The sequence below is a fragment of the Numenius arquata genome, chromosome 3, assembly GCF_964106895.1.
Source record: "Numenius arquata chromosome 3, bNumArq3.hap1.1, whole genome shotgun sequence".
In the NCBI taxonomy this organism is placed as follows: domain Eukaryota; kingdom Metazoa; phylum Chordata; class Aves; order Charadriiformes; family Scolopacidae; genus Numenius; species Numenius arquata.
In genome coordinates this window covers 30205724-30349902 of record NC_133578.1, presented here as the reverse complement: position 1 = coordinate 30349902, position 144179 = coordinate 30205724, and the positions used below count along the sequence as shown (strand labels likewise).

General features: G+C 40.0%; 2 protein-coding genes across 2 annotated transcripts in view; both read left to right on the top strand.

The window, feature by feature from the left end:
• Nucleotides 1-68800: 68800 nt before the first annotated feature.
• Nucleotides 68801-125201, top strand: BMPR2 (bone morphogenetic protein receptor type 2). Its single transcript, XM_074145805.1, has 13 exons — nt 68801-68804; nt 69521-69694; nt 70998-71177; nt 97470-97577; nt 98064-98155; nt 100185-100415; nt 104464-104578; nt 106210-106370; nt 108105-108252; nt 109216-109352; nt 113926-114098; nt 115196-116475; nt 117745-125201. Exons 1-13 carry the CDS (start codon nt 68801-68803, stop codon nt 117993-117995), a joined length of 3054 nt encoding a protein of 1017 aa, XP_074001906.1. The 3' UTR covers nt 117996-125201.
• An 11676-nt stretch (nt 125202-136877) lies between these two features.
• FAM117B (family with sequence similarity 117 member B) overlaps nt 136878-144179 on the top strand; it is a 23315-nt gene continuing 16013 nt past the window's right edge. The window contains exon 1 of the mRNA XM_074145074.1: nt 136878-137475. Coding sequence (XP_074001175.1) covers nt 136878-137475 — 598 coding nt within the window. The remainder of the gene's footprint in view (nt 137476-144179) is intronic.

The following is a 144179-nucleotide window of genomic DNA, read 5'->3' as shown; positions in this document are numbered from 1 at the left end:
AAAACGAGTGTCCTTACTCTGAAAATGAGTACTTGAGTGTCAGATTTGATACAGCTCCATCATTGCATCATATAGACATGCTTTAGAAATGCCCTTCAGCTGAGCTGTGTGAATCATCACAAGATGATGCCTACAGGAGAGAGAAGTGTGCTTGGCAATGTCGTCTTCTGACAACTACTTCTCTAAGGTGGATAAAGAAGTCTGGGTGCTCTCTAAGGTATTTTTGGCTGTGCGGTTTACACAGATAAGGTGGCTTTTCTCATCTTTCAAAGGCAACAGCTAGAAAGTGATGCTACTCCTTATGCAAAGGAGGATTTTTCCCCATGAACATGCTTATGAAAGCAAATAAAGAATCCAGTATTCCTGCTGGGAGTAATTCCCTTACTGTGAGCCACGCTGCCCTGACATGAGAGGGGGGACCATGGTGAAGCAAACCCCAGTGTGCCCGCAGGAAGGGTCCGTCCCCTATGAAGGGACCTCCCTATGAAGGGACTTGAGGAAGAAGATGCCAGAGACCCTTCCCCAGCCCAGGCCATCTCCACGTGGAGAGGACGTGCTTTCCACACGCCCACGGGCTGGAGGAGACTGTCTGGCTCTGAGCTACCCACCGCGCAGACTACACATCTTGGTCTTTCCCATTTACGTGGGGATTAGTCACATCAGGGCTCGGATGTTGTAACTTTGATGGCGTAATCCTGCCGTGTCTTTGGTAACTCGGAGTCTTCCCGGACAAGACAGGAAAGAGTTTAATGTCTGATGTGAAAAGCAGAAACATCTATAAAGGTGAGTATTAAAGCCCTTCAGGATGAATTCATGTGTCATAAAGAAGCAAGAATAGAAGTGGTCCAGAGGGGATTTTCTTTTTTGATCTGTTATTGCAGAGCACTTTCAACTGTGAATTTCTTGATAAATATTTAATATTCATTATGCAATTCCGTTTTGACATGAAATCTTCAGGGACGCTAGTCCTAATACATAACCCCCCACACATTTCTAAAAGAAAGATAAACTATTCTTGGTCCTGTTCAATGTACTTATTTTAACCTTTCCAGACTTCCGTAACCTCTTTGTACTAGTTGAGATGATGCAGAGACCCTGGGTTTGCTTTGGCTGGTGATCCAGCAGAGCCGGGATGTCACACTGGTGGCGACCCACGGAAGTCCCCGGGAAAGAGCTGCCAGAGGGAGCCTGCAGGACCATGGCCCTTGCAATTCATGACAAACATCACATGAAGTGAGCTGCCAGCATTGGGGACATCCCAAGTCCCTGCCGTAGTCATCTTACACGAAAAGCAAGTGGTGAAGAGCGGGTGTCTGGCTGTAAGCAAACTGCGAGAGTTTGCACAAAACCATGGCTCAGACCCATCCCCATGAATCAAGGCATAATTCTTGTCATGGGGCGGCTCGGTTTGGCCTCTTTTGATTCAATCACCAAAATCACAGCTGAAACAAAACATCACCTTTCTCACACTGCGCAGGCTACCAAAAATGCAGTGCACTTACCCTGGTTTGTTTTGTTTGTATCATATCCTGCTTTCAGTAAGTTTCTGTTAAAGCATATCAAACACAGTTTGGGGGGGATTTCACTTCAGCCTTCACAGCATCCTTAATTTCTCACTGTCTGCAATCACCTGCAGTCACTGCTGTTGCACTATGGGGGGGAAAAAGTGTTTTGCCTAAATATTTGCAAAATGCCCTGTGCCATAACAAACCCTCTTGAGCTTTGACAGAGGCTGGACTGCTAAACTTAGGCAAGGGGGAAACCCGAGGGGCAAAGGTCTGTGCAAGCGCTGATCCAACCCAGGGACTGTTAAAGGTGCTGGTGGGCAGAAGGGGAGGAGGATGAGAGTCCTGCCAGGCCGAGAGATGCTTTTGAATGCTGCGGTTTCATCTGATATGATTTCATAAAGCTAACATTTAAGGGTCAGATGATGTGATATGCTGCCCTCAGACGTTGCATACACAAGCCCAGCCCACTGTTGAGACAAAAGTGGCTTTAAGCCCTGTCTATCCATCTATCTGATCCATCTGTTTGCCTTTTGCCAACTGGCATGAAAGGTTCTTTTTTCTGAAACTATTTCCAACTATTTCTCCTTTCAGAAACTCTGAAGTGTTTGTATGACTTGAAAGAGCTATTTCTAGCATTTTTGGCTGAGAAGCGTTCTAGCTTCAGATTTTACAACAGGTATTTGAGCATGTTCCCTTGCTTTTGGAAGGGCTGTTACAGCAGGTCATCTTTCATAGGAAGGGCATGTTTCCTGCTCAAAATATTAATAATTTTCTTATGTTGTTTTCAATGTCTCTTTAGAAATTACAGGTTGGCAGCATATTGCTTACAGCAAGCCAAGCCCAAAGCCTCAGCGGGGAAGGTTCATGTGCTCAAGAGGTCTCAGACCAGAATGGAGAAAGGTGCTGGGAAGTGAGCAGTGTCTCAGGGCAGCTGTGGGGCATCTCGCTGGGGCCTGGGATTTGTAGATGCTCCATTTGAAACTGCACAGAGGCCTCCTGGTGCAAAGCCTAGAGCTGCTGCTGGACTTAGTAACGCCCGAGGAATGGGATGAAGGTCCTGCTGTGGAAGAGAGGATCCTTATGCTGTTCTTGTGTGCCTGCCACTAGAACACTAGTTGTTTTTAACCCAGATCATTTATTTTGAGAAGACATTTTTGTTTCTGTTCAGCCCAGACATACCAAAGAACGTTGCAGCCCTGCAAAAAAAGGAAAGGGGTCAGCAGTGACAATGATTACTTTTCTTTATGGCAATACCCAACTACTGTGCATTCAGTTTTTCAGGAGTAGCTTTGATATGTCTGAGTGGAAGGAACAGCGATACAGATTTTATCTTACTTGTTTCAAGGAGTTTTGATTAATGTATGCTTCCCTTCATATCTAACAGCCCGACGTTCCCATTTCCCTGAATAGCAGCCACGTAAGGGAGAAAATCCTGCAAATTGTCCTGTGCCTCACAGTTACACTGTATAGATAGACAGTGGCATAAAGCGGAGAACTTCAGCTACCTCCTGGAGAAGTGTCTGATGCAAAGTCAAGGCTGTTGCCTGTTGTGTAGTAATCAGCTAGCTTAAAAAGAAAATCTCTGTTTTGTAGGGTTTTTGTCTTTTTTTAAGATGTAGCAATTTGTGGCCAAATCACAGATCTCAAGGGAGCAGTCTAGCTGAAAAAATTATTTCAGAATTTGGCCTAACATAACTTTAAGATAAAAGCTTTTATGTAATCGCTAATTCGCAGTTGCAGTTACTTTGGCTTTTCTCATTATCATTCTTAAGTTGTTTTTTTCATGCTGGGAGTTGGATTTTCCTGGCACTGCATCTGTTTTCAGCAATGTATACACCACAACTGCTGACAACTAGGAGTCGGATCCCATGTTCCTCGACCCTGGCTGTAGCTTGTTTTTTCTGGCACCGCTTTAAAGTCTCCCATCTGCACTTGTCTCCTGATGACCAGTGGCGGTCCTTCAGCTGCGTGAGAAATGCCTGATGTTATCCTGTTGTTCTCGCACTCCCCCAGACCCGTTTCTCGGGCCGGGCCGTGAGTGCAGTGCTCCGCTGGCTGTGCAGCCCTCGCCTGTTCCTAGATAGAGCCTTATCAGGGCTGGTTGTAGCAGCACTCCCGTCCCCTTCCAGCCCTCCCCTGTGGTTACTGGAAGGCCCATTAGCTTTGTGCATTTTAGCATAGTAGAAATGGCATTCCATTGCTTCTCTGTTTTTTCAGTCCTCTTTGCTTTTCCATAAAGTAATCCCCTCTCCCCCGGCCTCCATTCCAGCTAGGATCTGTAGCGGATCACTTCTGCATCCTTCAGCTGCTGAGATCTGGAGGGAGAGATCTCTCTCTACCTGCCTCTCATCTCCACTGGCTATTTTTTTCCAAACCTGGATCTGGAACACGCATATCTCCAAGGTTGCTCCATATCCCACTTACGAGATGCTGCTCTTCCTTTTAACAGCATTTTGAATGAGTACAGCTGGTTTATGCTCAGATTCCTCCTGAGTTGGCTTACCAAAAGTATGACTTTTTAAGGGATGTGCGCTGTTTGGTAACAAGCAGGTGTCCTTGCTCAGTTCAGAGGCTGGATATTTCTCTGAGTTTACTCTATGGTTTAACGTGTGCATGGTGTACTTGACAGATTAACAGTATGTTCATTCCTCCCCCACCGCTTGTCTGGGTTTGTTTATTTTTGTTATTCCGGTTATATTCAGTTTCATTTGTTATTTTTGGTTTTGTTTTCCAGGCTTCTTTCCTTACTTTTGCTCAGCTTAAAGGAATCTTTTTTTTTTTGAGTTTTCTTGGTATTCGGGGGGAAAGCTACTATTACTGTTGAGTGTTTCATGCCTCTTTATCATGCCTCACCAGACAGGGCATGCAAGAGCTTGCGTGTGCATGTTCCTTCCTTGTCCTCATTTAGGTGTCAACTTACTTTCATCTTCCTACACTTCCCAGCACGTGTTGAAGCTTTACCTGTCACTCAGGGTTTCCATTACCTCCATACCACAGCTGACATGATGTAGCAGTCTTCAGCCACCCCACTTTCTGCTGTCATCCACCAGCTGCCACCAAGACAGCAAATTACTGGGAGTTACTCTCTTCTGGAGCCCTGCTCCCACCAGCAGCAGCACTGGTGGTTGGGCACATTCTCCTCCTTCAGTCAGGAGAGCAGGAGTGTCCCAGCCTGGCTACGTTTTGTGGGAAGTCATTTTTCTGCTGATCTCCTTTCCTGCCTGCTGGTGCCCCACTGGTTTCCATGGTATTCGTGGTTGTGCAGGGGTGGCAATTTCAGCATCCTGGCAGCCTTCCAGGCTGCCTCTCTATAAAACCCTGTACAGTTTCAAACAGATATATATTTTTCTTATTTTTCCTTCATCCCACAGAGCTGCTGTGTGCTTTTAAGCAGTTAATCTATTCCATCCTTCGCTTATCTCACAGGCACAGTGTGAGGTTGTGCCCGTTCTTGCTGGCAAATTGCTTTGAGATCCTCTGATGAAAGGTCTGCCGTAAAGGCAAAGAATTATCGTAGCTATGCAGTCACTCTGAGTTCCAAGGGATGGTACAGAGCATCCTACTGAAACAATAAGAGAAAGTCCCAGTGACTATAAGCTGATCCTTGGAGCCAAATTTAAATGGGATGGCATCCCCATTCATTTCCATCCCATCATGTAAGGGGTCCTTCCACATTTTCATTCACCTTCTGAGAGCTGTTGTACCCTGGCAGGAGGTCAGTGGCCGCTGCAGCACTGTTGGTGGATGTGTTCCCCCAGCCCAGCTACGCATCTCTAATGGCAGTGCAGAAACATATGAGAAAAATCTTTCTTGTTACAGATGAGGCCCAGTTCCTGTCACTCCTCTGTTTTGTTTTGTTTAAAAAACAAAAACAAAACAAACCAGGGCTTTGCTCTAAGCAACAGTTGGAGTGAGCAGAGCGCACATCTGGTCTCAGCTTCACGCAGGCTTTCATAATAGTCTCTAGCCATAATAGTCTAATTTTCTGGAAGCAAGTCATTGCTGCTCTTCGGGTTGAATGAACTCTGATCAGGCTTGGACCTCTACATGTCAGGGTGAAAAAACACCTTGTGTCTGAGCTGCGGGAGGCTGGAGAAGTCAAAGAGAAGGGGTGCTATGTTTGAATAAGCACAGAGTGACCTCTGTTTCATTTAATTTGGGAAAGGTGATTAATTGGTGACCTTCTCAGCTAAAGACGGCAGGTCTGTGATGTGTGGCTTTGGCTGTTTTGGGTGCTGTTTCATCCGAGGGTAGGATATATTTGGCAACGCAGGCTAACACCAGATTGAAGTCCCCCGTTGTTGAGACGGGTTTAATGGCCCCGAGTTGAAGGGAGACGCTCTTTGGTGTGCTAAAGGGAAAGGGGCTGCAGATTGCAACACATATTAACTATTTGTATCTGTAGAAACCACAGGAGAAGATAATACAGTAGTAACAGCTGCCCCTGGAATTATTTGTGCACATGTTTGGCTCCAAAGCTTTCTGCCCAGCTGGCTGGAGGTCACTGCGAGTTCTGATAAGTATTTGCCAAACGCCAAAAAGAAGACAGGACAAGGTCAGAAGCTCTTCTGGTAGCAAGGCAGAGCGTGTTTAGCAAACACTGCTATCTCCTGAATTGGGGTGAGAGATTTCATCAACAAAACACGCAGGGGAGGTCTGAACGCTAGTGGAGGGCAGGAGAAATCTGCTTTACAGCTTTTGGCTAAGCTGAGTGAAACATGGGACTTGCCGCTTCCTTCTGAGGAAGAGGATTATCTGCTGGCTTGCCCCAGGGACCTGCTCCTCTGGGCGCGTGCAGAGAAACTTTTGAGCCTTTTCCAATTGTGTCTGAGTGCAGCAGTGTCAGTGCCACCGGCGGCGGGAGTCTTCTGTCCCCCACAAAATGTGGCTGCCACCCCCCTGTCCCATCACTGTGCCTGTATCTTCTGGGGCCAGGCTAAAGGAGCAGGGCAGCTGTGGAATGGAGAGAAGTGAAGCCCAGCTCTGGCTCTGCAACAGTTGCAGGTGCCTGCACTTGGTTATCCAAATTTAGGGAAATTTGAAGTGGGGCTTTGTGATTGGCAGCCCTTTGCTCAGCCCCTGTCCTCCCTGGCAGGTGAGGAGCTCTGCCCCAGCATGGCGCAGTCCTGGGGTGCAATCAAATGGCTGGGAGGGTCTCCAGGTGCTCATGTCTTCTGCATGCCAGGGTGGCCAAGGGGAGCATGTGCCCTGCATGCCCACACCTCACCCAGGGTCTACGTGCATGGATGCGACCTGGGGTAGGAAGCTGCTGGAGAGCTGAGGGCAAGTCTGGAAATGGCTCCTGGAGGCCTGGTTCTCATTTGTGAGTCTAAAGTTTTTTTAGACCTCTGCAATTTCAAATGACAGAAGATAGCGTGGCATGAAGGGAGTCACTATGCCCTCAACTCTGGCTGCATGGCCAAGCAACTCCGGACTGGTGCTGCTGGCTGGAGTTGGTGGTCTGGCCTGTATCACGTCAACAAGGGGATTCCTGATGGATGTTTTGGGGAAGCAGTTAGTTGGGTTTATTCTTCCAAATCAATCTGTGAGGGGCAAGCAGGCTGTACAGAGATAGAGACTCATTTCTGGATCTGAAGGAACACTCTTCACAGATAAAAATAAGTTTCAAAATTGTCAGACAACAGATGTCATGTTATAGGCAGAAGCATAAGGGACAGAAACCTCCTGTTTGGTGTAATGAAAGGTAATAATTTTACTTTCATCTTTTTCCAGGTGACGCTCCCAAAGCTGGCTGTGTGCAGGGGAGGAACACTGGGCAGGCATGTTCAGAGCAGCAGCTTCTTCCCCTGGAAGCCATGGCTCCAAGAGAAGTCAGCCCTCTGCCATTGTGCTTGTGGTGGCAGGAAGCCCTGAGTTAAAAAATGCTTCAGTTCTAACTCTCTGCTTCACTGTTTTCTGCATTTGCAAGAGAAGACAAAACCTGAAGAAGTTCTGCTGTTGGGTTCGTATTTGAGGTATGCTTTCTCATTGCAAAGGGGAACTGTTGTAAGAAGCTTGAGCAAAAGCTGTTCCCTCAACACTGCTGCTGACTCCTTGAAAAGGAAATAGGAAGAGACCAAGGAGCCAGGTAACAGCAGAGACTGCACTGCAGCTGCTGAAAGACACAGTGAGAAGGGGATGTGTGCCCCGTTACACCAAATGACTGCCCAAAACAGCAGCCTCGGAGGAAAACCACAGCTGCAAAGGAGCTGCCAAAGAAAGGATGAAAAAAGGTAGGAGACAAATACAACCCTGACTGTGCCACCATCCAGGCTTGGCAGGCAGCAAGGAATATGTCAGAGCCATTCAAGGAGTATGATGTGTCCTCTGGGGAGTGGAGTAACACTGAGGCTCCAAACCGCCAATGCCTGGTATCATCCAGGGACAAACGGTGCCACCACTGCAACCACTCAGGACATCTGGGGAGCAGTTATGTGCATGGCTGGTTTGTCATTAAAATGTCATTCAAAGTAACAAGTAACAACTGTGTTTTGTAGACACTGCTTCCCTCCTTTAGATGAATGCCTGACACTTGTCAAGCTGGCATGGAGTTCAAGGATGGCCAGCAATTAGCATGCACACAGCCTGCTTCCTCCAGACATCCACCATGGCAAATTGAGTGTAGGTCCACCAAGGTTTTAGCAAAGGGTTTAATTTTGTTCTCAAAGGGCATTTTTATTAGCTTTCTGATAGAAGTATTGCACTGATTAGAGAAATATTTTTAGGTCTAATGGCTTGTGAGAAATTAAAGAACAAAAAGGAAAAGGTGGCTTTTGAAAACTAACCTGGCTTGCACTGCCAAATAGCTCGTGTAATGGGTGATTAAATAAAACCCAAAAAACAACAGCAAAAGAACCCACCCCAAAGCCAGGAGGAAAAAGGAAGGTAACAGTAGAAAGAGAGTGTGTTGGAGATGCCATGAGTTCTGTTCCCAGCTGCCTGTCATGAGTGTGAGAAGGCTCAGGTAGCTCTCAGGAATGAAACCCTGCAGGTCTGTGGCGATGACATACCCCACTGCTATGGACTAGAAGATGATTCCGACATAACTCATTACATCTCTATTTCTGACTAAGTCCATTGTTGGATTTAATGAATAAGTGATGTTTTGAACTGATAAACACCCTGCAGCAAATTTCCCATTTTGTGTTGCGATGAACAAGCCAAGAGATTCAGGCAAGCTGTAAAGGGCCTTTAACATATGATTTCAGGCTTTATTCAAAGTGGGAAGGGCTTCTCAGAGCTAGCCCAAAAGTTTCTCTCACCTACACCCCCAAAATGAAGATAAAGTTTCCACAGACTAAGCAGTGTTATCTCTAAAACAAGACAGCAAGTGCCATGAACGTTGTTGGTAGTTCATTATCACAGGGAAATATCATGCATTATGAAATGTAAAAATGTCTATTAACTATTTCACCGCTAATCCTTTTAGATACAAAATATTCCCTCTGTGTGTTTATCCCACAACGTGCACCTTCCACACCTTCCTCTTCCTTCTTGAGTACGAAAGGCTTACCTGTCCCACACTCGCCTCCGTCCTTTTCCGGGCCTGACCCTCGCATCTTTGATCACGCAATTATGCGCTCCCCATAGGAAACCACTTGCTATACCAAACCCAAGGAATGTGAGACCAGCATAAAAAAAGTTTAATAACAAAATAAATCTTCCCAGGGACTGCCACAAAAGTAGTGCAATTAACTTTTTGTATTAAATTAACTAAAAGTCTCCCATCAAAAGGTAAACAAAACTGCCACAAAATTTCTCTTCTGATACAGGATGGTGATGTCAAAGACTGTTGTGCCTTCATTGCAGAGTACGGTTCATCTTGCAGTAGATTACACAGCAACATGGTAGAGTTAAAAGAACCCAGGTCTGAAAACACTAGTTTATGCTTGCAAATGTTTATTTTTTTCCAAAGGCTGAAAGTTGGTGCTTTTTTCTGTGCTTCAGAGACAAAGAAAAATGAAGTCATAACAGCCTTCAGATGGACTTTTATGAGTCTAAAGGCCAAAAGTAATGTCTGGCACAGATTATTTAACTGGACTAAAGGGGAAACTAATTCCCTCTGAGGCAGGGATTTCGATTTACCGTTTCCTTGAGGCTGTTGGTGGAACTGTGAGTGTGAGAGCCTGCTCTGGTATGTGATGCCACAAGAGGTTTTGCCAGTCTCGCATCTTGGCAGGGCAGACAGATCGTTGTAGATAGTGCTTTTCCTGCCTGTCAGAGAGAACAGAAAGGAATTTACTTTCCCCCACAAAAGACTGTTCTAGGGCTTCAGTCACAACTTGATGTCTCTCTCTCCTTCTTTTGTGGAATCTGTTTTCCCAAGATGAAGCCAAGCCCTGGAAAAGGAGCAGAGATAGATAATAATTCAGACAAAGTGAAAACGATGCTGGTAGGTTGCAGGAAGGCTCTGAAGGGCAAGGTGCCTTTCCCTTTTCCCAAGGAAACCTGTCCATGCTGAAGAAAGATACTTCTGGGTCCAGGCTGCTTATAAAGTCCCCGGAGGATTCACCATTTTTCTTTCTGCAAATCATGTGCCCACTTCCCTGTCACTATGGTCTTCCCACAGCCACCCTCGCTATCCTGACCTCTAGCTCCAAGGGGACTTATGGGGGTGTGTTAATGCCTCCGTGTGACATCCCAAATCTGACACTGATGGGAAAATCTATATAAAATAAGTAACTGAATACTTCCAAGGGTAACGACGTCTGCATGTGATTACTTGTTTGGCTGCATTGGCTGAAGCTTTAGCTGCTAACTCAGCAGACTGTAAGTAGACAGTATTGTCTTTTCAGTTCGTTCTGGCTGCAATTCAGGATGTTAATAATAATCTAGAGAGCTACACAAGGCTCAGATCCTAGCTATCAGAAACCACCTCTCTCTCTCCATGTACTGTTACAGGAGGTGAGATTGGGGAGATGATCTTGCTGCCAGTTCTCTGATTTAGCAATGAGTGGCAGGCATTCGCGGTGGAGACCCGTACCAAATTCATTATTTATTAAGCTCTTACTTAGGATCTAGAATGGGGGTGTTTATTTGTAGGAAAGTCTGTGAACATCTTGATTGCTGTTTTAACATATGTTTATGCATCAGAGTCAATGCTATAGGGATGCTTTGTTTTTAAATTAGGAACAAAATATGCCCTAAAAGCTAAACATTTAGCCATGTTATTATCCTCTTTCCCCAACAATTACGACAGCACCGAGAGGACACTCTGGCCAAGCTGATGGGCAGCCAAATATAATTTATGGCTTGTTTTAAACTGATTTGTTGACTTCATGAAAGGCCCTGTCAAAAAGAACAGTCCCCTGAGTCCTAGCGATGATAAGTTATGTTGCGTCAGTGCTGAAAACTCTTGGATAACTGAACCTATCCTGAGAAATGTTTTTTAAAGTGCCTGAAAATTGCACTTTCTAAAAAGAAACAGTGCTAAAGCTATGTTTGGTAGTTCACTTTGGTTTTCATCATGCTTTGTTAATTTTATTTTCCATTGATTGAAATACTGTTTTGAAAGCATGAAAACAGTTTTCCATATCCCAGGTAATTAAAAATAAATATATGCTTGTTTAAAGGTGATTTCTGCTAACAAGGACATATTTAATTTCACTTATGTATAGTGCTGAATTGGCAAGTGATATCAACAGGTTTGCGTGTGCGTCAGTATGACCGACAGCGGGAAGCATCTGAGATGGGTATCATCAGCCTTATTTTTCATCTCAGCGTGTCCCTCGAGCACAGAGGTAGCACAGGGGTCAGCCCCAGTGTGCGGCACAGGGCTGTGTCGCTCAAAGCTCCATTGCCCAAGGGCAAGACACACGTGCCCTGCCGTGGACTTAGTGCACATCAGACTGACATCTTGGGGAGCTTGCAGCCACCATACCCTGGCTCCTCTGCCGATGTCCTCCTTGCCCCCTGCCCCATGGCTGCCCTCCAGGCGCAGCCTTGCCTCTGCCCGACTGCAAGAGCAGCGAACACAGTTTCAAAAGAGCATCTAATTTGTAAGGTCTTTTCTCCTCATTCTAGTTTTTAACAGTCTTGTCTCTGTTAAGTTCAATATTGTTGTTTCATTGGGTTCGGGTGGAAATACAGTGCCTCAGTCAGAATATTTTCTTTAAATCTTGGTAAGTTTTACAGGCTTTCTCTTGTCTCCTCCCTACCCTTACCTGAACCTGCACTATGGATGTACGGTGCTGCAGTTCCGCAAGTTTGCAGTATCCTGATTATTTTTCTGGGGGTCTCACTTGACATTGCTGAATATTCGGCTAGTGAAATCCTAGCTTACAGATAAAACAGTATCACAGAAAGAATTATAAATATGTTCTTGTCCAAGCACATAACAATGAGTGAGTCTGAATGTGACAGTTTAGATCTCTGGTTTCCTCCCACCACCGTGGGAAAAGGAAGCTGCTTCTGTGCTTAGACAGCAGCGATTACTTCCTACATCTGTGTGGTGAAGCGGGGGTCAGCCCCTCCTCGGTCCTGCCAGCTCCAGAGAAAGAGGGGTGCAGCAGCTCCAGCTCTGCCACCTGGCATTGGTGCCCGGCCGGAGGCCCTTTGCAGCCCTCGCAGTTGCGCCAGGCTAGGAGGGACCCGGCCCTTGAGGAGAAGGTCTTTTGCGAAATTCAAAATAGGGTAGGGAAGGAGGAGAAAGTCCTGCAAACTGCTGGGATCGCAAGTCTGGGAGATTAGTCCAAGGACCTGATACAAGCTGAGGCGAAGCAGATACACAGCTCTGTGGCCTTCACGAGGGTGCTTTCTTGATCGGGATCTGGGTTTTTGTGAAACCGAAAGGAAATAATTGTATTAAAAATGGCATGTCTTGTTCCTTCTTTCTAGGAAAACACGGAACAAATATGCAATGCATTTTGCAGGGATAAAAAAAGAAAAGTATTTTAAGGCAGAATATCTGTTTTGTGTAATTTCTTGTGGAGAGGAATTCCCAGTATTAATTAATGAGACAAAACTAGAATCATTACAACAAGCGAGACTTCTGTCATTTACTTCAGGCCGAGCAGGTTTTGATACACGTCATAAACAATTATAGTAATTTTCTTTTACCATCTAAACAGCGAAAGTGCTGTGCAACCCACACAGTTAGGTTCTTGTTTTCTGTGAACAAAGTAGATCTCGCTTCTTTTATTGGTAGGTAGAGCTGGGCAGGTGGTATGCTGCATAGTTCGGTGTCTTTGCTGATCCAGAAAAGAACACTAGATTTTGGGCCCACAAAAAATACTCAGTATTGTGTTTTGGGTTTTTTTTTCCTCTTTTGGAAGTAAAACTGTTCTGTTTGGTGGTTGTGGTGTGCTTTTTTGGTGTTTGTTTGTTTGTTTTTTTTCTTCTAAAGGTTATTTCTTGACAGTTCACATTCCACAAATAACAGGAAGGATACTGTGGTTAACGTGGTTGCAGTTCTGGAAAGTGGCAATACCAATTACAATCTGGGATTCTATATTTTATTGTCTGTCACCAATATCCATATTAGATCTGCATAGATTGGAAGTAAAGATATTGTAACAAGCTTTTAAAACATTTTTATAATGATCAGTCACATAAACTCAGCTTGGCCCTAGGAATTTCAAACTATGTTTATGGCTGAAGCAGCACAATGATAAAAATCCTATTAGAATTTATTTAATAATTCTCTTGATGATGCAAGGATTGGATTACATTTATTTCACCTGTTCTGGCTTGTGAAGAGGAATGGAGGTATGCAGAAGCCTTTTATTATCGTTAAAATTGTTAACTCTGATTTGCAACTACACCATCTTATGTAGTAGCATTTAATTGTTTGAGGTATGGAATTGGATTTTTGAATTTGTATTCCTTGTACCCCATTCTTGAAACTGGTATAGGAATTTAGGCACAGGGAAGCATATCCCGTAACAGACCCTTTGGAGGAGCCCAGATATGAAGATGCCTTCTGTGTGCAGGATGTCAAGAACCTTTTTCTACGCTACACCCAGTAAAACTTGTTTGAAAGAGCCTTGCTAGGCCAGAACATCAGCTACTACATTCCAGCCAGTTCTGCCATCAGCTGCTGGCCTCAATTATCTCTTTGGTTCTGTGCAATATAGCAAAGGTTAAAGCATACGAACAGCTCAGAAGGTTGACTTTATCTTTGTTTTGAAATCATAAAAATCTCTTTAATTTAAGACGCAGATAATGGTTTTGCTTGGGAGAGTCAGGTGGCTGAAGCTGTATGAGCTGTGTGGACTTACGGTTGGACTCGACAATCCCTAGGGTCTTTTCCAACCTAGATAATTCTATGATTCTATTCTATGACTTGCCTGGGAAGCTCCTGTAAGGCAGGGGTGGCTCACTGAAGAGAGGAGTAGGTGGTACTGTGTGCTTATAGTGGAGCTCAACAGGGACCATGACGACTGCAGCTTGAAGCAGAGGACAAGGCAGAAGCCTGGGGGTTTTTGAAAGGAAGACCATGGAGTTCCCAGGTGATGCAACCTCACAGCCTGAAAAAGTTTTGTTTGTTTTGTTTGTTTTGTTAAGCGCAGTTTTGCGATTCCCGAGCTGACGCTTCCCTACTGGTGGTCTCTCAGACGTTTTCCCCGCAGGCTGCCCGGGGCCTTCCCGGGAAGGTCTGTCGAAGCCTTCACCCGCGCCAGGCGGGGCGGAGCGAGGCCTGGGCCTGGCTCACACAGCCACCCCTCGTCTGCAGCCCTCCTAGTCCTGACGGTACCCTGTGGGCCTCTGGAGGCGCGCCGGTAAGCCACCGGACATCGGTCCGACCCAACAGGCCGCTGCCGCTGCCCCCACCAGCCGCCCCCTCCCACAAAATGGCGGGCCGCCGCCCCGCCTTCAGCCCGCGAGGGCCCCTCTCTGCCTACCTGGAGGCCCACCTCTATGGTCGGGGGCGCGGCGGGCAGGGGGCGGGGCGGTGCCCGGCCCCGCCACTGACGGCGGGCGCGGGGCGGGGCCTGGCCCGGCGGGGGCGGGGCCTGGCCGGGCAGGGGGCGTGGCTAGGCGCGCCGGGCCGGGCGCCCGGGCTGGCGGTTGGAGCGAGTCCCCTTTGTGTCTGGAGCTGGGAGAGCCGTTGGTGCCGGCGGGCGGGAGGGGGCGCGGGGCGGCGGCGGCGGCGGAGGAGAAGGGGGGGGGGAACCACCTCCGGCCCTCGTCTCTCGCCCGCAGCCGGCAGCGGGCACGGGAAGGAGGCGGAGCGGCGCGGACCTGCCCCTCGCCGGCGAGCCCGGCGCTGGGGGGCGGGGGGGCTGAGCCGTTCCCCGGGCGAGCGGAGACCTGAGGGAGGAGGCCGGGCCGGGCCGGGCCGGGGGCTGCCTGCCTGCCTGGCGCTGTGGAAACTCAAGGAGGGAGGCGGAGGAGGGGCCCGGCGCCGGGGAAGGGCCTCCGCCGCGCTCTTGCCAGCGGAGGGGAGCCGGGTGCCTTCGCAGCTGGAGCCGCCGAGGAGGGGCCTCGCCGCCCGCCGCCCCGCGCTCCACCTTTGTCGGGGTGGCCGGGGGTGGCGTCGCTTCTGTGGTGGTGGGTGGTAGAGCCGGGGGTGCGCGGTGGAGCTTGCCCGGCGGGGGAGACAGATGGGGCCGAGATGCGGCCGCAGCCCTCGCCCTGAGAGCGGAGCCGGTCGCGCCTGGCCGCGGAGGGACTGAGGGGATCGCCGCCGCCTTCCCGGCAGCGTGAGGCAGCGAGAAGACAAGAGACCTTTAACGGGATGGGACGCGGCTCTGCCGTGAGCCCGTAGAGCTCGTTATCCGTGGCCCGGCCAGCCCACGGGGGCTGCCCTGACTGACAGTGCTGCAGGCGCGGGGCCGGCGCCTGGATATGTTTCCTTCTCCACCGGGCCGTTTCTTCGGTGTCGCGGAGCCGCGCAGGAAATAAGCGTGGTTCCCAGCTCCCCCGGGAGCCTGCCGCCGATCCCCGGCGGGGGGAGATGCCCCGGGGCGGGGAGGCAGGAGCAGGCGCTTCCCCAGCCTCCGCCGAGCGGTGCCGGCGCCCCAGACATGAAGGCAGGCGGGTGTAATGGAGTAAGAGGGAAGACGGCTCCTCTCATCTGCCATTTGCCCTTCCAGGCGGGATTGTAAACCGAGAGAGCTGAGGAAGGCTGTGCGAAAGAAGGAGGAAATTCCTCTCGTCGGGGTTTTTTTCCCCCTTTTTTTGTTTTTGGTGTGGTTTTTTTTTTTTTTTTTGTTTGTTGTTGTGCCCCGATCCTCGGCTTCCCCAGGTATGACTGCCTCACTGCAGCACCTTGTGCTGGTGCTCCTGCTCTCCAGTGCCACCCCGCTGCTCAGCACTGCGGCTGGTAAGTAGCCAGTGGGTGTAACGAACTAGCCATTTTGGCAGAGGGAAGGGGGGTGGGGTCCGCTGGTATTTGGGCACATCTGTGTCTCCTTAAAAAGTGGTGTGCATCCATTTCAGCGGCGAAGCCTGATAAAAGTTTTGAAATCCCGATACGTTAAGCGTCTCGGAGGATAAAATCTGCTTTATTGTGTAAATGGACTTGACTTGCATTCAAGATGTGTGCTTTGCCTAAGATCTGCTTCTGTCGTCTAATAACTTATTTCAATTTTGGAAAAATATATAATCTTTTTGTTTTGCATACCTCGCCCTTTGTAAGGTAATGCAGCAATTTTTAATATATATTTTAATCATCGTCAGAGCTGTGCCTGTTTTGCTGTGGGATCTTTGGGCACAGCCATGTTTAATTTTATCAGCATTGGTGCTTTTAGGGGCCTTAAACATGTGCTGCAATTTTACCGTAATGTATATTCTTTTTCTTGGAAGAAATACCTGAAGAAAAAATTTAACTATTTCTATTGTCACTTATAAAACGGTAACACAAAACACTGTTGAGGAATGCTGAAAGATCTTGAAGAGTTGTGGGTTTTTTTTTTTTAACAAGAAGTTGGAAGCATATATGCTGAGAGCATCTTTATTCATATTTTTGGACATTCTAGACCTATTTTTAATTTTGCTCGGAAGCTCAGTGTCAGATATTTAGGATGTTTGGCTGTGGTATTGGAAGAGAGATGTGTATTGGTCTGGCATCCTTTGGTTTTCTGTCATGGTGACAGATTAGCATGTTGGAGCCTTCTGAGGGTTACCCAGCTTTGTTCGGCACTAACAGCAATTCTTCTTGCTGTACACGTTTTCCAGCGGTTTTGGAAGACCCCTAGGACTTTGGTGTCTTTTGATTAATCAGGATCCAATTTGCAGTTCTTGTTTAGTGTTATTTTGTAATCTCTTGTATATAATTCATAAATGAATCCTTGTAAGAAAATTGCTTTATCTTCCTGAGATGACCAAACAAGCTGATAGTAGTTCCCATATTACATTTCAGTGAGATCTTAAAATTGATTTATTTGTCAAAGGTGAAGATACTTGGTGTCATTTTTAGGAAAATCCTGTAAATTATACACGTTTGGGTAGTTTCTTTATCGCTCTGACTGGATAGTCTCTGATTTTCTCACTTCTGCTTTTTAAGAGGTCTCTTTCAGGAAGATATTTAAACGAAAAGATTGATGTTGCATATATCATCGTGACCTTTGGCCGCCATTATTTTAGATTGATGTCTGCAGCGTCTCTCTCTGGTAGTTTCTGAGGAGTGTTTTTCCTTTTTTCTTTTTTTCTTTTTTCTTTTTTTTTTTTTTTTTTCTGGAAGAAGGGACTTCTGAAGGTCAAAAGTCTTGGTATTAAAGCACGTATGAATCAAGAATGTCCAGCATCGCAACTTTTCTTTCAAATGTAATTTTTAAAATGTGAAGCCTTTTTTTTTTTTTCCTTTTTTTCTCTTTCCCTTTGTGAAAACTTCAGTGAGTTGGTAATTTCTCTGCCCTGCTGAGGGAAAAGGGTTACTGAAGGAGGGATTACAGATTTGAAGGAGGCCAAGGGCTGGGCAGGTGCGGTAGGAGCCCATTTGCACGGTTTTGCCAATTCACCTCAATCCTGGCCTGGCAGCAACATTCCCAGTATTTCAGTTCTGGTTTTGCCTTGTTAAAAAGGGTATTAACGATACCAGCTTGTTTGGTTGGTTTGTGAATAGGAACCTATTTTCCCATCGTGATTTATTTCTTAATTGTGAAATTTTAACAACCCACGTTTTAAAAAACCTTCATCGTAATCCTCTGTAAAAGTAGTTACATGGCTGATTTGAGCTTTAGTTAAAGTAACTAACAGTTGATTTTAAGTTTATAGTGCATTTCAGAAAAAAAATGTCTATACATGGGGAGGCTACACTAATGTGTAATTCTGCCCTTTTATGTTCATGAAAGAGCCAACACTCACTCTTCTCTTCCCCTCCCCCAAAGTATGAACTGTACGCTCCCATCAGAGTGAAAATGCTGCCTTTCTAGCTTTGAAAAACCCTTATTAATTCTTACTTCTGAGTAGTGAATGGATACTATAGCTCAGCAGTATATAGAATTGAGTGTTTATAAATGCAAAATTATGACATCAGAGGGAAGCTATCTTCATAACAGGTTTGTAAATTTCTGTCTGGAGGGGAGTCTCTGGACCTCCTTGGGGAGAGCTCCACAAAGACTTGGGCTTACTGTGGGCAGGAAAGGAAAGACGTAAAGATGCATAAAGAAAAAGACAAAAAATTCTTACAGTGGGGCTGTAGATGACAGTTTCACTCATAATCTGGAATATGAATGAAGAAAGAAGGTAGTCCTTCCTTCAGCTTTATAACTGAAGGTGTAATAAAGAACTAGCTCTAGATTAAAAATTATTTCCTGATTATTAGGTAAAAAATATTACTGGCTTCTTCCATAAAATCTGGACCTTTACAGGTAACTGGTAACTCTGCATTTAAATCATCTATTACTCCCTGTAAGGAGAAATGCTACAGTAAGGACATTTTACCTATACTAGTCTTCAGTAAAAATTTGAGGGGTTTAAAAAGTTATATTGGCAAAAAAATGGTTTGTGCCTCTTTGTTCTTTATTTTGCAAATTACTTGAAATACCTCTTTCTAAATCTTTTGTTTAGAACTATGAGACATTTATACGCCCTTGTATTTTAGTGGAATCGGATGCATTAATTGTGAGGGTTGCACCTGAAGAGGCTGTTGGTGAAGCTTGGAGCTGTTCCCCAATATTGCTAAAGAATTTTGTTTGGGTGTTCATATAGACCTGGTATTAAAGATGTAATCTCTCCTCGTTTCACTTGCTTGCCTTCTGTGATATGCAATACTAAACCACTTTTCCTTCTTTATACATATACGTATCCAGGGTAGACGGCATTCCATTGTCTAACGTGTAAATTATTTGCAGAAAGTATAAAGTGAAAATTAAAGCAAATAGAATATTCTTTTATCTTAGGGAGTCTTTCCATAAGTCTGTATCTGTGTGGTTCAGCACGCCCGCAAAATTTTCAGTGTGAATGGAATTGGATAGAGATTGAAGTATTTTTTTTTAATGATCGTTTTAATTATTAATTACAATGAGTGAACTGAAGCATCTTTATCCAATTCTGTTTTGCCAGTTAAAGTTACTGTAGTGTCTCAGCATAATTTGTTTGAAATATGAATTGTGTGACATGAGGAAAAGCCTCCTTTGGCTTTATTCAACTCGGTTCTTCTAATTCAGTGTTTTGAATTAGTAACTGACTCTATGTATCTTTCATATTAAACAGGTTTTTTAAACCTATCTGCACCCCAATATCTGCTTCTTTACTAGTGCTATATCCATTACTTATGGCTCATTCAGATGTGATCTAAAAATTACATTCATTTTTCTGTTTGACTCTCAGAAGCATTAGCCCAGCAGATGGAAACAGACTGTTTGCTTGAGGGGCACGACTGGTATGCTTGATGGATAACCACACGTACAAGCGCAGCCTGAATGCCAGAGACTAGGGCTTCATTAACTGTCTAGTTGTGTAAAGAAAGAGTGTAGCTCTGAAAGCACAGGGTTGTGCACAGAGCCATTCACCTGGCTGAGAAGAGCCTTTTTTCCATTAGGTAAATCGGCCTCTATGAACCTCTGATATTTCAGCCAAGCTGCTTCCAGTTTCCAAGCAAACTTCAGTACTTCGGTACTGCACTGTGCAGTGTAGGCATAGCCTGTGAGGAAATGGAAGCTGCACTCATCTGGTGGCCAAGGAGCCCAAACTTCAAGCTCTGAGACATTGCATTGATACCTCGCTTCAGTATGAATGGTTTTACCCTTAAAGGAACCACGTGTAAAAGGTTGGCTAAATTGTCTGCCTGTTCTTCCCTGGGGAAGGTAGGGAAACCTCACTTCACCCTGGACAAAGAGAAGCATAACTCTTTTTCTTATAATTATTCCTATGGTGAACTTTTTACAAAGTGATTCTTTTGATGACACCTCTCTAGCTAGTATTACGAACTTCTCTAAAAAATAAATTGTTAACTTTTACATCGCCATCCCCCTGCCTTTTTGTATTCCATTAAGTATTTCTCAGAAGTACGTGTAGTCAGTTGCATTTTTTCCTTGACAGCACCTTTTTCTGCCTTGCTTACCAGAGGGAAGAGAAAGCCGGTCTGTTAGGTTCTTCAGAAATGTTTCATTCCTAACAATACAGTGCATGGTTTACTGTCACTGGAGCTATTTTGAGTTTGGACTCAGTCTGGCTGTGCCATGAACATGTGCTGTCTTTTTCTGAGCAGAATCTAACTTTCCCAGCCCGGGCTGTGTGCAAGCAATGTGTAGAGTTGTAGAGTTTCATTTGGAACAAAATGTTTATGCCCTAAATAAAACAGTCTTGGTGATGCTTTACATTGGATCAGACAGGAATCTGTGCGTTGCTTGCATGCAGTTTTAAGTATTAATTTTATTAAGCTTGTAGACTTAGTGGAACTGCTCATTGCTTGAATTTGAATTTAAAAATAAATGAAACTGAAGAACTGTTCTCCAAACAGAAAATCAATTTGAGTACTGAAATGTTGGGAGTTTTTTTTTTTTTTTTCTTTCTCTGAAACATAAGTTCACAGAAGTGTAAGGTTGGAAGTGACTTCTGTTTCCTCCATGGTCTGGTTGCATAAGTACAGATAACAATGTTTGTCTAACATCTCTAAAATCTCCAGTGAAGAGGGATTTTGCAGCCTGTCTAGGTAGTCTGTCCTGTTACAGTGCTTAATTATAATGTTTTTCATAATGCAAAAGTGGTAGGTTTTTTCGCATTCTATTCTAATTCAAGTTTGTTTAAGATATGCCCTAATTAATATGTGGTAATCCATCTGAACGTATAGCGTGGAGTATGCAAATAGACAATTGCCGGGGAACATCAGTCTTGACAAGCTCACGTGTTGAAGCCTGGTGTCTCAAACTTGGCTACAGTCATTTGCAATGGGAAGCTTGAGCATTGACTGTCAATGTTTTAAAATGAAATTTTTGCAGTTTTAAAAAACTGTTTTTGAAAACTTATGCTCTTCCTAAAGCTTTGATTTCTAACGGTGCCCTCCTGACTCAAGGGGTCTGTTATTTGCAGAGCTGGGAGCTGGGCTGAGCAGCAGGAGTGGAATCTGATACGAGAGGTGAGTCTGGGTGTGTGACCAGGAGGAGGAAAGGCTGGCAGGACAGGAGAGATTTGAAAGGATGAAGGATTCAATCTGGTTGCAGTGGGATGAGAATCAAGGTGTATTAGACAGCCAGACAGAGATGGTGTCCTACATTTGTCAGACTTGTTTGGAGAATGACTCCCTGCAGTTGTGTGGTGGAATGAAGTTTTTGTGCGTAGTTGTAGGTAGCAGTTTTGAAGGTTTCTGTTCTCTTTTGTGAGAATGAATAAGAGACCTAGTCATTTAGATAATACCTTTGCCCTCCTCCTGTTCCCTCAGTCTCATAAGTTTGGAAACCACAAGGGTTTTGGGTGGTGATGGCATTTTATTCCAAGTCATTGGGGTGTGTCAGTTTTGTTGATTGCCTTCTTGGGTTTGCATCAAATTGAATTTTTGGTTTCGAACACTAAAGGTGTCTATCTTCTGCATCTCTAAGTACTTTGTATCTTCTCTTTTGACTCTTATTTCTGTGAGATAGGGAGGAAAAAATAGGTACTATGGACACAGAAGCCTGTCATTGCCATCTGCAAACCCTTCCATCTCCACCATTAATTTATGAATCTCCTGGCCAACTTCAACCATATGTGAAAGATTCTGAAAGTCTCAAGGGATTAATTTGCTGCTGTTTTTATGAAAAGTATGAACTGAATAGAGACAATTCCAAGGTAGAGGTTTCCCAAGGGGAAAGGGGAGCAGAACTCAGCCCAGGTAATTTTCTTCGCTTAAACCTGGCTGCCAAGTCAGTGCAGGGATGCTGGGAAGCGTGTTGGTGCATACACTGTTCTGGACTAAGCACACTATCTTTCTGTCTTCTCTCGGTGTGCCCTAGGAGATCTGGGGGAGAATTGGGGATCCCTTTTATATGCAATTAGTCTGCTGTTTGTGGAACAACTTGTGTTTCTGAGACAATACAGCAGGCAATTGTTTAAGCTTTCAAAACAATGCCCGAATCACTTTACTGAATGGTTGTCATCAGTTTATGACTACGCAGTGTGTATGAGAATGCATACTAAAGCTTCCAGATTATGGTATGTATTGTTTTTCACACTTTCAGAACTGGCTTTAATTGACTATTCTGTACATACACTTAGCTCTAGTTCAGATATCCCACACATTAAACTTTCTTATGATCTTTTTCAATGTTACTGTAACTTATACTTTCCTTGTGATCCCTCAGAATGTTTTTGTTGTGTGTTATACTTGCTTGAACCTGTGAAGTGCAGGAAAAATAGTTTTATTATTTGTGTTAAGCAGGAGTAATGGAAAGGCATGTGCTGTCACCTCCTGGGTTGAGGTAAATGGCAGCGAACGACACAGTTCGTTCGACTCCGAGCTGCCGTCCTGACTGTTACCAGCAAGTGTAATGCTAGCAGCGGTGCACGGCAGCGATTACTATTACGTTTAGTCAAAAGCTGATGCTACATTTATGTTCCTCCTTCTACTATATATACTTTTTCTATTTTGACTTGTAAGCAGGACGGGTGTAAGAAAATACAGGTAAGAGGCTTTTATTTTTTTGCGAGTGAGATGACTGAAAGTATAATTGTAGGTAGTGTATATTAATTTGGCTCCTTAATTTATACATTAGAGAATGCAGCACTTAATTAATATCAAAGTATTGGGCGTTGGCAGGGTCATCTCTCAAGCTCATCATTCTTGGCGTGAAGTACATTTCCCTGTGCATAAGTCATAAAGGTCAGGTTCACCTGGTGTGAGAAGCTTTAACGTAGTTCAGTGACAAGAATGACTGACTAAACATCCTCTACTGCTCTTGCTTTTGCCTTATCAGACTTACTCAGTTTGGCGTGGTTTCTGTTAAAAATAAAACTGCTGCAACCAAAGCAGCATGGGTACAGATACTCGGAACAAAACTCCTAGACCATCCATATCAGAGAACCTTAATTAGGCTTTCCAAGAATTTAAGCTAATCCACAACCCTTTGCTATTCTGAAATTTGTTAGACTTCACAAACGCATATCAGGAAAAATAATGAATCATCTTACTGTTCAAGTTATTTTCTGTAGTAATGATTGTGTTAAATGAATGGTCTTAGAGGGGTGTGTTTTAGTTGTCCACTGCTAAAAAATGTTTGGTTTTGTTAGCGATGGAGTGGTTCCGTTGTAGTTCGTTTGTTGCTGAACCAACTTGGATAGCACCAGAAGGAAGGATTAATTTTCTTCAGAGAGAAGTCAGTAAAGCTGATTTAGTTGGGAGGCTTTGTGTTCCTATACCTTCTAAGTTGCAAAAATCTTGGTGTGGACATACAGTACACTGTAGATATGTGCTACATGTGAACTTTGCCAGTCCTTTTATTTGTTTAAAACCTAAACCCTAGAAATTTTTTTTTCTATATTTATTTGCAGACAAGGGACCTTCTTAGCTGAAGGGTTTTTTTTATGATTACCAGTTCTTAAATATAATTTTTCATTATATTTAGCTGTCTGAGATATGAATGGCATGTAGAGCCAATTTAGTAAGCTGAAGAAAACTAAGATTGGAGTGGGAAAATCGTAGCACCAGTCTTTTTAGTTAGACTGTGGCACCGCCATATATATATGCAAAGCAGGCACTTAGCCCAAGAACAATCTTTCTGTATTAAAATAATTTCAGTTGCAATCAGAGAAGGATAAAAGGAACCCTGTAATGAAGTTCGTCCGGATGCCACCGCGGTGTCAGTTTCTTATGTTTGCATGTTTCAAGTTCTTTTCCTTTATTTCTAGCTGTAATGGCCTGGTCCCGGGAGCTGTAGCCGGAGCAGCTGCCTTGATTGAAATAGCCACCGCAGCCTGGGCTCTGCCAGCTGTAAGAGGAGACCAGCGCTGGGTCAGGGCGCACGCTCCTGTCTCGCAGGGCTTGCTGCTGGTATTGGAGCAGGACTCGGGCTGAGAAGTGGAAGAACTTGTTCCAGCACTCTGTGCTACTCTTACTCTGCTTTGCAGGCTAGGATGAATGACTCCGTGAATCTAAATGAGTAAAAAAAAAAAAGCGGAGGCAGTTTATTTCTGCTTGAATTAGGCTAAATCATTTCTCATGCTCGGTGCTGCAGTATTTGGATTTCTCTGTAAACTTTTTTATATAGAACGTACGCAAATCCTCAATTCTAGTGTGTATTGTGAAGATACAGTAAAGATGACTTGCAATACATACATATGTGTGTGTGACTGTATGTGTATATATCCTCATGTACTCAGTATGTAAACAAAATTCGAGCATACCAATCTGCTTCACTGCTAAACCCTAATATTTTAATATTAGCAAATTAGCTGTTTGCTTATTGTTCTTAATTTCCGAAAAGTCCTTATAAATAGCTTATTTTGTGTGACTGGTAAAATTTACACTTATTAATTACATCCAGATTCTACCAGGACCTGTTAAATAATTTCTCTTTTAGTTATACTAAGATGAATCTGGCCTAATTAAATTTTAGTTAAATTTAGTCTGTAGTAGTTAATGCTGTTGCAGCAGAACACAATTATTTGGCCACAGTTGTTTAACATTGTTTCAGCTAACAATTTAAAATCTGGTAAATATTTTTTCCTGAATTTTTCAGTACAAACGTAGAAATATCTTAAATGGCAAATACAGAGAATTTCTTTGCTTTTATTGTTTCCTGTCAGAGAAGTAGTGCCATTAATGAAGCTGTCAGCAAATTTAACTTCCCTTATTTTAAGTAGTGGTGGAATGGAATGTAGTAAATTAATTTAAAAAATGGGGAAAAGGTGTGTAAAATAAGGAAGACTAGTGATACAATAACAGTCTATTAATGCAAACAACTTCATAGTTTCACTTTGAGAATGCAAGAATATTTTCTTTTCCCTTTCCCATGTGCAAGGCAAAAAAACCCCAAACCAAACCAGTGAGGTCCTAAGACACCTGAATAATAAGTAGTGCCATAATATATGAGACTGGCAAGCGTGTTTGAGCAGAAGTCACTTTGCTGAGGAAATCTGGAGACGTTTAAGGGGGAATGCAGTAAAAGTGATGTTGAATTGGGTCCTGCTGAGGAATGCAAGAGTTAAACGTGAAAGCACCTATTCAGGTGTCATGTACTTTGAAGGAGTCATCAAAACAAAGTCCTTCAACTTGAAGCAAGCAAAGGTCTGCAAAAGGAGGCAGATATATCAAAGTGTTATCATGGAAAACAACTTGATTTTCTCAACTAGTTTTGGAATGGTGAAAGAAGGGTTAGTAACAAAAGAGCTGAGCTGAGAACATAATAAGGCATGCAGAGGAATAAAGAATGGGCTTTTAACATGGTGTAAACAGAACTGTGAATGGAGTTGGTGATCCAGTAAGGAGGGAAGAAGATAGGTGGAAAAGTCAAAAAGCTCCACAGTTAATTAAGATTATCACTAAAAATTGTGGGACCAGTAGGGAAGAATGGGGGACATATTCTGGATTCGCCAGCATTGTGTCTGAGCTGCAGTGCATAGCTAATACCCATCAAAATAGCAGTAACAGGTTTTCGTTTGAACTGCTGGGATTGTAAAGAAACAGGTGAAAACTAAAATTTTAACTTTTAAAAAACATTTTTATGTGGCAATGCAAAACTTTACTGAGCATATTTTTATACAAAGAACATGAATAATTCGCAGTTGTACTAAGTGAAATAAGAATTTGCATAGAATCTCAATCCTTTTTATGACTTTGCTTCCTTGCATTTGGTTAGGGTTAATCTTCCATAAAATTCTTGTTACATATTTTTGAAAATCAATGCAGTATCTTAGGTAATGCTTAATTTGAGTCACTGAATGGCTATGGAGTTTTAAAAATAGTACGTTTATTTTAATGTTGCTTTACTACTAACAAGAAGAGATACAGCTCCTCTTTGGTGGCAGGTTTCATGTATTTGTTGTGCATATGGTATCTTTTCTGCCAGTCTTCAGATCTTAAAATGTAGTTAAACCCATAGTTTTCAGACACCAGGATTCGACATACATTTAACGACACTGTTACATATCACTTGTAATCTTCCTGCAATATATTCATGCATATAACACAAAATAAAAACCAAAGACGTCACCAGCCTTTAGCCACTTAATTGAAGTTAATCAAGATAATTCTAAATACTTAATTTCTTACTGTATCAGCTAGCTTGTCTTCTATATCTGATTACTGAGGGGAAAATGAAAATTTATGTGGAAGTTCTGTATTTAAATGGAAATTGAAATAAGTAATTTTTCCCTTTCTGTGCTGAAGTGATGCCCGTTATGAGCCTCTCAACGTTGCTTTTTTCACATATTTTTGTGTTAATGCTATAAGCTTAAAATGAGAATCGCGTTGGGACAATGAAGTTCAGTACAGTTATGTTCTATTTTCAGATGCTTATTATACAAGATACTGATGTAATCCCACCAGCCTTTTTAGTATTCCAGTGTTGTGAATACTTTATTCATTTATACAATTTTACAGTTAGTTCTTGAACTTGACACAGATTGTGGAGATCAGGCCGTTCTAGTGAGACTACCAGGAAACGCTGAGAAGTAAGGCTGTTGCAGTGTCCTTGCTTCTCCAGATAAAACTAGACATCCTGGCTGGATGTTTACCAGTCTTATTACAGGACTAGATATTTGTGTCTTGGTTCTTTTCCTAGACTTGCCCACCCTTCTCCACCCTTGGTTTTATTATTCTTTTAGAATGGTTAGAATAAAGATGTAATGAATTTACCTTTATGTTACTGACATGTGCTTTCAACATATAATCGCAACTAAATAATTTAATCTAGGAACGCCACATAAAAACAGTTATTACTTTTAGCTGAAATATATAATAACAAATGAGGATGACGTATGTGATGGCATCTGATAGTAAATTCCTTTGTGGCAATTACATAAAGGAGTTAGTTTCAGTGCTTAATTGATAACACCAGGGCTTGCTTCACTTCCGTGAGGTGTGGGAATCCAAGGTGCAGAGGTAACTGCATTCCATCAGGTTTCAGTCTAGACAGGCAAAGAGCATCATTCATCCTGTACCAAACAAGGAAGGCTAATCACCTTCTTAAAAGTGACCTTGCAGCTAAAGAATGTGCTGTGGTGGCCACATGGAAAGGCAAGTCAAGAGCTCAGTGCGATCACCAGCAGTGCTCTTCTAGAGTTAAGGGTCTTGACTTGAAAGTGTGCTATCTGGATTGCAGAATGTTCGTCTCTTCTCATTTCATACAAGTGGTGGTTTTTAAAAGAAATGGTTTAATGAAGTGCTGTACAGTTAATTACTTGATTGAAGGAAAAGCTTGTTATCTAGTTGAGGTGGGAGGAAGTTTGAAGTACACTTTTATAGCAAAAAGCGTTAGGAAATACTATTAGAGACTCATCTCCCTCTTTTAATTGAAGAGTAGCAGAGTGAGCTTTGACTTTTTCAAATAAGATTTCCAACAAAAGGGCAATGTGTCTACTTCTAAGGCATATCCAAATGCAAAGGTAAAGTGTGATGTAGCACAAGCTGAGAAGAGTTTAATTAGTTGTGCTGGATTTGTCAGCTTGATTTCTGTGTAGACAATACCAGAATCAGTTGGGGAGGACTGCTGAGGGGGGGGGAATGGTGAAGCTATTGAGGAGAGCGTGGAAGGTATTTTCAAGTTTTCTTGGTGATGTGAGGACAAACAGTGAGTAGCAGATACTCCTGATAGCATAGGACGCATGAGCAATGAGATGTACCTTGACAGCTTGAGGATAAAGGTTAAGAACTCATGAACAGAGAGATGTAAAGGAAGAGGATCAGTTCAGATGGAAACTAAATAGTTTGCCAACTGCTTTGCTTTGATTGCCTGTGTGCATGCTCCTAACCTGCAATAAGTGTAAGATAGCTCTTGGAAATAAGTTGTTAGCATGCAGGTGCAAAGTTGCTGCAGAATATTTGATGTACAGTAAATTCCCACTGTAATTTCCTATTTTATCTGGCTTTGTGGACATCATTCCTTCTCCCTTATCAATTGCTCTGCTTGAGCAGGACATATTTCCTCTGCTGTTTAAGCTCCAAGTGGAGCACTTAAAGAAGGGGAGCTGCAAATGTTGTATTTAGCAGAGGGTGAGCATAATTCTGTGGTTTTGTTTTCACTAGCAAAACCAGAGTTACCTAAAAGCAGAGCACTAAAAACAAAATTTGAAATCAGTCATATAAAGCAAAAAATGTCTTTATTATAACTATCTGTCTGACCTTAATTCAGCTGCTTTGTGCATAATTGTGACAGTTTTTATAAAGTATTTTTCTCTGCAGGATCTCTGCCTCATTTAGTGGTAAAAGGGGTAATTTCAAGTTCTTGCAGAGAATAGACTTTCACAGTTGCAGGCCTTCCTGCTTCTCTCTTCCCCTTGGATGCTATACTCCCCAATTCGTTTGTGGTTCTACATGTGCTTCTTTATTGATAGTCTCTTCTTCATTTTCACTTAATCCCCTTATTTAATTTATTGTAAAAGACATTTTTATTTAAACTTGAGCATTACTGTTTTATGCATTTCTTTGCTTTAATGAAAAGAAACGAGTTGTATCATGTTACTAAAAAGAGATCTTTGATAAGTGCTCAGATCAACTGGGATGCATAAAGGAAGTGCAAAAGACTGAAGTTTATTCTTCCCTAAAGGAATGCTTAGCTTCCCTGACTCTCTGGTATGCTTTCTAAAAGTAGGGCGCTCTTATTTTTCTACTTTTATTGCCTTGCAGAACACAAACTCTGAGAATCTTGACTGACAGATGTCGGATCCTCTGTGAATGTATATTTTGTTCTGGGGGAAATGCAGTGGGGTGAGATTAGAGGCAGTATAGGACAGTCATTGCCTACATAAACTTGGCTCAGTATAGCCCATGAGAGGTGGCTCATCTACTAAACATGCATGAGCTTGAGTGAGTAATTGAGGAAGAGATTTCAGATATATATTTAAATAATGCTTTCAGAAGTATCATATGAAGCTTTGGTTAGGATTTGGGGAGTGGGGCAGTTCAGGTAAAATTTTGTGAAGGGCTATTCCAGTCCTTAGGGAAGATACAGGTTCCATGCCACAGATTACCAAACTATTTCTCCTATAGGGCATTTTATTAGAAGGTTCAAGGACTTTTGAAAGGCAAGACGGTAATACACTTTTTTCACCATGTGTAGAAAATCAAAATTATTCTCAGTGTTGTCAACTACTGGGAGGGGGAGGAGGGTGTGACAGTTGAAAAACAAAATCATCATGCTCTCTTGGAGATCTGTATCTATTCATTAGTGTGATAGCGGATACCTTTTCTTGTAGTTCTGCTGGAATTATTTTGAATTCTCATCTTTGTGTTTAGAGTTGTATTGTGCAAGACTGATGAGATCAGGCTTTGGAAGTTAGCTTAGAACTGCTGTAGCCTTTGCTTGCTCTGCCCTTCCTATCCTTCCGGTTTTTATTCACAAAATGTATACAAATGTGAATACAAAGATTGTCCTCATCTCAGATGTCTCCGTTTGAGGAAAAATGATAAGAGTTCCTCTCTCCTGTCCCATACCTGGCATATAGTAGCATTTATCCAGTTCTGTTCAAGAGTGCAGAAGATTTGTTTCAGTGTACGATAATAACTCTTTAAGCTCTTGTAGCTTTAAAATAAACAGAATTAAACTAGAGTCAGAGTTAACTAGGTCTTTAGCAATGATACTCCTACAGAGAAGCTCTTAAATTCCTCTTTAATGCTCCACCAAATACTCGATTTTGGTTATCAGGAGCTGACAAATCATCCAGTGCTGTCTGTCTCTACTATGGATTCCTGTGCTTGAGTTCTCCTAAGTGCAAATGACCACATCAAGTATCTGTGCTTAAGCAACACAATCAAAATATGTTTGTGTGAGAGCTGCATTCCCTTTGCGCTTACTAGTGGGAGCACCAGCAGCTTAAATCTGGATCCCCTGACTGGCCTGCTGGTTCATGTTCAGGGCCTTACCTAATTCAGGCGTGCTATTTCTGTGCAGAACAGAAATAGATGCATTCAAAGGTAAAGTTGCCTGCTGCCCTCTGGGGCAGAAGTTGGTTTGGAAGCACTATTTGGCTTTTACTTTGAATCTGTGACAGTACTGAAGACAGTGAATCCTTGCAAGCTGCAAGCCCAGATATTTTGTAAAAGCAGCTGAGGGAAAAGGAAATAGTAGTTACGGCCGCTACATAAGGCGAAGAAAGGAAACGGGAGCCTCCCTCAAGTGCAGCCACTAAGCAAAATAGTTAAAAATAGCTGCTTTTCCCTTCTAAGCAATTGTCTAAGTTGCCATAAATGTTGTTTCTTGGGAGCTGGAGACAAGTCTCATTCCCTGGATTTTCTGTTCTGAGAAACCAGATGTGTTTTGAGAACTTGTGTTGCATACACCGCTGATTGTTGCAGTACAGATGTTTAAAAGAAAAAAAAAAAAGCATTGAAGCCTAACTGTGACTGTAATGAGGAAAAGCATCAGAGTATTTTCAAACTATATAGACAATGGATGGAAGGAGGACCATAGTGAGATGAAGTATCTTGCTGTTGCTTAGCACGCCACCAGCAAAGAGGAACAGATCTATGCTTTGCTGGCTCCTGGTCCATTGTCGTCCACTTCACCATTTTGGGTTTCTTTCATTATGATCCCAAACTGATGGTTTTTTGGGACATCTCATAATTGAAAGCTGTCTGTGAAAGCATTGTACTTACTAAAACTACACTTATGGAAAAAAATGTTGTGAAAAGCGGTGATTTTATTGCAAAACATATGATATTAGAGATACCATTTTTTTAATGTAATTTTGTTTTCAGGAGGTTTAGAAATGTGTTTATTAATTTCTAACCACTGTTAGCTGCTCTGTTTCAATTGTATACATTTTAATTTGAAATATATTTTGGAGTGTTTTACCTTACTGCTGTTTGAATTCTGCTTAGTTAAACTGATTTTTTTATAATGGTTCTTGACCCCTCAATTTCTTTGACTCGTTACCCCAAGTAGGCCACAGATTCCAAATATCTGTTTTTTTGTATCATCCACTCATCCTCTTTGTCTGTTTGATTGAACTGCTCCTGTGAAGTTTAATAAACAGCTAAGACTGCTGAACAAATCACTAAATATTTTTTTTTTTTTGTAATGCGTACTATTGCCCAGCTACGTGAATATATTTTAATGATTCAGCAAAAGTGTGGTGCTTATTTGGTAGGCACATGGTGGGGTGGATGTTCCTTATTTTAGATGAGAGTAAATTTCTAATCTTAAATTGTATCTATATTTAAATTAGCAAATCCAAGTGTCTGTATTCTGATATGCTTTCACTGCATTTCTTAGAAGCAGCAGTAAACTAGAACATTCTCTATGTAACCTTTTTTTCCCTCTTTTCTTTTGACAGTGAATATCCTTGTTTTTTTTACTGCAAGAGAAAACAAAGCGTAGGGACATGAGCACATTGCTGAAATTTCATTATTCTTATTTCCTTTTTTTGTCCTTCTGTATTTCCTTTGTGCACTCCCCCCCCCCCCCCCTTCTGTTAAATGTTCTCCAAGTGCCTGTTCTACCCCTGTAGGGGAGAGAACAGGTAATTTGAGCTTTAGCGTTATCCAGTGAAGTTGCTAGAGTGCTTTGGTGTCTAGTACTAGTATATATAAAAGTACTCTGAGCCCTGCCCTCCCTGGAGATTTTAAGAAACTCCTAGACACAAGGGCATTTAAATGAGCATATGAAACCCTAAAGGCATTTTCTGTTAACCTTTTCTGAAGCTATTAATTTTTCACATCTCAAGTAGTAAGTTTAGTATGAGGGAAACCAGTGGGCTACTATCTGAGAATCAGTAAAAGTGGATTATATGGGCTTACTTATATATTGTTAATTTCTCAGTGCAGTTTGGCGAATTTTAAACTATATATACTGTGACAAAACTTTAAGGTAGTTGGGGCTGTTTTTTCCATGTAATCAACTGATTTCCATTCCCTTCCTATTTGTAACAGCCATTGCTAATAGTGAGCTTCGTAAGTTTTTTTGAGGCTCATACTGTGACAGAGGTAGAGCAGGATGATTATGGTCTTAAAATTAGTGACTCTGGAATTAGGAGACATTTTAAGTCATCTTTGGAAAGCTGGAACTTTTAGCATCTAAATTCCAAAAAGGAGGAGGTAGTGTTACTCAATTCCTGAATTAAAATTCTCTAATTGCCAAACCTTACACTATTGCCATATTAAAACCATTATGAATAGACCATGGACATTGAACTCCAGTTTCTTTCCTGTGGGAGAAACATGCTAACTAGGTGCAGATTTCAAACTGTAGTAAAGAAAAAGTACAGTAGATTTACAAGTGTCAAAATCTCTTGTGGCATACAGATGAATAGTGGATTAAACCAGAATAATGTATGCCATAGTATTGGTTCATAAGCAAAAAGAGAAGAGATTTGTAACAGAAAAGGTTATTTTAATAATTTACTGCTTGGAAGCACAACATATGCTAGTAAAGTGCAAGAATGATGATAACATAATTGGAGGTAAATGTTTTTCCTTCCTAATTTTCCTCTGTGGCTGAATGGCTGAAGCTCTAGGCTGTAGACTGGTGCGAAGAATCAATCCTCCTCACAAGAGCTATGTAATAAAGATCTCTTTAAGCATATGAAAAAAAGAATAATCAAATTTGAGTTAGTCGCTGGAAAGGTTGGACAGAGAGGAACTGTCTTCTGCTTTGTAGATTTCTTACTAAATCTAAGTAGTTGACTTTTCATGTTAGCCTGAAACATTCACAGTTTGTGTGTAATTACCTGTCTGCCATGGTATGAATGCATTCCTTCCGTCAGCTCCGTTTCCCTCGGACATAGTTTTGTTTTGTACCAAACACAGAAGAATCTGCAGAGAAGCAATATATTAATTAAAAATACATAGTGTCTTACCATATTTATTTGTTGATGTAATTCTCTAAATACTACTGAATACAAATATAAGCTAATCATTGAAGTAGCTGAATTGTCTCTTAAAACCAGACATTTGAAGCATTGGAATCAATCTGTTTAGTTAAATATTAGGACTCCTCACAGTCCTTTCTCATGTGAAAGATTACGTCTTGCCAGGGATGGGCACTTTCTTTAATGAAATGTCTGTAAGCTTTTGTTTTCTTTAAAAGAAGTATTCCCTGCTACTGCTATCCTCACGAGTGCTAAAGAATAACGGATTTCTTCGTCTGTGTTATTCTAAGTGCCAGATAACAAGCAGGGAGTATATCCTGGTGAGATAGGGCTGTGTTATCTACTCATTTTTCTGATGAGTAATTGAGGCATAAAGAGTGGCTTGCCTCAAATAGTCTTTGGTGGAATTCTGCTTGAGTTCTGTGCTTGTAGGCTTGTCCCGTAGCCACCGGATAATTCTTGTATTCCCAGTTCTGCCCAAATGATTTCATCCTATGGGATAAGAAATTATATTTTAGTTTCAATTTGTAAATTATTGCTGGTCTTTTTGGGAGATTGTTTGGTTCCATAAATGTGCACTGCTAGAAACTTTGGAGCCTGTGTACATTTACAAAAACTTTCTCCCCTGAACTGTTGCACCTTATTCTGTAATCCTGATTCTCCTCATACCACATTTCATATCTTATCAGTATCTTTGGATGAATTAGAGGAGTATTTAATGATGTTCTTAAAATTTAGAGATCTAACTCCACTTCTTAGCAGGAAAGAAACTACAAAGAGTACTAAAGAAGAGTAGAGCAAAGACTGAAAAAAATTAGTCTTACAGGCTGTCTTGCATCCAGATACCCTGGTGACAGCTGCCTGCAATAAGGATATGGAAGCAATTAATTAAAAAAAACCAACCCAAACCAAATAACCACCTCAACCCCCAACCCAGAACTTTATATATTGAAAACAAGATGTCATTAAAAAATCTCTTGCTGTATGCTTTTAACCTAGCAGTTTATATCCTACTGTTTCCTACTACAATAATATTTTTTTCCTAGGAAGAACGTTGTGACCAGAAACATAGAATAAATGCCAGGTACCTAGAGGGTGAGGTGGGGGGGAACAGTTGCTTCTACAAAACAGAGTTGTTCTTTATTGGAGACTACAAGCGTTTCCAGTGTCTCTTTTCTCTGTTTCAGTTGCATCTTGTCCCTGGCTTTTGATCTTTTCATTTGGTTTTGACCTGCTTTGCTTTTTTCTGCTTCTCTGAGAAGTGGTACCACTGCTGCTTTCTGCACCGGCCTGTGTTCTGTCTTGTCTCTGCTTTTTACATATTAGCGTTTGTAGTATTTTGGTTTTTTCCTATTATGTGTGCTTTCCTGGCAAGAGCAAGGAGCTTGGGAGAGAGTCATGCTTTTATTTCCAGTTTTACCAGAGTTAGGTGGTTGGTTGCTGGAGGAGGAACTGAAGGTAAGTTCACCTCGGCTCATTCATAAAGCAACTGAGCACATTTTTACCTGCCTATGGAAGCAGCATATGCAACAATCCAATGTCCTAGAGAGGCTGTAGAGCATGTCCAGTGCTGCTGGTCTGTGAAAAATTGAGTTTCCAAACTAACAACCTCTTCTGAAGTTTTTCAGAGGCCTGTAATTTTGGTACTTTGTCAAGAAAATGAGCAATCCTCCCTCTATTCCCCTTCCACTTCCCCAAAAGAAAAAAAGAGCTAGCCGCAAACCGACCAAAAGCCACACCCTTGGTATGAGGCAGCCCGTCTGCCACATCTTAAATTCAGCTTCTTCCCGTTTTAGAATTTGTCAACAGAATACTTTCAAAAAGTATTTTAATACGGACTTCACAAGCTATTTTTTCTAGTCTTACATTCAGGCATGACAGCGTCATTTTGACAGAATCTGTTTTTCGCTTCCACATAAAATTGGAGAAAAACACTTGTATGAAATCTGTGACCACACTGATAGTTTGGCAAATGTCTCAAGCAACCGAAAATAGAGTTCTTTTAAGATGTGTCAGATCCTTAATTACAGGCAGAGTTCCAGGCTTGGTTATAATAAATGTAATTATTCCCTCCCCTCTCAATTTAAATTAAAAGTGAGTAAATATAAATAATGTCAACCCAGCTGTCCCTCAATGCTGTCCTTATTTGGCTAACGTTGAAAAGATGGCTAACAATGCAATTAGTTTAGAAGAGGTCCTAAAACTTGAATTTCGGGTTATGTGTACGAACATACTGAGCTGAAATAATGTAAAGATAAACTAGGACAGGAACACTTGTGGTGGTGGTCAGTTTAACAAAACCGAATCATGATGAAAAGCCAGTGAGAAGTCAGACCTACTGTGTTAACGGAAATATTTATGACCTATTTGACCTAATTGCCATCATGTCTTCCACTGTTATGCAGTTTTAATGAAAACATTCCTTCTGCTTGAATTTGTTTTGTAACACTATAAATATATAAATAAATAAAACCCTCAGTAATTTCATAGGGTTTGGTGGGAGAAATCTGTAACTCCTAGCAAAAATTTTTTGAAGAAGATAAGGAAGCAGTCCATTATCTAACGATGGAGAACTCTCATCATTGCTATTCTGCAGCTTGTCCTCGCTCCTGATGCTTCTCAGAGAAGTTGTGGGCTGTGGAGGATGGTACTCAAGTGACTACTCCCTCTTGCTTTCTGCTCTGTAAACAGAAGGACTTGTATTCAGATGAGTGTTTTTAATGGATTCATTCACAAGTTACATGTCTTCATGCAGAGCATAAACTTCTTCAGAGCTGCACGTGCTCTGAGTTTTACAGTCATGCTTTCAAATGACAAAACCTTACATCCCTGTGGAGAGAGATTGTTGGGTTCTTCTTCTGGGACTGCTCCAGTGACATAAAATGTGTGTCTGACAACTAATTTTACATAGGAAAGATCATTCTAGGGGCCTTTACAGGAGGAATAAAAATGTTCTTGTCATCATTCCTCTTGTGAAGACAACGGTACAGTTTTTAATGGCTTGTGCAGGTGAAGGGGTGCAGCTCTCTGGTGTGGATGAGATACCTTCTTGCCCCCTTCATATTTTTAAAAGCCTGCATGAGGCAGTTTATTTTTCTAAGGGAGCCAGCAAAAGGTTTGATGTTTCTTAATTGACTTGAGACTGTTTTCTCTGCGCATGAGACACGATGAATCTTAAAGGAATACGAGAGGCTAGCTCAAAGACACAAGGGAGGAATCGATGTAGAGTGCCCCTTCTCCTTCCTTTATCAGTGTACTTCATTTGAAGCTTACAGTGGCTGTGTTCAAGTAGTTACCCTTCTTGGAGGGGAGTTTCATCCCTATCTTGATGAAACATATTCAGTGGTTCCTGCAGCAAGCAAAGGCCTGTTCCAGGTCTGCCAGACGTTGCCTAAGGGCCATTGATAGGGCTCTGGCTGTTGGGGGGGATTCTGGTGAGTGGACGTTTTGACACTCGTGTTTTAAATTCCCCGATGCTGCAATTCCAGTCACTGCTTATGATGAAATCATGTAACCGGTAAATTATTTACAGAGGCAGGGCTAGATTGGCAGAGGTGCCCTCATTGTGAAGTGAAAGCTCCCTAAAGCAATGAAACAATAGAGAGTAGAATTGGAGCAGAATTTAAATGAAGTAAAGATTTTGTGGCAGCCAGCCAGAGGGCCAGATCGGGTTTTCTGAAGTACTGGCTGGGTTTGTCTTCATAATCTGATACTGCAGCCCTAGAAGCTTGGGGAGCTTTCTGGTTTTGTCTATAAGGTGACTAAAATACGTGATTGTCAGAGCATCTTCTACTTCTTATAATTCCTTATTACAGTTTTGGCTATCAAGAACTCGGAAGAGATTCACAGATCCCCTTCTCAGGTATTATTAGCAAAGCTGGGGAGGCAAGGTCACTTCAGTTCTAGTCAAGCTCGTTTAAAAACTGGCTCTGCTGACCACTCTTGCTATGGCTGAAATACCACATGCAGAATAGCAGCAGCAATAAAACTGCAGTCCTCCCTCTCCACCTCCAAACCTGCTCCCGTCCTCCACACCCCAGGTGAAAACCTGACTGAGAACAGACTTGTTAGTGGATTAGAAAGTTCTGTTATGACTCCCATGCGTGGATTATATAGACCTCCCAGGTTCGTATCCTCATCTGAACAGAAGACAGGGCAGAGGTAGCTAGCTGTCTTGGATGGGTTTTCTTGGATGATTTCTTCCTGGGATGAGGAAGAAATGCAGTACAAAGAAGCAACAGCATTTTTAACGTAAATTTCAGAAGAACTTAAATTTCAGTATCTTGGGTATTCTTGCTGGTTTCAAATATTCAGTTACCACAAACTTCAGTTTATTATCTAGTGTTATCCTTACTGGCTTTGGATTATGTCAGTATGTCTTTAGAAACAGTCTGGAATTTTTTAGGTGTGCAAATGAAGTTAACTTCAAATATTTAACAGTGTTTATTACTACAACTTGCCTATTTTTACAGGATTTACAGTGGTTATGGGTATGACACATTTTCAAAACTTTTATGAAGCTGAGATAAATAAGTTTTGAAGGTAGATTCCTCTCCCACTCCCCAATGGCTACTGAAGCATGCAGGCAAACTCTTCAGGACCTCTAACTATTCTTCATAAACAGTAATTGATGTCTTGCCTTGTTTTTCTAATCCTTAGCTATTTACTGTGATTTCTTTATTATTTCATTAAAAGCAAGCCATTATCTCACAGGAAACAGTTGGTTTCGAAGCTAATATATACCACTGAAAGAAATAATATTTTTTTTTTCTGACTTGTCATGGCTCATTTTTAGATAAGACTAGGTAACCAATTTTTGAACAATTCTGTGTAACTTACCCTTTCATGAGTGAATTACCTGTCTTTGTTGTTCTTAACAGCTGCAAGTGAGCAGTGTTCATTGAATATATAAAGAAGTAGTGCATCATAGCTAGAAAATACTTTAAATCCTTTCAGCTAAAGATAGTCATCTGGTGGGACAGAATCCCCGCATTTCAGTGGTTAAGAAAGGTAATACCTGTTTCTGATGCTGTTGTAGTAGGTAGGGCAAAGTGAAAACTTCAGGACTGGTATGTAAGCTAGGCAGCTAACTGGAAGCAAAGGTTAATTTTCACTTGTCATTAATTTGATGCAGAATGGTGCTTGCCAGGGTCAATGCCAGCATTGTGATTTGCAAAGGATGTTACACCTTCGCCTTTCATACCATTTTTGTCTTAGGGAGCAGTTTGTGTTTGTAGAACAGATTCATCCTGAAAAATCAAGTGTCCCATGAGATAGCCTGTTATTCTATTCCAAAAGGTTTAATATACAGTTCTAGCTACACTTCTTTTACATAGATCAATTTTATGCAGAAATACATTTGTCTCTTTCTTCTTCCCTCCTCCTTTTTTTTTTTTTTTTTTTTTCATTTCAGGGCAAACAGAAATAATTTCTCTATGGAGATGGTATTTAAAGTCATTTTAAAGATGCCATATAAATATGTAACTGTGAATACAGAATTTGATTTTTGCACAGGGTTGCTTTTTAGGAAATGTCTGCCAGTGACAGTAGCTGAGGTTTGGTCAGTAGGTGCCCGTTGAGGTAGGGAGAGGCAGAAGAGTACTTACACTTCTTTCCTTACTTGTCCCCAGTTATTTGTTGCATTCTGGCAAGGGTCTTCAGGAACCAGGTAGAAGACTGCAGTTCTTGGAGCTGATGATTTAGTCATTCTTCTACAGCAGCAATCTATTAGGAGATCTCTCTCTTCCAGCTTCTCTCCTGCTCCTAGCTATGTATTGCTTGCTTTCCCTTGTACTCATCTGGAACCCCTCATTAAGCAGCTTTAAGTCACGAACCTGGCAGAAATTTAAGTCGTGTGTTTGTGGGCTACTGACCTAGTTTTCTGCCAGACTGATGAGTTACAGCAGCTCGTGGAGGCTCCTGCTGTGGGTCAGCTCCAACACTTGTTAAATAGTGGGAATGTGCAGAGCTTTTGTACCGTGCTTTGAAATTTTCAATGTTACTGGCAATTATTCCGAGAAGGAAATTTAGCTCTGCCTGCTCGCTATATTTATTCAGGAACTTCAGGGCTGTTAGATGTTGAAACAGTATCTTTGTACATACTTAGATTGTGTGAGTGGCTAGGCTCCTTAATAACACACATCTATATCCTATTTTGAATTTAAAGAGCCTGTGACACTTCCCTGTGTGGCAGAATGGGCTGTATTTCTTCTTTCGTGTTCTTGGATCAAAATTTCGTAGCTGGCTATCTAAACTCACCCCTTAAAACATGCATCAGGCCGATGGACATAATTTATGTCTGTCTGTAAAGCATGATTCTTCTGAATATGAGATGGATGATTGTAACAACACAGAATATGATAATGTTATAACTGAACATTTGAAATGTGAAACTTATTGTAGAATTTTGTAGAATAATTTAGTATTTATGTAATGTGCAAAATGGCTGACAAGGTGTAAGCAGATAAAAGAAATGTTTAGTAATGCAAGATCAGGTGGTAAGCTAGTTAAGTTCGTAAGATAGAAGTTTTTATGACTTACAGAAAAATGCGCATTAGTTGCTGTCTGTTTTTCCTGAAACAGCTAATCTTCAAATCTGATTTTCCTTTATCTACAGAAAAATTTGCCTACTTACTTTTTCATATTTTAATAGCCATTTAACGTTAAGTAGATTGAAACGGTTTTCTGAGTGATCAAACACCTTTTTATCTTTCATTATTGTCAAAGTTCATTCTCATAAAACTAATTTAAAGTCATTTTGTTGTGATACAGTGCAATTGTCTTGCTTCATAATCTGTCTTTATACATCAGCTCTCTTTGAAACTCCCCCTCTTCACAGTGCCTTTACCTTATCTTAGAGGAAGACCTGAGATGTTTGCATTGGACTACAGCACAAGTAGTCTTGAATTTCATGGATGCTTGTGTATAAGGAAAGGCAAGTCTGATTATTGGCAACACTTGAAATTCCAAAGTCCACTGGTATTTGTCCAGGTCATTAGGAGTGAAGTTACTCAGGGTCAGCACAAAGAAGGAAGTAACAGATTTACTGCCGAGAAATGGCTCGGAAATGTCTGTGCGAAGTAATTCCATGGAGGAAGCTATATGGGAATAGGAAGTCTGAAAAGGCCAAAACTAGTGAGTTATACGGTTTGGGGAGAACGCAGGTAGCTGTGACTAGCAGGCCCATCACTGATTCTTCTTTTCAACTCGAGTGATGGTTGCCCAACAATCCGGATCTGGTTTTCGGTATTTTGGTGTGGCGTTGGTGGTTTGGTTTTTTTTCACCACAAATAAATTTTCATTTTGAAACACATAATTACGGTAAATTTCTCTACTTTTTGCTTGGCTTTTAGGGGCTTCCAGTGGCTTATCACTGATGAGTGTAAAATGATTTTCATGAAGGATATCACATTGCTAGTAAATAATCCAATTAAATTTTAATGCAGAGAGTATATGGATGTCTAATTTCTCTGGGACAGCTTCTATCATTCACAGTTACTGAAATAATGAATGTTTTCTATGTAGTTTATTTAAAGGGATCTTCAGAGAACCTCTTTGCGTATTCTATCAAAATATATGCAAATTGAGTACCCACAAGTTCATTCACTGAGCTGTCAAAAATGTATTAAAGCCCTTCAAAAGAATTGAGCCAAGTGAAGATTTTGTGTCCTGAAGTGATATCAGAAACATAGCAAATTCTTCCTGTTTCTCATTTCTTTAAGAGGAAAATTGGATTTTCTTCATCTGTTGGTGGACGTACTTGGTAATGGGTTGCAGTGAAATAGGTGGTGTTGCCTTTCAGCTCCACAGAGGTCAAAGAATGAAGTGCTGTGGAATTTACTCAGCGAAAGTTTAGTATAGTTTACTCTTCTTTGTACAATTCTGTACTGTAATTACTCAATACAGGGCAAGGTTACAGCTTAAACTTCTATAAAATTCCCATAAAACCACTGTGACAATCAAGTCAATAATTTTAGAAATAGTTTCCTCATTAAAAAGTTCTTGTTTTTAATTCTTGTAAGTGTGGGTGGTATCATGCAGTGGGTTACTGAAACAATCAGCTGTCAATGACAATTAACTCTGTTTTCTAACACTCCTCCAGTCAGCATTTGGTGAGCACAAATTTCTGTTTCAGTGATCTGACCATTGACTCCAACGTATTGGTTTCTTTGCATTTGTAGGTGTCTTAGATATTTGATTTGCTTTTGAAGGAAGCAATGAAGCCTAGAGTGCAGTACTGTGACAGCTGAAGTTAATCTAAACCTTGAGCTGCTAGGGACCACCTTTCTTGACTTCCACCTGCCTCCCATCTGCCCCTGCCCTGCTAACCAGTTGGCCTGGCCTTCTCTCCCCTGCAAGTGAGACCCTTCAGAGAGTTGACTTTTTAAAAATAACCTCATCCTGCTCCCCCAGTTTGTTTTTTCCCCAGATCGCCAGTCTCTGAACTGGTTCACTGTGCAGTTTCATGAGTGTCAGACCTGGCTCAAGAGAAATAGCAGTAAGTAGGGGAGGGGAAAAGGCAAAACAGTGCTAATCCTACTTCAGTTTGGTTTAAGAGGTAGTGTAATGGCCCCGGGAGAGAAAGAGAGATTTATTCCTGGATTACTGAATAACAGGGTTGTCTGGAGTTGTTGAGCAGCTGATTAGAAAAAAATCTTTGTCTAACCACAAGTGGTCCATGGAGCATGAGAGAGTTGGTAGTTCACAACCGATGTGTAAAAACCATATTAAACACTTTAAAACTGCATTGCCTCAATTAAAAGGTTGGCTTAAGGGTTGATGTTTTGGGAACTTCTCATCTAAAGAGAGAGAAATTTCTTTCTTTCATCCTCTATTCCCATTGGTAGTTTCCTTGATTTATAGGAGAAGGAGGCTCGTTTAGGGCTTGACTATATTGTGCTTTTAGTGAGCTTTGGGGCAGACCTTTCCTGCAAGGCAAAGAGAACTGAATAGGTTTGGGCTGGTTGTGTGTGATACCCTGACTTTCGTTATCATCTTTTGAATTTCTGCTGTGATTTCTTTTTTTTTTTTTTTTTTTTTAATTCTGTTTCTGCCACTGGGCAAATAGCAAGTGGTGGGAATGCATAAGTGTTGTTTTTTCCTTTTTTTTTTTTTTCTCTTTTGTCTTATATTGAAGGACCCATTTCTACTTGAGAAGCATTGCTTTGTGGTGCTTCCCAGACCTTCTCTTTTGTTTCATGTGGGCCTCCCTAGAATGCTTAAATATGCTAATCCCTGGCAGCAGGAGGGTAAAGGCTTTTAAAATTTGGTTTTGTGAGCCTTTGGTTACTTAAGATAATAAGAAAATGTAAATAATAACAGTATGTAAACGATGTGCTTAATTATTTGCTAAGAAATATACTGCAGACATATATTACTTTTGAAAGACTTCTAGAATAAAGTGGGAAAGATAATAGGAGACATTTAAACAGTGAACTTTCAGAGTTCTGATGAACTGTTTCTAGCTCTACTACCGAGTCTACTACTGAATTTGATGTCTTTTAAAGAGATAGGTGATGAAAAAAGCTAATATTGTTGCTGTTATAAAAAACTACTTGTTTAAATCAAACGGTCAGTATGATTTTATATAAGTTTATACTTAACTGATTTATAATTTAAAGATTTCCTACTGAAGAGTTGATCGTGACTAATTTTTTTTATCCCATTTCATCTGTTGCTCCTTTTTGGATTATTTGGTGAAGTGATAGCTGCCTTATGGATGCAAGCTGTTACTCTGTGTTTTTTCCTAATGTTTGGATAAGCTGTAAGCATCACATACAGAAAAATGTGCAAGTAATATCTTAAAAACTTAAGATTTTTAAGAAAGTAATTTGCATTTATGAAGAAAATAAGGGACTGATACAAACTTACTTGATGCTAGACAGCTCTATGACTTTTAGAGATATTAGCGTGAGACAGAAAAAAGTGAAGAAAATAAACTATTAACTTTATCCCTGTATTTGTGATCTATTGCAAACTTTCTAAATATCAGGTTCACAATTGTTCCTTGGTGTACATATAATGGAAAATTAACGAGTCCTTATGTTAAGCATAAAGTTAAGGATATGCTTATGTTCTGCTGAATACTGGTCTTGAATGTTAAGCCATACCAAGACATTTATCTTGTATTTGTAATAAATGGCTTGGATTTGCATAAAGTCAGATTTTTCTTGGTGCTTAATTGCTTTTGTATAAAATAATGGACTTTTATACAGTTGTATAATTCTTTTTTTATATGACCCGGTAAACAAATGTTTTTGGTAGTGAATCACAGGCATTTTTAACAGGAGTTTACGTGTACTAAGGCTGTAATTGCCTATTCCAGCCCTAGAGAAAGACGTCAATCTCTTCTTCAAGATTGAGGGAGGTCATCAGTAGCAGAATGTTTTGTTGTTGTTGTTTTTAATTATTTCATGCCATTGCCTTCCCAAAAAGAATATTGATTAATGACATAAAAGGGTATTGAATTGTATTTAGAATTTCAAATTGCTTGACATCCATATTTGCATTTTAGTTGGGTAAAGCCCATTGTTGCTTTTCTATGAAAGTTGTGATTTGATACAGCTGATTTCTTTTTAAAGATGGTTGATACACATGTGCAGGATAGAATAGGATGATGAAAAGGAGAAAAACTCAATACCTATCTTTGGATGAAAAATTTCTAGAAGTTTTTTTTACACAAAATGCTATAATTTCTTACCTGGAGAGTCCTAAGCTGCTGGTACTTAGAAGCCAGAAAATTGTACTGGAAAATATTAGATGTTTGTGTGTCTAACATCTGAAACTGGTCAGTATTGGAAATCATCCAAAAAACATATGCAATGTAAGTGTAGGGTTTCAAAAATATTCTACTCTATTCCTGGCACCAAGTGAATAGCTGGAGGGAAATTAATGTAACAGCCTGAACCCTTTTCATACCCTGAGCAGTCAGCTAACTGAAATGCCTTTAAACCAGCGGGATAATCCCTGTAAATGATGTGCGTTGGGTCATTGGCAAAACCTTTTGTCTTATACTGAAATAAAGGTCTTCTGATCATTTTGCCTATACGTTAAGAATGTTGTGAAGTCAGTGTCATGCATTTTCCCTGTCTACTATATGTGAAACATTACCCAATGGACTTGTGCTATTAGAGTGGTGATACAACTAAATAAGAAGTGCAGTTTTCCAAAGTGCACAGTTGCCCCATGAAGAAAGAAGATGTGAAAGGTGAATGGCATTAATGTGAAGCTTCACCTGTATAGTGTGGGTTTTCACCGTGTTGTCACGTAGGCACTGGGTGCCATCCTGCCTGCAGTGGGGGAGGTCCAGCTTCCTCGAAGCTCCTTCACTCTGCTGCTGCTGATCCTGCTGCTTTTCTGCTTCATTACCCTGATGTGGGCATTGTTGATGCCTTTTCACTCTCAGTCCCCCAGCCCGATTCAGAGGCTACTTTAGTGTATCTAAAGGAAAAGGTCTTTCACCTCCTTCTCTCTCAAAATATGGCCTGCATAGCAAATATTCAGTGGTGTGATTATGGAACTACGTTCAGCTGCACCGTTACAAAGGCAGATTTAAATGAAATCCAGACTAAAATTTTAGTACAGTTTGGTGAGAAAATGATAGATGGAATAACAGGTTTTTCATGATAGCAGCTTGCTAAATTACAGGTTGCTGGATATTGTTAAGAAGAGCAAACATTTCCGTCTCCTCCGTGCTGCTAGTTATGCAGAATTAGTGTCTCTTCTCAAATATCCTTACATATAAATCCTTATTTTTGCATTTCACAGGTGTTAATTTGTATATATTTCATAGTCTGAAATTAACAATGTGAGATGGTGATGTTACTGCAAACCTTTTCTTCAATACTCTGGTGGGTTGCTAATTCAATTTAAAATTAGTGATATCTAATACACAAAATCATTATCTAGGCATAAATGTGGTTTTACATTTCAACTGATAGCAGTGCTATGCACAAATTGAAATATAATTTGTGATTAATGCAGGAATGGATTGTCACAGCAATGGTAACCTAGACAGTGCTTTACCACTTTTGGGCGGATGGACTTCTTACCTGCTGCCTTCTGGTGTCTTTTCTCTTGAACTCTTTGCCTTCCCTTCTTGTACTCTTGTCCACACTCCTTTGTTTGCTGTTCAGATTTCCCACACTCTGTTTGTGCTGTTACTACTGTATTTAATTAAATGTTTTGCCTTTGAGAAATTATCCAAATGCAGTGCTTCGTTGAACAACATGCTATGAAATGCCTTTCATAGGAAGCAGTCTTCTTGCCAAGTGTCAGCTGCAGAGACCCGCACCTGTCTTCTGCCTTTCCCAGCAGTGGGGAGACGTTAGGTGTTACCTATAGCATTTACTGCAAGTCCTCTTTGTGCTTGTTAAAGCTTATGCACATCTTTTATCAGGTACAATCTCTTGCTTTATTTATGTAATAACAATGTGAAACACACGAATCTGATTCCCCTGTTCAGTCATACATCATCAAGCAGTAACCTTCTCCCTTACCCTTGGGAAAAACTTACTCCATTTGTACAAGGCTTGCCTGGGTGGAGAGAGCAAGTGCCAGTCCTAACCCTAGGATTTACTTGGTATGTTCATTAGATGTTACAAACAGAATGTAGTCTTGTCTTTTAATGTAAGCTTTGAAGAGTTAGTGCCTTTGCTAAACACTGTATACTTACTGTGTAAATATAATTTATGTGTGTAAAACAAAAGACTTGTGCTGAGAACTGCTTTCAACGTGAGATGGCAAAGGGAAGTATCAGCAGTAAAGGGAGTGAATTTCCTACATGTTCATTTTGAGCTCAGACAGTGCTGGCATTGAGCCCGAGAAGATAGGATTCTTTGTTGGTCCATCGGTGATCATTTACTGAAGTTACACTTTTTAGATGGAACTTGGCTGCCAGCGGGCTCTGAACATATGATTTCATGCAGGGTGTCTCCTGGGCACGAGTGATCTTTTTGAAAGGGAATGTTTTGGGCCTTGTTAGGAAGGATTTGGGTTATACCTTGTAATATGATAGTAGGTCAAAATCAAGTTATAATTTTAATAAAGTTTGCAAATTTTTCTAGAGAAAAGTGCTATTTTGTTCCAAATGAATAAACCCCTGACCCAAACAGGAAAATCCCACTCCATATCTAGATGAGAGAGAGCACTTTCTGTGCACAATTCATTATATTCTGGCTGACTTTTTTTTTTTTGTACTTGAAGCTAAATGTAGAGCAGCTTGGAAGCAGAGAAACTCCTGTCGATTATATAGCTGTACTGTAATCTTTTGTGTGTGTGTGTGTTAAAATAAGCTTGTAGTCAGAAAAGGAAATCATTTATGGATACGAAGCATGAAAATTATTCTAATTTAAAAAATGTGGAAGTATGAGTGGACATTATCTTCTCAAGCAAATTATATTGAGTAGTGTCACTAATGTATTATTGTGGTGTTTCTTTAGTTGAGAACTTAGATGCTTGTTTAAAGGAAGAATCTCCTTTTGTCTTGTAGGTCTTGGTTTCTGTTGGCAGTGATTTGTCCTGTCAGTGATGCTTAGAAGAGAAATCAGAACTTTACTACTGATTGAGTTTTTCCCCCCAGATATTAAAGAGGTAGCTGGATTTCTAACAATTTAAATTGTAAGGGTTTCTGTCGCATCAAATGTTAGCTGACTTGAATAGCACTATATGTAAACTTTGTTAATTGTTATAATGTATTAGCGTTTGCTTTTCTTGGAGGAGAGTCGAAGTGACATTGGATTAGCTCAGATAAAGTCTGGGATATACGATATTCTAGAATGCCTGTTTGTCTCTTTATTTTGGAAGTAAAAGCCCTGCTGTCAGGCGCAGCTTTGCCCGCGGTTCTTGTCTATTTGATGAAGGCTGTTTGCGGTGCTGGAGAGGCGTCTGCAGCGCCGGGGAGTTGCCAGGACCTCATTAAGTGCAGCTTGGACCAGAGCCAGGCATTCAGGGCAGGGGAGCCTCAGCATTTTCTCTCCCAGCGAAGAGAAGCCCTTCAAAAAGGGAGGGGAAGAAAGAAAAGACTGCTTCACCCATCAACTGCTGTGTTTTATTGTGCTAAAGGGGTTAGCTAAGTTCTTGGAAATAAACTTAGGCTGTAACTTCTGCTAGCTGTTGTAAAAGTTGAACGTGTTCCCTCCTGTCCCTCGCCTTTTTCCTTTGCGTTAGTGACACACAATAACTGTAACAGGACGTTCAAAGGTCTTCCCGTGCTCTCAGGAAAATTGACTTCTCTTGTGCTATATTCTAAATCAAATGAGAAATAACATGTTAAAGATGTAAACCTTAGAAAAAGATGGTCTAGTTTTCACATTTCCCGTTCGTTGCAAGCTCTAAATTATTTTCTAAAAATACTTCGATCCACTCATTTTCTTAAACTATAAACTGCTGAAATCATAATTTCTATAAGGCATAAAGCTACTTTTTAGATAATATTAAAAGTATATTATCTGTATCAGTTAGGGGGAAAAATTCAGGTAATTCAGGTAATTTGCAACTTTTGTGAAGTAGTAGCTGAGGCAACTGTGTTTTAACAGATCAAAAAAGAACACTTTCTGAAATGTAGTCCTGCTAGACAGAAAAATTTTCAACTCCGATGCCACGTTTTTCCTTCTGTATTTAACCTGTAATTTTCATCTGGGTAAGATTTAAGGCGTTCTGAAAAACACCATAGCTCTGAGCAGCACCAATATAAAAAATGTTTTATTTGAGTGCTGCCCTGCTGAACTACGGTACAAAACTCTGCCCAGAGATATCTGTGCAAAGACAACCCAGAATAATTTAGTGTAGCTGAGCCATTGTAATGTGAATTGATTTTAGCAGTGGACTGGATGAGCATGTTACATGGATGTGTCTGGATCTCTTCTGTGTCTTTCGCTTGTATTTTTACCCAAAAGTGTCCAAAAAGATTTGGGGAGAGGGGAAGCATGAAAATGAGTTACAACCTACTGTCAGCCAGGGCTGTCAGCTGTGAGAGGTACTAGTTGCTCATGTTAGCTGGCTTGTTTTGCAAATTTGCAAAAACAACTCTCTTCCAGACTTTTCTTTAGAAATTACAGTCTCCTCATCAGTTTAATAGTTTATTTAGAAAAATGATGGCATTCTTAGCACAGCTGGTGAAACCGTTTCTACCTGAAGAAATAAGCGGTGGCTTTTGTTGATGGTTGTACTGGGTATATGGCAAAATTTATACAGTGCTGTTTTCTGTTCTGAGAACAGAACCTGATAATGAGTCAGAATATTCATAAAACTAACACATGGCCCCTCAGACTCCTCAGGACTTGCGATTTCAGCAAAACCCCTTTGTGGAAATGCAGTAGACAGGCTGTCATGCAATTTACTGTTTGAGACCTGCAGTTATCCTTTTGTGTAGCAGGGAGTATGTCTTGAAGGTATTTGTTACTGTTTTTCAGATGCTGGGCTTATTTAAGTTCATGGAAGTGCTATTGAATGAGATAAATTGTAGTGAAGGAGACTGTATGCTGGTGAAACACTGCTGTTTGTACAGCTGCAGATCAGTTAATAGAGACATAAAGAAGCTGGCTAGAATGGGGATCTGAATAGTCCTATATTGTCTGAAAACTATACGCATCCTTAGCTGGGCTGACTATGACGAAGGGAAGCAGCCTGTCCCATACCACGTTGTTAATCATTTTCTGGGAGCTGGACAATGCAAGGGACAGTATTGCTGAGTGGTTACAGTTAGCTTTTCAAACAACATTTGTTTTACAATGCATATAAATTGTCTGTGTTGTCTGAAAGAAAATGTGCTTCTTGTTTGCTTTTTCAAAGGGATTTAGAATTACTGTAAGGCTTGCACAAACTGATGTTGAGGCAGTGCAACAGTACTGTATTTTTCTAGTAAGTTTTAGGATTATGGGGGGAAAGAAGAGTAGCGAGGGATGATCACTGAGTAGTCAGCTGGCACATTGATGTACAGCTGATACTTGAGCTGGAGGCAGTTGATTACAATGGCCGTTACTCTCTGTAGATTTCTTTTACAAGAAATGGTAGTTCTGCACGTATTTAAAACAACATCGTCAAAAACTAAAACTTGAAAATATTGCTGTCTGAGCTGACAACCTCAGATTTTTCCCTCCAATCTAAAAAGGTAAGTTACTTTGAATATTTAGTCTGTTAATACTAGATGTTCAACACTTACTGATAATAGCATGTAGGAAAAGTACCACTGACCACTGCAGTTTATTTGTTTAGTAATGCTAGAATGGCTGAAGTATAAAATAAAACTGAAAATTATCACAGAAGCTTTTGTTGTGGACTTTTTTTTTTTCCTAAGCTTGAAAATGACACATATCTCTCACATTTATCTCAAAATACCTGTTTGATGGTTTAAATGGTTGTAGCTTTCCTTGACATAATCTAAATCATGATCCAGGTCCTTAGAGCCATTTTTGTGACCTGGGAACTCTATAGCTGTTGGTCCTGCTTGCTACCTCTATACCTAAAAGTAGCCGAGATAGTTAGAATGAGGTAATTTTATTGAAGTTTTGCTTTTTTACCTAAATATCCACAAGAGAGAAGTGATTTCCTTGGACTTATTTAGATCACCAAAAAAAAAAAAAAGTTTTAAAGATTCTTTGTATTGGTACTTATTTTAATTTTTGTGAATTGGAGGACAAAGGGCTGAATCTCCAGGGCATAACGATGTTACTAGTACATAACCATATTGCTATTTGAAAATCAAGGCTTGCTGACATCTGTGCCTGCCGTAAGCAATGGTAAATTGCTCATCTTTCCTTGCACCTCTTACCATTTCATTCAGGCCAGGAAGGTACAAAAAGGAAGGTGCAATAAATATCAGAGGTTCACCTTGGAACTGAGGCACAGCTTCTACTCAAAAGGGGATTAGACAAGAGCTGGATGTGTGTTGTCTTAATTATTTTTCAGAGTAGGGACCATGCCAGAGAATCTATCAGGAATTTTCGTTGTTTTTTCTTCCATGTGTTTTTGGCAATGGCAATACAATAGAGAACTGATGCATTTTGATGGAGTGTTAATTTTTACTTGAATATTATAATGGCGGTTATAGTTCATAGTGGTATCTGAAACAATCTTTTGGTTGTTCTTGCTTCCATAATGCTGAATTTCATGCAGAACAGTGGAACCAATGAAATAAATTCACAATAATCTGTCATTGATCACTGGATGGCTGTATAAAAAATGTCAATGGTGCCTTTATTCCAGTCTTCTATCTTTTCCTAGAGGTAAAACAACCTAGGCTTAGTTTACAATCTCTGTAGTACTTTTTAAAATTTTATTACTATTATTATTTTCCAGGATTTCGATTCAGGGATACACAGCCATTTCTACAAATTGCATTCAGGTAGTTAGGCAGAGTTGATAATCAGCAGCTATAGTGAAACATTAGGAAGTACTCTGGATGCAGTGTAGCGAGTCAAAGAGCTGGGCTACCAGAGAAATCTCCTGTGAAGGGTAGAATTCTGCCTCTGCTGAAATATGTAGCAAACCTATTTCTTACTTTAATGAAGTCAGCCCTTGGGTTGTAAAAGCACTTGAATAAACACCTTGTGTAATTCTTTTCCTGTTCTAGTGACATTTCACACAGGCATTTTAGTGCAGATGTCATGATATTGATTATTTGTTTTCAGAACTGCAAGAATAGATAAATTTATCTGAGTCTGTGTGGTCTTAGCAAGAGCAAATTCTGTGGCAGATGTCCCTGCTAGTCTTCAGAGGCTTTGTAGGAGAGAGAGGCACCTTATGAAAAGCAAGATAGACATGGCATTTTGTTCCATCTGGAATCTGAGTGTGTTGCATCAAGGAAGCTTCAAAAGCTGCAGTTGCTATAGTGATGCTTGCAGTGGTGTTTTTCAGTACTTATTTTCTTTGAACACATATAAAAAGTAAAGCTTAAGAAAATAAAAACTGACAGCCTCAGACTCATTTAGCTTTAAATGGTGGCTTGTGTGGAATCTTTTAAATCAATTTATGCATATCAAGAAAAATGTATAAAATTAAAAGAATGTCTGTTTTGTTCATCCTACTGCCAAGAGTAAATTTTGTTTTTTTAATAGATGAAATTCTTGATTCTTTTAAGATACTGCTTGTGCTAGCGTAGGATTAGTGTTAGTGTATGCTTCAGCAGAAGGTGATGGGGGTGTGCATGCGTATGTCCCATATAATTCAATTGTTTGTAATGCTTTATGACCAGACACTGCTGTGAGGAGCTTATGTCTGATTTTAGATCAGAACACAGGAAGACGTTGCGTGTTACACACCTTCCATTTCCTCTCCTGTTCCATTGCAACTGGTCTTGGTTGGGAAGCCGGTCTGGCTGTGCTGAAGAGGAGCAGAGACCTCCACAGTGTTCCTTGGCTTCTGCCCTGACTTCATCTCTGACTCCAACATTACTATTTGGCACTTGGCTGGAATTTAACAACTTTATTTCAATTTAAATAAAGTGCAAGTGGTTACAGGTGTATACTAAAAAGTTGTAGAAGTGAGAAACGTGGATTAGATCTGGTGATATGACAAGCTCTGGCAGAATTGGGAGCGTCCTGCTTGCCAGAGCTCCTCTGAGAGCTGCTGTGCTGGTATTAAGTGGGAGGCACTTTTAAGTAACCTTTATTTCCCCCCTCTTTTGTATTCTAATAAGTACCCTTTCATTCTGTTGGAGCAGTTGTGGTGTCTCTCACCTCTACCCAGCATGCTTTCATTGAACTCTTAAGAAATTAGTAACTATGCGGTGTTTACTTTTCTGTCAAATTTGGTTTAAAAAAGGCAAGCAAGCAGTGTTTTATTGTGGAGGTAAAGGAGGACAGAGCCTAAAAAAAAAAAAGAACTTTTGCTGTCTTATGATCTGGTGTCTCTGGCTTATAAAGCAGACCTGTAAGGAGGGGACTTCCAAATTTTTGTATAGGTAGGATCAAACCAATATGGGAGAAATCTCCACTGCCATCCATTCTTCCTGCAGTGCCGTGCCCATCTGTTCGTGAATACACACAGGCCCGAGCTCTTCCTGCTCTGTTTGTGGGTTTGGCTAGCAGGCTCACCCAGGGGTCACCAGCAGGATCTTCCATAGTGGGTGCTTGTGCCAGTCACGTTACTGTAGCCCTGAGAGGTCTTTAGAATGTCCTTACCTTCCTTCCTCCCAGTTCTGTAGTTACGTGTTACCCCATGAAATGAGAGAACAAATTGCTTCCCCTGTACAGGGACTTTGATAAGTGCTTTGTAGTAGTAGGCAACATAACAATAACTGGGACAGTTGTTCTTATTTTAAAATATTTTTTGTTACATCCTTGGAAAGCACAAGTTGGTTCCTGTCCAGGCTTCTTTATAATCAGAAAAAAGACATAGAATAATGACTCAGGGTAAAAAAAAATGCCAAAGTGTGGAGGTCAGGTCACAGGCTGAAGAATGCCAAGGATTGTTGCAATGGAGCCGTGTAGTGCATCAGCTTAATGCATGTGTTGGTATCGGGGGGTTGTTGATGCTTTTTTAATGGCTAAAAAAAGGGGAACTCATTTCTTCATTGTGGGCGTATATTGTGGTAGAAATTAATTTCAGCACAAGCTTGAATGAAGAGAAGAGAGTCACTTTGTGACATGGCAGCTGCTCGTAGGAGCCGTGGTGTTATGTATTAGCGAGTGACCTAGAAAAGGTGTATTGGTACTTACGGGAGAAACTGGCATTTGCTATCAAATGCATCACGTGGGGAGCAGGCAAGGAAGTGATAAGCAGATTGGAAAAAATGAGTGAGAGACAGAATGCTATAGGACTTTGAAAAGAAAGATGGAAAGTATAATGAAGTTGAGCATTAAGGAGAGAAATAGCAAGACAGACAGGGAACCTTACTGCTTGAGGGGTGTGAAAGGGGCATCAAAGGGAGCATAGTAATGAACTCTGCACTGGGGAAAACCTGTTGTGGGACAGATTCCACGCTCACTGCTTCATTAGCTTTTAAAGTCCAAATACTACTGTTACAATAATGGTATTTTATGAGTGAACTCTACTCAGTGTATTCGGAGATTGTGGAATTTCATCATACTTACATTGTCTGTGTTTTTCAGTTACAAGTTAGTAATTTTGCAAAGCCTGCGAACTGTCATGTCTTGTTAACATTCTTCTGTAATGTTGAAAATGCCCTCAAACTTGATTTTCATATAGAAAACTAAATTCTTTTTGTTTAGGACTTGGTTTACATTTTTCCTTTGCTTTCGTGTTTGGCTTTGTATTGAATCAAAAGAGCTTCACCTGATGGGAGTGGTGGCTTTCTGCTGAAAGACTTACTTCTGTAGTTTATGTACTCATTCATTGGGTAGAGAAAGCTTAGTCATGACTGAATTAAATTCCTCATTTTTAATCCGTGGAATGCTCTTTTCCCTCCATAACTGGCAGTCACTGGCTTGCTGTCAGTGATGGGAACAGTTGCGCATTCCCTCTGTTTAACTTTCTTCATTTTCTTTTGGTATTACCCTACAAAGATAACCTGTCCTGGATTTTTGTTTTCTTCTTTTGTGTTCTGTTCTCTTTGCAGAGAAGAGGCGTACATATCTGCCAACATTTTCATTATTTTACTTCCAATTTTGCATTGATAACCATGTTGTACATCCTTATGGTCCAGTGTTCTCAGAGGACACTTACGTCATACTAATTGGAGAGGGTGAAAGGATTAATGAAGCTGAGCATGAGCTGCTTTTTTCTCCTCTGTGAAATCAGACTGATTCTGTTGTTGGGAGCTTCTTCAATTCCTGTTAGTGTTTCTGGTCCCTGAATAATACAGTGAGTAGGTAACATTAAAAGCCACATCAATCAAAGTATTTCCTGTTTTCTCATCCTCATTGTCCTCGGTGACATGCAACTATGATTTAGAAAAAACAAGATGTAATGGAAAATACAGCTTAAAAAATACAGAAGGTATGGATTAGCTGGTGTGTAGACCCTCTTATCAATCTTTACTTAGGTGGATAGATAGGTAGGAGGATTTCAAGAGCTTTTATATAAGGGTGAAAAAAGCTTGCGAACCTGAGAAGTTTACCTTTCAGTGTTATGGGATAGAGACAGCAAGCAAGATTTGGTGAGTAACCACGTTGTAAACAAAGAAGCTGAGGATAAAACTGTGGTAAGCTCCTTTTCTTTAACTACTCTGTCTCATTCAGACAGAGCATTTGAAAACTGAATGGCAGTTATTTCATCTCCTACAGAGGATGTTCAAACACCTGTAAATCCCCAGAAGGTCAAGGAAAGAAGACAAACTGGAGAAAAAGCAAATAGGGGAGGAATAATCTATCTAAACTAAACACTTTTTGGAAAGCCATGCTTTGAATAACTGGTGCGTATTTATACTTCTGTAGTTACCCCTAGGCGGTCGGTCCTCTCTTGACTGGCTGTGAAATTCTGACTTTGGCTTCCTCTTCTGAGATACAGAGGTCATATCAATAGCTGGAAACTGTGATCCAGGTGATCGTGTTTTTCTCCTTGTACAGGAATCATAGGATTCAATATGTAATTCCAAATGACATAGACTAAGCCAGTGTTAGTTAAAGCAAACCATATGCAGCAAAAAATGCCACATCTGTACTTCCGGTAGCAAGATACAGCTCTACTCTGCTGAAATTACTTCTTTTACCAATTACCAGAGGAATGAACTCAGTTACTAGTCTTGAGTTTGCTTCAGTGTCATCTCAAAGGAATGCTTTTACCAGATGAATGAATCACTACTATAATTTCCTTCCACATCTGAATTTTCTTTATAGTTAAGAAATCTTGAATTTCCTTTCTAGTTGTATCCAGTTGGAGTGATGCAAACATTCTCCCATTACCATCATAAAGATGTTGAAAGAACATGATGCTGAAGTGTTAGTAAGATGTTGGTAGAAAACTAAAGACGTTTCCTGTTTTTTGGTAAGCAACGCTGTAAACACTTCAGTATCTTGTTAAATGCTGGGTTTTGCTGCTTTCCTGTTTGGTAGTAGCTCAGTCTTCAGTCAGAACAATTATTCTCATAGTCTTAAGGAGGAAAGTGTTTGGGCGTAACGAACTATTTGAATGCTCTTTAATAACAAAGACACTTCTTCTGTTGAGGGCTACCAAAAGTTTGTATTTTGCAAATTTTCCTACACATGAACTGAAAAACTATTTGAAAGCATTTTGTAGATAAACCTGTAACTTCCAAATTGTTCAGTTTTTCTCTTTACATGATTTTTATCCTGGCATCTGATAAGATGTGAATTTTGGCATCTGTTTAGTTTTTAGTAAGATTTGGGGAGAGCATTGAAAAATCAAACCTTCACTGTACAGCATCCTTAGCTCTGAATGGCAGTGTTCTGCAATTCTCTCAACTTCTTCATTTTGTCCGGTTTTACTGTAAGTGTAGTTTATAACTTTAGATTTTCTAAACCCACATGCGGTTCATATTCCATAAGTTCCATTTTTTATGTATAATAAATAAAATAATGACTGCCTTACCCTTCTCTCTGGCAACTGCGGAGTATTCCTAAAAGCACTTTCCAAGTAAGCTAGCTGTCTACAGTCTATGATAATCAGCTGTAATGGCACATAGGCAGCTGGTTTGCTAATCCTTTGATTGCAGTATTAGTTTGTCTCAGAGATTCTGAGAACCTGTCTGATCCTGTAAACGTGTTTAGTGAATATTGTAGAATAAATTATATCTTGCCTTGAGACTCTAAAGCACACATTCACATTATGAGTTGTGTATTTTCACTGTGCTTCTGGGTTTTTCCCTTTTTTGATAGCTATGTTTATGCTAAAAAAAAAAAAGACGTGTCTGTTCTAAAACTATTTAGCAAAAAAATTGGACTTAAATTCATTTAACATTGAAAGGATTTGTATTTTAATCACCAGAAATTGTTCTTATCTGGCTTATCACCATGTCAAGTAATTCAGGCTCGGATCGGGATCTCGTATTTAGAGAGAGATTGTAAATAGGATTTCCATTATACAAATCTATTAAAAAGAATGGGAAACCTACTTTGTATGTATGTGTGGCTTATTTATAATAGGTAGTATTCCGTTTAACACTGTACTTGTGATAAACATAACTTTAATAAAGCATATGTAAACATGAGTGTTTTTCCATGTTTTGCTTTAATTTTCATAAATTAGAGCCAGTTTGCTGAAAAATAGTAATTTAATTAAAAAGCCTGATCTGAATTTCCTTAGACCTGCTTTTTAAATGTTTATTGCAAATTATATTGCTTTCTAATGTTTCTGGTTCAAATTAAAGAGAAAATCTTACTTTATTCAGTTCATAAATGATAACATTCACAATAGTGGCTGACATAGTGCTTAATAATTATATTTTTTTCTAGAGACATCTAAACCAATTAATTAATATTTGTTCAGTGTCCGTATAGTAAATGTATCTAGTAAAAGACTGAAGTCTTTTTAAAAAGTTGAAAATGTAGAGGAAGAAACTTCTTTATTGGTTAATTCTGCTGTTGTGAAGCCTCTCTTTTTTTTTTTTTTTTTTCATTGTTAGATGAGATTTGTCTTTGTTCCTTCCTTATTAGTCCCAAATGCCAAGATGCTATTTGTGCTTATTTCCTGCCCTTGCAGCATGTCTGGTTCAGAAAAAGTGTGAACTCTAAAAATCATGAACTGAAGTGCTTATCATATCTGTGTCTGTGGTAGAGAGCTGCAGTGTGTACAGGGAAGCCCCTGCACAGTCTGGCTCTGTGCTTGCCCCTGGAACAGCTGGTTGGTGGGTTAGGTCGCTAGTGACCTGAAGAACCTGATGTTTTCTGCTCACACTACCTGTTGTGTCTTGTGAGATGTTTTAACCCATGCTACCTGGGGTGTAGTGTAGGGTGAGGAGTTAAGATGGTCTTTTCGAGCATAATTGTCATCATCCTCAGGTGTGTAATCCAAAATGTTAAGCAAGTTGATTACACTCTTTTCTTTGAGTGTCTGTATTTTGGGAGTGTCCTTTTCCATGTTTCCTGTCATTAGCATCAACAAAGATCATTAAAAACAGTCTTCAACTGTTGAAAATGATTATTCTTTGTTTCCTTGTCCCTAGAAGTTTCTTTCTTTGGTGTGGTGTACTGTACTTCAGTACGTGAAAACCAGTCTTTGAAACAAAAGTGTGTTCAGTAATATGGGCTTGTCTGCATGTACCAACCATACCCTTTTTAACTGCATAAGCTTAGAAACCAGAAATTAATGAAGAGCTTGTCTTGACTAGACACTGATTTTTCTGACTATACAAAGTTTGAAAAAGTTGGCTTATATCACCTTCTTAGCTGATGAAGTTGTTATTGGTACAACAAAGACTTTAATGGGAAAGAATGAATGCATAAAGAAAATGTCTGAATTGAATTTAAATAGTTCAGTGCTGTGCCCATAAATTACTAACAAGCTAAGCACTGCAACACCAAGAAATACATCAACAGTGACCTCTGTTCAATAGGCTGATAACCTTGAAGTCTAGCAGAAGCAAAAGTCAGTATTTTCTGGTTTAACCCAGTTCAACGAACACCCATAAATACCTTCAGCTCGCAATTCTTTCCATACCTTCCCTCAGTTAAGGAACACAGAGGAGGAGTGTTTGAAGTAGGTCCCAAGTTCCTGCAGCAGCCCACAGTCTCTTATGAGTCCTTGATAATACCCTGTCCTCTGCATGACTTGGCTTTCACCTTGCATTGCCTGAATTAAGGTGCCTGGGGAGCTGTCACGTTGACCATGTTTTTGACTCAGGATGATGATGGTTTGTGGGATATTCTGTGGCATACCATTAAATGCCTTGAAGACAAAAACTGGAGATGTTTATGAACTTAAACATGTATTCTTTGAGGAATTCTGAAAAGGTGAGAGACTGGATACCCTCATAAAGCGTGTCAGGGTGGAAGCTAGTTTCTGTCTTTTGTTCTTCTCGTTTATTTTTTTTTTCAGACTTAAAGACTGCAGAGCCAAATAGATTATGCCTCTCTAGTCAGTCAAATGATAATATAATGTATATTACTGAGGGCAAAACAGGATTACGATTTTGGAACTTAATTTCCTTGTAGCTTCAGGTCATGGAATGTTTGCTAGTTTTCAAATGTTTCAGTATATTGCCAGTGGTATAAGCTTCTTTTGAAAATGTTTATAGGAAGACTTTTTGTAATATGCTGTAGAAGACAGGCTGTGTGTGTACTATCTTTCTCCAAATTGAAGCTACTGAAAAGTTTTCAAGAAAATGCTTTAGTAATATACACAGTAGAAATGGCATCCCTGCTTGCTAGAAAAGTATGTTACATGTGTTAGGGGAATATCCAGTAACAGACTTTTTTCAAGGGAATCTAAAGTAGACGCTGAAATAATCGATTTTGCTCTGGGAAGTTTGTTACGTCTGAGTTTGGGGCAGAAATACCACATCATTAGTTTGCTTTACTGTTGCTTTTGCTGCAGAGTTTCCTGTGTTATTCCATGCAGATACTTCACTTTGACAGCCCAGATAAACAGAAGCCAGACGCTCTTACCCAGAAAAAAATCCATGAACGCCAGTCTAGGGCAAAGATAAAGAATTCAGGCTTTTTCAGTTCTGTGAATAGACACTGGCCACTGGAAAAGATTATGTGTGACTAAGGCTGTGATTTCTGTTGTGACATAATTGTTAAACAGTAACATCAACATACTTATTTTTAAGGGTTTTTTTATGTCTCTGAATGGAGACAGTCGTTTAGGAAGTGAATAATATTAAAAAAAAATCATAACAATGCTAGGTTTGTTAAAATCCTGTTATATACATATTAATGCTTTCATAAGATTAAATGTAGGCTGAGATTTTTCCAGGAGACCTGGAGAAGCTGCATGTCCAAAATATCATCAAGTCAGTGAAAGCCACTTCCTTCCCTATGTTTTTCTAGAAATCTGGGCTTAAATGACCTTTAGCTTGAGTTGGAGTAATACTTAATAAAGTGGAAGGCATACATTAAAGCTGGCTTACAAAATACTTCTAATTGAAAATGTATCATTTTCTTTTGCCCAACATCATGAATCTGCAAGTTGATTCTTTCTGAGCTGATTTAACTATGTGTAAAGACTGGAATTCCTGTTTGCTTGTGGGGTAAAATAAGCAATCGTTACTTCTTGAGACAAGAAGACGGTGCAAACCGAACAATGTGATTTGAAGCCACAGAGATGCTTTCTGCCCTGTGAACCCCTACAGAAAATAATTGTCTTCAACTTTATTTAAAACTGTGGAAGCTCTTAACATTGCAAAAAACAAGCATTCAGAGTAGAGGGAAAATGTTTTTATGCTTTGTACTCTACCAATGTGCTTAGATTAGATTCTCCCTTAAGCGAGTGTTAAACATACTCCATGATTTGATACTTCCACGGTATTTAATGGTTTGATTGTATAAGTTCTATGCGAATTTACTTCAGCTTTCCAGTATTTGAGCTTGACAGCTTTTTCAGAGGGCTTTTTTGAGTATGCTTGGACCCTTGCATTTCTACATAGGACATACTGGCTGGATTTTGCTTGAATATGGAATGTGAAGTTTTTGGAAAGCGGGCTATAAGTTGAAGTCTGATGGCAAAGAGTATTTTAAAGCTTACAAAAAACGAATGCTAAAAATGCCATGACATTTTACTATTTTTACATTAAAAACCCACAAAACCTTCTGTAATCTCTTGCTGCAAAGCCTGTAACTGTTTCTTAAGTGAACACTTGTGTTAGAAAACGTTGTCAGTCCTGCATAATCTAAAACTAAGATTATGTTATCGTTTTTTAACATACCAGAGTGGGTTTTTCACCACTAACGGGTGATATATTTAGAAATTTTGTATTGGACAGATTGATAAGCTTCCTCCACTACCTGTGTCTTACATACATTTAATTCTAATTCTGTCCTGTTAAAAGTAAATGGTAATTTAGCATAGAGGAAAAAGATGGAAGGAAGAAACCTCCTGAATTAGACTTGTATAATAAAACCAGATGTCCTAACTGCGTACCAGCTGAACACAGCTATAAAACAATGTTAAGGAAAATGCTGAATCGTTGAGGGAAGTAGATCCTTTTTCTGCTTTAGGTATCTACATTCTGGAGGAAATCTTGTAAGGTGAGGGCCTAAGTGGTCTGTTAGTGGCCAAAGTAGAGGTAGTCGAAGGTCAACTTATTAGGGCTCTAGTTGAGGCTTCAGGACACTTGGTTTTAATTCTGTAGTTTGCCCTTCTCTGACCCTGGCTGAGTCAATGAGATATATCCTCATTACAGATTCAGCTTAAATCTCTTCCCATATCTGCTGAAAAATACCTCAGCGTCTTGATGTAAACCATGAAACAGTATTAAACCTGTTGGTTCAAATTTGCTTGAAATTCTTGAATTTTGTCCCAGCAGGTCTTATGCCAGAACACAGGTGTTGCTGGCTTTCTTGCCACTGTATCTTATGCTCTTACTCGTTGGATAAAATTTTGATTCTGTAGTAATGCCTGATTTGGATGAGATTTGCACAGCGAGGTGGTCTGGTTGTTCTCAGAAACATTTAGAAGATTGTGGAAATAAGGCAGTGACACAGTTTATAGGCACTAAGCTCAGGTATTTTTGCATAAAATCTGGCAGCATTTAGGGGCTACATAATTTGTCAGCTGCTAGCAATCTCTGCCATCCTGTTGCTCTCCTGCATGGCTCCTCTCGCTTTAGCTGGGTTCTTCTTAGGTAACGCTTCCTTTGAGAGTAAATTTGGGGGAAAGGAGAATAAGGCCTTCACTGAACAATTTGAGTTGACTGTTTACTTTTGGGGCTCTCCATTCCAATTAACAAAATTCCTGATATGGTGGATGCGTCTGGGCAGAGGCGTGTAACACTAGTGGGCTGCAAAGGGGGCCATGTGTCAGTGGCCCAGTGGCAGTGAGGCTGTGCTAAGGGGGTCAGCACATCCCAGACTGGGCCGGGAGGAGCCCATGGGCCGTGTACCGCAGTGGTGCAAGACAGCAGTGCCTGAGTGGGAAGCAAAGTGTGAACCTTCTGCACACCATGTGAGATACAACACAGCTGCCACACTATCCAGTTCTGTTTTATTCATTTAGTGCTAACAGATCACTGGTACTCCAGAATGAAGCTGAAACACCAACATACCCATGTACTGTTGAAGAATCCACGACAGGAAAAGGTTGGCGTCTCTGTTACTGCTGGAAGTGTTTATCAGCAGACAGCACTCTGTTAGAAAGGGAGTAAGGAGAGAAAAGAGATTTCAAATTCACTTGCTTGCTTAAAGGTCGGGTTGAGAAAAAGGAAAGGCTAAAGTATATCCATGTACAGAAAAGGCAACACTTGAATTTTCTGGTCTCATGCTATTTTGATGGGAAAGGTTCTTGTAGTGAACATAAGTGATTCAGTTATCTGCATGTGCAGTCACTTAATCACTTTGAAATGGGTATCAGTGCTAGCAATCATTTTAGGTTTGGCACTAGCATTTGAAACTGTGATGTTACGCAGCAAAAGCACACAAAACCAAAATAATTTTCGTCAATGAAGGCTAAAGATATGCAGTACTGTGAAGAGATTATTCTAGATTTTAACATTGATTATAAACTGTAAGGCATTTATTGTCAAAATATATTTTGCAGTATTTCTTGAGGTACATAATATGTCCTATGAAATATAGGAGGAGCTGTAATCATTATATTTATTCTCTCGCTTTTTGTTATGAGAGGAAAGCTTATGACCACGGTTGTAAATTTCTGAAGCATTTTTCTTTACTTCCCTGCTTCCCTCCTGGAAGTTCCTAATGTATTCTCTCATGCAAATTTCCATTCTTTCTTATTCATGTCTTTAAAATATTAATCTAGTGGTTGCGTTTGTGGAGCCCAGTTGGAGGACTTCTAGCACAGAAGTTTGCTGTGAAGCAATGGGCCGTGCTGTCTGCCTGGCCGAGCGCTCCCGGCCTGTGTGTTGCCCTGTGCTGCTCCTGACCTCTTGCTCAAAAAGTCCCTGGGCCATTTCTGGTTGGTTTAGACCTTCATGCTTTCATGCCCAATCCTTAAGAGGACAATTTGTTTCTCTTCCTGACCAGTCAGTGCAGATCTCTGCAGTGCAGTTGGTCAAACATGCTATAAAGCAAAATACTGGAAGTGTAAATACATGGAAGATTACCAGACGTTTAACTTTTTTCCTCCCACTCTAGGTTAATATTAAGGATGGTCTGTCTGTAGGAGAATGACTTCTTCCAGAAGACATCTGCTTGTGATATATTTTTATATAAGTGTATACACATATAGAAATACTTGTAATTAAAACCTCTGAGGAGAAAAAGATGAAAAAAGCAGCAGTAGTGTGCTTGCTAAGTGATGGTTTCTTCAAGATTCTGTTCTCTGTACATCATGCCAGAATTCAGCTATCAGTAGTTGAAAGGATGTACTCAAAGGAGCCTCCTGATGTACATTACTTTACTCGCCTTCCTTTTAATAGATTGCATTATGAAGACACGTGCTATCTCATAACCCTGCCTTGAGGGCGATGATGTTTCCCCGTATTGTGTAAATGAAAGAACTCCATAGAGAGCTGACAGGGCCAAAAGAAAACAGGTTTTGTGTCTATGGCTGTTCTGATGAAAATCTCACTAATTCAAAGGACAAGTTACGGAAAAAAAACTTAATCTTTTTTTAAAAAATCTGTTGCAGCCCAATGAGGTTTCCAGTTGAATGTATGGTGACATATATTTAAAGAAATCCCACTAAAGGCAAACAAATACTTGGAAACCTTTTTCATTTTTTGACTTTTTTCAAGTCTTCACTTGTGTGGTCATGAAGGCAGTCAGACATAATTACCAACATGGTACCCATATATGTGGTCTGTGATGGTAGCGAGTCTGTTCTTGTAGATTCCGTGCAAGTTTGTCTTCTGACTGTTATCTGAGATTCTTTGATTTGTCACTTTTGTGTCATGAAATGTATTGCCAGGCTTTAATCCTAAAGTGACACGTCTTTGTTGATTTATTTTTAATCCCGACAAGTAGAACATGGAGTAGAATAATTCTGTGTAGCGTTTGAGTAACATTTGAGTCCTTTTCCTTCCTTTCTCCCTCCCTTTGCATTTGATGCAAATTCCATGTATTGAATGCAAATTCCATGTACTGCATTGAATAGATTTAAGGTCAGGAAGCGTTGATTAAGTACTAGTGGAACTGACTTCCTATGCTATTAATGAAAACATGACTCATGTTCTAAGGATTTGCAGTTGGATTCCTGTAACTTTTGGTATTTTTGTTGTAATTGTTTTCAGTAATTAGATGTTCCTAGAACACAAAATTATCGCAAAAGAATTAGTATATTAAAAGCAATAACAGCCTGTTCGTTTGTTTAAACTCATCCTAGTACACATGAACAGTATATTCATAGCACACGAGATTTCAGACACAGTAGATACACTTGTAATTTTCTTTTGATCTTTGCTGTCCAGAAATATCTGTAGCAGGGAATGAAGGCAACTATTCAAATAGTAAACATATCTTGGGTGTTTTTGTAGCAAACCACTACAAACATCCAGAATTCATGTATTTTGTGTGAATCACTTCTCTGTTCCTGAGCAGTTGGAAATAGCAGTGATAGGGAGAAAATATTGAAAACATCAGTATACTATTTTTCCTATAATAACTTGTTTCCTCAGGTTTTTTTTTGTTGACGGAAAAACTGATAAACACTAAGATTGTAATCATATCAAAATCTGAGCCATATGCCAAAAGGAAATTCATGAAGCCCTGGTGCTTTTTCTTGAAGCTGTAGAGTGGCATGGGGACGAACTCCATGCCTCTCAGAGCTCTGCGGCAGTAAGAGTGAGCCACAGGATGGACTTCGGAAACTATGGGCAATTCCCAGTTCCTTTATGATTTCAGGAAAGTAATTTAATGTAGCCTGTTTCCCCATTCTCCTTTTGGCATATGACAATAAGGTTTCACAATCTGCTTGAACTTAAGTCTGTTAAAGTGTGTGTGGTGATCAGATGCATCACTAACAGCAGCCAAGCAGGAAAACTAAGAACATTTAACGTTTCTTAGATTACTTCTTGAAGCACCCATACTCAATTGTAATGCTGCTCACGATTTAAGCATATTTTTGAAACTGGACTGTAAAGAGTATTTTTTTTTATAAATATAGGTGTAAAATGGGGTGGAAAGCAACAGAAAGTTTTTGGATTTTTTCTGGTTTATGATAGGGAAGTGGAGAGCCTGCCCCACTCTCGCTGTTTTTTCCCTTGGTAGAACTTCTGGGAATGGTGCCTTCCCTTCTTGTCTCTGTTGGAAGTATCTGCTGGATGAGAAAACGGAAGTTTGAGTTCATTTTATTATTTTTATTGAATGATTTTGACATTGTCTGGTACACAAATTCAAGAGGAATGGAAAATAGGCATTTAATTATAAATTCTTCACAATTTGTTGTTCAGGTTTTACTTTTTGTCCTCCTCAATGTCAGCCTATCTGTTGCTACTACACTTGTATGTAGTAGCAAATTTTTTAGTGGCATATGACATGTGAGCATTCGATTGCCATTTATTTGTTTCAAAATCTCTCTCATAGTTTTTCATTGATGGTGAATTGGAAAAGACCTGAACATATAATGAGTTCTATGTGAAGAACAAATACAGGTTACTATGACGTTTACCTTACAAAGATAATAAAAGTACCAAAAGTCCTTTTCTTACTTCTTAAATATTGTGAAACAAATAATAAATTGTTTTCCAGTTTTGGACACAGCCTTTTATGTGACTTTCTCCTTTTTGTAGTCATAATTTCCTTATTTCTAAAACTACACTTTTGTCACTAATTTAATTAGATAATTGTGTTTAAGTACAGTGAATTCTCCAGAGGTGTCCAACAACCCACCCTCCTCTCCCTATCCACATCCCCCTCTCTTCCCCCCACAAAAAAAAGAAGAAAATAATAAGTTCCTTATTTGATTCAGTAGATTTATAATCTTTGGGGGAATACATGCACGTTAGGCTGTTTTTTGTTGTGCTTTAGACCTAATGATGAAAGAGTTACAGACTTACACGTTTATAGAGAAACTGCAATCCCATTTAATGATTTTACTGCAGTTGTTTTTGTGATGCTTAACTTGTGCAGGAGTAATGAGATGGATAGCTTGAAAGGGCCTATGAAAGAGCTGAAACAATATGATTTCTTTTAGTAAGAGCTGTGCTCTGAAGGATGACTTCAGCTGTGCAGCAGATGTCCTGTGAAACCTGTGCTGCCTACACTTATTTTGGTGCTAGGTCTTGGTTTTGTTTGTATGCAGGGATATTTCATGTTTGGGCAAATATACTGTGTAGCTTGGTCTTTAAATGGCTTCTGCATTTTGCTGATTTGAGCATATGCTGCTGGAGCATCTTGGGCCTGTGAAATCTGTAAGGGAAGGAACACTGCACGGTGAACTGTTCATGGGTCCTTAATACTTGGTGAGCACCTCTGTCTGCAAGGGCTTTGCCCTTCATTTTTCTGACACAGGTAGCAAATGGATATATCAAATAGATCGGTTCAAAAGCCTCAGTCTTCATAGGATAAGTTGTTTATTTTAATTGCTCTTGTTGTTTAATAAAGATTTTAACATTTTGGATCTATTTGAACTGAAGACAAACAAGAAAATCCAGTAGTTCTAGTCTTACTCTACCATTTCACCTGACCTGGAGACAAAAAATAGCAGGTAGCCCCAGTGAAGAATATCATTTTTCTGTCTGGTCGCTGTACATTGATTACCTTGAGACCTATGTCCTGCGAGAATCACAGAATAGTTGAGGTTGGAAGGGACCTCTGGAGGTCATCGTGTCCAAGACAAGGTCACCTACAGCTGCTTGCCCAGGACCATGTCCAGATGGCTTTTGGCTATCTCCAAGGATGGGGTTTTAGAAGCAGCAGCTTTGGAATTTTTCCCAGCTAAGCTGCTATAAAGAGCATTGGTGGCTGCCCTTTCACGTTGCAGGTGCAGAGCTCCCAAGGGACAGGTAGATGTGTTTCAGCTCTGAATGCACCATGTATAGCTATTGGCTCCCATGGTGACTTTTAAAAACTGACATGAAAGGTCATCCATGAGGAACACATGTAAATCCAAATGAGCAACAGTATTTTTACCTTGAAGGTTAAGATTTCTGTTGAAATAGGTAAAGTTTAGAACAGGCACCCCAGTACTTCTGTGTGCTTTTGTAGTAGTAGTTCCATTTCTTTTGGGGAAGGTTTAGACATACTTATCTAGGTTGGAGATTGCTTTCAAGGCCTGACTTAAAAATATTTCAGTATTAAAAGTTTTTGAGCTGACTAGTTTCCACTGCCTGAAAGAAGGAAAACTTACTGCCAGATTCCCAGAGCAGGAATGTGCCAAAATCATGGAAAGAAATTGTAGCAGCTCATCTATTCTGTGTTCTTCAAGATGCTTTCTGGACATCTGAATGCCCTGCCCAATTTTCTTCGGCATTACAGCTTCAACAATGAATCCACAGAGGCCATAGAGAAAAATAAAGTAGCTTTTGTTATATGTCCCCTGTTCTCCAGATGTTCCATGCCATCAGAGAAGGGGCAGGGGTCAGCAGGGTATTGCAGTGGGTACTGCTCCCACAGGGGTTGTACTACTCTAAGTTATAATCGAAGCAGGAATGTGCAGTGATCAGCATGAAAACTCTAGTTGTTGGGTGAGTAACCTTTATTTTTTGTTGGAAAAGTTTCCCACTGAGATCATCTGACATTAAATTGTGGCAAGTTAACTTGCATTTTTATTAGTTTGCTAGAAAACTGATAGACACTCAGGTTGCTAGCAGTGGATGTTGTACTTCCTTATTCTTGCCCCTTCCTCCCTTCTGCAGGTATTCTTATAGGACGATACATGTTTTTTTAAATCAGAAAAGCCTTTGGTAGCAACTTGTATTTTCTACAGCATATGGTTGGACAGCATCTAGCAGGATGGTTAACAGCTTTTCTTTTTTCAAGTATCTTCCGCATGTTCTTGCCTCTCAACCTTGATCCTAAGATTTATAGAAAGGTGAAGAGAACAGAAAAGTAGGCAATTAAAGCTGTCTGTGTCTCTGGAGCACAGACATGATATGTGTAACTATATTTCTGAGTAGAAAGCAAAAATAAAAGTTGTGGTTTTTTTCTTTTTCTTCCATTAGTTCAGAGGTTAAAAGACTTTTTTTTTGTTTTTTTAAAGCCCATTGAGCTATTATGAAAGTGCACTTTCCTGGAATTACCTTTTTTTTCCTTTTTAACCACAGATTTTTGATAAGGAAACCAAATCTGTGTGGCTGTTCTATAAATTCTGTTCTTTAATTTATTTTTCACAATAAAGGCAAATTATGAAAGGGCTTATCTTGCAACAATTTGAGCATTCTGTAAACAAACAACGTCTCAGATGACCTTAGTCCCACTCAGCTATCACATGCAACTGATTCTCAAACCTTTGTGGTGTATCTGGGAGCAGATATGTCATGTTTCACAAGGCCGTATGATTCTGTCCCATTCTCTCTTAAATTACAGTTCCATGACAATTTTTTTTTCTCCTTTCGATTTTCAAAAAGTTAGTCAGCTCCAGTTCTCATATGGCAATGGAGTAGTGTCCTTTCATATATTGTTTCTTGGCTAGTCCCGTGTCACGGAGCAGAGAATGCAGGACAGATGCTTCACGCCTGGCATACTCAGCTGTTCCTGAGAATAAAACTACTACGTGCCACTGGCGAGTACTGCTTGAGGCAGCATATGCTAGCTGTTAATGTGTGACCTTTTTGTCCTCAATAACTTGACTAACTCTACTCATTTAGAAAGAAAAAAAATAAATGTGAAATTTAGGCAACTGAGTTCCTGAATATCAAGCCACTGCTTTATAATACATGTATTTATCACTTCAGAACTGTAATTCCAGATGTAAAGTGTTAATTATACATTGACCAGTGTACAGAGAGGTGGGTGAGTAGCATGTACTGCCAGCCAGGTTATTGGAGTACATGGAGCTGCAAGTGATTGAATTACAGTGGCTTAAGAAGTTCCTGTCTCCTCAGCTCAGAGTTTTACCACCACTGAGTTGACATGCAGCTCAACTAATCGTACACGCCCTATTAAACCACTAAAAAATAAGCTAAGTTGTGCTATTTTAATTACTGCTGCCACGGAATAAACTGGGAGTCACTGCCAGACTGCCTTTCTGGATGGTGCAGCTATTTATGGTTGTGTCAGCATAAGAGAATTTTAAATTTTGACTCCTTAATGAACAAACAATAACTGCCTTAGAAGGGAGACTTGTATCTGAGTCTCTTGGTTTGTCATTCTATTACCCAGTCATCTGTGCTGGTGACACAATGAAACAGCATTTTTGCAGGTAGTCTGCCTTGCTGAAACATGGCTTCTTTGGGGCCAGTGCTGCAGAATGAGCAAATAAATAAATCCTTGGTGAGCATGTGTTTTATACAGTACCTTTTAATAATTTACAATTACATATGCTGTATTTTTTTTAAGTTCAAAACCTGTTTTCCCAGAAAACCATTCTACTCCACCTTGCATCTTTTTGCTACCAGTGCTTTCCTGGGAGTTAAAGAACTGGACAAAATCTAGCTGTTGAGATACATAGTACAAATTCTTACTGCAACTGGATGTTTGCTGAGCTGTACTACTGAATAATACTTACAAAGTGCCTTGTAATTACACACCTAGCTTTCCAAGTATTTTATAAAATTATTGAAGGGAAGAATGAAAATATTCCAAAAATCATATTTGCTACAAATGTAGGATTTATTCATCTTAGACTTGATGCCTTCTGAAGAATTTATTGTTTGAATGTGTTTATTTTTCTCTTCCTAAGATGACAGAGGCATATCAGCATGGTTGATTCCTTTCATTGAGGTGATATAAACCAAAAAGTAGTAATCATATGGGTAGAAGATATGAGTTCTTAAGATACTAATTTTTTGCATTTTGTTGATTAAATATTCTTGTAAAAATCAGTATGTTTTTTGTGGGTGGTTTCAGGTTTGTTTTTGTCGTAATAAAAAACCCCAGAGATTTTTTCAGGTGATCATGGGTATTTATTTTTGCACTCTCTTTGTATGTTTTATGATGTTTCTGCTGAACATCCCACAGGGAAACTTTACAGGCAGCATTGTTCCTTTTTGCAGGCAGTGTTTTCCCAGAACTGCTGGTCCGTCATATGGGTTTCACTCTGCTGTTAGTATTTCTGTTGGTGGTCATTAATGCAGTTGTGTGAAAGAGCCCAAACTCATCGGTTGCTGGGCAAAAAGAAGTAAATGTCAGTGCAACGGCTAAATAGCATGTAGAAAAAAGAGATGGGTCAATAGAAAGAGAGTGGGGAAAAAGTCCTCTGAATTAGGTAGGCACTGGGTTGGCAGTCTGAAAAAGATCATCTTGGTTTAGGATCTGGAAACAATTAAGTAACGCATGCAGTTGCTGAAGAAACCAGCTAACAGTTGTGTAACTTATGCTTGAGGACAAATGATGCAGACTATGCAATGAAATTTTTATTCTGCACCTGTGAACTTCAAACATTTGCACATTCATTTTGAAACATCTGCTGAGTTTTTTCTATTCTCTTCATGAAAGTAACTTTGGAATAGACCTATTTTTATTTCTGACTGTTGCAGTACAGTTTAAAGAACAGATACGTATAATTCAGTGTGGTTTTGAATGTAAGATTCCAGAAGACCTTAATCATACTTTTAATAAAGTTAATATTTTATGCATAAAATCACTGACAAAAAAAATATTTTCCTTTGTCTAAAGCTGCGCAGAGTGAGGAGCGGCTGTGTGCATTTAAAGACCCATATCAGCAGGACCATGGAATCAGTGAGAGCCGAATCTCCCAGGAGAATGGCACAATTTTGTGCATGAAAGGTAGTACCTGCTATGGACTTTGGGAAAAAACACGAGAAGGAGACATACATCTTGTAAAACAAGGTATGTAACATTTCAGTGGAAGTGCAGTAGTTTTGCTGGTCTCTTCACTTTTTTGTGATCTAGCCAGCCTATACGAAGACGCACAGCTGCAAAACTGTACATTTCGTTTGTGCATTGTACAAAAGCATAATTTTAAGCTTCCCATTTAGCAATTTTAAGTATGAACAGAAAGTTTGTTTGAAATCAATGACTTCTAAATGAGACCAAAGAAATCAATGCTCAGTGGAAGGAAAAAACACTCAAATTGCTTGTTGCTTAGGATGTCCGGAGGAAGATGACTTTCTTGAATATATCTCAGTATAAGTACTGATGTAATCATAAATTTAAAAATATGTCTCATTAAGTAAAAATGTATATTTGTATTGATTGGATGTTTCTTTACAAAGGAAATTGCAGCCATAGCACAAAACTGTCACATATCAGTAAATGTAAGTCGCTGCTGTTCTGTGGGGAGAGTGATGATAGGGAGGGGTGAAGGGTCTTGCAGTGGCTGGAGATGTGTTGTGATTACCATTCTCAGGGACTCTGCTCTTGGTTACTTGGGTACCAGTTAATGTAGTATAAGGTGGAATGAAAATGTTTGTATTTACAAACATCCTGCGCAGTTGTATTCAATGTTCTGGTTTCATGTTTGATCTGGTAATCTACTGAAAGAAGCAGCAGTCTGCTCACCTGTGTCCCCATGCTGCCTCTTTCCCTTCCAGACGTTTGTGCATAACCTGGCATGGACCATATTGGGAAGGAACAGTTGCGGCAGGGAGAAGGGGCCTGCATTAACCAAGAAATAAGTTGTGATACTGTAGAAGAGTCCAGTGATGTTGATAATGAGGAAGGACAGAATTTTTAGAAGTTATGCAAGGAGCGTCAAGCTATAGATGCAGTCGTGTGGCCTAGCTCGAAGGAGGGGACTAGGTCACAATTTCATCTGTACTGTGGGCCTGAGAGTGGTGATGCTGTCTGTGGTGTCAGAGAAATGGGGAATGGCATACTTCTGCTTAGAAGGCTCAAGAATTCAGGTTTCATCATGTTGTGGCTGGCAGCTGGGTACCTCTGATGTTGGCCTTTATCACTGCCCGTATTTCTTCTCCTTGGCTGTGGTAAATTCTGAAAGAAATTCTTCAGTTTTTGGTTTAAAAGGTGGTAGTGATTCAGACAGGCAAATTATGATAACTGTTTTCAACCCACTCTGTAAGATTTAATTAGGTGTTGTATGCATTTCTATAGGTGTGTTTAATTGTCCATGCAGTAGAATTAATTTTCTGTCTCTTTTAAAAAGAATTCTTTAATTTGCCTCTTTTTACAGGTTGCTGGTCTCATATAGGAGACCCACAAGAGTGTCACTTTGAGGAGTGTATAGTTACAACCACCCCTTCCTTGATTCAGAATGGAACATATCGCTTCTGCTGCTGTAGTACAGACTTGTGTAATGTCAACTTCACAGAAAATTTTCCACCTCCTGATCCTACTGATACAACACCTTACAGTAAGTCGGACACTTCCACCTCTGTCATTTCAAGGTTTAAATAGTTTAGAGAAAGATCCTTCTTTCATGGTACTGTAAAATGTAAAACCTGTGACCTTTCTATTTATATGCAACAGAAATGGCAAACAGAAGAGAGCTTTTCCATATGAAGTTTGTCACGTTTATGTGTTCCACAGTGCTCTGCAAAGAACGAGTTAAATGCTTACAAGAGAATTGTTTGTATAGGCAACTGCTGAATGCGATTACATTTTCCAAAATGGTCTCTGATCTTGGGTGCTTTGGTATTTGAATGCCCAACTTGGGAAGCCTGTGGGGATATTCAGAAGGATTCAGACTTCTGTTAAAAACAGGCCAGTAAAATCATTAACATCATGATACCTTTGAAAAGTCTGGCCTGTGTATTCAGTCATGGTTCTCAGATAGCTTTGAGCCGTAGAACCGGTCTTATATCAGGCTGTTGAGATTCTCTCCAACAGTCATACAGTGCTTTGAAATCTGGCTTCTTTCTTTTGCATATCTCTGGTAGAGATTAACTTTGGCATAACTTTCAAAGAGTGCTAGTTTGAGCAATGTAGTTTTCTTTCAGATTAGATTATCTGTTATTTATTACAAAATCAACATAGCATATGGATCCATATCAAGGGATCAGACCCCTTAGTCTCCTATTACAGAAGTAATAGTAGAAGTGGGCATGCTGTTATGCTGTGTTCCAAGAATTAAGAACCTGCGAAGAAGCTGAGTTCATGGCCTAATCTAAACATTTGGATAGCCTTTTCTGAATAAGAATTGTGAAAGAGAAATTGAATAGAGGCACATATGTAAATGGTGGTACAACTGTTTCTGTATGTCGAGAGTCCTTTATCAATGTAAAGCATTTTGTGAAGTGAAGATGCGTTTAATTGGATAGTATGTACAGCTATAGAATGCAAAAAGAATAGTTTGTATTTAGCAATGATATTATTTGAATTAACTTAAATTCTAAAATGGTGAAGATACCGATGCTTTCTAAAGTAGCTGTAGGGTGGAGTCTTTGTAAGGAATTTTGGTCAAAATGGGAGCTTGTCATGCTAAAAAAAAAGGCAACCTTTTGCTGGGAAAGTGCATATGGTATTAATGGGTATATATGGATAAAGAGACTTGATAAGACATGGTGCCTTTTGGCTGATAATACTATTTGTAGAACCCGTAAACAATCACCATTTGGAATCAGTGTCTGAGCTCAGCACTGTGCAATGCAGAACAGACTCTACTTGACTCTGGTAAGAGTCATCTGATTGGGGTCCCCAAATGTGACTGGAGTAGTACTGTGCGAGGGATTTAGACAGGAGGGAAAAAAGGTGTAAAGATAATTCCTTGTCCCTTTCTGTGTCCTCAAAAATAGGAAGACAAGGTTCCTACAAAATGACTTTTGCTTGTGCTTCTCCATGGATAAAAATTACAAGCTGAATTAATTCAGTTATTGGGTGATAAGATCTTCGAATAATTTTTAAGCGAGATTTTTAATACTAAAAGATCTAGCTTGACTTGCAAAGTCGGGGCGGGGGGGGATAAATTGGTAACATAGTCCTTAATTCACCCGGCTGTAATTGAGTGCTGCAGCATACATTTCTGACTCAAACTGTTTCGTGTTACTGTGTCACCTTCCATTTTCATAATATGCAGATTTGGCTTTAGGCGTAAGCGTAACCAAAGTAGATTGCTGCCTTGCACAGTTGTCTGTCTGTTTTGACTAGGTTAACAGATGGAGATTGGCCATTCCAACAGCAAGAATGGCCTCATTTACCATTCTGGTGTTTTGTTTGTAAAGCTCTACTGCTGCTGCATCCAACAGTGATGGGGCTGCTCCTGGCAGTGTAAATCCCCTACACCCGCAGCACTGTGGAGGTAGGGGATGTTCTAGTAAGCTGGAAGAGTGAAAACAGGGGGAGGCTGTGGCACACAGACCCCTGCAACGTCACTGACCCCCATTCCAGGCACTGGAGTCTCCACGGTCCCTTTCCCAGCCCTCTTGACTCTTTCTAGAACCCATTTTGATGCTGTAAGATTTAGTTTTGCCACCTTAACATTGAGGACAGAATTCTCGCTTTGGTGAAGTTCAATTTTTATGGAGCTGTCCGGAAGCTTTGGATTACCTACTAGATACCTTACTTGGGCACTCTTCCAGGCTTTCTATTAAAGTTGTCAGAATGCTTTAAGGACATTAGTAAGCTTAGCTGCGTAGACTGTTACAATGTATATTACCATGCCTTTTAGATTATTAAATGGAACAGGTCACGGGTGGGAAATCTGCAGAAGGTTCTTTCAATATAGCCCACTAACTGTAAGAGCACTACTTCGTCTATATTTTTGATAAAGCATTAAAAATGTTGTACATCAAATAGTTCTTGAATGACAGAAAGTAAGGTATGTGGCCTCTTAGAGCTCTATGATCCCATAAATTTCAAAGTAGGTGTGACTAGTATATGGTTAATTATGTGAAACCTGATGGATTCAGCCAACAGTTAACTAAGTATTTGTAAATTTTTTTCTGCTGATTTCCAGTAAAATCACCCAGAATAAAAAGTTCTTGTAATAACAAGTGGCAATTCAGCTATAGTTTAAAAACGTAACAGAACATGAAAACACTGTTGATGAACCCAGTCAATTTAAAACTTCATTATTAAGAAAAATTGTAGTTGTGTTTTTTAAAGTATTTCCTTGCAGCTATATGAAGGATCTGTGGAAAGAGTAGAATATTGTTGGGCTGTTGAGCTAAATCCATCCTGAAAAATAATGGAGGAATAAAAAATTCCTTTGTACAATCTTTTGGTTACAATTTTTTGTAGGACAATTAACAGTGGTGTATTTAAAGATGTAGCTTGACTATAAATTATTCAAGACTACAAGTAAGTTAATTAAGATCCTAATACATCTTAGATATAGCATTGTTGTCGTAAAATACAGCAATTCTCTTAAAGATTACACTTAATTTTTATGTTATTGTTGTCTTTTAGAATGTCAAAACATGTTCCTCTCACAACCATATCTGTGCAGAGTGGAATACATTTTTGGTTTTTGTAGTTCATATTTGGTCAGGACAAAAATATAAGAAACCTATCCTATATTGTAACAAAACTTTTATAAGAATGTAAAATAAGATTAAGGACAAACAGGTTCTTGAAGCCTTAAATTTAATCCTTACTGCTTCTTAATGTGCAGCTGGTAATTTAACAATCATACATCTGAATAGTCATAATATTCTTCTCTTCTATCTTAAAAATAATTGAGGCAGATTTGAGTAGTTGCTGGTTGCTAGTCCCTCCAGCTAGAATTTTGCAAATGCTGTAGGATGCGGTATAGTCTAGAGCCCACAGTCTGGAGGTATTAAAAATGCAAAGATTCAGATAGCTGTTTCCTGATGCCAGGAGAAGTAGAGGCTGGAGAAGGGTGTTTATTTCAGATCTGAAGATCTGTCTATGGAGTTTGGAGCTATTGAAATGCTGAAGTTCAAAAGGAATCTCTCATCTTCAACCTAAGCTTGCACTTTCAGGGAAAATTATACTTTTTTAATGCTTTGCCAAATCACTTGTGAATACAGTCATTATTCTTCCATCTTCTACTTTCACAAACAGTTGATAAAAAAAGGGCCAGCTATGGCTGCCTGGGTAAATGTTTTGAGATGTATGTTTACTCTATCAGCTTTGTCAAATATTTATTTTGAGATTTGTTAAATATCTGCCTCTTTTGTCTGGGAAATGCTTCCTAAATTCTGAGACTGTTTTGAAGACAAATTCATTAATTCTACAATCATTCATAATGACCATTTAAATAGAATTTAAGTAGCTAAAGAGGTAAATGATCTCACTCATTGGTCATAGATATATTGCTGTAATGAAACATTCACGTTAAAATAACATCAAGATGAAAGCAACAAAGCCATTTTTAATTATTTTTTCCCCTCAAGGCTGCATTCCTGGCACTGCAAATAAATTAATTTTACAGCAACTGAGTGTTAAGAATATATTTTTGTATGACAGGTGATGTGTTTGCATGATATATGGAAAAAGTCCCTGGCAGCAGCAGTTGAGCATTACATATTATTGTTGAAATGATGTAGGTTTTTCTCCTCAGAGCAACAAATAGTGTCTGCAATTTTTAGAGGATTTAGAAATATAGAAGAGCACTGAGATTTGGATACAAAGAAACTACCTCAAACAGTGAAAGAAGTTGGTATTTTTTTATTAAACCACTGATAGTTGGGTTTATTTTTCCAGTGTATCATCGTGGCGTTTCTTTGCCAGCCTGCTTGCTATATATACTTATATAAAAGTCTGTCTTTAAGTGCTCACAGAATTCTGTGGAAACTTTGACGAAAGTTACCTTTAAAAAAAAAAAAAAGTAATGATTAATGCATGTGGCTGGGTCAGACTAGTAGTAATAGACAGTTTTCATTTAACTGTTGCTTTTGAGAGGCAGCATTTAGACTTATGTTGCCGTGGGCACATGGCCTAATCTAACTCCCACTGGAGTTCAATTAGATCATGTCAGGCTAATTTTGGAAAGTTGTAACTCTGCTCACTCTTGGTTGTTATTTTGAACTGCTTTTTTCCGGAGAGCAGCATCCGATATTAATTTATCATTGAAATGCATTTTCTTCAACTGGGTTCTTCCTGAAGTACTTGATCAGCTGAGTTCGTAGCCCGTGTTTGAGCTGGTCTTTCATTTCTGATCTGCCTCATCTAAAAAAGCGCTCTGTAAATAAGCATCTTCCCTTACTTGCACTATATTGTTTTCTCGGGCGATTTGGCTGCACAGCAAAGGGGAAATTATGAACCTTTGCGAAGTGGCAAATCTTCTATCTTGAAAGATGGAGGCAGGACTGATTCACACAAGGATTTAAACTTGCACCCTTGAAATGATAGGGAGTCAGTCAGGCACGTCTTCCCTTCAGTGAAGAGACAAGGCATTATATGTTGTTAATGTACCTTCACTATAGTATAAGGCAGGGGAGAAAATACAAAGACAGTTAACTAAGGGCCTTAATATCTCTGAAAGAAAAAAAAAAGTTTCCTTTGAGACAGCTAAATATTTGCTGCAAGAGGATGGAACTGTGCCTCCCTGGAAGTTATTTTAGGGCACTGTAGAAGATGAAGATGCTGAACTGCTGAAGGAAAGAGAGATAAAAGTGCATGGAGATTTCTAAATATGTATCTCTGTTAAAAGAGATTATATGTGGAACAGCTAATAGAGGGGGAAAAATGAAAAGGGGGGGGGAGGTTGGAATAATTCTTTAAGATACTGACCCAATGATGGAATATTCTGGATTTTTGGCCAGCTATTGACAAATGTTTATTTTCTCAAACCTTCAGTTGTCTTTCTGTCTGAAATGTAATGCATGTTTAAAAGAAATTCTTGTAGTATTTATTTTTTGTTGTTTACTTGGGTACAGGAAATGAATTAACTGCAGAGGGGGTTGTGACACAGGGTGCACATTGCTACAAAAACTTAGTGATAACATTTTGAAAATGTGTGCTAATTAAGGCAATTTCTTATGTTGCAACTGAGGGAAAGGTGACAGTGTTGTAGATGAACGTATGGGATAAAAAGTAGAAGTGGAAGTTGTTACAGGGAGCAAACAAAGTATTAAAGTAATTAGTATAGAAAGTTATACAGAAATTCAAGTGAAAGCTTTAGTTTCTGTAGAAGGTTTCTTCCTTAGTTTCTTCCACCTTCAGTGGAAGGTTTCACAAGTCACCCAAGATAACTGGTCATGCTTGTTGAGTAACTTCAGTTCAGTGATTCTCATTAGAAATGGGTATATCAAAACCAGAATCTCTTAAAGATTGTTGGTAGCAGCATTTAATGTTTTAACTTCTAAGGCATCATAGTCTCCTGAGATTAAACTTGCATCTTTACTGAATTTAAAAGTAAAGCTTTGATGTGCAATTGGAGTCTGAATAAGAAATGTTAGCTGTGAAGGCAAAGCCTACTTAGACAGGAAACTGTACATGTAAATTTTTTCTCTTACAGAAACATTTAATCAGGAAGATGAAATTGGAGTGTTTTACTTGCACCGAGATTGAAATGTTTTGGAAATGTTTTGGAAATGTTTTAAAATTTCTGTTATGCACCAAACCCACAAAATGCAAAAAACTGTGTTAAATGGAATAAGGACAAACACATTTATTTGAAAAAGGAGAAACATTTCAAATATTATTTTTACCAAGAAAACCCCTTGGGTTTTTTATGACTACGTTCCCTATTGCTTTGTCAAACCGCTGTTTGGAGCGCACTTGGTAGGATAGCTGTATAAGCTGTAGAGCTGTGCCAGCAGGAATTAATACTGTGTTATGACCTAGTGGTCTAAGAACAAGGACCTTCGCAAAGTTCTTTTAAAAATCTGTTGGAATCTAAAAAGAGCTTTTTGGATGCAAGGTGGGATTTTATCTTTATCTTGGCATTGCGGTGCTGTGTTTGTGAAGTGCTAGAGCTATAATTGCACTCTGTTTTAGAGGGCTAGGAATATTTTACTTTAGAGTCCTTAAAGGTCTCAATTCTTCATGTAGATGTGAACATAACATCTAGCTTATTCGTTTGATATAATTGTCTGATCTGCATCTTTGTAATCTTTAAAGTGTCCTGCATATTTTTAGCACTACAGCAAGTATTTTATTTGAGTTTAAGGTCTAGATTGAAGAAAGGAAACATCAATTTTCTGAAATATCAGTGACTTTTGCCACCTTCAGTAATAGTAAAAACATACATTTTAAGCCAACTAGTATCTATAAATAGGTGATTCACAGTTCTTGTATCATGCAGTTCTTGAGGTGCTAATTTGCATCTCTGCTGGAAATTAGTTGCTTATAGTTAGTATGTTTATGCACTTCTAAGAGTTTAAAGATCTGCAAATATCTTTGGGTAATACAAATATAGTAAATATTTTTTTTTCCATCTACTGTGAATGCTGAGTATTGTCTGATTTTCATATTGTTGTATATCTGTTGTGACAATGCACATCGGGGCTTTATTGTGAATGCGTTACAGACACAAGGCGTAAGTAGGTAAGGCTTGTAAGAATGGGTTAGTGGAAAATTGGACTGTAAATAAAAAAGGTAGTAGATAAAGAACTGTTTTGCCTCCTCTCAGGGCAAAATTGAGAACAGATAAGGATGCTATACTTTTTATGTCTTTATTCAGGTGCTGCAATATGCAATGTAATACACGTATACAATTTATACAATATCAACATATTCTAAACAAATCCTACACTGCTATTTAACAAACCAGATAATTCGAGAAATAGGGAGGAGCCATCTGAAAGGCAGACTGGCATATCAGTACGCTTTTTGAGCGTACTCTGGATCGACAGGCTTTCTGATGTAGTAGTAATAGGCTTGCAATAACTATTCCTCCTGCTGTAAAAACACAAGAGTGAGTTAAGACTACACCACCACGGAAGCATTTTTGTCCTTTGAAGACTTAACTGAAAAGTAAAATTACTGTAAGGAAAATGGGTTCTGTTTTACCTCAAACCAGGACATGCGGTTAGGTAACTGTTTTCAACAAAGTATGCTGACTGAATTAGCCAAGATGCTGTACATGGTAGTTATTGCCAAGCAAAATTAAAACAGCGTTTGTTTTGTGAATGTTCTACTTGTCTCTGTCCCTGTGCTTTTTCAAACAACATTTATTTTCACATTGGCTTTGCTGATACCCCCCTCGCCCTGTCTTGTCATGCTAAAGGCTTCATGCAGTGAGCAGGAGTGGCAGAAATGGCTGTGCTCAGGCTGCTCCACTGCTGCAGCGCCTGACAGAGGACATTGGCTTCAAAGTGCTACAGCTCTATCTCCCTGGGCAGGCTGGAGCTGCCAGGCTTGCTGAGAACGCTGCTTCCCTTTCTCCTGTGATGTTACCCTAGTAGCGTTCCTCGTACTTGATTTTTAGCATGACTCTACTCTGGTTTTCTTTAACAATGTTGAAGTGAACGGAGCTAAGATTAAAAGGAACAAGAACTCTGCGAAGTTCAGCTATAAAGCATTGCTTGCTGCTCTCACCTACTACTAATAAATTCCCACACCCACCTCATCACCAGTTCTGTCTGTACCCAGTACAGTGATGGTGGGAAGGGTCTTTGTCTGCAGATTACTGACATAGTAAGTGGCAGACTTGAGACTGGAACTGTTAAGCGCAAAACAGAAGATTGCCTATAAATATTGTGTCTGTTATTGGCTGTTCAGTACTGTTAAGCTCATCTGTGCAGAATAGTGTTTAGATCATGGAAAACCTTTCATGTATTTTTCATGCTCCTTAGACATGTTCGATAAGCCTCACTTGGTTCTGTCCTACGAGCTAAGCTTGCTGATCCAATATCATGGTTTTGTCCAATACGTTTTACCTCCTTGATTTTGGAACTGATACAATTTAGAAAGAAAGCTTTAGGTTCTTGGCATTGACATACACTTAGACTAGCCCCTTGTTAGCCTCGCTGCTTTGCAGCCTTGCCTGAGTTGCATCCGTAGCTCAGCACAACGGAACTCAGCCTCCTCAGAGGAGACTGAAAGTCCAGACAGACGATTAAATGATGTTGGCTCTTCAGAGTTGATCATTACTCACTGTTCCTTTTTGAGACTTTTTCAGTAAATATTTTTTCTTTATCTGGAAAATACTGTGATCCTGAAAATCCAATACATTACTTAACATTGATTTCTGGCTCCTTTATAATATAGCATACAGTGCGTCTTCAGAGAGGATACTATCTGCAGGTAAAACATTAATAATATTTCAATCTGGCACAATCCTAGGAGCTGTAGGGTAAATAAAGTGTTTGCGTTTTCACAATGTCATAAGCTCTTTACTTCCCACTGTGTCAGACAAAATCTCTGCATGTGGATGGATACCGGGGATCAGGTTTTTAAATGTTTCCCTTACAGAGAAAGGCTTATGTCCTTTTTATTAGTAAAGTGAATGGCAAATTCGGGTAAGTGACTTCAGGTGTTTGAATTGTGAACCTGTGACTAGTTCTGTAATTCTAAATGTGAAGTTTCGTAACTCGACATCTAGCTCCTGATATGTGTCATCCTGGCTGTAGATGTCTCCGTTATTTCTGAAGAACTGAGCCGTTGGGGCTGTTTTGAAGTCGCAGAGGTCTGAGGTGATCTTTTGGCTTTCTTGCTCACAGAAACCATGTGCTTGAAAAACAAAGAGTTCATAGAGCATCCAGGGGAACCAACAGGAAGGAGGCTTGAAGTTTTTAGCTTGAAGTTTTTGTGGTGATATTTTTCCCAGTCACACTGCAGTTTTGTTCTCTTTCCATGATAGGTTTGAGAATGTTCCTTCTTTATGTATTGAAATAGCTGTTGTTGATGTATACCTTTCGTTATTATTATTTTCACTGTTTTGTATTTAATAAATCAAATGAACAGTGCTGTGTTGCTATGGTCACTAATACCTAAGCATTGGAGTTGGGAGACTTGAGTGTTGTGTCTATTTTTGTGTGTGACAGAGACTTTCCCTTGTTGCAGCTCTCATTTGGACTGAATTTGTGACAGGAAATCTGACTTTTATTGTCAGCTGTTAGAAATCTGCAGAATATTTTTTTTAGCTTCTGTGCTTTCAATATCAGAATAGGTACAGATCTTCCTAAATACGGAACGTCATAGATGTAGACAGTCCATACATTTCTTTTTCAGAAGTCTGCTTTGATTATCAGTGTTCTATTTTGGGATACTGAGATAGTTATTCTGTAACACATTTGATAATTTGAAAGAAATCAATATATTCATTAATCTTAAAATCTAACTTATGTAAGTTTTACCTTATTTCACTTTTGTATAGTATACTTCCATACAAAATTGGATCATGGAATAACATTTGCTATACAGTTCTGCATAAAGGGGAGAAGTTAGAAATTCAATGTCTAAGGGCAAGGAAAGATGCTGAAAGAGGGAAGTGTGAAGACTTTGTATTGCCTTAGCTTTTTTTCTTATGCCATAGCTTTTTTTTTCTTGTTTTAGAGTAGGAGGAGAGATTTGACATTTTCTGAGAGGTCTGACGAAGGATTTCTTTTTCAAAGATCTGATACCAAGTTGTATTGAGACTGGATAGGTCTTTGTGCTCCTGTTCTTTTGAATTTCTTTGGAGGTTTGTGAGGTGGATTCAGTGTGTCAGCACTAGTTTTATGCATTTATTTTAAACACTGCATATATGTTTCTACGTTGCACAAATTATTACATATATGTTTCTTGGCATTAGGCCAATTATTTCCTAAAAGTTTCTGACATATCTGTGGATGACATTAGACAGCTTTTGATTTTGGCCTGGATTTTTGCATTCCTTTAGACAGGCAGCATGAGGCTCATTTAGAAACTACTTGCAGGATGGTAAATATTTTCTTAGACTAGCAAAAAATTCCTTCTTCCAGACATTCATGTTGACTTCAAAGCTGTATATACTTTGAGCAAGAGTAAGGTATCCTTGCATCCTTATATATAAAAGCACACCTCACTTTTTTAACACTTAGACAGGAACTGAGTGTTGGAGCTATGGCAGTGATAGTGATTCATTTTTTTTCTTGTGCCAAATAAATATGTTTCCATTTATCTTTATCTTTGAGTGATGGTTCAGAGCCCTGTCTATCAATCTGTTCACAAGCTGGATGCACGTATCAAGGAATACATGGCTGATACATGTTCTAGACAGCTGGACCATCTATATGGAGCCACTAAGTTAATTGTTGCTTGGTTGTAGTTCTGTTTCTCCCATTAAAGCATTAACTCACTCTAAAAGTAGTGATGTGGGATGCAGAAATAAAACTTTAAATCCCAATGAATTAGTACAAATGTTATAAAAGACAAGTATAGTTTTTATATATATGTGTCTTTGACATGGGAGGTTTTACTGTTTAAAAAAAAAATAAAAACAAAACAACACAAAAAAAACCCCAAAAGAAACAAAACCCAAACTCACCCCCCTCAGTTTAAAAAAAAAAAACAGACAAAATGATCCTGAAGGGTGGAGAAAATACCCACATTCACGCCAACATGAACTTCTGAAAGATAGACATCTAAACTGCAGCAAATAAAAGTTGTTTATATTCTGACTGCTGTTCTGTTTTCCTCCATTTCTAGTCTCTGAGGATATAATTGCAGTGAGTAAAGCAAAATGGCTGATGCTAACTGAGCCACAGCGAATCACACTTACCAACGTTCTTCCTTAGAACGCAGGTTCAGACACTGCTGCTCCGCAGTGCTATGGGAAAGTAGAGAAAACTTGGTGAAAACTTGTTGTGAAATAAAGCATGGAAAACCACCACAAGTCAGTGATAGATGAATATATAGGAAATAATTAAACTGGTTTTTGAAAAAGTTTTTTAATGATCCTGAAGAGTTACTCCAAGCTTCCTCTGCCTTCATCAGACCTGTAGCAGATCAATCATGCGCTCGTTAGCTGTGCAGATGGAGCTGGGAAGTGTCCACCACCGCACATAGGTTTGGGTGAGCAGAGCACACCTACATTCGACACTCCCAGCTGCGGAGCCATTCATAGCATCTTCGGAGCAAACTAAAAATGTGTGTGGGTGAAATAAATATAGACTGTAAACCAAAAGCATTACACGTGTCCTGAGCGCTGTGCCAGGAGCTCTGGGAGGGATGCTGTCCACAGACCTCCCAGCTCTTGCAAACATTGCTTGTACAGGCACACTCGCAATGAGAGTGAGCCAAGGAAGATGTGGGCAAACCCTGCTCAGCTCTGGAGGGTTAAATAGGAGACTTCTGTCCAGCACTAAGAGAATTGTTAGTGTGTAATGGCAGTGGGAGAGAGTGCATCAAGGGAAAGGTTTTAAACGAATTTGAGATTTCAGCTGTATAGCTCAGGTATGCTAACATTTTTCCTGGTTTTATATAGTTAAATGGGATTTCTAAAAAATTATTATTATTATTTTAATTAAAACATAAAACATCAAGCTCTACTGTGGGGAGAAGTTTTCATAATAGTCTTGGGGTGTTAGATATCCATTATGAAGACCATAATAATTAAATTTTGCTAATGGAGAAAACTCACATATTGTGAATCCTTAATTTCACTGACTTCTAGAATAGACCAAGTGAAATAAGGTACCAAAGGTATCAGTCTAAATAGCTTCTCCCAATTATGCTGAACTTGATCCTACACTGAGCTAGTGTGTAGTATTATAACCTATAGTAGGCTACACAGGGTGGGCAGCGGGGGTGAGCACAGTCCTGCATTCAGTAAGAGTCTGGTTGTATCGTCACCATGTTATGTTTGCTGTGGGACAGAAGTTTCCTACAGCACGGGGGGGTGTGCACTGCTAAATATTTAATTAGCTGAGATCACATGTCACCTAAATGTTCATCAAAGACACATTCATTTTATGCCTGCACACTTAGATGCTAACTTATGAGTGAGCTGGTAGGGGAGCCTGAACTGGTAAATTTGGAACTTTTTCGAGCAGCCTGTTACAAAAATTGAAATGATCGCTTTTAGTCATTTACTGTTTCTGCTTAAACAGGACCTGACGAATAGCCTAGCACATTCAGTGTCACAGTGATGCCAGAGGCATGTCATGAATTTCTTCACTGCATTAATGTATTTCTAATCACTGTAATGGGTTATGTCAGTAGCAGTGTCTTATTCCCAGAAGTGCTATTGGAATGATGCTGGCCTGCATTACGATGGAGCCCTTGAAATGAGATTGGAAGGCAGGCTTTTCCATTTGTTCTAGGTTATTGTAAAAGGAAATAGTTATCAGGAAGGTGCAATTTTTTTTCTTCTGAAGAAGCAAAAAAATGCCTTTCGAAGTTTGACTATCAACTTACAGCTGTAATGTAGCTGTATTTTAATTGTTTGGTAGAAATGTGCTCAAGTACTTGACAACTCGTTACGTTATTGTGGTGAACTTGGTTCCTGACAGACCTTTCCTGGATTTGAAATCTTATAGCAAAGGAAAGTTTAGGAAGCAAAGTAGAAAGTGTATTTTGTAAGCATCATAGAAATCATAGAAAGGGGGATTTCCTTTTTGAAAGGATAGATTGGTAAACAGAACTCTTGTCTAAAACAGATGTCTAATAGGATGGTACCTGCTCAGAGGCGTAACTGGTGTGAGTACCTGTGAATTGTTAGAAGGGATAAGCAAGGAAAACAAACAAAAAAACCCAACCACTGAACTACAGTGCAGGCTGAAAGTGTAAAGTTGATTAAAGTCTTCCCTTTCAGCTGGCAACCATAAATCCTCTTTTTTGTCCTGGTTATGCATTTTCACTGTAATGGAGCTTATAGAATTGTATATTCCTAAATCTGTTTTCTTTTAAGAGTAGCATGAGAACTATGGGCAAAAAAATTCAGAAGGCTAGTGATTGGGGTGTCTTAAATTTTGGGTGACCAAACATGTATGTATTAAAAGTGGGCGAGTTTCACAGTGTCTTTGCTGAAATCTAGAAATGCTTTGAAGGTGTCCAGTTGGGAACCAGAAGAGCAATTTGAAAATCTTGTCTATGACTACTTTTATTTTGTGATGTGTTCAAGCAGAAACACCTGTCAGGAAGGAGTCAGTCTCAAGTTTAGTTTTATTTTGTTGTTTCACAAAAAAGGTTTCTGTTTGTTTAATGGGACTTGAGGTTTTTGCCATTCATTTAACAGGATTTCATGGTACGCTCAGGATTTGAGTAAATCAGATTGACAGGAGACTGCTTTGTATTCATTTTTTAAAAGGCTGCTTTTCCCATTCTAATTTCTACAGTATTTGTGTAAATAAGTGTCTTGTGAAGATATCAATCTTAGTCTTCCAGTTTAATTGTACAGCAGCATTAAAACAGGGCTGTGACAACTTCAGGGAATGATTTAAGAAAATTTTTAATTACATTGAAAATATGTTTGAAGTAGAACAGTTACAGAAGCTGTATCATTCAGTATGTAAAAGTGTTTTATTCAATCTGTGAGATTAATCTAGCAATCACACAGATTCCAACATGGTTAGCAAATCAGCTCCATAGGATTATGAAATGTTTCCTCGTGACCTATTCAGATTTGTGTTGAAATATTTATTCCTGGTTTGAAACAAGTTTGTTACTGTAGGGCAGACAGAACGTGTTATACAAGTGAAGTCAGCTGTATTTCTCGTATACCCACAGTGTAACATGAATTGATAGCTTTGATACCAGCCTTCCTACTTGATTGATGTATATTTATTTTGGCAAGGGTGTTGCCTGAGATATTGTCCTTCCTCCCCTCCCATGGTGTCCCCCGTTGGCTTTCGTACCCGGTTCCCTGCTCGGCATAACCGCAGCTGTACAGCACAGCTGTCAGGCTCCGCGGGGCTGGAACCGGCACCTGGGAGTAGGAGGCAAGGGATGCTTGAGCTGGCACTTGTGCTGCGAGAAAGGAACATCAAACGATGTCTGTATTTCATCTGAAATCAAGTACTTAGATCTGCAGAAGGATTTTGCATAAGTGCAAACTAAGCATTACTATTTATCGTTATTGCCTTTTTCATCTTCGTGCTATTTTAAAATAATCAGAATAACCTTTGAAGTTAGGGAAGGTACTGTTTTTCCCATTATATAACTGGCTAACATTAAGCACAAAGAAACCAAATAACCTACCTAAGATCAGGCTATTCTATATCAGAGCCAGAAACGGAACCCCAGTTTCTCTTTGCTTTGTATTTCAAGTTCTGGAAAATTTTTCTTTCCTTTAGGGAAAAAAAAAAAGGCAATTACATATATTTAACATATACACTCGTGTACCCTCATGTAAGATTCAGTTGTCTGTTTGAAGAACGTCACTCCAGCTGATGCCTTGGAAACAGAAGCTGCGTGTCGGTGGAGACTATTGATCTTGCTGGGGTCCTCCTGAGGTTAAAACCTTTCTCCTCACTGGCCCATTATCACTGTTTCCACCCCACTGAGTGCTGGCCATGCCTCTGTCTCCTCCTGACGGCTCTGCTGGGCTTGTCAGGTTTCCACAACATTCTGTCCTTAATTTCTTTCTGCTTAAGGATGTCCCCAAATAGTTGCACCTCATATCTGTGAAGTGTCTTTGAGAAGGAGGTTCTTCCTGCCCAGAAGGCAGCTGAATCTCCATCTAAGCAAGGATAGAGATAGAGGAAAATAGCCTCAGCTCAGGCCTCTGAGCTGGGCAGCATAGACGGCTTTCAGCAGGAGCCAGGGGAAGTTCAGCTGCTCCACTGACCTCCTCCGCTCACTGGCACCGACGCAGAGGGAGAGCAGTGTCTTCAGTCATGGCGCTGTGCTGGATGGGAGCTGGATGAGGAATGGGAGTGAGAGAGAGAGACTGAGAGACACTGATGCTGACTGAATGATGGTGCCTAAGACCTTGAGGAGAAGAAGGGAAGATGCTGTTCACTGAGTTCCTTGGGGACACTGGAGCGAGATAGGAGGGGGATTTTTGGCTGGCCCCAACCTCCCGCTTTCTGCTTCATCTGTCACTCAATTCCTTCTAACAATAGTTTCATCTGGGACATACCTGGTAAGACCAACCAGTACGATGTTAGAGGGTGGGGAAATGTAATAATTATTGTTGTCTTAAAGTTACAAAAGCCTTCTAAAATATTCTTGAAGTCCTAAAAAGAGAATCCAATAAAAGTTAGAGATTACATGGCTATGTAGAAAAGATGACTGGGAAAAACAAGAGAGGATTAATGGGAAAACAGGACATGTACTTTCGTGTTAGACTTTGTCCTTCTAAACCATTATAGGAAGAGCTGGAGCAGATGCATACCTTTTGGAATGCCACGGGTGTTGTTTGAATTGGCATTAGCCACACAAACATAGTCTTTAGTAACCAGGAATGTTTCTAAAACGTTAGACAGCTTTAACTCACAGCTCTGTAGCACATGCCTTCAAATGTAAAATTACAAACCCTTTTACATACTAGAATGTATGCTATACTGAGTTGTACTGAAAGTATAGAAAAATGTTCTTGAATTAAAAAAGTAGGAAGAGTTAAGTTTTAGTACTAAAATATTTGCTATGCTTGAGGATTACACTTGAGAATTACAGTATTAAGCTGATTTAGGACATTAAAGCTGAAGTACCAGCACATAAGCCAGAAGTATAATGAAAGGTTTTGTCAGAACTCATTTTCGCCCTATCTGTTTGTATTGATCTTGGGTTTTTACTTGAACAGGTTAGTTGCCTAAAATTGTGCTATAATTCAGGTCTCGTTGCATGTTTAAGGGAATTATTTTGGAATAAACACCCTGTACAATCATGTCTGTTAAATCAGTTAATTTTTCATTGCCTTTTGCTAAGGTTGACAGGAAGAAAATATCCCTGAACATCAGTCAGAGACGTGCAACTTTATTGACAGGGCATCATCTTACCTGCCTGCACGGCAGCAGAGGAGCGGGCAGGCAGGAGCAGCCATGGCTGGCTCTGCCGGCCATAAACAGAGACACCCGGCGCTCCTCCGGGGTGCACCCAGCAAGCGCCTGCTTGGGCAGGCCTGGCCGCCCCACGCTGCTTGGGCTTGGCTCAGCGTTCCCACCGAGGAAGCTGCTGGCAAGGGGGGGGGACACGTGAGTTTGTAGGAGCCAGGGGAGCACGACCGATTGGTAGACAGCATTCATGGGCTTTGGAGCTCTCGAAGCCATGAAAAATGCAGGCACGCAGGATCAGAGCTGCCTTTCCTAAAAGACTTAGGGTTTTGGGGGAGTTTGGTTTGTTTGCTTGCCCGTATAAAAATAGGCATTTTAGTGGTTTGATGTCATTTTTTGGGCTCTATTTTTAGTGTCTGGGAACACTACAAACATGAAATATTTAACTGTTGAGCCTGTTGGATTTAAAATAACTTAAAAGAGCCTTAAAGAGGCTTTGTGAAGTACTCGTTTTTTTCCATTGCAGCACATGCATTTTTTGATCCAGTGTTTTTACAGAGGCTGGAAGAGCGCCATTATGTTAAAGCTGGGGTTACCATTTCATTTGATAAGGAGGAAGACCCGTTGGTCCAAGATCAATATAAGAGGCTAATGTAAATGGTTTTTTTCAGCCTTTTTATTAAAAAAACATTTTTCTATTTTATTTCAATATAGAAGATGTCCCCAGTATGTGGTTAAGTGCCCAAATTTGCTTTCCATTGAGCTTGAAGGCAAGGTTGAGGTGTACTCAAATGCAGCAGTTTGCCTACAGAAGTAAGATATTTCTTTTATCTCTGTAGCAACCATGTCTTTATCGGTATACAGGGAACTTCAGAAGGATAATCTAAATTTGGATTTGTTTTTGAATTGCTATTCATTTTACATGCATCATGACTATAAGAGTCTATTCAGTAGTGTTAGAAATTACAATGAAGATGCCTGAACTCACAGAAGAAAAGACAAAAAGAGAAGTTCTGTTGGGTTTTTATCAGCTCAGGAATTGCTTCTGTACAAATGTGACAAGCTGCTAATTCACCTCTCTGTATGTAGTCATCAAAGAGTGAGCCATTAGGGATTGTGTAACCTGCTTCTCTGCCAAAGAAATTACCACACATGCTTAATTTTTAGGTTTCAGGTATCAGTGCAGCCTTCAGTTTTCAAAACAAACAAAAAAGGCAAACCTAATACCCACAGCCTGGCTCCGGATTAGGTGTTTGGTGGCAGCTGGTACCCCAGAGGAGGACAGAGGTGCCAGAAGGGATTCCACCTCTTGGACCACCTGGCCACAGGGGCAGCGAGGGAGCCCTCCGCTTTGAGACAAAGTCCAGAAAGCTCAAATCCAGACTGCATTTTCTGACAGCACATTTTTAACGAGAGATCTGCCCACTGAAACTCTCCATCACGAATGACTGACTTGTAGCTGTAGCAGGATTCCTCTGGAGCATGCTGCGGAAAATAAATTTTACAGCCCAAGCTGTATGATGTCTGAGACGTTCTCTGAGGAGGCAGACGACGGGACCTGTGATGCATTGTTGCCAGGTCGTGATGTTACTGCAAGTCTCATGAGAGTCTGGTGCTTTCTTATAGCCCAGGTTCCATACACAGATGCAATTATGTGGAAAATGAATTAAAATTTTAGCTCTCCTGATATGAAGAAAAACATGAAAAGATGCATCATAAAGGACACTTCATGACAATAAGTATATAAGATTTTATGTAGAAAGTTAAATCAATCAAATATGATGATGCTAAGTGCAACATGGAAACATATTGGTGACTATTTATATCTTCTCTTCAAATAATGGAATGATTGGAACTAAGTGCAAATTTTCATCTCCATCTAAGCCAATAGACTAGAAACCAAGGATTTGCTCTTAAGTCCAGGGAAAACATCCTTTTTCAGTTATGAAAGAAAATTGCCTTAGGGTTACTGGTTGGCAGGATTGTATTGTTAAAGAATGTTGCACCATGTCCCACAAAAAATACAGTTCCTGTTGTGCCTTTCGACTGTGTGAGCACTGAGTGCTCAGTCCTCTTCCATAGAAGTTTTCTTGCCAACTTCATTGTGCATCCAGGTGCCTCCAAAAATTCTATGTGAAATCACATTCCTTACCTTAACTTTGGTTTAAGTATTGAAGTTGATAAGTATCAGATACTTACATTTTATACTATCTTACTACAAAATTTGGACATGGATTTTGATTTTACTAATAATTTGTCAAGCACTTGCAGAAGGATGCAGCCTCTCTTGAAATATATGGGCTCATAAATTGGAATTAAGATAATAGTTCTTTTTAAAGCATGCACCTATAAAAGCTTAGGTGAATGGCAAAAGTTGTTTAGGAAATGCTTTTTTTTTTTTTTTTCTTTCATCATTCTCAGCTGTGTACAGGTTTAATGGAAAACTGACAATAGCTCCTGCTGGAGTTCATTGTAAAGGTCTGTAGAATATGCAGTCCTGAGTAGCATTCTCTAAGCAATCCTGCTTCAGCAGGGGAGTTGGACTAGATGATCTATATGGTCCCTTCCAACTCTAAAAAAAATTCAGTGAAATTCAGTGAATATAACTTTAAGGTTTTCTGACCTTGTAGTTTCAGCCTAACTAAAAATTTGGGGTTAAATGCTTTTAGTTAAATTGGTGTAGAAGGCTGTGTGATTGGGATTCTTGTTTGCATATATGAAAATCTAACCTATGTCTGTGGTATCTAAAAGGATACTAACATATTTCTGTGTTACAAGTTCTATACTTTTTTTTTTTTGGTTCACATTTTCTTCCCTGCACTGAATGAATTTAAGATTTACTTAAAATAGTTTGAGTGGTTTTGGTATAATGTTTGTGTTGGAGGCTTTCTTGTCATTTGCTCTAGCGTGATGAAGACTGAACTCTCTTGCTACGGGACAGTGGATCAGGAATGAGGTAGTGGTCAGTTGGTTGGAAAGAAATGTTGATTACTCTCCAGAAAAGAGGGGGAAAAAGACCTGATGAGGTGTTTTGGTTTGGTTGGAATGCGCTGCTAGAATGCAGTAAGGGATGAGGGCTTATTTTACGCTTTGTGGAAGATTCCTAGGACATGTTTGATATGAGCTATGTGTAAACGGAACAGGTAAACAGACTGTGATTGAGATCTGTAGGCCTTTGGAAAAGATTGCTAATTGTGTGTTTTTTCAAAAGACCACGATCTTATCACTATCATGAAAGTTGTACAGGGCCACTCTGAAAAGAAATGCAACTTTAAAAGCAAGTAGAATTAATTATACTTGAAAAGTCTCTTTTCCAATCTGCAGAGCATATTTGCAGTCATCTGCAGCTGAAGGCCATATTGCCCCCACACTTCAGCCTTCCATCTCGCGCTGCGTTGGTGACTGAACCGTAAGGTTTCCCTCATGCTTCTGATCTCATCCTCAGTATCATTAAGATTCCTTAATGGAAAAGCAACTTCTGCAACAGATTGGCAATGAACATACTGAATCTATCACATCAAAGAAATAGTTGTAGGATGGCGTGAAGACTCTGCTTCTTTTTAAGGCGACCTATATGAGTAGATCTTTTGAGTCCCTGTGTAATTTTGCTGACTTTGATCAGAGTCCATACAGCTGTAGTTGTTTTGAAGAATCAGATGTTACTGTTGTGCAGGGAAGGTTAAAGGACGGTGTTTTCCTTATTTGTTGGAGGTTAACAACACTACTTACTTGGTGATATGGCAATTTAAGTAAATATTAATATTTTGGTACTTAACAGCTGTAAGACCACTTGGCTTCTGGCATATTGCGATCAGAAATTCGGTGGCAATATAGGTAATTATTTTTAAAACTGATTTTCATTATCTAGAATAATTGTATGTTTCTCTAAAATGTTTTTATACAATACTTATCTAAACTTAAATACACATATATTTTCTAGCATTATTTACTACTGTGTGACAGATACACAGCTGTGAGTCATTTACATGAAGTGTAGGCAGATTTCTAAAAGTGCAATGAAAAGCTTTAATAGCAATATAGAGATCTGGTGGATATTTATGTGCAAATGTACTTTATTATATGTTCACCCCCATATGAATATATAGCATTGAAACAACATTTCAAAGCGTAATGTTTCATATTCAAACATCTAAAATTTAGAAGAAAACAGCATCATTGCTTGCACAGTTTTAAGGCCATTTCCTTGTGTGTGTTTGTGTTGCAATACAACCTTTAATTATACAATCAAATTTTTCCCCATGGGATTCCTGGTTTTTCAACATGGGTAACACTCCCTGCCTATTCTCACGGCTGTCTTAAAATGTCTCATCATAGCAGGGAGCTCTTTGGCTATCGTGGTGTAGCACCTTTGGTATAGTGGTAGAGAGGAGTTTTCAGAACAGCTTTCAGTTGCTCTAAGGAGGAGACTGTCCTCCTACTCCTCATTTCCCATTCCATTCACTTCAACCTTGTGATTTTGGTAATAATACCAGGGGCAACAATCTGCTGAAAGGTGAAGTAGATGTGAAAAATCTGCATAGGGTTCCTCACAGTTTGTCAATCAGGCTGGAATATTTTACCTTCACAGCACAAACTTGGTGCTTGAACTGACACAGGAACGTTGGTAGTGACGGGTGAGTTGATGCTTTATCTGGAGTGGCCACAGAGGGAAGATCTACTGGGGTGGGGGGAACTAAGGGGATAGCTGTCTGCAGGTTTCACAGTATTTGCTGGTGGGAGGAGAAAATACAGGAATTGCACATCCTCTTTCTGGCTCCCAGGGAAGGGTTCTGTATGTTTACAGACTCTTTTACCATTTGCTGTTGTTACCTGGTTTTGTCTTAGTTTTCTCTGATTTCTCAAAATGTTCTTTGATACAGGATAAATGCTAATTTTAAAGTGTGGAAACAGGAAGCATGCAAAAGAGGCTTTCATTTTCGAATGTTAAATTGCAGAGAAATCAAAGACGAAACTTTCTCAAGCATAGGCACAGATTGGAATGCTTTTGCATTAATTAATGTTACAAGCTTATGTTTATAGTGGAAAAGTTAATTTGAAGGAAAAATATTGGTCCTCCTGATGCCACTAGCACCATCAGCATTCTTTGTTCTGTGTCACTCCTGGGGAAGGTTAGGAGGGCTGCAATAGACAACCTCCATGTGTGGCAATATGGGAGCTTAATGTTAAAAAATTAATTTACCAAAGATATTTTATAAGTGTTTGGAAACTATTATGGCAGTGATGCCTGACAAAAGAGAGAGAAATCCCTAATGTGGTAGAAGTGCCTGCCAGGAGTATCCGAAGTGCAGGGCTGGGTTCAGCCAGATGACTCACTTCTAAGCGAGTACGAGAAGTGTTCCCCTTCACAGTTTGCTCTGAAATACATTCTCAATTATTTGTGTGTACCTTTGACAAAATTCTCTCCGTACACAGGAGCTGTTGTACTCGGGTTTTTGGAACCCGAAAAACAAGCTCTTTATTGATGGTGAGGTCAGGACGCTTCTGGGAATGGTGGCTTGTTGGTTACCAGCTGCTCCCCAGCCAGAAGGAGGTCATGTCTGCTTTAATGAGTCATGCTTTGTTTCTTTTTCTTATTTAAAAAAAAAAAAAGAACAAAGACTGTTACACTGTTTACTGAGATATTTCTTTGTGATGGGATTGGTGGACTTCAGAAAAAATGTTGACTAGTATTCAGTTGACTAGTAATCAGAATTACTGGCAGAAACATTCAATATAGAAGTGTATACGTGCTGAGTGCCTTCATTGGCATCTTCTTCTCACTGCTGCTTGAAGAGTCAGTAGCCCTGTGAGCAGTGCTCTCCCTTTCACATCCAAGTGGGAGAAGAAGGTGGCTCTTAAGGTGTTGCGGGCCTTACAACAGTTTCTGTTGCTTTTAATTTTTTGTTTTGGCAGATTTTATTTTAGATCAGGGGGCCTAAGTGGAAGTTGGAAATGAAAACCTCACATATAAATAGTAGTGAAACAAGCAACTATGCTAACCTCTGCTTGCAGTTACAGTAACATAAACTTGAGGAAGCTCTGCTGGTGTCTTCTGCATATAAGTGTAGGTAGAATTTGTCTCAGCAGTCAACTCCTTAACCATTGAATTTTCTAGAGTCTGCAGCTAATCCTGCTCAGCATATGCTATTGGGTTTTTTTACACCATACATTGGCTTGTGAATAGTATTGAGATACCAGTGTTCCCAGTCTGAAATTTGAAGCCGATGTTAGACAGTTTGGTTTTCGTTCGTTTTGTATTTGTCACTAAAGAAATACACAAATATTGGCCATGATCCCAAAACCTCAAATGAGATTGTTTAATAATAATTATGCATGTTTAAAGTCAGTTTGCACTGTGACATGATGAAAAAATACTGAGGCTGGAGGGCAGGTGTCTTGTCATTGTAAATAAACTTTAAAAGCAGAGAGTAGTGATTTTGGGGATGGTGTTGTTAACAGTTTCAGACCAACAAAGTCTTACTTCAGAAAATTTTGTCTGTGCTCCATGATACATCTGGAGCTACTGATAGGAAGTGTAATATCAAATAAAATTTTCTATTGGATTTCCTAATCTTAAAGAGTTGTGGCTGTTTCAGACGAGACTATAAGTTCATTGAAGAAAACATGAAAATAAATTTGTAAATGGGTGTATTTTACATTCTTATTTAAGAAGTGACACACACTGAGGTGCCTTTTGGTGAGTTAGTTAAAATGCATCTCCAAATAATACCAAGAGAAATATGGCTTGTGTGCGTATGTATGCCTATATATAAAATATGTGGTATTTTACTTAGAAGTAGATAAAAGAGGAAATAAAAGTAGTAGATAAAAGTGAACCTCTGCAGATGCCTTGAGAGATCCTATCTGGTTTTGGCTTTGCTAGCATTTCTCTCATCTAGGCATTTAAAGGAAAGTCAGTAGCTGGTGTAAAAGACTAAAGATGAAATATATCCAAAGAAAGAGATGGATTGAAAAAAATGAATTACTTAATGAGTCTTTTTAAGTTTTAGAAGATTTTAAAACTCTGTCAATAGGTGACATCCTTCTTGTTCTGTTTAAGAAAGATTGATAATCTGACAACATCAAAAGTGATTAGTCTTACAAAGCAGATATAGGGCAGATAGAAATAATACTTTTTCTGGGGTTTTAAGGGTCATCCGGGCTTTTTGGCATTGGTGGGTTTTTTGTGCTTTTTTTTTTAATGTAGATTTACCATGTAAAAGATTGTAAAATTGTCCTTGCTGGGAAATGACTCGCCATCATATGCAGTGTTTTACCCACTCATATTGTTTTGAGCTGCACGTTACATTGAGATGTTCAGTTACCCTTATTAAGAAATCTGTATTTATTCTTAAATTTATAAATGTTACTCAACAACCTGACAATTGTTAAGTCACACTGTAGGACTGCCTTGGCTGTTGGAATGTTGACAACATTATTTTAAAATGTTTGTAAGAAACAAAAGTTGGTTCTAGATAAGCCATATAAGATCTGTTAAGAAACAACTTTATTTAAAAAAATAAATTAAAACATTCTTTCCTGTTGAAGGCCAAGGAAGTTCTTTGAGGTTACCTGGTGGCTGCACAGCTACCCACTAAGGAGAAAATGCCCCCAGAGGTGATGGTCCACAAGGAATGAAAAAGCAATGATCCTTTTTCTCTGCCTGTTTTTCTACTTCTGATCAGCACAAAATGGTGTTATTTGGAGATTTTATAGTAGCTCTCCAGCCTGCATAATGCCACCATTCACAAGCTTCTAAGGGGAGAAAGAGCAAGTGTCCCGATGCAGCCAGTGCTGCTAAATAGCCCTGTTGCTCAGGATGCCCTGGGCAGCGCTAGAAGTGGAGGAACAGCAAAATCCTGTTCCAGGGCAGAGGAGAGCCCTCATGATGGAGGCATGTCGTTAAGCCTTTGTTTGTAGGAAGAACTAAAGCAGAGCAATAAAACTTAGATAGCATTTGACAAACAGTGGTGGAAATGATTACTGTGTATTTAGCAATGGGAAGGTTGTAAATGGCTGCACCCTGGTTGTGGGATCAAAGAAAATACAGCTGAGATTATAGCAAAAAACTCAACCCCCTCAAAACTAGGTCTGTCTTGAACTGATGCAAAAAACCACCACATTTAGTATATATTTTAAAAGACAGGCCAATAAAATGTAAAATCCATTCACAAAAATACGAAAGTCAAAATTACGATTTCCCTGCCAGCAATTACTCAGCTTCTTACACTTGTGTAATATTTCATATAGCTTTGTATGACGTAACAGTTTCCTTATGATGTTGTGTTTTTTAATATATATGTATGTATATGTTTTGAATTTGTAATTTAAACGAGAATTGTAACATGTATCTTTTCATTTCCTCGCAGTGGAAGTCACACCTCTCATTCCACAGTACAGTGCTCTGTGGCAATAACTTGTTTTCTTAGTGAAGCTTATTTTACCAAAACCAGTAGTGATGGTATTTCTTTTGATTTTTGAACAAATGTAAATTTGGTGGTGTCACGATTATCACTAGCTCCCCCTTATTTAAAGGGTTTATCAGATATGAGCTGCATGTTATTTTTGGTGGGTGATTTTTCACATACTTCTATCACAGATGAAACGCTCTCTTGTGTTTTGTTTTACCAGCTTTTTATTATTTCCTCTTACCATTATGATTATGTGAAAATGGAAGCTGTTGTCTTTTAAATTTGCTTTCTCTTCTTATCTGGTTCTCTTGTGTCTGTCTGCACTGGGAATTGGAATAAGCCAATCATGTTTAATTTCTTTTAACTGCAGTTCAAGCCAAGTGAATTTGTCAGTTTATTCAGCTAGTGTGGACTGGGATAAATTGTATTCCAGTCTCACCTAAAAATTTACCCAATGTTTAAGCCTTGTGTGCATTTTATATTTTGTGGTTTTAGCACAGTTAGGCCTCATTACGGTCTTTTAAGGAGTGCTTTTAGCAATATATAAGACAAGTTTAAACATAGTTCCTAAACTTGGTTTTGAAGCCAAAGTAAATGAGGTCTTGTAGTGCCACATTCCTGTGATTCTGACATCAGAGGAGTATCTGCAGTAATAAATTTTATATTAAAGTGGCTGAATTTTTATACGCCTGCAAGAGGCAAGACTGGGGTCTGACATGGAGAAGCATTAAGCTAACTATTCACGATGCTAACAAATTTTTTCATGAAAACTTTTTCCATCTTTGGAAGAAAAAAAAAAAAGAAAAAGCAAGATACTTACAGTTTGACAAAAATCAAGTGTTATTTTTAAAAAGGCTAAAGTTAAAAATAGCTAGTAAAACTAGTTATTTAATTTTGTTTAGTGTTTTACTGTTTCAGGTTTCTTGATACTCTCCCGCAGTCTGTGGAGATGTCTCTGTCTTTTTGTGAATTCAGGAGTAACAATTACACTAAAAATTATCTGAGCGCTGACATGAAATAAATCAAAACCCCAAAGTATTTTGAAATATTTGCACAAATGGACTTGTATCTAATGTATATTGTAGATATTTGAATAATTCGTCACGTTTGCAGCATTATTAGCAAACTCTTTTGAGATTCTCATTCTGGGAAAAATAATTAAAAATCCCTTGTAATGGTTACAGAGCTGTTTCATACCAGGAAACTGGATTAAGGCACAGATAGCAGAGCAGGACTGCATCAACGTGGCCTTGCATGGCTGGGCTGAACTTTGCCAGCTAGAAAGAAGATTCACTTTTTGCTGTTGGTGCCTCTCTCTCTGGTGGCAAGGGAGGACTGGGAAAAGCTGCTGATGAATGTGCACTCAGCTGCATTTGAGCTGATCAGGTCTTTTGCTATCCCTAGATTTTAAGAGGAAAAAGAGTTTAGTGCAATGCCTTACAATCCAGAGTACAATTTTTTCCTCATTGTAATAACAATTACATGTTTTATAGTGCTGATTCTTGCAAATTTACAATTTACAAGAGTCTTCATCTTGTTTTCTTTCAGATTCTTCTCATTTTCATCGAGATGAGACTATAGTTATTGCCCTTGCATCTGTGTCTGTACTGGCTGTTTTGATTGCTGCTCTGTTCTTTGGATACAGGATGCTTGCAGGTAGGGTTTGACAGTCCTCTATTTTTTTAAAAATTGTTCTTTTGACTATTTCTCAAAGTTACACTTAAGCTTTCTGTTTTCCCCAGTCCTATTGTATGTTTGTACATAATGCTCCCACTTCTCCTCTCTGACACTTTATGGTGATATCCCTTTCATAACAGTTCAGAGAGATTTATGATTTCTCCAAGCTGGCATTTTGGGACCCATTTTTCTTCAACAAATCCTCTGCTCAAAACAGCTTAAATGAGGCTGTGAACATGCTTTATGTTATTGCCAGTGACATTCAGTTATCAAAATAGTTGTGTAACAGCCTTAAGTTTGTACCTATCAGCACCTTCACTGCTGATTTTACAGGACTGCTTTTTATTTGTTATGTCCTTGCCTGCAATATGAATTTCTGTCAAGTCCCAGGTAAGTTGTAATTTCACTTGTAGCATGGCAAAAAAAAAAGGGAACTGTCTAATTCCCCCCCAACACCTTCCACAGGAGACCGTAAACAAGGTTTGCACAGTATGAACATGATGGAGGCAGCAGCATCAGAGCCCTCATTGGATCTGGATAATCTAAAGTTGTTGGAGGTAAATGTTCAACTCTGTTCCTTAATCTTCATTTTTATTCAATGTAACACTTGTGGTCCTATCACCTCCCAGGTATAGTTACACAAAGAAATGTATCAGTGCTTCTGTAATATTTTCTTCTAAATCATAGTTTAAAGCAGAAAAAAAAAAAAAAAGGTAGGTTACAGCAGTTACATTTTGCCTGGTTTTGTTAGTAGTATTGTTGGTATTAGCTGGAACATGTTCTACCTTGAGAAAAAAATACTAAGCACTGGAAGGTAATGGAGGTAATTGGAATGTGCTCTATTTCAGCATTGTATCAAGTGATCCATCTTTTTGCTTGGCACTGATCGCTTCAAGTGCAGTATCCTACCGTAGTCATTTGAAATGCTTTAGTAATGCTATTGTAATATAGAGTTTACTGCAGACAGTACAGTATATTGTGAGTGGTGCATTTATGTGTAGTCATTCTTCACAGTGGTATGCTCTCCATCTCCATGGCAACTAGAGGCCAACCAGAACTTTCTACTCAGCTTGGTATTAGATGTATCATCAGAAAAATGCAAAATGTTGTGCTTGCAATTGGTATGCTTGATATAACTTATGGAATTTGTAAAAGCTTTTAGCCGGAAATATATCAGTAGAATGACTGAGAGAGATTGAGAGAGTGGTACTATTCTTCTTTTTGCCCAAGATAAATCACACCCAGAGATTTAGGCTGCGGACATGTAGCCCCACTGCACGGTGGTCTGGGCAAATGGTGACAGCAGACTAACCAGCAGAGAAGCGTGGGTGCCTTCTGCAAAGAAAAAAGTACTTGAGACGGAGTTTACAAGAGTATAAGAATGTGTATTGTAGAAGTGTGCAAAGCCCCAGATGAAATTACTCGTACTGATATGCAGTCTTGGAAAAAGCATTGACTTTGTTGGTAGAGAGATCTGCTATGGGCTCTTCTGTCCTCTCTCTTCAATCCTAAGGATCTGATGCCTCACCCCCGGTCACAGGGTGTTGCAGAACAAATTGTCTTAACCTGTGCTTGCCTTTTCACATCTCTGCATTCTGGGTTTGTACCTTGAAGTGACTCGCTGCTGCTTGGCAATCTATTGACCTGGAAGGACTAAGAAATAGAAAGTCTGTCTGTTAAATGGTACTTTATTGTTGAAAACTTTCCTGTTAGACAATTTTACCATGTTTAGAAGCATTACTTTTGTAATCTTTTGTTTTTTCCCTTCCTCCTCCTTTTTTAAGTATTTAAGACGTAAAAACATACTGGTCCATGAAATTCTCACAGTTTCATGTCTAGGTCTTCCTGAAAATTATTTGGATGAAACAGATGCTTAAATTCCTATGTAGATAGAATTTTTTGTGCTTTAGAAACTAAGACTTCTCCTGAAGGGGATCCTGTGTTTTGGTTTAGACTAGAGATTGCATCTTTCTTCAGTTGCTGTGGAGATGGGAAAGACCATTATGTGTAGACTGTCTAACATAGTGGGGGCTAGAATAAAGATTCACAGGTAGTAAGGAGTTAATTATTCATTTCTGTTAAAACCTGTTTACCTCTCTTGGTATCTATTTTGCACTACAAATGCATACATTGTTGCTACTAACCTGAAAGGTACAGCAACCTAAAATGTTTAGCTTAATGTCTGTGATCTCTGGAGTCAATTAAAATTGATTACAGAAAAGCTATAAGTGTCTAGTAGGCAAAAGTTTAATAAGAGAATTAGCAGCATAAAACACATGGATGTTATTGATTCCGTATATAAAATGGCTGAATAGATTATTTATGATTTACTTACCAGGTATTCAGACTATAGATCGATTTAGTAACATCTAAGTTTGCCTATGCTGAGGTTTCCAGCTCCAAAATAACTTTTATGACAGCATTCTAATTCTAGTTTTCAATGCAAAATATTTACTATATTCACTATTTTTTATAGTGTAAGTCAGTATAAAAGTTGGCATTAAGTCTTTGTAGATTGACAACTTGGATTTTGTCTTCATTTGTAATTTAGTGAACTAATTATTTACTTTTTTTTTTTTTTTGCAGTTGATTGGCCGGGGACGGTATGGAGCAGTGTATAAAGGCTCCCTAGATGAACGTCCAGTTGCTGTGAAAGTATTTTCTTTTGCTAATCGTCAGAACTTTGTCAATGAGAGGAACATTTACAGGATTCCACTGATGGAACATGACAACATTGCCCGCTTCATTGTGGGGGATGAGAGATTCACTGCAGATGGCCGTATGGAATATTTATTGGTGATGGAGTATTACCCCAATGTAAGTGCTTTAAAGAAATCAATTGGATTGGTCTAGATTCCCAAGAATAGCCACATAAAAAGGATGTACTTTAGTATTTGTCAGTGTTTTTCATTGCTGCTTCTTGCACAGTAATGTAAAAATAATCTATATAAATTACAATTTTAATGAACCCTAGCATGGGTTACTGTAATACCCTCTAAGATTTCCCAGTTAGTGCTACTAAATGTAGTCTTACAAATTCTTAGCTATAGTATTTGCTCTTGGTTATGGTGCAGGTTATTTTTGTCAACAGTGCAATATTCAAGGACAGGATTTGAAGAGTAGTTTTTACTTAAATAATTGAATAAATTTAAAACTTCTTAGTTTTAAGACGTATCTCTATCACAGTAGTTATGACCTCACTCGGTACCTGTAAATGGTGGGGTTTTTTACAATGAAACATAATAGATCCAATATTGTTGTCAAACCGGTTTGTGGTCTTGTAAATCATGTTGGCTTTTTATACTGTTATCTTCTTTAAAGCTTTCTGTGGCTTTAAAGAAGCTAAAAATTTTAAGCTTTTAAAAAAGCTAAATATGTGGCCATATTTATTTTGCTGTACCATATATTTATGATGTATGACAAGTCTTAAGAAGGCAGCCTTATTTTCCAGAACCATGTCTTCAAATCTGCTTAGCTAACTGAATGCTTACATCCCTCAAATTCATTAATTTGAATTCCTGACGCTGTGTTTGGGTGTGTACGCATGTATAGAAACAAAATTTTTTTAAAAAGACACAACATAAATGTGAATTGCTTTCACGAAAAATTATAAAATGTGATGTAGGTGGGGGTTATATTATATGAACATTTCACAGTTTATCTTGGGAGGGGGTTTGCTTGTGTATGGGAAAGGACTTTAACTGTTCAGTTAAATAATTTTTTTAATGAGCTTTTTGTTCTCAAGTAAGTGAACTCATATTGTATTTCCTCCAGTATGTAAAGGTGATGGCTGAGGCCTGATTTGTTACGGGGACAGTAGGACAAAAGCTGCTTATTCAAGTAGCAAAAAGAAACAGAGCAGTAGTGATGGCCTGTCTTAGGGTATTTTAGACTCTACATATATGCATGTGTTGAAAGCTAAAATGCATATGTGTATATAAATGTCTAAATATATATGCAAATTTAAGGCAACATAGCACTTCACAAATATGTAAAGAGTATCTTAATGAGAGCACACTTGATCATGTCAGCTTATAAGAGAAGGTCATCTAAGAAGAGATTGCAAAGACTAGAAACGACCATAGAAAAAGCTCAGTTGTGCCTATTGCAGATGGACAGTGGCAAAACACGTCAGCTCTGGCCTGCTCTGGCAGAGTAGACTTATTTTCAACTAATTGAGTTAAGTGAAATCAAGTGAGTATTCTGCTCTTGGGAGGATATAGCATAACTGTCTTAACAGGTGATCTGGTTTTGCTGTTTTCTTGAATGAAAGGACTTTCAGCTGAAATGTAATTTGATTGAAAATTGTGTTCTTGTTGCTTATATAAACAGGATCTGTTAACAATCCGATTAAATGCACAGATGAGGCTTATGACATCATATTATCAGATTCTTTCTCAATATGGTGTTAAGAACAGCAAGATTAGTCTAAAATCAATCCACTGGTGGTTTGGAAGTCATTGGAAAAAGTGCACAGCAGGTGTAATTAATGCACAGTGTGATCCTTAATTCAGTGAGCAGATGTTCTGCTGTATGTGGAGCCAAGAGCAGAGAAGGAACCCTGCTGTGGCAGCCCTACTAAAAGAGAATTGCAGTGTTCAAACTGGAGCCATAAATCTTATTTCAATAAGGAGTAATCCATACAAGATGTGTAGGTGAAATATTCCCCATCCAAAACATCATTCTCCTCTAAATGCTCTCCTCCTTGGAAGTAGGAACACACAAACCAGAACATGGTTCTTGGTGTTGCCTCAGTCAAAGCAAGACAGATAGGTTTGGCTCAAATTGTGTTATTATCCAAACATGCCTTCAGACCAAAGAAGGTAGGTGAGCAAGTAATAAAAGGAAAGATACACGTACTTACAATCAACATGCTGTTCTGATGGGACTCTGAGGTGTGACAGGTGAATAAGCAGTAAGTTGCAAGGGATGGTGTAGTAGGAAATACATAACAGAATTTTCCCCCCAGTAGTCAGACACTCACGTCTTTTTAGAACAATAGAAAAAGTCTTGTAAAATACAGTAGAATCTTGTGATTGTTAAAAGAAAAACATCAATTTTATCAGAAGTCATGATCAGAACAAATGTCCCCAGTTTAACATGTAACTCATGACTCTGACAAGAATCATCTCAATTACAAATATATATATCTCTCCAAATTTTGACTAAAAATGTTCCTGGTTATCATTTGTATTGTACTTCATTACAAGCATAAAACCACAGCCCTCAGCCAGCTTAAAAAATACCTGGTGGCTAGCAAGCCTCTGCAGCAGAAAGATCTTGAAGTTCATTTGAGATCTTGATACAGTGAGTGTTTCCAAATCACACCATGACACCAGTCCTGTGGCCTCCGTTAGAATGGGCTGGAATCTCAACCCACAAAGCTGAGAAGAGCCGTTACTGCACCCAAGTTTCCAGCAGTTGGAGGCTAATAAGAGTGTTTGTATTTCTTTAAAAAGCTTTAAACAAAAAAAAAAACAAAAAAAAGAGAAATTCTTTAACTCATTTTTAGATGTATTCTCAGCTGTTTTTTTTTTTTTTTTAATTACCTAAATCTGTTTGAAGCTCATGTGACAGCATTTTAAGCAATGGAAAAAAATGCTCTTGTAAACCTGTATGGTGACATTTGGCCTGTGTTTACACTGAAGAAGGTTATCTGTTTATGGATTCCTTGTTCTGTACAGGCTAAGTCTGAAAAGCTGCAAGACTTTTGTAATTCTATTAAGAAGTGTCAGGAACTTGGTTTTAGTTTTAGCATTGAATTACAAAAAAGAAAGCTTAATGGTTCGGGCTTTCTAAATTATCATATCTAGGTGCCTCCATCTGAACTGTGCATGCATTACATCCCTGAATATCAGCTCCAAATGGACTCAAATGGCACATCCCAGATTTTTTTTAACTAAATGTTACATAACTAATTTTGCAATAAAGTGTTTTTAGTTGCAGCTGATAAAATGTTACATGGTGCATCTTTAAGATTACAGATTTAAACAGGCAAAACTGGGGTAGTTTGTAGTCATAAATAAACATTATATTGTAATATGCATGCAGAGACAGCTGGATGACTTGTTCTTCATGCATGGGGATTTAGGTTTTTTAAACTGAGTGTATTGTCATTGGGGACTATGTGCATAAAAACTGCTCAAAGGTGTCATAGCTTGCAGGATCTGGCTCTTGTTTCAGATAGCAGTCTCAATTTCTAGAATATCTCAGTATCATCATTGACACCCTTCTGGTTGTCTTGGAGATTCCACCACAAATGACTAAAAAATCCCTCATATTTCACATTTAACTTCTCTTTCAAGAAAAAAGGAACATGACATTATTTTTTCCTGTTTTTCAGTGCATGTGGGCTTGCTCCTATTCTGTATTGCCTTTGGGTTTGTTTGGGTTTTGGTATTTTTTTAACATATAAATAGATTGTAACAGGGAAGATGCCATTGAGAGATGTTGAGTATTCTTCTGTAAGTGCTAATGGTATAAAGACGACTGTTTACTAACCCTGGCTATTAATGTCTACAGTTACCTTTTTTCTGTTGTTCAACAAGACTTTTTCAAATAATAAATTAAGTTCGTGGTATGCTTTTGTTTTATAATTAATATCATTATTCCTAAAGGGCAGTCCCTGTTATTCTGTGATAAATTTTCTGTTCCACTTCTTTAGATAAACCAAAGGGCAGCACTAGAAATTAAGGAAACTTGGGCCCAATCTTGTGTTTTAGAACATCTGGGTGAACACAGAAGCAGCTGGAGGATTACACCTTTCAGGACCAATGGATAAAACTGACTCTCCTAAAGATTCTGAGTTATTGAACTGGGAAATGGTTTTATGGTATTTACGGTTTTGTGTCTTGGCTTTTTTTAGGGTTCTTTGTGCAAATATTTGAGTCTCCACACAAGTGACTGGGTGAGCTCCTGTCGTTTGGCACACTCTATAACTAGGGGCTTGGCGTACCTGCACACGGAGCTACCTCGAGGAGGTAAGGCCAGGAAGGGATGCCAGGATGTTCGAGATACTCTTATTTCTATCAGGTAGTAGATTCCTGCCTTTCTTTTTTCTCTGTAACAGCACGGTAAGTAGGAAATGATGAATACAAATAGAGATTACTCAGAACTTCTGATATATTCTTTTCTTCTGAACAATCCCATGTTGTGGGCTGCGTCTGTGATGCTTGTATAAAAACGTGGAGCAGGAGCCGGCGGAGACCCAGAGAAAGGCAAAAGGAGATGGCAGAGCTGTGCAGTGCTGCTGTATCATGGCAACAGAGTACTGAAGACCTGAAGCACTGGATGTCTGTCTAGCAGAGAGCAAACAGATGGGGTGCTCTGTTTGTTTTTGCAGTTCAGACACAAATCACCAAAGCAATTTTTAGTTTGTGTGTGAACTGTATACACAAAGAGAAATAATTAAATCTTCTAACTCCACTGTAGTTTTATTTATCATATCTCTTAATTCTTGTCTAAGGTTGTGGGCCTAGTCTTTGCTGTGTACAAATGATCCTGCTGGACTTAAAGTGTTTTATTAGAGCACCGGATATGACAACATATTGATTTATATCTTTATATCTCTGCTTGCATGCTTCAGCCAGTGTTTGAGCAGCTGAAGTATCATGATTATAAAGCAGATATTCTGAGATCTGTGATGTATCAGGCTGCAGAGTATGGCCTGGCACTGAAGTGTTAGCTTTTTGGCAGTAAACAAAAGGGTGGTAACATTAATTCTGTGTTAAGGTGCTAATGTTTGGATTAAAATTCCAAACTATATATCCCAAATGTTAAGCATCAATTCTAGCACAGAATGACCACTGAAGATGCTGTTAAAAATGCAAGGCTGAAAATACCTAAGTCGGTATTTCTATGTGCCGTTGAAACTGCAGCTATCATCATAACTTCATCATTTTGAAATGTGCAGACAGGTGTGTCCATTAGCAGCCAGAAAATGTTTAAACCTTCCATCATAAAGAAGAGACACCCATAGGCTGGTCTATGAATGCTAGGATGTATCTCATGGAGTAGAATAAATTTCACAGTAAAACTGGTTCTATAGTGCTGGCTGCTTTACTAACAAAAGAAATTGCATATAAACTAGGAACAACTGAGATAATTCTTTGGAAAAGATCGGATCCCTTGCAAGATGAATGTGTTCAGACTCTCTGGAATAATATTGTCTACATATCTTCTGAATAGGTTCCAATCCCTATCATTATGTAAATAGTTGGTGCCGTATTTGACACAGGAGTGTGGATATGAGAGAGAGCATTTGGAGTGGCTGTCAGGGCTGTGGCAGGAGGTCTGTGCTTAAGTATGTGATGTCTCCCCTGCCAAAATCATGCTGAAATATCCCTTGGAAAGAAGCTTACTGGCAAACGCTAAAACTGTATATAGCAGTAGCCTAATATATTGTATAGATTCAGTGAAACTCTGAATGCCAGTCAGTTTTCTATAGATAGCATACTGTGGAGCTTATTATAATGAAGCAAAAATGTTAGCTTTCTAAAAGATAAGTTGATTTTCTGTTTATAATAACTGAGTAGACATAATGAGGTTCTCTCATTTTGCCAAACAGTAAAACTGCTCAAATAATAACAAGCACTTCCATATGTCCAAATAGACCATTACAAACCTGCAATATCCCATCGTGACTTGAACAGCCGCAATGTACTGGTAAAGAATGATGGAACATGTGTAATTAGCGATTTTGGACTCTCCATGAAGTTAACTGGAAACAGACTGGTACGCCCAGGTGAGGAAGATAATGCAGCCATTAGTGAGGTAAGTACAAATGAAGATAAACCAGTGTATAAAGGAAGACGAATTAGTACGGAAGTAACACTGAGAAATAGTTGTTTTTCTTGTTAAAGGGTGAATGTTACAAGGTGATACAATTCCTGTAAAGGGGAATTGCTGCAATACGGGTGAGAAGTGGCTGAAACCTTGATAGGAAGAAACAGGTTTTAGTCTCAAAACACTTGAAAATAAACCTAGCATTTTGAAAGGTGATAGGTTAGCAGCCCTGGAGACTGAAGTTTTCTGTGTGAGATATGAGAAGATGCAAGGTCCATGTTGTTTGTGATGGTGTGATACAGGTCCCCGTGGCCTTGTACTGCAAGTATTAACTGAAGACCAAACATTCTTTGGTGGTTTTTGGTTTTAATTTTTCCGAAATGGTGACATAACATATTCTACACCTTACAACCATTTATCTGTGTGTCATCTGCAATTTTCTGGACTTTAAATGTATACACCTGGGAGAGTAAGTTCATGTAGAAAGACATGGACCAAATAAGAGGGGATGCTTGAAAAAGTACCTTATGGGAAAAGATGAAAGAATGAGGGTTGTTTAAGGAAGTAAAGACAGGGACAGGTCTTCAAATATGTAAACAGCTGCTACAAAGAGAAAGGAATAAACTGTTTGCATTCAGTATGGGTAGGACAAGAGGTAATGGAATTATGTTGTAGGAGGGAAAATTTAGGTTAGTTATGAAAAAACCTTTCTAATCTCTAGAAGGCAGCGAACGTCTAGAATGGACTGCTGAGGAAGGCTATATAGAATTTGTATCATTTTATGAATTTAAGGAACAGATTGGGAAAACATCTGCTAGGAGTGGGTTAGAATGGATTCTGGGCAGAAAGAAGAAAGTGATTTCTTAAGCTTTCTTTTTTATGATGCTGTGACTCAGAGTGGGGTTTTTTTTTTTTGTATAAGCATAGAAACACTGTTACCTGAATATAGGCTACTGAAATATAGTGAGACCATCTTAAACAAAGAATGAAAGTCCCTAATGGTTCGGTATATTTGTCATCTTTTTGCTTTTACAGAAAATCTTTACATTTCGTTCAAAGAATGTGTTTCGCAGTGCTAATGACCTTCCCTTAGAAAGCAAATGCTATATTAATAATACCTAGTGTACAGATCCTCTTTTTAGATCTTGCCTTACTGAACAAAGAACAGGGAAACCAGTTTAAAATGCGAGGATATAGAATAGGACAAAATACTGTCCTACAAGTACTGATGAATGATTGCTCTAATCTAACATATTTCCTAGTGGAAATGTATAGATAGCTTCTAAGGCTGTTAATAACCTTTGACCATGGAAGATGTAGGGGAGAGCCTTGCAGACAGTCCAGGAATAGAGAATGAGTTCCTTGTTCAGCAGCATCCTCTTCCATTATGACAAGTACCTTGGTGTTTAACAGTGATTTCAGGGGAAAAAAAAAAAAACAAACCAAAAATATTTCTGCTGTACATATTGCACATGAGAACATTGAGTAAGGGACAAAATTATTTTGTTTTGGTACATACAAAAAAAGTCACAGAGTAGGGGGAAGGGGTTTATTATGGCTAGGCTTCTGATAAGAAGCTGAGGACATTGATTAGAAGAGAACTGCGTTTTCCTTAACTAGAAAATATCAAACAAAGTACGTATTAAAAGAAATGAATGTTCATAATAAATTGAATTTGGAAATTGCTTCCTAATTTGAAGCTTTGATTTTATGTTTTTCCAGGTTGGTACGATCCGCTATATGGCCCCAGAAGTGCTTGAAGGAGCAGTGAACTTGAGGGACTGTGAATCTGCTTTGAAACAAGTAGATATGTATGCACTAGGCCTTATCTACTGGGAGATATTTATGAGATGTACAGACCTCTTCCCAGGTAACTAAAAGAACTGGAAAAACCGTAAGTAGTAGAAAGTGGTACCAGCGCCCAAAGCTACCCCCTGGCCATAGCTTTTTAAAGTAAAGAAGGGAAATAATTTTCTCAATTGTTTTTGCCATTAAGTCGGTGCCATCTAGCGTTCAAGATGATTGTTGTCAATACACTGTGTTTAATATGTCAGTACAGTGTGAAGCATGGTTCATGCTGAAAGACTTAAAATTACCTGTTTAAGCAGATTGCAGGCCTCATGGTAAGTGAAATTTGAGCATTATTATTATTATTGTCCAGAGGTTACGAACAGTGAGAGTTGGGCTGATGGCAAAGGCAGTAGTATCAGTTCTTAGAACTGATGGAAGTGCCTGAAATGTCTTTCGGACTTTCTTCATGAAAGAATGGATGGGAAAGTGCTGTGATTTAATGTAGCCTTTAGTCAGTCATACTTTTATTTATGCTAGTGACACTGAAAATTCAGGGAAATCCTCCATATCTGTAAGATAAAATAAGAGGAAGCAGACACTTAAAATTTAAAACCTGAGATTGTGTCACAACCACCATCTTCTTCCCAAGATACAGCACATCGAGTTAATCTGACATGCAGCGTTCTCTCTGTAGTCAAACAGCTGCGCTTTATGTGCAGAGACTTGTAATCTTGCTGGGCTTCCTCCCAAATGAAGTGCATGAATATATTCAGAAGTTTCACAGAAATTAGGTGTCATCCTCAGGCTGTAAGACATTCTGAATGTGCCACTCAACCAGCAAAGTTTGAAGATGCTATCCCTTGAGAGGTTACTGAACAACACTTAAGTCATTTGCAGTTAATTCAGCCTTCTATGTGAAGTCAGACTTTGGGGGAAAGCGGAGAACATCTCGATAGACAGCAACTTTGATGCTACCTTTCATCACCTGAAAGCCCTTGCTCTGCCTTTTAATCTGTGATGTTTTTCTTTCTTTTGCTAACAGGGGAATCTGTGCCAGAGTACCAGATGGCTTTCCAGACAGAAGTCGGAAACCATCCCACTTTTGAAGATATGCAAGTCTTGGTGTCTAGAGAGAAGCAAAGACCGAAATTCCCAGAAGCGTGGAAGGAGAACAGCCTGGTGAGATAGAATATTTTCAAAGAAACATTCATCTAACAAGCTTTAGGGTGTACTCACTTCTTAAAAGCAATTTTTGAATACGTCCTTTTTATTATTATTTTTTTTGTTAGTACTTAAGGATTGGGAGCTGCTTCTGTCTGGACTGCTTAATTATTGAATTCATTTTTTGAAAAGCCATTGACATGAAAGCTAGATTTCTTTTAATGAAAAATACTATGATTATTATCAGATCCTGAAGTGTGATATACAGAAGGTAACTTGTTATATTAATTGCTAGACAGTATCTGTAGTATTATGCATGAAGTGCCCATATGTTCTCTGTATGCTGGATGGAAACATCAAGGCACTTTCTGCCTTTTGACATCATATAAACTAGTAACACCTTAAAATAGTTGGCAAAAATGTAAATATACTCTTCTATAAACACTGTAATAAACTTTTTCTGAAGTTGTATAGTCCTCAGAATTTGCAGAGGCTACAGCTTCCAGCAATCATTTCATTATAACTACATTAGAAATTTTATATGGCTTCATTTGATCTACAATTTTTGTTTTCAAGATTATAAACATAGTAATGTTTGTTGTTTTGAATTAGTATAGCTATGGCTTCAAGCCTTGCTTTCTGCTGCAGGCCAACAAGTTAGAGCAAGTCAGCTGAACTCTGGTAAGAGTCTCTGTGCTTGCTTTCATCTGCAGCAAAGGTGAGGTAATGCGAATCCCCCTAGCTTAGGGGGGGTTGTTTGTCTTTTATTCCAAGCAAAGTGAAATGTAAACAGTTACTGGGTTCCACCTAATACATGGTAAATTGTTTAAGCTAAAATAGCGTAATTGCGACTATGAAAATGATACAGAATCATCGAATGGTTAGAGTTGGAAGGGACCTTAAAGATCATGTAGTTCCAACTCCCTGCCATGGGCAGGGACACCTCCCACTAGACCAGATTGCTCAAAGCCCCATCCAGCCTGGTCTTGTACACCTCCAGGGAAGGGGCATCCACAGCTTCTCTGGGCAACCTGTTCCAGTGACTCACCACACTCACAGCAAAGAATTTCTTCCTAATATCTAACCTAAATCTCCCCTCTTTCAGTTTAAAACTGTTACCCCTTGTCCTATGACTACACTCCCTCATAAAAGAGTCCCTCCCCATCTCTCCTGTAGGCCCCCTTCAGGTACTGGAAGGCTGCTATAAGGTCTCCCTGGAGCCTTCTCTTCTCTAGGCTGAACAACCCCAACTCTCTCAGCCTGTCTTCATAGGAGAGGTGCTCCAGCCCTCTATGATCATCTTCATGGCCCTCCTCTTGACTCGCTCCAACACGTCCATGTCCTTATGTTCAGCACCCCAGAGCTGGGCGCAGTACTCCAGGTGGGGTCTCACCAGAGCGGAGTAGAGGGGCAAAGCCAAGTCCCTCGACCTGCTGGCTATGCTTCTTTTGATGCAGCCCAGAATGCGGTTGGCTTTCTGGGCTGTGAGCGCATGTTGCCAGCTCATGCTGAGCTTCTCATCAACCCACACCCCCAAGTCCTTCTCCTCAGGGCTGCTTTCAGTCCATTCTCCGCCCAGCCTGGATTTGTGCTTGGGATTGCCCTGACCTACATGCAGGACCTTGCACTTGGCTTGGTTGAACTTCATGAGGTTCACACGAGCCCACCTCTCAAGCCTGTCCAGGTCCCTCTGGATGGCATCCCTTCCCTCCAGCATGTCGACCGCTCCACACGGCTTGGTGTCGTTGGCAAACTTGCTGAGGGCGCACTCAATATTTGACTCTTATTTAAAAGGATAATTCTAGTTATTCCCTTACTGAAATTATGCCCTTCAATCTTCAGAGACCTTGCAAGTTGATAAGTATGTAGCTACTGTGCAGGTAATGGGCAGCCTAAGGCCTCATCTATGCTGGTACTTGTAAATACGTATGAAACCATTTTCAGAGAGGAGCATAGCCTCCAGTACTAACACTGTTGTAAAACATGTTGTAACTGAGTTGAGAGCTTCATAGAGAGGTTCTTTTATTACACAGTTTTGGCCAGCCAGTCAGGGAAGGAGGAGAGAAAAAAGAAAAAGTCCACACCCAAATTATATAGGAAATCAAGCAGCAACTGTTTTAACTATAGCCATGTTGGCAAATGCAGTGTTGGAAGAACCAAGCTTGACAGCTGTTTTTGAAGACAGTTATAACTAAACAGTTCAAGAAGGTTTGTTTTGTTTTGCAGACTATCATTTCAAATATTATGTTCTAACAAGCTGATAGACTCCAGCATTATTAGACACTGAGCTGGCAATGATCCCCATATTTAAACTGCCTAAAACATTCTATGTGTTGTTGCTAATTTTTTTTCAAAAATTCAAAATAATAATAATGATGGTAAGTCCAACTGTAAGGATGGACCTACACCATTGCTTTAAGAGAAAAGAAGAATAAATAAACAATCTGTAATTCTCTCAAGTCTATCAAACAACTTACTCCACCCTACGCCAGTCTAGGATAACAATTGAGTGAGCCCTCTAGGGGAGATAGTGTAGAAAACTAAGCTCCAGATAACCTCGCCCTGGACCCAGGTCCTGACCTCCTGTATGTAAGGCATGGGATAACAGACTTTTGTCTGTTATTTAAAGCTACACCGACACGTTGGGTTGTAACACTTTCATACAAATTCATCTATTAGATAAATGTATTTGCCCTTTTCATTTGAGAAATACAAATAAAAAGCAATGTTTTATTTTTTAGATCACGTAATTAAGGCGCTCAGAAGATAATGGATTTACTTCTTGAACATATGCATTATGATACAGAGCTTGACTAACAGTGTTGTTTTTCACAGTATAAATCAACAATCTGAGCAGATGATGTGCATAAAATAATTCAAGGGCTATAAACTGAGTTGAGGTGTTAGCACCATTTTTGTGTCATTCGCCAAAGCCAAATCAGGGCCCAAGCTTGACTGCAAAGGTCAGGACTGAAGGATATTAATAGAACAATGCCAATTTTCTGTCACTTCTATCTTTTTTTATGAGTGCTAGAACTTCTAAATAGTGCATTTTAGTATAGATCTCTTTGAACCTAAAATTAATAGAAAAAACATTACTGTGTTAAATGTGAAGCTCTAGAACTTCAGTTTTGTTAACTGTCTGTACAGTCATCACTGTGCTCCTTTCGTGATCCTTAAAACATCAAAAGGAGAGGTTCTGCTGGAAGAGAGCCAATATTAAATCAAACACTGGTTAAATTTATTCTGGTGAAGCCTGGAGGGGAGAGTCTTACAGAGGGGCAAGACAGGAGATTAGGGTGTCCACTGACTTAGATGCATCTAAATTGTGGATAAATCAAGTCCTAACAGCCAAATCAAGGCTTTTTATTCTGGGAGAGAAAACGGATCCAGTATACTATCCTGTCATTGTCCCTCAGAAGCGCTCTCAGACTCATGTCCCGCAGCTAAGGGAGGGTGTAGTTGTTTAGCCCCTCTTCCATCTACTGTGGGAAAGGAGAATAAAGGTTTGCTTGTGTTGGGAGCTCATCCCCACCTGTGCAGCCATAGCTGCATCACTAAGCAGCATTGACTTGCCAGATGCAAGTGATGCCAGGAGCCCGCTCTGTGGGTGAGGAGCTCTTGGCTAGCACACAGAGCTCGTCCTGGCTTTCACTGGCAAAAGTGAACAAGGCAGTTCTGGCACAGAGGCAGTCAGCAGGAGCCACTGAAGGCCTTAGTGTCCAGCTGGGATGATGCAGTCATTGGTGCTGAAGCGGTTAAAGCTGGGCTGTAGATGCGAAATGTTCTGGCAAACCATATCCTATCCATGGGCCATAGATTGGCAGCAGGGGCCAGTAGATGTCTGCCTGGTTTTGGTTCTCTGGATGCAGTGGAAACACAAGTGTTCAGTGCTCGTAATTTCAGTTGTCTCCTCTCCAGGTCTCTGACCATATGGCAGCACGTTTTGGAGGTCTTGAGCTGTAATTCTTACTGCACCATTCACCCCACAGTGTGATCGCTGAAAAGTGTTTCTGCTTCTGTTTCTCCATCTGTAAAACAAGGGCAGCGATAATCTCCTCCCATAGCGCAGACAAATTCACTGATACTTATGAGGCATTTGGATGTTACAGTATTGAACAAAGGAGAAAAAGCATGACAAAATGAGCAAGGCTGTGTTATTTTGCATACAGTGCAGGGAAGCAAGGCAGGGGCCATTGGCTGAATTGGGGAGATAACAATGACAGCATTTCCAGAATATCATCAATCCTTAGTATGCAGCTTTCATAAGGCAGGGAGAGTGAGCTGAGCGTGCAGGCATCAGAAGGGGGCTGGCTGAAGATTGTATGGACAATGGTGAATATAGCTTTTCCTTAAATAATTGTCTTCCTAGTTGGTGTGTGGTGAGGTGTGATAATATTAGTCCTGCATATTGCTGTTTTTAAGGCAAACTAGCTTTGAATGAAATTGTGTATCTTCCATTTCTCTTTCTCACCAGCTTGTGACTATTTTCATGCATACAGAATGCTGTCTTAAAACAGTAAATTAGAAGCACAATACAAAGGGAAAATAATTAAAGATAAAGAGGGTTTGTTTGTTTGTCTCCTGGCAGGCTGTGAGGTCACTTAAAGAAACAATTGAAGACTGTTGGGATCAAGATGCTGAAGCTCGACTAACAGCGCAGTGTGCTGAGGAGAGGATGGCAGAACTCATGATGATTTGGGAGAGAAATAAATCAGTTAGTCCAACAGTCAACCCTATGTCAACTGCCATGCAAAATGAGCGGTAAGAAGAGAAAACATTTGGTTTTAGTCATCAACAAACGTCCAATGCAGTGCTCAGCTCCCTCCAGGAAGGAAGCTAGAGCATGCTGCTGGCTTAACGTTTCTGCACCTGTGAACTGGGTGTGTGTTACATGAGTTAATCTACATATGGGTACTGTATGACATGATTCTGATCGATTGTGTTCCTAAGATCTCCTATGTGTTCCCAGAATTCAGGCAACTTTTATGTAAACAACTGTACTTCTCACAGAGGGACCTTTTAAGCTGAACTTAAGCAAACTGTCCAAACAGGCTTGCAAAGATATGATGTGACGATGAATTGTCTTTAAGACCTCTTGCTAAATGATGCTTAAAACTACTTAAAATGTTCTTCTGAGAACTGTGAATTTGCAAGCAATATGAGTTCAGGAAATCACAAAGTCTCAAACCTGTAGCTTTTCAGGTAAAGAACTGCAGGGCCACCATTCAAGTCATTGTTATTCTGACCCCAGTGAAAGAGATGCTGCGCATTCTCTGCTTATATATTGATCCAGAGGGAGTGAGAATTTGCAGAACTGACATTAGTGCTTAATAGTATACACTAGAGATCTGGATTTGAGAGATGAGTAATGTTGCTGCATGTGGCACTGTTTAGTGTAATAAAAAAAAAAAAGGTTCAAATTGTAGAATACCTATATTGTTAAAATAATATATTTTTCATGGTTTAGGCCCTTGTGACTTTTTCCCAGCATCACTTTCTCCATCTTGTCTGTTGAGTTCTTGATGCCCTCCTTCAGCATCACTTCTCTGCAACTAGAGCAGTACCTTAGCAGTGAACTGGACCAACAGCTTATTTGACAAATAGAAGAAAATTCCTGTTATCCAACTTAGTTGTATGAGTAACATCCATGACAAAATTGCTGTCCTAGTAAAAGCAATTTTCTGCTACCCAGGATTTTTCAAGGAAGTTACTGAAGGATCTCAGTTTGTACTGTATCTGTCCTTAGTGTATGCATGAAAAGAAACAAAAAGACATGCAGCTCTTTTGACATTATAAAGCCTCTCATTTAGGTGTTTTTTTACATATATGATCTTAATATAACTTATTTTTTCTTAAAGGAATCTGTCGCATCATAGGCGTGTATCAAAGATAAGACCATATCCAGATTACTCTTCCTCTTCCTACATTGAAGATTCAATTCACCACACTGACAGCATAGTGAAGAACATTTCTTCTGAACATTCGATGTCCACTACACCATTGACTTCAGGGGAAAAGAATAGAAACTCCATTAACTATGAGCGGCAACAAGCACAAGCTCGCATCCCTAGTCCTGAGACAAGTGTCACCAGTTTGTCCACCAATACTACCACCACCAATACAACTGGCCTCACTCCTAGCACTGGCATGACCACCATATCTGAGATGCCTTATTCGGATGAAACAAACTTACATACTACAAATGTCATGCAGCCGGGTGGGCCCACCCCTGTTTGTCTGCAGCTAACAGAGGAGGACTTAGAGACAAATAAATTGGATCCAAAAGAAGTGGATAAGAACCTGAAAGAAAGCTCTGATGAGAATCTGATGGAACATTCACTTAAGCAGTTTAGTGGACCAGATCCACTCAGCAGCACTAGTTCCAGCTTGCTTTATCCGCTGATAAAACTTGCAGTAGAGGTGACAGGACAACAGGACTTCACACAAGCTAGCAATGGTCAAGCATGTTTGATTCCGGATGTCCCATCTGCTCAGGTCTATCCTCTACCCAAGCAACAGAACCTTCCGAAGAGGCCTACTAGCCTCCCCCTAAACACCAAAAATTCAACAAAGGAGCCACGGTTAAAATTTGGTGGCAAACACAAATCAAACTTGAAGCAAGTGGAAACAGGTGTTGCGAAGATGAACACTATCAATGCTGCAGAACCTCATGTCGTGACAGTTACCATGAACGGAGTGGCTGGGAGAAGCCACAGCATAAACTCTCATGCTGGCACAACCCAATATGCCAATGGGACAGTGCCATCTGGCCAGACAACCAGTTCGGTAGCGCAGAGGGCCCAGGAAATGCTTCAGAACCAGTTCAGTGGAGAGGATAGTCGACTGAATATTAATTCAAGCCCTGATGAGCATGAACCTTTGTTGAGGCGGGAGCAGCAGGTTGGCCATGATGAAGGTGTTCTGGACCGTCTAGTGGACAGGAGAGAGCGACCACTGGATAACGGCCGCACAAACGCCAATAACAACAACAGTAATCCATGTCCAGTGCAAGACACAGCTACAGTCAGTATTCAGAACGTAGCAAGAAATCCTGGGCAGACCCAGACTAGAAGAGCACAAAGGCCTAATTCGCTGGATCTATCAGCCACAAATAGTTTGGACAGCAGTAGTGTGCAGTGTAAGTGCCTGCAGGAATTGAACAGTTTCCCTGACACTTTTTTACTTAATACTACTATATCTGCTTGAACAGAAAATACTTCGGTGTCTCCTGTCCCTCCTCAAAACATACTTACTAAATCCCATATAAATTTAATTTCTGTCAGCACAATTTCAATCTTCTCGATTAAGTCCTGTCTCCATCAGCTCCAGCACATGTTAGGTCACTATCTTCCTTCCACATACATGGAATAAATCTGTCCCTTTATAACCTATCTACTCTGACTCTAGCAAGGGAGTAATTTCTAACTTCCATTATTCCTTGCAAGGCACCTACCTTGGCAGCTGCAAGGCATGTTGAAAAAGCTTCCTATTTCTTCCATCAGGGGTACATTATACCTTCTTTTCTTTACTCTTCCTCATTCTTTTAAAGGTATCTGGCTCTAAGGTGCATTGATTAAAATAATTCATTATAATAGCTACTTATACACTTCATTAATTTTAAAGCAACTGATTTTACTATATTAGCCCAGCCTAGATGGATGGTCAAGCATTCTCGACTTTGCTATTTGAGCTCCAACAATTATAGCAATCCTTCATCAGTTTACCGTGTACGTATTAAAAATTAATCAGAGTAGTTAGAGAAGGAATCTATTTTAATAGACTCCTTCAGAGTAACTGCCTTAAGAGTTTAATGGCCAAAGATTTAAGAGGTTACAATGGGGCTCTCCTTTTTAGAGTAAGAATGTAATCATGTAGTCAAATTAAGTACATCCTCGGAGTTTGTCTTTGGGCCTGTTGGAGATGTTGGAAAGGCTTCCTGTGTGCATTTTTAAGAGAATATATTTCCAGAATGCACTGTAGTCTTTGAAAGGTGCTTGCAAACGTCTGACTATGTTTAGACAGATGCTGTAACGCTGCTGAAATAATCTGGGGTGCCAGGCACGTTTGTGTTTAGAAACAAACCAGAACAGATCTTTCAAGAAATGTAGTTGAATATTCAGCAGTGGAATGTGTAAGCCTTCCTTTTAAGTAGGAAGCCTTAATTTTTGTCTTAACATGTTGACTTGAGTTGAAAACTTATTGAGGTAAAGAAAAAAGATTATTGCAGTAACTTTGTCACGCCGCTGCCACACAGTTGCTTTTGTGTGGTAAGATCTTGCTCTTTTGGTCTGTTTTGCATGAATAACAACCCTGGACTCTCCAGTCTAATCTTATCTTCCCCGTAATACTGTTTTCTCCTCTGTTTTTGTTTTTGTTTGGTTTTTTTTGTTTGTTTGTTTGTCTTCAGTAGGTGACTCTTCACAGGATGGCAAGTCGGGCTCAGGAGAAAAGATCAAGAAACGTGTGAAAACTCCCTACTCACTGAAGCGGTGGCGTCCTTCAACGTGGGTCATCTCCACCGAGCCGCTGCACTGTGAGGTCAACAATAATGGCAGTGACGGGGCAGTTCACTCCAAATCCAGCACTGCTGTTTACCTTGCGGAAGGAGGCACTGCCACCACAATGGTATCTAAGGACGCAGGAGTGAACTGCCTGTGAAATACTTTAAAAGCCGACAAATTGACCTTTTTTTTGCATTATTGGAAACAAACATGCAGAAGACATTTTAAAAAAAACTGCTTTTTCCTCCTGTCAGCAACCCCTACCAAGGACTCGCTTTAAATAGATTTCAGCTATGCAGAAAATTTTTAGCTTATGCTTCCATATTTTTTTATTTTGTTTTATTTTTTGAACGTTTTTGCACTTTTATTTAGTATCGCTAAAGTTAAGTCTGTCTGTTTTGACCACGGAATATATATATGTGTATCAAAAATGTGGTCTCAAAATATTTTTTTAAAAAAAGGAACAAAAAAAAGTATTGCTGATAATCAGTTTGGACCAGTTTCTTAAGGTCACTAAGATCCTAAGCAGACTATAAGACAGGTTTGACTGCAGTGGTGTCTTGTAACCATGTTTTGATTTCTGTGCACAAGCTAGTCTGTATTTCTATGTTACAAAGTGTATCCTCTTTTGAACCCCCTATTTTTCTTGTGTCATGTTGAAATGTGCAATAGTCTATAGTTCACAGTATGCTTTATTGAAAAGTGTGTTTCTAAAACTGCCACATGTTCCCCTTTTTGTATGTGTTAATTTTTCCCTGACAGTTGAGCAGTCAGCCGGTCATGACAGTGAACTTTGCACACCGTAGCCAGCTTGAAGCAGCTGCCTATATCACATTGTGCGCTGAGGTGACAATGCATGAAGAGGCTTTAAAAAAGAAGCTAAGAAAAAAAAAAATCTGAGCTCAGTACCTTTCCATGTGTTTCCTTTATAGTAGTAGATGCCAGCCTGTGAAGTTCTGAATAACAAAACGTTGAACAAATGTAAGGAAACAGTCAGGCATTTTTTCCATTTTCTTTTGTGTGCATTTTCACCCCCTGTATTTATTTAAAACCTTATTTAGATCATTAGTAATGTACATTGAAAAATACATTTTATTCAGAAATCTTAATAACTGTCAAATGCTCTAGTGAAGATAGGTTGCAAACATATTTTGTTTACACAGAGGAAAAATCATGAATCTTATTTGGCACAAAACAGTTTTGTGATGAGTTATGAATCTTTCCTGATTTGCCTCCTTACTGACAGTCTGGAGTACTGTCCAGATTGATTACTTATGCAGGTGGGTGCATCCTAATTGACTGTTGTTGCTGAGTCCTCCCTTCAGAGTTTCCAGACCCTCTCATTCATCTTGTTAAAATTCATTGCATGCTTTTAAAATTCATGGTTATGAGTGTTTGTGGGGGAGCATTGGAGATTTTTCCCCTCTGCTTAGACCCCCCAGTTTGTATGCACATTGATTTTAGATGTCAGTGAACATTAATGTAGTATCTGTTGAGATAAATTGTTTTTTCACCAACTCAAGTAGACCATACCTTTTTTTAGAATGATTGTTTTTACTGTGTACTGAAAAAATAATTTGCTTATTCTCCTCTGGACCTCCTTCTGCCTAAGAAATATCCTTCCACCTGAGACACATTCTTTCTGATTGAAAACACTTCAGTAAAAACTACTTAGATTTTAAAAAGACGCACGTCAGTCTTTGGTACTGAGTAAAGTTTTATCGCTGTATCTGAAAACTGGTGATGTTCAAAGAAAGAAAATATATTCAGTCAGCCTGCCAAACTCCTATGGCAGGATACTGGCAGCAAACAACTGCCTCCCCCAGCCTGTCTCCTTTCAGCTGACTGAAACAGATGCTCTATGCTTTCAAGCTCGTTTGTTTCCTTGCTGTTACATTATTTTTACCCCTGAGGTAAACTTTGCCAACCCTGTTCTTCTATATCTGATGATACAACTAGCATAATATATGCCTTGCTGTTTCCCAAACTCCCTTGTTTATGATTTTGTCTTGTAATGCTTCTTAATGTTTCTTAGATTCTCCAAGAGATAACTCTATAAATCCAGACTTTGATTAAGTGTAGTTGTAGAAATACAAGCCATGAGACATATTTTGGGCTCCCTATGTTCTTTAAGCACCAGTTCAAGTAATACCTTTCGTCTCTGAGGCATAATTCTGTTAACTGCCTGTACAAATACACAGTTATATCTCCCTTCTTCAAAAATACAGCCTTTCTCTGGTTTTACTTTTAATTCACTCTCTGGCTTTCCATCTGCTGCAATCTCGCATCCCAGATGTTGAAAACCTGCCAGTTGCTCAGCTGGGTTTCAAGACCTGAATCAGAATTTTTGGCATTCTGTTCATAATGCTGGCTGCGGTTTTCTTCTCCTGGCCTTCGTTGAGTCTCCATTTCAAGTACGGTATGTTGTTCTGTGATGATCACTGTATCGTGCATATTGAAGATTCTTCACTTCTTTCCCAATGGCTTTTTGCTTTGCCTTGCGTGTATCATCCGTCAGCATTTCAAAATGTGGGCTGAAAAGCATATTTAGGACACTTTTATCTAACTTGAAACACTCTGGGGAGAGAAAAGTTATTTGCTCTGGCTACTGCTTCTTTCTGCTAAGAGATTTGCACCAGTCTTCTAGCCTTTCTTTTCAGGCCAATCTTTTCTAAGAAAGGCCAATTTTCTAAGAAATCCAACCTTCTCATGCTCAATGCAATCAAAATCATTTTAACACCAGATGAAACTTCTTCTCAAGTTTTCCTTAAATATTCTTAAAGCAAACATAATACTTTCTTTTCCTTTGTCTATTTCTGTCACTTACTAGAAGGCCTTTGGGAAGAATTACAATTAGTAGAAAGTATTGGCTTTTTAATCTACCCTGGATAAAAATAATTTGTAACATGATAGAAATATGTACTTTATCACAAAATACCCTATAGATTAATTAGAGGAAAAGCTATTTATTTTTAAAGGTCAGTCAAAACAATCTCTTAAGTAGGTACCAAAATACTGTAATTCTGCACAGCTAGATGAGCAGTTTTCATTTTAATGCTTACTTTAGTAATGCCCTTTTTTTGCTCACAGCACATAATCCAATCTCCACAGAATACTTTCTCTGTAAATTAAATGATATTGAATCGTATCTCATACCATGGGGAATCATCCTTAACCAAACAAAATACAGAGAGAGAGAGAGAGAGAGAATTCTACAGATCAGACACATGGATAGTTGATAGATGTGCTATAATAAGGGGAGACAAATGTGGTTTATTTCTTTGTGTGTTTTTTTTTTTTTAAGAAAAAATACTTATGAAAATTGATAATTTTCTGTCAGTTTCTCGTGTATATTGCAGACAAGATAAATATAGCAAAATGAAAATAGAATGATAGTGTAAATACCTATGAATTGTGCCGCTGCCAAATAGGCAGCAGTAGAATATTTGCTATGGTAATTTATAATGTATAATTCAAGTAAAATGTTAGAGCAAACATTTGTGATGTTTGTGTATATAAGCCAAAATCGAAAATCTTACTGGTTTTAGAAAATGACATACTAGTAGAAGCCAGAAGAGTTGCTTAGGTTAATGCATTGTCTCTCTTTCTGTTTCCTGTAATAGAGATACTCTCCAACGTAACATGGTTTTTAGAATGTGAATTCTAACCATTTGAACAGACATGCCTCATAGTCAGATTTATTTTCTTCTAAAATTGATATTTACAAGTCAGATTATCTGCAACACTTCCCCTGAATTTGCTTATAACGCTCTATAGCTTCATGTGGTAAACAATTGGTATTAGAAATGTCTTTCATGAAACTCCAAGGTGGGCTTCAATTGCACAGCTAAAGGTAAAGGAATTCCTAATTTAAAAGAAAACCAATTTATATTGTCATCATTAGAATATTCTCAGAAACAAAGAACATCTCTCTCTGTGTTTTGCTTTTTTACTGCTGTTCCTTTGTATCTTGTTTCCACATAGAAAATTACCTAATTTTCAAAGGCAACACAGTTTCATTTTTTTTCAGTGCGCTGGGGACAAAACCCAACACAAGATGGATGCTGGCAGGTTTCAGGAAACAAATAAGAAAAACCACCCACCTTAAATATATGTTTAGAAAGTACATATTTTCCCACCTGCCAGCTTTCTTTAAAAGAAGTCTTTAATCCTGCCTGCTTCAGAAAGGAGAATAAGGAAGTTCTGTATTTGTATGGAATAGGTTACTGAGCCAAATTTAATAATAATGAATTTGTACTTAAAAAATATATATGTATACATTGTACATGCCATAGTTTCTGTGTCCAGTGCATTTTGCTCTAATGATATTCCTTTTTTAAATGTTAAAAAAAAAGTCCACTAATATAACATTACTAAGTCTATGTTCAGATTATAATTTTCTTTCGTGAAAATATTCAAACAATCATAACCATTCTGCCATTGAAACGTTATTATGGAAAGTTCCAGCCTAATTAGGGAGATTTTTAAAATTCACACATGCAGTTGATACAGGAGAAATTAATTATGCTGTAATTTTTACTTGTATAAAAGAGATGGCAGTTCCCATTTCTGAAACAGTGTTCTGTTTTTAAGTCATAAAAATAATAATTGCCAAGCACAGTAGCATATATATGACCTGATGCCTAATTAGAAAATTTGGAGCAGCTTATCAAAGAAAATTGAAGTATAGGACTGATAAGTCTATGAAAGTTGGATTATAGACTGGACAATTTAGTATTTTGCATAGATTTGGATTATTTGAATTTTTCTGTCTGGTGTCCCGCTATCCATTTTAACAGATTAATATATTAACCTCCTTTCTTTAATGTGCTTATTATTTTTTGTTCAACTTCAAGCCTTTCTTCAGTGAAAAAGCTATACATATTGCAGTGAAGCCAGATACATATTTTTATGTAAACTGTGTATGTATTTTGATGCATATGTGTGTTCTGCATAAATTCCACGATTAAGTTATGTGAGTTACAGCATCAGATGGTAGCACTGGTAGCAAATATAATGGTTTTTTTTCATATGCCATTTTTAAGTTGTCTTCAGCACATCACAGTAAAACTGGGATCTGACTGTGACATATAATCCAGTACTGTGAGATCTCCCATGACAGACTTGTCACTGAATGTTTAGGTGGAATGGATTTATGAGAGAGAGAGAGAGAGAGAAAAAAAAAGCCGGGAATGCATGTGACAAACTTTACCTGAAGATGAGTAATTTAAGGTACCCCTCTTAAAGATAAAAAGTAATCCAAAATATTTTATACATGATAGTTTTTACAAGGCTTTTTTATGTAGTAGCTATTGTTATGTGTGTGGTTGCCATTTAAACATAGTATTTCTGTCCATTAAATCCAATTTATATGACAATTCTAGATTGTCATATAAAACTATAGCTGTAGAAATACATCCCTTTTTTTGATCCCCCCACCTCCCAGTAGGTTCAATTTTTATGTGAAATAGTAACAAATCGGATTTCTCGTTTTGATGTTTCTTCTGTACTGACTAAAATTGGTAGCGGAACTTCCGCTTCTGCAGGTAACAGATTTGGACACTCCTTCGAATCAAAGCGGGAGTTCTGTTTGGCGCAGGCCGATCTGAGGAAATCGGCATCCCGTGGGTTAGCGCTTGAGCCGAATGCTGTTAATCAGAGGAGTCTGCCATTGATTATGAGCAAAGGAGGGTTGGGTTCGGCTGGCAGCGTGGGTTTAAACATTTCTTGGGAGGATTAGCTCTGGGAAAGCTAAGGTGGAATGTGGGACCACAGGGACGAACCCTGGCTACTGCCGTCTTGAGGGGTGTTGGCTGATGCCTCAGTTCAGGCTGGGTCAGTACCAGTGCGGCTGTGGGTGTTGTCAAGGAGTGGAACTGCACCAGTGGAAGGTTTCAAGATAAATCCTCATTTACGCCAAAGCCCTTTAATGTTGATCTGGGCTTCATGCAGGTCTGATTTAGTGGCTGCTGTGGTGCGTTACTGATGTGAATTACTTTTTATGCCCATTTCTGTTTATTTCACTGTGGTTTAATCTACATTTGTGCATAATAACCAGGAACTAGTTGAAGTTACGTTAATTTATAATGTAATTGTCAGATGTTTTTAAAAGCCTGTTGATCAGCAATTGTGTAAATTTGGAAGTCATTCAGTTGGTTAACTTCAATGCGTACGTCATGCTTCAACAGATGCAGTAACTATCACGGTAAGGAAGGATTTAGTCAAAGTTCTTGCAGGCTTCTGCAGGCTTATTACAGGAGTATACATCCACCAGGGGCATAGCATCTTGCCTGGTAACTATTCTAAAGCAGAAATAATTAGCCTTTATAACTTTCTTGTTTCAGGGTCTCCCAAAAGTCAATTTTTGCAGCCCGTTCACCTGTTTTTAAGACAGAGCAAAAATGTGCGAGGTTTATTTCTAGAGCACTTGATTCACTTTTTTTGTGCTTCAGAACTGTATCATGAAGTATCATGCTTCAATCTTGTTTATTCAAAAGGAAAGAAAATAGTTAACGTTTCTGTAGTTCATAAAAAGTCACAAGAACAAAGAAACAGGCAAGTCCAAGTTATAGCTGACTTCCATTTGTCACTTTTGAATTTCCTGATTTGTGACTCTTCTCTCTCTTTCACACTGTTGAAATGTATTTAAAAAGGTTTGTATGTAATGTTTCTTGTCTGCTTTTTGTCTCTAGAGGAGAGTGTGCTCTATTCACATTTATATAAGCTGGAATCATGTTTTACGATCGCTGTTGATTATTTTCCCCCCAAATGCAGTATAAGAGGAAAATGAACATGGCAAAGACTGATTTCTAGGGCTTGGTCTTCTGTAGAAGCTGAAATAAGGAGATGTGAAACTACCATTTTCCTTATGAAGATCGTAAAGAGCGCATTACTTTCTGAGCGAGCTTTTCTGGGGAAGAGGGGGAGGAACCCTAGAATATGGAGTCTCATCAGAACCCTTTTGTTAACGGGTATTTTTGGTTTTTCTCTCAAATGACTGAGGAAATATCATGTATGAATTTATAAATAATTGCTTTCAGTTATTTCTTTTGTATAAGCTGTCCAATACCCTTGCTATGCTGTATAAGTTGTGTTTCATGGAACAGTGTGAGTATGAAATAAAAAGCTAATTTTTGTTTTTTAATCATCTGTGGATGCCACTATGAAAGCTGACATTGTTAAAGCCACTACAGAGTTTTCTATGAATACTTGTAAGAATTGCTTTGTTATATATAAACTTAAATAAAGAGATTGTATTGATACAGAGACATTGGATAAGAACATTTAAAAGGCTATTCTTTAGGTCTACAAGAAAAGGCTTGCTGTAAAATGGTGCATTATTCCATTTATTAAAGATCATATTAATGACAAAAAACATGGTCTTTTCTGGGTTTTTCATGGTATTATTGGTCACGAGTAATAAGACATGCTCCCAGGAACGAGAGGAAGACCCCTGTTGCAGTGTGTTTTGTTGGCTGAAGGGCATAAGGAACTGCTTCATTACTGAGGGTAGAATAGGACCTTCAGACACCTTAGGCACGTGACAGATTGCACACTGCACTGTTACCAGATAATAGTGTGAAATAATTAGGGTTTGCCGTTGCTACGTTAATGCAGTGCCTCTGCTTGCTTTTTTGTCCATTCTCGCTGGTCAGCCAGTTAAGATGCTCATATTGGCAACTAAACATAGTTTTGTAGGCATTTCAAAGTAGCAGGCCTTACATAGCCTCTTGCACGCTTTTGTCTGCTAAGTGTTTAAGGAGAAAAACAAAAGGGAAAAAAAAATAAAAAAAAGAAAACAGGAAAAAGAGGCATTAAACTAAATACTTTTCTCCTTCACTTTTGGTTGGGCTGCACTTGGGTAGAGCACAGGATTGATGGGAACCAGGCATGTGGGAGGAACACAGCAACCAAGAACCTTTGCAGGTGGGACAAGAATTAAAATAGCAACTCCTCTATCCTTCCCACACAAACTATTGCACTCTTTCACCTCTCCATGAGGAGACAATGTCATGGTGTTCTTATAAGCAGGAGCTTTCCCAGCCCAGAGCTGCTGTCCTGTCCAACAGAACTAGAAGAGATAGACTAAGTCAGTAGAAGGACCCTGCAAACTTCCTCTGCTGACCGGCCTGACCCAGGAGTTTTCCTGCTGTGTCTCCTGAAGGTGAGGTGCTGGGAACAGATGGGTCTTTTCTCCACTGCCATCTCCTTTGTTCTGCTTCCTGGGGTTTTTCAACTCCTGACGCAAGAACTTCATTTTGAAGGAGTTCTCTGGGATTTTTTACTTTGCAATGAAGAGCTTTTCCTCTAGTGTTCCTTCTTCCAGTCATGCTTATGGAGAGCTTCAAGCTGAGATGTTAACTGGAATCACCACCATACAAATGGTAGATGCATTGTTGAAAGATGCTGTTCATTTGACCTCATTTTTCTCCTCTCCCGTGAGACTATTGGTAAGTGTGAGCGGGAGTTAGTGCTCCATGACCTGATTGCCTCTAAGGCAGGCCTCAGGATGCTGAGGTTTTAGGACATGGATGCTTGTCCACCTAGAGAACAGAGGGAAATTAATTCAAAATGGTCCCGAGAACTGAGTATCACCCCCACTCAGTCACCTTCCCTTCTTGACCAGAAAGAAAATAGTGAATCTTCCCATTAAACAAGAAACAAGCCTCATCTTTCTAGCCATCCAAATGCCAGCTGAGCTCTGAGGCAGCCATTTTGCCTATGCGTGTGGATGGAACTCGGTTCTCCTCAGTTCTCTTTCTGGAGCACAAACAGCCGTGTTGGCTTGGGTTGTGCTACCGCCGCACCACAAGCTCACTCAGGCAGTGGTCACCACAGCCTTGAGGCAAAGTCTTACACAAGCTGCAACTAAACTCAATGCCATGTCACCAGAGTGGTGAACTCCTCTTTTCTTCGGTTCCACTCCCAGTGTTCCTGGGTTTGTCTCGGCCTTGGGAAGGGGTTCCACATTAGCACCAGCTCCCTAGCATGAGCAACCCAAACCCTACAGTGCTGCAACAGACATCTTGCACCAAGCACTCTACTCGTGGGATCTCACTGGTTCCAGCACTTTCCAGTACACACAGATTGGTGGGACCCATCCTGCAGCTCAGTTGCTTCGTTGCTTGTATCTCTCCTCCTTCCTTAATTCTTGTTATTTTTCTCTATCCACAGTGACAATTTTTGCAAGCAAATAAGAAAGTGGTGCATGTCTTATACCTCTGTGGCTAAAGAACTACCTCCAAAATGCAACAAAAGATGGGAGACAGAATGAGGAGCTTCGTTTCTTGCTGTCGTAAATAAGGAGGGAGCAATAAACTCAGGCAAGTAGTGTATGGGTTGAGCACCTGCCTGTATGACAAATCTCAGCCCCACAAATGAACCTAGAGCCCCCTGGCTACAGGGAAGGATCATGACAAGCCTCACTTCCCCTATGAACAGGAGGTAGACTCAGTGTTCCAGGCTGGATCTGCAGCTACCTTGGGGGCTTCTGCCTCAGAAAAGGATTAGTAGATTAGGACAGTTATTGACAAGGAGAAGGTCCCTCCCTGAAAGAGAGCACTGTGCTTACATGCAGTGGCTTGCTGTTGGCTCAAGATGGCTGAGCAGCACCAGCTCACAGGGAAGAGAGGCTGGCTAGCGAGGTCTTACTACCTACCTGTGAGCTGTTAAGGACAGGCCTACAAAGCTCTTTGTATCCAGAGGTCTCAATGACATTGGTGGGAGCCTGTGATCTCTGCAGTCCTCCAAGGAACAGCTCTGATAAAGTCAGACTTCCCATGAGGTTGTAACCAGGGACAGGGACACCAGGAGTGCTGGGAACCAAGTGAAGCTCTTGTTTCCCTGGGGTACCACAGGCCCCTGCCCTGTAGGGGAGAGAAGCTGGTGGCAGCGCTGCAGCAAGTCAGGGAGGGTTGCTGACCTGATCAACGCAGAAATAACAAGAACTCCCGCCTGCCCATTCTACCTTCACTGGCACCCTGGACGGAGAGGCTGCTGCTACCAAAGAAGGCTGGGAGTGCTGGGGGTGGCAGCTGTGACAAAAGGAGCAGACACCACCAACACCCTCCCCTGCCAGCAATTATCACTCCTTGCTGACAGCAGGAGCAGCCAAGTCCTGCCCTGCCCCGGCATGTGTGGCTGAGTCTTACCCTCAGGGCATCTGAGGAGCCTTGACTCAGCTCTGCAATAACGAAGTGTTACTGGTGAATTTTACCAATATATTTTTCATCGGGTGTGTGAGCTACTTGGGCTTAAGAAATAGTCTCCTCGTGGATTTTCCTGCGTGACTTCATATACTCACCTCAGCCAGCTCTCTTCTGCAGAAATAACAACCACTTCTATTCGGCTTTTGCTTTGCTAATGGGAAATGAAAGTAAAACAATAATAATTATATTCCTCTTTGTTCCAGAGCAGCGATGCAGCTGCAGAACGTACTTTGGGGAACGCAGCCACGCCAGTCTTCCATTTGTTTCCATTCAAGGTTTTTTTCCCCATTTACATCTTGCTAATTCTGATGTTATGGAAATTCTCCACGTGCAGGAGATTACAGACATCTGCTCGCTGCCATGACCCAAAGCACGTTCTATCGGATAAGGTTAATTTTCCACAGGCAGGAAAACTCAACTGTACCAAAATGTTTGTATCTGTATAAATGCAGCTTTTCATTTAGCCTGAAAGGTTGTCATTCTCTATCCAATGAGGAGTTGAAACGGTTTGATTCCTAGAATATAAGTGGCACGCTTGGATCTTCTGCTTTTATGTTGGGCAACTTCCTCCCTTCAGCTCTCAGTACTACAGGGAAAGTCTGTGAGAAATCCACAAATGGTGATCTGAGCCGAAGTCATGCTTTGGGGATCACTCACGCCTCTTTTACAAAGACAAGAGATAAGGCTGTCTGAGGACAGCTGGTAGGCTCTGGGGCAGCCCTGTCTGCCGGGAGTGGTCTGCGGAAGATGATTAAGGAAAGCAAGTCTGTATGCAGCGACTGAGAAACGGCATTTCTAGATGGGACTCACATGGGCACTGGAAAAATGTTAAGGATGCAAATACTGAGAAAATTTGGAAACGCCTGACCAAGGTGCATTTAAATTCCTGATGGGAAGGACAGGAGCTTCCCAAGACCCTCTATCACGATCCATGCCCCTTTTGAGACTAAGGACGTACACCCAGTATGGAGCAGGCATGGTTTGGGCAGATGATGGGCAAAAGCCAGTGGGCAACATCTCAAGTGCATGAGGTGGATTTGCGGAAGGGGAAGGAGCATGGCGGGAGGGTAGAGATAGTTGTTTCAGGCATCAGCAACAAGGTAGGACTTGGCATTTGTCTTTGGCGCTACTTCTTTGTTGTCCCTGCCAAGCGATAATAGGAAAGGATAGTGTGATAAAGAGGGTACAGAGGTTGCATAGCTCGTTTTACTACTGTTACTGCTTGCAACAGGCCTGCAAGTAGCTCCTAGGAATGGTACAGGCTTTTCTGCTTCCCCCTATCACTTAGTGCAGCCTTTGTTTGCAAGAAGTTCATGCCACAGGCTATCAGATTTCCTAATCGGAATGACCAGAAATATGGTTTTCATATGGTATTTTTATGCGCATGGAACTGCGTGCGTAAGAAGTGAGGTTAGTTTGTGCTCTCTTCCTGGTTTTGTTACTGGCGGTTAGCCTGTATTTTTTGCAGAGACTGGCACTTTACCAGTCTGCCATAATATTAAAATTAAACTTGTTTTCTCAATTTCCTTCTCCCTTTCTCCTTCTTTCTCCCCCTCCCCTTTTCCTTTTCTTGGAAAGGCAGTAATTGAGCCCTGCAGATATGTCGTAAACAGTAAATTCTAGCACCTCCAGTTCTCTGGATTAGTTAAAAAATCAGATCTGACACAAACCATTGTAGCGAATTGTGGGTCTGACTCCAGTCAATGAGGCAGGGGCTGCTGCTGCACACATCAGTTATACTGGTGCAGCCAGGGCGTGTATGGGTGGCCAGAGAATCTCCTGCAGGAGGGAGGCCTTGCTGGACCTCTGCTGAGGTGGAAGGTATTTATTGGGAACCTGCATTTCTGTCGCCATGTCAAGAATTTTCTTGCAGGACCATTAAAAATTCTGAATTGGGCCTCAAAAACAGCTGGCTTAAAATCACTATTAAGCAGGCTAATGTTATTTATTGTCTGCTTCTGGAAAGCCAGAATGCAAGTAAATCATGTGTTTGAGCTTTACCCTGTGATCATGAGGGATAGAAATGTGCTTTTAAGGCACAGGCAGGCAGAAGTTCCCATCTGTTTACATCAGCCACTAACTGAGACCTTAAGTGAAGTGAAACGGAGGTATTTGCAGCCAAACAGAAGCAAGCGGCAGTCAAAAGGCTTGATTTGGGCACATTTGGGTGTTAACCCTAGCAGAGCAGCCAGCCACAGGAGGTACTCACAGGTTCTCCTGTTGCAAGCCAGCAGCAGCCAACAAGCTGCAGACTTGGGAAGACTTCTCCTATCCCAGGTTGGGGTGCAGGAGGCAGGCAGAGGAACTGAGCTCTGCTAGGGGAGGGAGGGGAACAGGTGGAAAGGCAGGTTGGTTCATAATCTACCCCTGGTGGGATGCCAGCTGGGAGTCCTTTGGCTCCATGCTGGCGTAAGGCAGAGCTGAGGTCTTGCACGTTTAGTTTTTCCTCAGCATGCTGCAATGAGGCAAGTGTGCTTAGGTGGCTGTCCCTTTCCTTGGAGGAGACAGGCATAGCCCTGCATGCAGTTCAGGGTAGCTGTCGTGCTGCGGTTTCTCCTGCTGAAAAAAGGTTTCTGTGAGCTGCCAGGCAGGTTGCGAGTGTATTCAGGGAAGCTAAGGCAACACATGAGGGTCAGGTGTCTGCATCACCTTCCTTCTACAACCACTGCACAAACCTGCTGCTTTGGGCAGGCTGCCGAGGCTTCTTTGGAAAGACCCCAAGTAGACCTAGTCCAAGGTTTTACTGATCTCTGCTCCAAAGATAAGAGGCAACCTGCAGGCTTGCCACTATGAAACACCAGCCTAACCATGCCAGCCATGACTGCTGGAGATGTCTGTGTGTTCCTGCTGAGCAGAGTGAGCCTGACACCCTGGCTGTTCAGGGTTCAATGAACATCAAATGTTCATTGGATGAGGTCTTGGCTGCTAACAGCAGTGGGGCTTGGGGCTTTGCCCAGCTTTCCTTTTTTCATCTTCTCAAAGACCACATCCTCTCTCTTAGAGCTCCCTGCTCTCCTGCAGCCAAAGTCAGGCTGAATGCAAGGTATAATGCGTGATGACAGGATGGCACAACTAAGACAAACTGATCTCTGGTTGAGATGTAACCGAACTAGTTAAAAGCTCCCCTGCTCCTCATGGCTGAATGCAAGGAGGATTCAGAACACTTCTTGATCAATTCTTTCTGAGTAGTTATTTTCCCAAATCAGAGAATCCCATGCTCCCACTTCATCACACTCTGCTAAAGTTAATTAGTTTAACTACAGGGCTAGTATATGTATATGGAGAGAGAAGCAAAATCATTTTGTCACTGCCTCTCAGTGCATGAATAAGCCATGCCAACATGCTTTTCACAATCTCTTTAGCTTTTCCAAATGTTATAAAAACAAACAAGCAAAATAAGATTGTATGCCTGACTCAGAAGCAGTGAACTCTCCTCTGCTCTCTTAAGTGAAGAGTGTCTATAGCTATATATGCCTATTCAGCACATTTTCAGGATATTTATTGTCTTAAAATATGGCCATAAAATCTACATTATTGAAAAATTGTCATTTATCAAATTAATTTATAATGTCAACAATTGAAATAAATATTTTACAGTATATAGTTCCATGATACTCACGGTGCAGAAATTGTGTTGGTGGCTTGTAGGAGCTATCAGTGTTTAAGGTTGTAAATCAAGAGTTTCCTTCTATAGTTCGTACACATTCTTCTGCCCTGAGACTAAAAATATAGAAACACGTTACATCTCTATACACAACATAAATACAGATAAATCTCTGTGTTGTATTGCAAGCTCTGTAAATATGTGATTAAAAATATTAAGCTTTTGGAAGATAATTTTAAAGAAAAATTACTTGCTTCCTTGAAGGAAGGGAAGTTTTACTGTTGGAGGGGAGGAATTATGGGCAAATTATCATTAAGCATCTCTCTTGCAGGATACCTGGGAGAGATTAAGCTGTGTCTTGTTTAAATGAACTGGGCCACTTCTTTCAATGTTATGGAAACCAAAGATTCAGAAATGTGGTGGACAACATGCCTTTTCTGCTGCTCATTCTCTTCCCTCAGCAGAACCCAAGAACAGTTGCAGTCACTCTCAGCTGGTGAGAGCTCATGTTGGTGAACCAAGCTTGATCCCAGTTGCCCCTCTCCTTTGGCAGCCAGACACTCACAATGAGGTTATGGCTCAGTGTTCCTGCTGTCATTTAACATGTATCCAGAAAATTGATCTGCATGTGTGGAAAAACATGTCACACATAGGTGAATTTAGCACTGACTTCTAAAGAAATTAACCTCGTACTTCTCCCAGGTAATTATGTGTGCCGTGAACACGCAGTGGAAAGCTCCCTCAAGCCTGCAGTTAAGAGCCGCATTGAGGAATGGGGTTTGTTTGTAAAAAATGTGTTATCTTAATGCCGGTGAGGCATCGAAGCCGCAGGATGTTATTTATATGATAACTTTTCTTAAAGATTGTACTTCATAAAATGTGGCAAGAGCACATTTTGCTTAAAGCTGTCTTCTGCTTATCGCATGTAGTTTGACTTATGTCCAAGGTCCCATCTGTTGTTTTTTATTTTTTTAATCTTAATACCTTATTTCAATCTGCTTTTCTCCTCAAATCCCCCCAGATATTCTGGAATATTGACTAGGATCTTACAGGTTTTGTGTGAAGCAAATTCTATTGTATTTGTCCTATTTTTTTTTTTTTATATGTCTTTTTCTCCTGTTGATGTTGAACACCCACATAAACAAGCAAAACAAACTCACTCTGCAGGGGAAAGATGAGAAATGCAGTGAAATATCCTGGGGCATAATCTAATGTTTAGATTAGACTCGCAGAATCTTTAATCTTTCAACCTTCAATATCACTTGCAACAACTGTAGGTAAAACAATTTCAAGCAGTATATTGCTCCTTTACATGTGCTGCTTTGCATTTGTTTAATTTTGGAATAAGACAAGAACATATTTGAAGCTACTTGGAGCACAGTTGTTTTCCATAAGGTTTACTATTATTTTTAACAGTACACTTTTCAGATATATATATATATATATAACTATGAGCGGTGAGTGGTTCTACTCATAAACTTTCAGTCCTTAGCACAACAAAACTCCCTAAGTATTAGTTGTTTTGATAGCCGTAATGTGGGATTTGCGCCTATGAACTTAGTTAAACCTCTTTGACCCTTGTTTCTCTGCTTTTTGTTTGGGGTTACTATTTTGACCACTTCCCTGACTTGTTTACATCCCTATTTTCAGCAGGTTGCAGATCTGTTAATGCAGCTCTTTGTGTTTTATCACTCTGCCTTTGAGGACACTCTTGAGACGCTTCCTACATTTGGATTGATTTGTTTCTATCTACAGCTTTTACTACACACCGTATGTTTAGAAAGAGCCAACACCTTGGATGTCTGCAATACCTAGATTTAATCTCCCAACAATGACTACAAAGCAGTATGTTTCGGGAGGCCTCTGGTTAGGTGCTGAGTGCCTCCAAGTCGGTGGGAGGTGGTAGCGCTCATCACCTCCCGTGGTGGCACTTCAGAGTGGTATGTGAGCATACCCTTATCTGCTCAGCTCACGAAGGCCAATGAGTTTAAATATGAGGTGGAGACAAGCTGAAGATGCAGAGATGGATCCTGTGGGGGGGGGATCACATGTTGACTCCAGTGAATTTGGAGTCACTAAACTGACTGAGGTCACTAAAAGGCTGGTTCAAGTGATAGCAGTAGAAGGCTCACAGCCTCTGTGCTGACAATTTTTATTCCTATTTTTTTAATCATTGCTGACACCATTACATTAGGTGTTATGACCAGAGTAAGGGTGTCATGGATGTGAAGAAATCACAGCCTAAAGGTTCCACATGAAACCGTATGAAATGTGTTGTTCAAAGTTGCCTGGAGTCCAAAGGCAGTAAGGAGCCTGATGGCTGAAACAAAACCCAGATCTTGGGAGGTGTGAATTACAGGAGAGCCTGAGGGGATCTGGATCCAAGTTACTCAGGGCTGGGGTTTTGTTTTGGGGTTTTTTTCATAATTTAAAAAAAAGTTTCAAAACTATTTTCAAGTAATTCATAATCCTGCTTTAGTAGTTTCCATTATTTCCATAAGGTGTAGGAGTAAGATCCTGTTGTAACACATTTGTTACAGCTTAAACAAATTAATGTATGAAGTACATGCTGTTTGATTAGGTCTGAGTACATGACTTTACATGTTGAACTTTCACATCTAATGCATGTAAAGCAATACAACTGCTGAAGAGCAGTATACATAAATGCTTTGCTTTATATTCTCATAACAACTGTGTTGGAGCAGTGCCATTTTTGCAGTGCGACAATAATGTGGGAAGCACTATAATTGTCACAGATATCTTCTGCATTCAAAGTCGTGACTTGGCTCCGTAACATGCATCATTCAAATAAATACGAATCAATACCTTTCATTTTTGGCCTCTTCAAAACAGTAACAGGAATTAGAATGCGTCCAGAATATTTTATGCCTTAAAATTATCTTTATGGCACACTGCTTCCAAACAACCCCAGTATTTCTGGGGAGGATAAACTGTCTGAGGGATGAAAGCCTGGTGAGCAACTGTACTGGCACTGGAAGAGGGTACTGTCACAGCAGGAAGAACTGCAAAGAGGATTGCAATCTTCTGTTCTTGACTGAAAACTGCAACAAAGAAGTGAAATAAATGCTGTATAGGATAACCTGCTTTAGGATAACCATGTGCTGTCCTGGCCTGCCAACAAAGCATCAGCATTTATTTCTCCAGACATGTCAGGGTGCTGGTTTTCTACCTCCTGGGCATTTACCTGTAGAACGCTGTGAAGCTCAGGTTCTTTTTCATATATACATGGAGTGACGGAGGGAATGAGAAGATCCCTTCACCTCCAATGCTGTTGGTATGCAGCCCATACTATTTTCTGCCTCTCTGCCATTCCTGGTGAGGAGAGCATTGTTTCCTGGACATTTCACTAGTTAAGTGAGTTATCTGATATTTTGATGCTTTGACACATTATTCCAGCAGTGCTTGTGATGACTACAAGAAAAGGATGGGGAAGTGGCCCTATGTGTGTAATTTATATGGTGACTTAAGTAAATGGCACACTTTTTAAAAAAGGGATACAATAGGACTGATGGTGATTTGCCAAGCTTCTGGTGCCTTCCATTGACACAGACACTTTCAGGGGTAGCCCAGGATAATTCTCAAGACTGGGCACAGCCTCTTGCAGCCAGTTTTGGTTGACCCATCTGGGTATCCTGCAGGCCATATTACTAGTATTTGCAGTACCTGTAAGCAAGCATAATGTCCTTCAAAAGAAATTTAATTAATCCAGAATGTAAGGGCTAACTTCATAACAACCTCATCACCAGAAACGCATCCGTCCTGTTCTCTTTTGCCAGTCTCGTTTCTCATAAAAAGCTCTTAACTCTGACAAGAGTTTTAACCTTCAAGGCTTTAGGTAGACCAGTGTCCAGACATCCTTAGGAAGGGCCCCTGCACATAGTCTTGCTTTTCAGGTTTGTTAAAACTTGTCAGCCACAATGGAGCTCTTCAAAGGGGAAGTTGGGGCTTTTTAAGTGGAGTAGGCTTCAATCAGAAAGGAGGAGAGAAAAAAAATAAACCCAAGCACAACCCAGCTGAAGAAAAGAGAACGGTATGTAATTTGTTGTCACACCATTTGTATCATAGCAATGGTATTCAATTGCAACATGCAACTTGTGGAGCAGTACTGAAAAGAATTTGGATATGTTCTGGTAGCGCAGAACAGGCATTTGCATTAAAAGAGAGAGGATTGATTCCTTTGTGTCTTCAAGGTGCTAAAGTGTATTTGGCTTGTGTCTAAATAATCCAAACACATGAACAAAGGCCTGTTTCACGCATGTGTTCATTTCTCTCATGTATAAACCAGACTAAAAGGATGCTGGCAGTTGACAAACATTTTTAGAAGATTGCCATGAAGATGCAACTAATCTAATGGAGAAAAGCAATTAAGGGAAAAGGGGGTCAAGTCTGCCTGGATATTACCCACATCTCTGGTGCCATCACGGGTAACGCTAAGCTGGTTGGCAGAGCGATTGGATAAACCCCTGCTGAGCCCTCGTCCTCTCGGGTAGTGACTGCACTTAGAGCTAAACACAATTTGGCAGCCCTACGTCTAACGCACAACCGTTTCCTTGGGACCGGCTCCGAAAAGAGAGCGAGCCGCAGCTGCCATCCCTGCCAGGTTCCAGCCTTCCCGCGTCGCCGCGGACACCTTCCGCAGGCCCAGGCGCTGCGGCGGAGAGGCGTGAAGCCGTCTGAGGGACCCCCCGCCGCATCCCCCAGCCGCCTCACCGCTTGGCGGCGCGATCGCGGCCCTGCTTGGTCCCGGGGAGGCCGGGGGTCGCCCTCGTCCAAGGGCTCCCGGGCCGGGCTTGGAGCCGGGGGGAGCCTGCGGGCCGAGCGCCGCCCGCCCGCGCCCCGCAGCACGTGCCCCGAGCAGCGCGCGGCCCCGCCGGCGGCCGCGTGTTGCTTTAAGCGCTGCCCCCTTCTCTCCCTCCCCGCGCAGGCTCGGCCACTCAGGACCGCGCTCGGCAGCCAATGGGGGCGCCGTAGCTGCGCGAGCCGAGGGGCGGTGCGCCCAATGGGAGAGCGCGGGGGGCGGGGCGGGCGACTGGGGCACTATTGTTGATGAGGCGGACGAAGGCTGCGGAGGCAGCACGGGTCGCCCCGGGTTGGGGACGGGGTTGCTACCACTGCTTGAGGCGTTGAGCCCCCGCCAGGACTCGCCGGCGCCTCCCGCCTTCCCCACCACCGACGGTCTTCCGCGAGCCCCGGCTCCTCACGGACAATGTCCCACCAGCGCGTGAGGCGCAACGGCTCCCCGACCCCCGCCACCTCCCTGGGGGGAGGCGGCGCGGCAGCGGCGGGCGGCGGCGCGGGAGCCGGCAGCCGTCTCCAGCCCATGCGGGCCACGGTGCCCTTCCAGCTCAAGCAGCAGCAGCAGCAACATGGCAGCCCCACGAGGAGCGGCAGCGGCGCGAGCGCCCCGGGCGGGGGTCTCCCACGCGCGGCCCCCGCCTCGCGCAGCATCAGCCCCACGCGCGCGGCGCCCACCGGCAGCGGCGGGCGCGGCGGCCCCGCCATGGCCACGCAGACGCCGGGGGGAGGGGGAGGCAGCAGCGCCGCCGCCTCAGCGGCTGCCGCCTCCTCCTCGCGGGGCAGCCCCACGCGTGCCGGCGGGGCGCGGGGGAGCCCCCCTCGGCCCCACCATCTACCACCGTCTCCGCCGCCGCTGGGCTGCGGGCCCTCACCTTGCTCTTCTCCGCTGCCTCCCCTGCCGGAGGGCAGCGCCACGGCGGCGGGCTGGGTCCGGCACCGGCGGCACTCGCCGGAGCAAGGCAGGAGCTCGCCGGAGAGGAAGAGCCCCAGCTCACCCGTCTGCAAAGGTGAGCGCTCCTGTCAGCCTGCCGCCCACCGGTGGCCCCGCCGGCCGTTACTGACTAGGGGGGGTTGGTGTGTGCCCGCCCGGCCGTTACCTGAGGGGAACGGGGAGGCGCGCGGACAGACCGTTACTGGGGAGGGGAAGGGAAGGGAAGGGAAGGGAAGGGCGGGGGGGGGGGGGCGGCTGGACTCGGCGTGGCCGAGTTTCAGCCGGCGGTTACGGGAGGGGTGCCCTCTGCCCGGCGGTGTGCTCCCGGGGGGGAGGTAGGGACACCAGGGCTGTGCCCAGGCTTGTGCCCGTTCTGAGCCTTCTCCGGCCGGCCGCAGCGCTCGTGGAGCGTCTCTGTGTGGAAGAGCTTGTTGCTTTTGTTGCTGCTCCGTTGCTTCCTGGCTTTCAGAAGAGGAACGAAGAAAGCCAAGCGTGCCGTGTGGGGGATTACAGCCACTCCTGTAGCACTTCTGCAAGAACTGCCAAAGGTTTCCAGATAAGAGACAGTCAGTGGTGTAAGAGATGTACTTAAGAGACTGCGGTACAAGCTTGAGGGGAATTTGGTGTTTGGGGGCTGCTGTGATCTTCTCTTTCAGTGCATCTCATACCAGATGGTATGCGCTTGTGATCCAAGCAGTGTCCGCAAGCTTGTGATTAGAAAAATAGCCAGCGCTGTAGGCATTGCACATAGATACAGGAACAAAGTATTCAGTATCTCGGTAGTTAACTTTCAACGTGAACCCTGCAGAAAGATGTGTGAGCTTGAGAGTGATGACACTTGGGCTTGCACTACAACAAAGGTAGAAAATAGTGTGGGAATAGTGTACATTTTGTAGCAAACTGCTTTTTAATGTTTTTGTATAATTAAAACATACTTCCTGGGAAAGCTGGAATTTAAGCAATATGTGGCATCTGGTTCAGAATAATAGAGACTTACATATGTAAGTCCTTTTTATCTAGGGATAAAAGTTTACTCAAAAATGCATGAGTGAGGCTTTGTGTTAATGTTCTCAGATCTTGAAAAATCTGTAACTTTTGAGATACCAAACTTATAGCTACACTTTTTCATGAAAGTGTATGTGGTAATCTACACAATAGAGTTGAAGTGCATAATGTAGAAGTGTATATGTAGAAATCTAGGACCAACACAATTCCCTTTAACGTTTTTACTTGTCCTAATGTTGCTTCTCCTTTCTGAAATAACAACTATAACCACACTACTGTGTTGGGTTTTTTCTTTTTTTTCTATCCTAGCTCTTGAGGAATGATGCTGCCAAATGGAACAGTTACAACCAATTGGTACAGTAATTAAGCTAATGTCCGTGTGACTTTTTTTTTTTTTTTTTTTTTAAATTCAGACATACTCCTTCAAGATTATCATATCCCGCCTTGTCTGCAGTGTAAGAGAGCACTGCCACAAAGGCGTTTTGGTTCTGAATTAGATTTTCCACTTTCTAGATAAGAGTAGTGTGGGTTTTTTAAAATATATTCTGATGCTTTGTATTGAGGAATGTGTGTATTCCTCATTTGAGATTCTTGTTAATCAGTAATCTGAAAGACTTTATACACATCGCAAAATCCTATCTTCTTCCTGTGAACTTTATAGAAACTCTTGCCCAAGATGCAATTTCCTGGCCCAGAGAATGAGGAACAGGATGGCTAGCCTTGAGATCCAGGTTCAAAAGCTGTTTGTAAAGGCATGTGTCAGACCACTTAGGGTGGAAAAATTGCACTGTCTTCAGGTCGTTGCATAGAAGCCTGTTGAAACCATTCTAGTTTACTGGATCCAAGAATTAGCATATAGGAAGAAACAAGTAAATTGCTCTGCTGTGTTATGATGACTCCCCTAGCTTTTTACAAGATGTGTGAGAACAGAAGAGTAGTGTCCATTTAATTGCTTCCATGTGTTTACTTTTCTGAACAGTACTTGTATTTGCCCAAAATACAAATTAAACCTGTTTAATATTGCTCCACATTTGTATTGTGTACTTGATATAGTGCTCGATAGAGACTGCGTTAACTTCAATTTTTTCTTCACCTAGATGGGAAATCTTAGTGGTAACTGAGAACATGGAAGTGGAACTTTATTTTTGCTAATGAGGCTATGATTGTGAAGCCATGCAGGCCACTTCAGGGTATCAGTCAGACTCTATTGCAGAATAACTTGTGTTTTCCTGTTTTCAGTTGATGATGGCTTTTGTTCATTCCTACAGCTGCAGCCATGTTTTTTTTTAGATTAAAATGAACCTTGAGGTTAGACAAATGATAGCTTCTTCTGAACTTCGATATGGGTTCTCTAAGTTGTATACTTTAGACTCAACTTCATGTTTTTCAGATTTTCTTCTCTGGGAAGCAGTTGGATAGTTCTGAACGTAGTTTTCATCAACCTGTCTAACACCTGAGAACCCCAATTTGTGGATTACGAATGTGACAATAGCTTCTTTTGTTTTTTTTGGTGGTGGTTTTCTTTTGGGTGTGGTTTTTTGGTTGTGGGGTTGGGTTTTTTTTTGTTGTTTGTTTTTTTTTTTTTTTTTTGTCTTCTGAACTGAATTGCAACTAAATGTTGGAAATACTTAACTGAATTTTCTGTTGATGGTGGGGTGATTACAAACTGAAGATTCCATGGCAAAACTTCTAAATTTCTTTTCTTGCCACTTCCCTCCTAAATATGACCAAGAGCCTAGATCTTCCTACTACCCGTTTTTTATCTTTTACTTTCCCTCCCTGCAGTTTCTAGCACTTGTTTCACAGTCTTCAGCTTCTACTTGTGTGTTATGTGCTCTGTCCTTCCTGTCACCGGTGTGACTTCATTTCTACACTACAAGGTCTGCTCTGCAATCTTCAGTTCTGGTTCCATTTTCATATATGCTTACCTGTCTGCAAACCACCTCTGTTAGAACAAGTTGTTTTGACCTACCAGTAGACAGTTGGAAAATGAGATAGAGAAACATGCATGTTCTACCTCTATTGTTATTTTTATCTTGGTTTATCTACTGAGTAAAGATCAAATAGGATCTTGTTATTTGTGTTCTTATATAAAACACATCATCTCAGAAGAGTTCAAATGTTCAACTCCAAAAATGTTATAATGCACCAGGCTCTGTAAACACAGTCAAGACTAGAGCCATAGCAGTTGTTTACTGACCCTTTCAGGTGCCTTGAGGTTGTGAGAGATTTCTCTACTGGGTGCTGAACTTTCTGTATATTCCAGTTGACTGTATTGGACATGTAAACTCACTCTGAAAATTAAGGAGAAAAATTGGTTAGCTTTATCTAGAACTACATTGACCTTTAATTGTTTAGAGTAGTATATTGAAGAGTAATATTAAATCCTACTTGTGAGAAAGGAAGTGATGAAAATTGTTATGACAGTAGATTGAAAAGTCTTGAAGATTTCAGATGTGAGCCCCTCCTTGGGGTAGGGAGAAGGAATGGAACTCCATTACACTCTTAAATTTCACTGTAGAATTTATTTATTTCAAGAAGTTGGTGAGTGACACAATAATAGCTGCAGACCTGTCAACTTTAATTACCAAGGTTTTACAGTAGTTACAAAAGATATTACTGTAGGATAAGAGAGTACACAAGGCTTTGTACACCATTGCATGCCTGCTTTGCTTACCTAAGCTTTTTAACAAATGGTGGATGTAAAGAAAGTAAATTCATTTTTGCAGCATCATGCTTTAGGTTTCTTGTGGCCAACACTTCAGGGGAGTTTATTTGGTTTGAAAGTGTTTTCATTTACTAGAGTTAAGTAGCTTGGAAAAATCTTGGTCTTTCTCAGGTTTGGTTTTGTAAAAAAATGTTAATTCAGTCATTCTCCAACTGAGGGATCATTTTGTTTACATTTATGTGAAGAGAATAGCCAAGATTGCCTTCCAAAGGGAATATACACAGTTGTGCTGTATTACAGTCTCTTCTTAATACTGACCGAGCCTGTTCAATACTTTCAATGAAACTTAAAAAGTAGGTGTAGCCCCTGAGATCAGTTGTGTTTGTACAAGTTTCTGGGAAAAGACAGCTATGCATGCGAGAGATCTCATGAATGTCCTTTCTGAGGAGAAGGCCGACCAAACCAAAACAAAAAGCTCAGCTGTATGCCTAGGTGCCAGAGAAGCTAGTTGGGTCTCACTCTTTCTCATTTTTTTTTTTTTTTTTAATATCCTTCCTTTATACAAAGCTCCAATTAGAACTCTGTCAGGGAATTTTGTGAGGTTAATGGTGTCCTGTGCTTTTCCAGTGGCTCTTTCTGCTGCTTGCTAGTTTTGTTTTGTTTTCTCATGGTGTCTATTAGAAGATGTTTCTTCAGAGTTCTTCTTTTCCTTTCTCAAAACTTTAATTTCAAATACATAGAAAGATATCAACAGGACTCTAAGATCAGTCTTCAAGTTACACTTCAGCAGTAATCCTTATTTTGCAGTTATAACAACAGTTCTGAACTTTCCCTGAAAAACTGAAAGATGAATTTTCTGAGTGTGTTGTCTCAGGACATTCTTATGTGTAAGACCTTCTCTCTTTTTCCTTCCTTCCCTTTGTACATAGCCATTTTCTCCCATGAGGTATCCAATTCGAAGGTATGTGTCTTCACACTGTAATTTCCTTTTTTCAGTTGTAATTCTAGTTGTAGGACTTGTATGTCAAGACACCACCCCCCAGACCCTCTCAAGTCAGTGCTGTCTTTTCTACCTTTCAGGTGGTTACTGGTAAGCATCTGTATTTGTTCAGTTTTGCTCTTTGGTGACATTGTTGGACTGCCTTAGCTTAAATCACCTTTGGAGGTGCCTGACTTCACAATTGCAATAGATGTGTGTGATGCCAGTTTACCTGTAGCGATTCAGTCAGTCAATTGTGCTGCAATGACTTGTGAAGACATGACGACTTGCTTGTTATTTTCCCACGTTATGGACTTAGTTGATTTGTCTTGTGTATGTTCTGTTTATGTTTTGTTCTATTGTTTTGCTTTGCTAGAAGCCAGATTGCAGAAATACTTTGTTTCTAAATAGACTTAGAGTAGTGGTGGATGGATAGGAGGGTTAATATTTATCACAAATATTGGTTTAAAGAGATAATCAGGCCAATTAAAACAGATCTAATATTTAAGAAGCGTCTATTTGATGAAACAGCTCCATTGTTTTTCATCAGCCACAGCTGTTGTAACTGTTATCTCTGTGGAGGCAGATCTCTTGTTATGTAGGTCACATCAAGGAAAAATAGCAGCTGAACACTTGCTTGAAGTATTGTAGAGGGAAATGCAATGAAAACATTGTATATGTTTCCATTGAAATGTTTTGAAACAGCGAGAGGAGTCGTGTAGTAGTCTTCGGCAATTTGTGTTGAGACACGTTGTGAAGGTGGAAAAGTAAGTAAAACCATATCCAAACATCCTTGCCCCATTTAAATCAAAGTAATTTTAAAACAGTATTCCTTGAAGGAATTTTTAAATTGGAGGAAAAGAGAGTACTTACAGGCTTTGTGCCTGGACGTGAGCGGCTTCCCTTGAACTTGAATAGTAAACAGACTCTTCAGGTTTCATTCTCTCTGTTCACCCAGAAAAATATTCTTTCCACTTGTTTTGTGGGGGAGGGGAGAGGGTAATGGTTTCTGCTGCTTCAGTTTTGAAGCTCTCTGCTGCAGTGGCTTTGCAGATGCTGTGAGTGACTACATACACTTCCTGATTTGTAGGGTTTTTTTTCACATCCTTTCTGTTTTCCCTTGGTAAAAAGAGAGAAGCTTCTTGAAGAGAAAGAAGAATAACTCAGAAGAAAAATAAATAGGGAGAGTACGGCATCTATTTCTGAGACAAATAATATGTTTGATGTAACTTTGAAAGCAAGTGTAATTTTTAAGGAGTGACACATTGTGTTAGCATGCCGCGTCCTCCCATGGTACAGACAAAAGGAATCATTTTGAAATCTTCTGGTACAAACAGACCCTTCAGTGTGCTGTAATGGTGTAGTAGTAGCCAGAGAATTTCTTTGATACAGGGGTCTTAATTTTAGAGTTACCGTACACTTGAGCATTGCTGCTGCTCCCTGAGAGCAGATCTGCTGTGAGCTCAGTACTAAGATTTTTATAATTGTTGTTACTAGTAGAAATAATAAACCAGATGAGGTTTCTGGAGTGCTTTATGTGAATATTGCTGATTATAGTAGTGCTAATAATTATTTCCTTATAGTTGAATGGAAATATTTTCCCCTCTTCTAATGTGTACATTTCTAATGCAAAATTTGCATGAGGATATTTAGTATAGAATGTTACTAGACTTGCATTTGAAAGACTGTTCTATGAGACTAAGATGTTGTCCACACCACTGAAATCTGTATCAGGTTTTATTAATATTTATGTATCTTTAGTAGATTAAAACATCTTAGAAATCGAATTCTGGACTTTTGATTGCAGTATTTTTTGTGTCTGACTGCTAATCAGAAAATAATCAGGCACAACTTCTTTTGCCCATAAATGAATTTATGCCTAATACAAATAGCTATGTTATTTGTACTTCTAGTGCAGAATTCATTTTAAGGCACAGTTAGGCAGGACACATGACTGAGTTTTTTCTAGTGCCTTTGTAAAGCTTCCATCTGATCTCTGTATCTTGTTTGCTGTGTTCTAGCCATTTGGTTTAGGCCTTTGTATTCATTATAGGTAAGAGTAATACACGATTCTTTCAGGTATAATTCTGTGGAGAGTAGATGAATTGATAGTAAGCTTAGATCACTG

Bases quoted from the DNA above. Each gene is read 5' to 3' on its own strand.
- BMPR2 (XM_074145805.1), top strand. The intron at 71,178-97,469 runs GTAAGTCGGACA...GTTTTCTTTCAG, and splicing joins TACTGATACAACACCTTACA to ATTCTTCTCATTTTCATCGA. The intron at 114,099-115,195 runs GTAAGAAGAGAA...TTTTTCTTAAAG, and splicing joins ACTGCCATGCAAAATGAGCG to GAATCTGTCGCATCATAGGC.